The sequence below is a fragment of the Microchirus variegatus genome, assembly GCF_963457635.1.
Source record: "Microchirus variegatus genome assembly, chromosome: 23".
Taxonomy (NCBI): domain Eukaryota; kingdom Metazoa; phylum Chordata; class Actinopteri; order Pleuronectiformes; family Soleidae; genus Microchirus; species Microchirus variegatus.
In genome coordinates, this window is record NC_139824.1 from 11337923 (window position 1) to 11462795 (window position 124873).

Here is a 124873-nt window from a genome sequence, read left to right on the forward strand (position 1 = left end):
GTAGACGATGAGATTCGTTATTGGAACTGCAGAGTCATCGTTCACGTGATGAGGAACACCTGAGGCCTGTAGTGGAACAGTCTCTGCAAATTACTACAGTTTGACTATAGTTTGTTATGAGTGAATTCATTTGTTACAATGATTACGATTTCTGATAAAAACCCAAGGCCAAAGTAAAAAAAAAGCACCAAAAAAAGAAAGGAGACAGACTCCTCTGTTGTTCAAGGTCACTACTAATAAGGATGAGAGAGAGGGGGAATGATAAAGAAGGTTTAAACAAGAAAAGTGAATCATGAAATATAGCCTGTGTGAAGTGTAAGGAGAACACTGTGAACTGTATTTAGGTACTGAAGTGTGACAGATTTTATTCACAGGATTCTGAGTTTAAAGTCATAATTCTGAGAAATAAAGTCATAATTCTGAGTTTAAAGTCAGAATTCTGATTCTGAGAATAAAGTCAGAATTGAGAGTGAGAGAATAAAGTCATTATTCTGAGAATAAAGTCATTATTCTGAGAATAAAGTCAGGATTCTGAGAATAGTCATTATTCTGAGAATAAAGTCAGAATTCTGAGAATAAAGTCAGGATTCTGAGAATAAAGTCAGGATTCTGAGAATAGTCAGAATTCTGAGAATAAAGTCAGAAATTCTGAGTTTAAATTCAGAATTCTGAGAATAAAGTCAGGATTTGGATTTTGAGAAGCTGATTCGAAAAGGACTTCCACGACAGGCAATTACTTTATTCTCCATATTTGTCCATTAACTGGTTCCACATACTTCAACAAGCAGCTCAATTAGGGCATTTTGCATGTATTTGTCTCATTTGAATATTTTTGGGGTATTTTTTTGGCTTTTTTTTTTTTTTTCAATTTCCAGCTTTTTACTAGCCATTTAAACATTAGCAACTTCATTCGAACGTCAAAATGTTCAGCTCAATTAGGACATTATTCAGTCAGTCCATTCAAAATGTTTGAAATATTTCATACTGTCTGAAATATTCAACTTTTTTCAAAGACACGACATGACTTTCTACCAAAAACGTAGAACCAAGCGTGCACTGTGACTTGGTTAAGATTTGAGTACCGTCCTGTGTTGCCTGTCAGTACCATCTCACAGAACAGCAAGTGTGAATGTAATTATATGAATAATTACATCCATTACTGTACAATAAATAAATGATTGTTCCACTGCAGTTCACTCATTCAAGTTCCACGCTGCTGTTCCTCTAAAACAGTGTTAATGAACTCACACATTCCCAGAGCCGGTGTCTGGTTGTGGTGGACCTCGGGAGCTGTTAGGGGAGTCGGGCACCTTCACCAGCAGGAACCATCCCAGCAATTATGACAACGGCAAGAGCTGCACCTGGCAAATCACTGTGGACCCTGACAAGGTGACAATGAGTTTATCATTAATCCAACTACAGGGAATTTTGCAATAATTTCCTGTTAAGTCTCACAATCTGTCGATTTGACAATGTCACGTGGGATCCCCAAAAAAACTATGATGAGCCAAGTGTGTTTGTTTGTTTGTTTACTAAACCTCTGCTATAAAGGCAAACGATTATTGATCACGGTATTTCTTCCTGGTGTCTAATCAATAAAGTTTGACAGATCCACTGCTCAAGAGTCTTACTGTAAGTGAGGCTGAACAGTGGAGGCCAGGCGGGATGAAGCACTGCTTTCAGATAGTCTCCCTCATTTTATTATACAATTTGTTAGTGTTTTCTATTAAAAGTCACACTTTTATTCACCAAAAGAGTTGCAAAATGAATAGAAAATATAGTCAAAACATTGACAAGACTAGAAATATTGATTTTTATTCAAAATAATAAACTTTACTCTGGTCAAAGAACCAGCAAAACTGTTTTCATTCATTGCACAAAGGTTTTCTAATCATCCAATAGCCTTCTAATGCCGCAATTAGCAAACACAATGTACCATTAGAACAGTGGAAATGGGCCTCTATAAACCTACATATTCCATTGAAAACCAGATGTTTGCAGCTAGAATAGTTGTTTACCACAATTTCAATGTATAGAGTGTATTTCTGATTCATTTAATGTCAAATTCATTGGAAAAAAAGAGCATTTCTTTCAAAAATAAGGCCATTTCTAAGTGACCCCAAATGTATGTATTCATATACAGAGGCACATGTAGATGTATATGTTCTAGCACTGGCCTCACACTTGCACACTTCCATGTTTTTGTTTGTTGCAGGTGATCCATCTGTGGTTTGAGGAGTTTGCGCTGGAGGACAGCTCACCATGCACGTCAGACTTTGTCACACTTCAAGACTCCCTGGGAGTCATGGGTAAACAAAAGTCTCACGCTGATTTTGAATCGATAAATAGACAGATATGCACACACACACACACACATGAACGTACCAAGCATTTAAGGTCATGCGCAAATGGCTCCATCCTATTACGCCATTACACACCTGATTCAAAGCTCGTCAGTGAGCTCTGCTGAAGCCTGATAACGACCTATTTATTTGAATCAGGTGTGTTGGAGCAGGGAAAACACCTAAAACATGCAGGAGAGTGAGAAACCCTGTATTACGCCAACCCTCCAGACTGCAGGATTCTTACTTTAAAGGTGCATTATGTAATATATTTAAAGCAACTGGCAATAAAATCCTCCTAATATGTCACAGAGACTCAGGAATAATGTTCATATAACTGAACTCTGAACTGAACTCACCAACAACAACAGTACAGACAAAATATTTGCATTAAAAAATATATTTTGCAGACTGCAAATCATGTTTATGTTTTGAAATCATGTTTTGGCATGTGGCGCCACCTACTGCCGTCTACCAATCATTGCAGTCAGTAGAGTCTCAGCTGCCGAGCAACCACGGGTTGCCAGTTTTGTCAGAAAACGAAACCTAAAAGACCTCGGTATTTAGAATTTGAATGTAGTAACCGTTTTTGGCCACATTCTTGCATATGGCGCCTTTAAATACCATGAATTAAGAATTATGTTCACGCACAAATCAAATGCCCCCCTTTCCTTACATGAGAGTAAGACACCCAGAATCTGCACCCCCAATTCCTCATGACTTTCTGTAATGTTTTGACAGTGGCCTCATCTTTTAACTGCACCTATATGTTCTTCATCTTTGCAGGTAAATACTGTGGCCACACCAAACCAAATCCAGTGGTGTCGCTGACAAACCACCTGACGGTCTACTTTGACACAAATGAGAGAAATGCAGACCGAGGATTCAAAGCACAGTACAAAGCAGTTCCTCCAGAGCTCACGGCCGGTAAGAGGATTCATTTCAATTGTTCTAATAGTCTGGACGTCTGCTGTGGAGATAAAATGGGGTGCTGCTGGTGCTGGAGGAATGAGAGGAGAAGGGTGAGGGGGGAAAAAAGCGATATATTGTGTCCTTGTGGAGCTGAAGTGTTCTCTCATCTCGAATGCCAGAAATAGCCGGAGCCGGTGGCTTTCTCCAAGGTGACCGGGGGGATCTGATGACCCCTGACTTCCCTGAGAAGAACTACTTGAATGGAGTGTTATACCAGGTATACTGCTGCACACATATTATAATTGTTTTGTTTTCTTTCTGTTTACATATGAAACACTGTTGCCTTTTGAGATGTGAGTGGCTCAGAAAATAGAGGTAAAAGGAGAGTGGAATTAATGAGCTCAGATGGTTGTGATGGGGTTTCTCACTCCTGGTCCTGGGGAGCCACTGTTCTGCATGTTGTAGATGTTTTCCCTGCTCAAACTCACCTGATTCAAACGGTCAGCTCCTCAGTCAGCTCTGCTGAAGATAACGACCCATTTATTTGAATCAGGTGCGTTTGACCCTGACCTGGAGCAGCGAGTGAGTTTTTACATTCAACATTGTATTAATGTGATGACACATATTCAGCTGTTAATACTTTAATTACAGGAGCTCATCAATTTAACCCTTTAAGGTACGCACCAAGAAAAAAGCAAAGGAAAAATTATTCCTTTGCATTTTTTATAATTTTTATTTTATTTACTAATGATAACAATAACGACAATCAATATATATATATATTATTTTTTTTTAATTAGATCCTACAGTATTTCAGATACAGGCCTCTACCAAACGGTTGAGACGTCTCTTCATAATAAACCTGCATAATTCATACAGAACAAGTCACATTAATTTAGTGTTAGTGAGTTCAGCTTGATGCATTTTTCAATGAGATTTAGTGACTTAAAGTGTGGTCGACCAAATGGTTAAGTAGTATCTTAAAGGGTTAACCATGTTTGTTTTTACAATCTTAGAAATAAGGGTTCCAAAAGGGTCCTTCTACCAGGGCTGAGGTTCTACCTGGAACCATTTGCTTCTTAAAAACCCTTTCCCAAAGAAAGGGTTTTTCAAGGGTTCTTGGTAACACTAATGGTTCCAGTAACAACCATTTTGATCCAGAGAACCCTTTAAAACCCCTTTCCTGAATAAAGGGTTCTTGGTGGAACCCTCCAAAAGGGTTCCAGGTGGGAAAGGGGTTCTCCTATGAGGACAAGCCGGGTTCTACTTATGTACTTATGTATGTCAGTTAACGCCATCCCATATTACAGTCACCACAGTTGTATACACAGTGTGTTTGCATTAGCATGTGGCGCGAAAGACGTTAAATCCACCAGCTATGGATTTTAACACATGTTGACGGCATTTCAGGTCTTGGTCTGTTATGCATTCTGGGTTTATAAATGACATAATGTGTTAAATATAGTGTAAAGCAGACAATAGTTTGCTCTTTACATGGTTTGTGTGACAGTGGAGAATCACAGTGCCTGAAGGCGAGAAGGTCACACTGAAGTTCAACGCCTTCGACCTGGTCCCTGAGATCTGTGGAGACTACGTTCAGGTCTACGATGGACACAAACCTGGCTCTTCTTCGTTGGGTAAGCGCAACATCATCCCCGCGTTGCTCTCAATAAAACCTCTGTTTATGTAAATGTATAATCCACTGTGCATTAAAGCGCACCACTATATATTCAGTCATCAGTGCAATTTATTATAAAAAAGTTCGATGTGATTATGCAGGCTGGCAGGTCAGGCTTTGTTCAACATGAACATTATCAATGATGTTGGTCCATGTATAAAAGATGAGAGCGCAATTAAAGGTTTGAGAAGCTGCTTAATAGAGACAAGCGTCTGGAGTCTATTTTAAACTTAATTAATTCAAAAGTGGCTCCACAGACTGACAGAATTGTTTAAGCAGGATTGATGATCTAACCTATGCATTTCTGCCTGTCAAGTGCAAGGATACAAGAATTGTTTCATAATCAAAAAACATTGTATTTTAATTGTGGTATTACAAACAAAATTATACAATACAATAACATCGTATACCGACCTATCTTTGAGTGCTATTCAGGATCTTGTCACGTGTCATTAAACGCTGATGGAGTATGATGTAGAAAAGAACAGTTAATAGACAAAAATAGATTTAAAGCAGGCAATTTTTGGAAATGAACAGGAACACATCTCCCCATGTGCAATGTAAATAAAACATTGGTGCTTTTTTATTGATCATTCCATGAACGTTTGTCGTCAATCTGAAGGAAAATTCTGTGGGGGATCGATGCCAAAGCCAGTGGAGTCCAGCGGCAACACCATGGTGGTCCGCTTCAAATCTGACAGCCGCTCGTATGCGAAAGGATTCAATGCTACGTACACCAGAACCAGCCCCACCACGACCAATCCCACACCCACATCCAGACCCACACAAGCCACCTCGTTTCCTACATCGACTGGTGAGCACTCTGCAAATAAACCTGGGATGTACTTTATATTTACTCATCATACTCCTGTTTCACAATTTGGGTCAATGGCACGTTTCTCCTCTGAAATCAGTTCAAGTGCAAGAACAGGATCTGTCTGCTTCACTTAGAAATAATCAATGCTTCTGTATTGGTTATTACAACCACTTAAAATGTACAACTGTGATAAGGGATCTCCTGCCTTGCAAGTTATCATATATACATATATTTTATGTTCAAAATTGATACTTTGGAGAAAATATTGTGTTTTTAAGATAACTAAGAACTACCACGGTACTTTAAAGCAACCAGTCACTCTCACACGGAGATCCCACTGTCCTGCATGTTTGAGATGTTTTCCCGGTGCGTTTGAGCAGGGAAACCATCTAAAACATGTAGGACAGCGGCTCCCCAGGACCAGGAGTGAGGAACCCTGATTTAGAGTGTCCAATTTGCCTAATCCCCAAATCTGCATGTTTATGGGCTGTGGGAGAAAACTGGAGAACCCGGAGAAAATGCAAACTCCATGCAGAAAGGCCCTTGCTCTGACCGAGTAACAAATCCAGCTTTTCGCACCAATAGCACTGATTTATGGAAAAACAAAAATAAAGAAATAATTGTAACCTGAGTGACAATATCATTACCAGTGTTCCTACATTTCCCTCAGGCAATGACTGGGAGCCCGTTTCTTACATTACATAAGTGTGTAGCGCCTCCTCGTGCAGTTTTCCACCAGCTCTAATAAGGTGACAGCCTCCAAATGAGGATGAATTCATGTTTCTCACTGCATATGAGAGGGAGAATCCCCCCTGTGGTTCATAAAGTTATCCGTATATTAAAGCTTTTATGTCCTGATGCACACGCAATACATAGCCGCTGACTCGACCTCCCTTAATGAACATATTGAGGTGCAAATGTGATCCTTCATCCAATACGTGCTGTATTGTTATTTGGCAGGAAGCGGCGGCGGTCCTGTGATCCTCGAGGGGCGCAAAGGTGCGATCCAGTCGCCGGGTTTTCCAAACGCGTATCCTCCTCACCTGAAAAGTTCCTGGAAGATTTCGGTGCCCAAAGGATTCCTGGTGAAACTGCAGATCACTGACATGGCCATCACTGGAGAGACGGGACTGTGTAAAGAGGACAAACTGATCATCTCAGACGATTACAGCATTCTAGGTTTGGATATTGTACACTACCGTTCAAAAGTTTGGGGTCACCTATACAATTGTTTTGTGTTTTCCATTAAAAGTCACACTTTTATTCATCAAAAGAGTTACAAAATGAACAACCCTCCAAAAGGTTTGCAGGTGGAACTTTTATAAAAAGGTTCTACCTGGAGCTAAAAAGGGTTCTCCTATGAGGACAAGCCGAAGAACCTTATATGGTTCTGCTTAGCACTTTTATTTCTAAGAGTGTGGTTGTATGGTAATAATAAATAGGTGTAAATGTAATATAGCCTAATGGTATATGGTAACACCGTCTTATCTCTAGCAGTGTGGTAATAACAATGGAAAAGTTGTGTGGGATTGTAATGTATTACCATAATAAATACAAAATACAAACCAATCCTACTTTATTTGTAAAGCACTTTAAAACAACCACAGTGGACCAAAGTGCTGTTCAGATGATAATGATTAAAGGCATAAAAGCTCACACGAGGCATTAAAATACATCTAAAAACAACTGAAATGAATTGAAAGACATAGAACATGGATAAATGTAACAACCAAACAAGAGAACAAAATAAAAACAAATACAATAAAATAGACATTTTAAAACAGACAGAGGAAGGAGAGGCAAAAGCAGATCGTTCCACTGTGAGCGGGACGTTGAATGAAGACGTAGCGGCTCAGAGATGTAGGGCAAGGTAAAGGTCATTTAGGGATTCAAAAACAAACAAAATCATTGTAAAATGTATGAGCAGCCATGGAGTGAAGCTAAAAATGGGGGAAATAGGATTGTATTACCATGAACTTATCACACAATGTTGTTATTGCACTGAAGTGACCTCGCGGCCCAGTGTTATGTTTGTCCGTGCAGTTTTTTGGCCCCCACACAAACATGCTCACAGTGTTCACTCATTAGTGCATGTTCATCCTTTGAAAACATCCCCTTCATCCCTCTCTCCATCTCATTGTCAGGCACACACTGTGGCTTCATCCTCCCCCCAGTGGTGGTCAGCGCCAGAGAAACACTCTCCGTCACCTTCCAGTCCGACAGTCGCCTCACAGACCGAGGATTCTCCGCCAAGTGGGAGGCGGTGTATCCCGAGGACATCACAGGTACTGAGGACTGACACACACACGCAGACACACACACACACACAGACAGGAACACACTCACACCTGAGGCACACCTTGACACACTTTGTTGAGACTAATCAGGAAACATCTCACCTCTCTGTCATATATTTCTAAAAGCACCTACCTAACAGCGTAGGGCGTGAAATTCTGTTGAAGCACAGCTCAAAGTGCAGTGTGGGGCATAAAAAAAAACAAGATAACACCCCTTTATCTGTCTCTTTATCCTCACTATCACACCAGGATAAAAAGACTTGAGACCCTGAGTGTGAAGGTGGAAGAGTTACTCTAGTTTACCGAGGAGATTCACATTTTGAAATGCTCAAACACACCTGATTCAAATGATGAGCTCGTCAGTAAGCTCTGCTGAAGCCTGATAACGACCCATTTATTTGTTTGAATCAGGTGTGTTGGAGCAGGGAAAACACCTAAAACATGCAGGACAGTAGCTCTCCAGGACCAGGAGTGAGAAACCCTGATCTGGATTCATTAATTTAATACATTTAAAAGAGTATTCAGACAGTGTGCATTTCAGACACCATTGTTTAATGGTGTCTTTCTTTTTAAACACAGAACTACACATATAACTATGTGGTTTCAAAGAGTCTATCAAGTTCCAACCAGGTCATCTTCAAATAAAGGCTCAACATGGATAACTGCCATCCTGTATGCAGCAAGAACATAGATTGGCAAAGTCCACCATGACAATGTCGCCAGGCCATTAAAAACACCATCAAATGTCATTGCCTTAAAGGTGCGTTAAGTAATAAATCTAAAGCAACTGGCCATAAAATCCTCCTAATATGTCACAGAGACTCAGGAATAATGTTCATATAACAAACTGAACTCACCAACAACAACAGTACAGCCAAAATATTTTGCATCAAAAAAAGTATTTTGCAGACTGCAAATCATGTTTATGTTTTGAAATCATGTTTTGGCATGTGGCGCCACCTACCGCAGTCTACCAATCATTGCAGTCAGTAGAGTCTCAGCTGCCGAGCAACCTCGAAACCTAAATGTTTTAGTGTAGTAACCGTTTTTTTGCCACATTCTTACATATGGCGCCTTTAATAGTACTTTAGATTATATTATATTTTAGAACAGGGTTCTTAAACTCAAATGACCCGGGGGCCACTGAGCATCTAGTCTGGTCAGTCGGGGGCCGGTCAAGTGAAAAAGGACAATATTAGTGATGATTTTTCACAGAATTTCAAAATAAAAGTGTTTGTTTTGATGTGGTACAATATAAAGGGCATACTAAAAACATATTTATGATGCAAAATGAGCCATCTGCATTAGAAATGATATAGAGCACAAAGTCATAATGGATTCATCCTGTTTGTGTTTTGAGAGCATGTTAAACATTAAAGTCTTATAATGTCATTTTTGCAGTTTTAGATCTAAAGAACAACAATTATTTGATCTGATAATACAAGACACATCCAGTTTCCATCTTTTGTCATGGTGGAATCGTGCATTTATTCAAAAGTGCTCTGTTATCACATGAAGACACGTCTCGATCACTCTCTCGCTGTCTTCCTGTGTCAGAAATCCAGGGCTGTGGCGTTTCCTCCAAGGAGAAAACTGGAGTGATCAAGTCCCAGAACTGGCCAATGAACTACAAGGCTAACACTGAGTGCATGTGGAACATTGCTTTGCCTTTGGGGAAAAAAATCACACTGACATTCACAGACTTTGACCTGGAGGACAAGGACATCTTCTCGTCCAAGTGCTATGACAACATCGTGGTGTATGACATCAATGGTGTGACTGGTGCACTGATGAAAAAGCATGGTGAGTTGGTTGTATGTCATTTTCCTAATGCTCAATTGCATCAAAAATACCGAAATCGAAGTGGATCCCATGAAACCCATTTTCAGTTTTATTAAATACAACGGCTCAACTGACAAATGATCCTTCCACTCTACTCTAGGTCCTTTCTGTGGGTCTAAGCTGCCAGCCACCATCCAGACCAGAGGCAGCAGGCTGCTGCTTCGTTTCCACTCAGACTTGTTTACTGAGAACAAAGGCTTCAGGGCCTACTGGACCACAGACCCTAGTGAGACTGCTCCCACTGAGCCACCTGTTCCGCCAAACCCCTGGGATGACATTGTCATAGGTGAGGTATCTGCATCGGCCCGATCCTGACACGACAACGCTTCTTCTTTTTATTGATATTTATTGAACTTCGGTGTGAGAGTGTGAGTGAATGGTTTGGTTTGTACCCCGCCTATCGCCCTATGTCAGCTGAGATAGGCACAGCAACCCTCCCGCGACCCTCCAGTGGAGGATAAAGCGGTAGATAATGGATGGATGGACAATTTGAACTGAACAAAAAGTACTAATCTGTATTTATTGTCTGAATAATGGTTCAGATGATAACGTTAATATGGGTCACTCAAGGTAATGAAACCACAGATAATTGAATCAGTTCGCCTCAGTTCCTCATACACTAAACTTTCCTGTCTTTTTAATCTCTATTGATTTAATTGCTTTTCTTTTTATACATATGTGTATTGCCCACATGGGGCCAAAATATTATAGTTTTAAAATGAAGGACAAAAGTCAATCAGTCAGTCATTGACAGAAGGTCGGAGTTTTACCATTTACCAAGGTATAATTATTGATATTAAAGGTGCATTATGTAATAAATCTAAAGCAACTGGCCATAAAAAAAATCCTCCTAATATGTCACAGAGACTCAGGAATAATATTCATATAACAAACTGAACTCACCAACAACAACAGTACAGACAAAATATTTGCATTAAAAAAAACATTTTGCAGACTGCAAATCATGTTTATGTTTTGAAATCATGTTTTGGCATGTGGCGCCACCTACCGCCGTCTACCAATCATTGCAGTCAGGAGAATCTCAGCTGCCGAGCAACCACCAGGTTGCCAGTTACATCAGTAAACAAAACCTAAAAGACCTCAGTATTTTGAATTTGAATGTAGTAACCGTTTTTGGCCACATTCTTACATATGGCACCTTTAAGTGTTTGCTGTAGCACTACATTGGGCTTCTGGAGTCATCCGTCTCTGCAGTTATATTACAGTGTATATTTTATGAGATCCCTTCTTCACACTCTCCTCCCCATATCTATCCTTGCAGTGCCTACACGTGCAGTAAAACAGGGGTGATTTGGTGTGCTGCGAAACACAATGTGAAGTGACCCATTGCTTTGGTTTCCCCTTGCTGCTCGCTGACACCTTCACCATTCTTCACACAGCGATGAGCCCCAGGTGGCTGGGGCCTCTGCCCGGCCAATTGCTGGAATAGAGTTTTATAGATAGACTCTGCTGCCTCCTGGTTTATTTATTTATTTATTTTCCCACTCTGGCTCTGACCAGCGATGGCCTGTTTCTCGCGTAAGACTGGAAAAAAAGGAGATGTTGGGGAAAATGTTGGAGGGAAAGTGACCAGGACAATGTGATGTCTACCAGCAAGAAATAATGTCTTTATGCATACTTGAGCCCATTTCAGGACCTATTGTGTGTATGCAGAATGTGTTTTTATTATTAAGTTTGATGCACTAAATCCAGACAAATGGATTGGTCAATGCCAAAAACACATACACAGAGAAAGAGAGTGGTGCCAACAGATGATTGAGAGCCACTTTCCTTCAAAATGAGAGTGTATCTGTTGACTGCAGATACTTATTCAGCCTTTGTTTAAACAGGCAAAAAAAACAATACATACATGATGTATCTTCTTATTATTCTTCCATTCCATCCTCTGCATGTGACCAAACCATCTCAACCAAAACAACAATCGAATTTGCTGTTTTCTAATCTTGCCACCTCCAGCTCTGCCTCCTGTTACTGTCTCCAAGCCACATGTACCATATAACAGATGGGTTAAAAGCCAAAGAAAATAAATGTATTGGTTATTTGTGATGTGGATTGGGGGCCTCATTCCTGCCAAGGGTTCTTGGTCCAGAGAACTCTTTAAAACCCCTTTCCTGAATACAGGGTTTTAAAAGGGTTGTTGGTGGAACCTTGATAAAAGGTTCTACCTGGAGCCTAAAAGGGTTCTCCTATGAGGACAAGAGTGTAGTGCAAAGGGTTGAGAGCTATTGCAGGGAAGACCGAATCTGTCTTCTCTCCAGTATCTTCACCTCTCCAGCTTCTCTTCTACCTGTCCCCGACTAACTTCAGATTACAGAAACATCTGCAAACAACATAGTCCACTTGTCTACATGATGATATTTTCTCTCATTTCCCAGACTGGCCCAGTACATGTGGCAAACCGGCCGTTCCTCCTGCTGTTTTGTCACGTATTGTGAACGGAGAGCCGGCCACGCCGCACTCCTGGCCCTGGCAGGTGTCCATGCAGGTGTGTTTCCCATAAACACTGAATGGTAACATCAAGATAAAAACAATCGCAGGATTGCTGTTTTGGGGAACAGCATACCTGTGACTTTACAAGGGGAAATGCTTGTTCTCCTGACGAGAAATCATAAAAGTTCAATTTATTTTATGTCTTTTTATCTATATACGTGTGCGTGTTTGTTTCAGGTGTGGCCACCCAGTCGCCCAGAACCTTCCTTCTCCCACATCTGTGGCGGAACACTTATCCACAAGAACTGGGTTCTAACAGCTGCTCACTGCTTCATAAAGTAAGTGCTTTGTTTCACAATTTTCACATAATCAATCATAAAGGGAAGCTGCTTATGCCATTGAATATATGATGTGAGATATGTGAATATCTCAGGAGACTTGTAAGATATGCCTCTACTCTTTGGCTAATGGTGCACAGTCCTCTGTAGTTAAAGTAGTTATATATAGCTTTTAAGTGGATATTTAAAAAAAAAAACATGTATTGAGGTATTAAAAAAATTAGGACCCGTACGCAAAATACTTGTGGAACACGAAGAGCAGAAACAGAAAAACCAAAAAGACGAGATGAACAAAGAGCACTGAAACTAATTACAGTGAGGAGGCAGAGATAATTGGACAATCACAATGGAGAGAAACCAGGCTGAGAAGGAAATAACTCCAGAGAAGACACACTAGGAAGAAACTACAAAGTAAAAGAAGAATGACAAGAATAAAATATAATTTGGGACTAAAAAGATTTAGGTCCTGGATTATCTTACGTCATATACTTCTGTAAACATATATCAGTTTAAATCTCCTGTTGTGTGTTTGCTGTCAACAATGAGGTGTAAATATTGATCCTTCTTCCTGATTCTCTGTCCAGCTATGCTGATGAGCTGCAGCGCTGGCGGATGTGCCTTGGAAAACACAACCTGACCTACACCGAGGAGAGCGAACGCTGCTTTCCTGTGTCTGCAATCTATCGTCATGAGGGCTTCAAGTATCCCACAGTGCCGACAGTGGAGTTTGACATTGCCCTGATCAGGCTCGACGGGGAGGTGAAGCCCAGTGACCAGATTTCTTACGCCTGCCTTCCCTCTGAGGAAGAAGTCTTACCTAAAGACAAGAAGTGCTATGCCACTGGCTGGGGAGATGAAACTGGTGAGGCCTGAGTTTCATGTCCAGTACACATCTTCTTATTGACATGAGTGAAACTGAGGGAGCTAAATGGAACTAGGCAATATTTTATTTGATTATTTACATAATCAAAAAGGGCCCATATTGGCCTGCAGTTCACATTTGTATAATTCCACTTACTATAAATGAAATTATTGTGTAACCCTTTGATTTTACTATATTATTCAGTTAAATAACACAATAATATACCACCTCATGGAGGAAACACTACATCCTGCTGTTTTATGCTGTTTAAATACTCATGGTTGCATGGTTGCATGCCCTCTAGTGGACTTAATGTGTAATTAACCTCCAGTCTATTTTTTCCCCCAGTTTTATCTCTTTTTTTAACAAGCAGTCTGTGTATTTAACAGGTGATTCACTTAATGCTAAGGTGGCAGAGGCTCTTAACCAGGTGGCCCTGCCTGTTGTGCCATACGACACCTGCAAGAGGATGGATTACTGGTGGTTCCAGGTCAAGACCTCCATGATCTGCTGTGGTTATACCCTGCCTGATGAGCTCAAGTCTGTCTGTCAGGTAAAAGAAGATGGATGGATAGATAAATAGATTTATCTAAGTGCATACAGATAGCAAAAGTGCTGATGGTGTTGTTTGATGACTTTGACTGACAGGGAGATTCAGGTGGACCTCTAGTGTGCCAAGATACTCCTAGCAGCCCTTGGGAGGTTCACGGTATCACCAGCTTTGGCCCAATTGGATGCATTATGAATAAGAAGCCCTCAGTGTTTACTCGCTCCTCTGCCTACCTCCCCTGGATCAGAAACGTCATCCGCAGAGACATCTACCACGAACACAGTATGAATCCACCTGGTCTGAAATGACCCACTTTGCTCAAAAACATAAATATGGTGTTTTTTTGTGGGTATTCACCCTCTGTTCTCCCTGTGTAGCATCTGGCTGTGGAGGGCCAATGAAATTGACTGGCACAAATGGCACCATATCTTCTATGCATTATCCCGGCAGCTACAGCAACAATGCCGACTGCCTGTGGAAGATCCACGTGCCAGAGGGCAAAGTTGCGCATCTCCATTTTCACAATTTCTCCCTTGAGGAGAGTGACTTATGTCTCAATGACAAAGTCATTCTCACAGACAGAATCGGAACTCTAGGTATGTGCACACTCTATCTTAAAAAACATATGATGAAATTCAGAGAGGTATCCACAAGCTGCAGATTTACTGTATATGTTCACACTGAATGTCTCAACTCAAAGAAAGAAACTTAATGTTAAAGGTGCCATATGTAAGAATGTGGCCAAAAACATTCAAATTCAAAATACTGAGGTCTTTTTGGTTTCGTTTTCTCACTTAACTGGCAACCCGATGTTGCTCGGCAGCTGATGATTGGTAGACGGCGGTAGGTGGCGCCACATGCCACAACATGATTTGCAGTCTGCAAAATAATTTTTTTTAATGCAAATATTTTGGCTGTACTGTTGTTGTTGGTGAGTTCAGTTTGATATATGAACATTATTCATGAGTCTCTGTGACATATTAGGAGGATTTTATGGCCAATTGCTTTAGATTTATTGCATAATGCACCTTTAATACTTTATAGGTACTTTATGTTCATGTTGTGGAAAAGGGGTAGATGTTTTGTGTGGGATTACATCCTCAAAATATCTGGCAACATTCAACAATGTTGACAATGTTAAATTATGTTCTCATTCTCCTTTTTACATTAGTTTGCACATTCCTGTCTACATGGTAAATGTCACGTACACATGAACACACCACGCATTTATAACAAAGTACAAAATAAGAAACAAAACAAGTACATAGGATGTAGACTTTTCATCATACACAAGCTCATGACTGGCCTTTGTACCTCTCAGGCACATTCTGCAGCCATGTACCTCCAGAAGACCTGGTCAGCGATGGAAACGAACTTCACATCGACTTCGTCTCCAATGACAGGGTGGTGGACACAGGCTTCATTGCCACCTGGAGGGCAGTGGATCCAGCTGAGGGTAAGACAAGAGAAAGCACAACCAATAAGACACAGAGGGATTTGTTTCTCAGTAAAACCATCTATTTTCTTTCTTTTCCTCCCTCTTGTCACCATACACAGCTCCTTGTGGAGGAAGCTTCAGCAGTAATCAGGGTGAATTCATGTCTCCTAACTGGCCCGGTGACTACCAGGCGCAGTCTGTATGCACGTGGCGAATCACCATCCCGTCAGCCAAAAGTGTATATGTGGTCTTCACTCACTTTGAGCTGCAGGCTGTTAATCTACTGGGAAACTGTGTGGACTATGTGGAGATCTTCAACGGAGAAAACATGCAATCACTCGGTTGGTTATTGCGTTATAGATTCTGTTTTGTCTATTTTTTGCTGCACACCAAAAAGAACATTTAAGTGTTTGTCTGTTATGCAGGTCTATTCTGTGGCGCTGCCCGTCCATCCACCCTCGTCATCCCTAGCAACACGGTTATCATTAGATTCCTTAGCAACAAAGAGAATCAGCAGCAGGGTTTTCGTGGGTACTGGACCACTGATGCTCCATGGGACAATGTTACTATCAGTAAGTGTAGGCCTCATTCACTTCATAGCAGCCAGATAAACTATAGCAGTATCTGAATTAAACCTGCACATGTCCTGTACTTAAAGCTGCAGTGCGTAACTTCTGGTGTTTTTTGTTCTAAAAAAAGACCTGCTGGATGTCCGTAACTGTTCCAAATTGTACCGTACTGTACCAAACCAGACTGTACCATGATGGAAACAGAAACACTGTTTTTTTGTGTTTTCAGTTATACAGTGTTACTGTTCCTTTTTTTTTAGACATGAAACAAATAATTTCCTGTGTGCAGCGCAGAAATGCACTGAGAAATACAGAGAGCTGTGTTCTGATCATGTGTATTTTGAGTGTGTTTTTGTAGTTAATCCTCCCAGCCAGAGGGAGGCGCTGCTCCTGTTGTGTTGTGTCTCCCTTTTGATTTTTGCAGGTGGTGAGTGGAGATGCTGATTGGCCAGGAGCTGATCAGGCCAGCTTTAAAAAGATGCCTGCTGGAGATTGTCTTCCTCTTTTGACTTTGCCCTGCATTGTGACATGTAGTGTTGATTGGTGTCAAGTGTGAATTTTGTGAACGAAGAAACCGTTTTGTTTTTTTTGGGGAACCTTTTTTTTCTCCTGTTTTATGTTGGGGAGGTTCCTGTATTTTTTTTTTTACTATTTATTTTGTGGATAGGTTAAGTTAGTTTTTCTATTGGTGGAGATTTAATTTGTTATTTTGGCCTTGCTCACCCTGAAGTTAAACTACCACGTGTTGAGAATAAATTTAACTGCACCTTTGGTCATGTTGGTTTAAAGTTACTCATGACAGTTTTAACTCATCATGTGGCATTGACTTTAAATTTAATAACAATACTTGGCTTGCAACAAAATTGTTCTTTTTTCTCCCTCCCAGGCTGGCCTGAGAATTGTGGAAAACCAGCAGTGAAACCCAATACAACTACCCCAAGAGTGGTCAATGGAGAAGAAGCGATCCCCCACTCGTGGCCCTGGCAAGTCTCCATGCAGGTACAGTACAGTCAAATCCCTTACATCTGTGGAGCCTAAATGACTGGAAGTGAATCAGGAAAAAAAGAGCTTATATTTTCACTAATTCTTCTGCCTAATTCTGCCCCCTTCAGATTCCTTCTCCTCAGGCTTCACCAGTGCTTCCTAAACCATACATGCATTGGTGTGGAGGCTCTTTGATCCACAGCGAGTGGATCCTCACAGCTGCTCACTGCTTCCATGTGTAAGACGTCATTTCAGAAACCCACTGTTCTTTAAAGTGACTTTTGATAATGTGGATTTCTTCCTTGCCTTCCAGGCCAAACCATAAACCCTCCTCCTGGCGCATGTGTCTCGGGAAGCACCACAGGAACTCCTCCATGGACGTTCCCTCAAAAGAGAAGTGCTACGAGGTGGACGACATCATCCGCCACGAGGGTTACGTCTACGAACAGGATCCTACGGATCTCGGCAATGATCTAGCCCTGGTGCATCTGACCGAGCCTGTCAATATGACGAGGGAGATCAGCCCAATCTGTCTGCCCAAACCTGGGGCTGTGCTGCCCGCTGGAACGTTGTGCTTTGTTACCGGATGGGGGTACGAGAAAGGTAGACGAGATCGAACACTGTATTCTGTTGATACTTCAGTTTACCAGTGTCCTCAACATCGTTGACTTTTCTTTTGTCACTCGTTTCAGTTGATCTGGTGATCGTAGAGGCTGAGAAGCTGAATCAAGCAGCTCTTCCTGTTGTTGACTTCCAAACCTGCAGTAAACCTGCTTACCATGGGGAAACAATCAGGCCCTCCATGATCTGTGCTGGATACGAGTCTCCAGATGAGCTGAAGGCGTCCTGTCAGGTGAGAGGACACATTCTGAAACCACTTGGGCGCTCAGAACTTGTATCTCCAGTGCTAAATGCTCTACCGAGACAGGACTGAGACTTTGTCCAGATCAGCTAGGCATTTTCAGTTCTACCTTATGTCTTTTCCTGCCCCTGTATAATCCTGCTTACAGTCAAATTAAAAAAGATAACATGACCTTGTTAAAGGTATAAAACTGAGAGAATGGTACATGTTTGAGATTCCCACCATGGCTTTCACCCCCAAACATTACATAAAGTAGCTGTCCACTAATGATTTGGCATCCTGCTCACTGTTTTGTTTGATCAGTCAGCCTTGATTGCAAATGCCTGCTCGGCTTTCAGACAAAATTATGGAGAGAATTGTATTCCTTTATTCAATCAAATAGAATAGATTTCAGAGCAAAAGAGTAAGTGACAATAAAAAAATGTTTTGAGATTGAAACAGGCACCGCGAGTACCATGCAACACTAAATGTTTAAATCACAGCCCTGCGTTGTATACGCCTCCCTGTTATTCACTCACTCATTAGGCTGCTCTGCTCAGGCTGTGACTAGCAGAGACAACAATGTTGCTGCTAATCAGTGTGCTTGCAGCAGCAGGGCATTATACTTCATTACCTGTAGCCAACGATGTATAGCTCAATTCATTACTTATGGGAAACGTTTCAAGAGCAACAGGCTTACCTCCAAGCTGCACAGCACGAGGGAGAAGTGGGTGCGATGCAGAAGACGTAGCTGGAGCCAGGTCAAACAACCAATAGAAACTCTTCTCTCATCCACCAGCTTAGGCTCCGCCCATCAAGTGCAGTTGAATTCACAAGCAAAACTTGAGAACTAGCAAAGGTTTTTAACTTGAAAGCAGAGAGGACTGATTTATAAGCAACATGGTCATGTTTTTACGTAAACATTTGTTTGGATTGGAGTTGAAGAAATGTTCTTTTTTCAATAACAACCTGTTCCGTTTCAATCTCAAAACTTCTTTGTCACTTACTCTTTTTGCTCTCAAACCTTGTTTGGTTTCACATCTATCTGATTGAATAATAAAGGAACAATTCTCTCCATAACTTGTCTGAAAACTGAGCAGGAATTTGCAATCAAGGCTGACCGATCACAAACAAAACAGTGAGCAGGATGCCAAATCATTAGTGGACAGCTACTTTATGTAATGTTTGGGGGGTGAAAGCCATGGTGGGAATCTCAGCAAACATGCACCATTCTCTCAATTTTATACCTTAACAAGAAGGTTGTTATCTTAATTTGTCTTTAAGCAGAACTCGGAGGGCTTATAAAATATTTGTTGTGTTCATCAATGCATCCACTCGCAGTAAAGGGTAGCTGATCTGTTCTCCTTGCAGGGAGACTCTGGAGGTCCTTACGCCTGTGCGGCCGCCGCTGCTCCTGGCACCAACTCCACCTGGGAGGTTCACGGCGCGATCAGCTTTGGACCCAAAGGCTGCATCGCAGACAAGAAGCCGTCTGTATTCACGCGTGTCTCTGCCTTCAACGACTGGATCACCAACAACATCAAGAAGTTTATATTTGATAGCAGGAAATCATAAAGTGGAGAAAATAAAAAATTCCATCAGTGTGCTCCAGATCAACTGTGGCTACAGACATAGCTTAGCACCAGTGAGAATGTGTATGAATAATATATAGATGGTTATATAGAGAAGTGCTATATACATTTATTACTTATTTTCTACTTACCAAATCACAGAACCTCTTTACATGGAAGTCTTATCCAACTTTCCAGTGAGGGAATAGTCCTCGAACAAATGTTTCGTTGAATAAAGAAAATGTTCTTTCCAGCTTTACTGTTTTTCTCTTGAGATTAATTTGGCAGGGTTTGTGAACAACTGACTGAAACTATAAATATGACATGATTTAAAACCCGCTTTTAACCCAGCATAAGTATTGTGTGGTATCTGGTGTCATGTTAATTTAGGTTTTTTAGTAATGGTTGGTGGTTTTTATGCATTTTCACTTTGTGCTCTGAATCTCTGGGGATGTATTAAATGTTTGATCCATCTACGGCACTTTGGCAACCATGTGTTTTTAAAATGTGCTGTATAAATAAAATGGATTGGATGACGTGATTATATCAATGTAAACTGACTAACTTGCATGGTCACACTGTTATGACTAATAAAGTTTAAAAAAAAAAGTTTTTTTTTAAAGTTTTATTTTGTAAATCATTTTTCACGTTTAGCAGAACTATAATTTCTAATTCAGTTCTCTCCAACTCCTTCCTCCTGCATACAGATTTAAAGTTTGGGGGTTTTAACCACATGACTGAGCAGATCAGCCAATGGCAGAGCTGAGCTCAGATTTCAGCCTGCATGTAGAGGAAGAGGGGGGAGAAAGAGACAGGCAGTAATCTGTGCTCATGGGTTGAACATAGTCCACCGGTGTCCTCACAGAACTTTGACTCTTCTCTGGATTGTCGGTGTTTTGTTTTTTGGATTATTTTCATGGCGTATGTTGTGAGAAAAGGGATTTCCACCAGTGGGAAGAATCCAGAACTGTGTCCTGGCACAGAGTGAGGAGAAGAGAAGGAGGAGGAGGAGGAGGAGGAAAGTTAGAAGCAGTTTTTCCACCTCATCTTTGTCTCTTCTGTGGGAGAATGGGGGCAGGAGCTCTGACCATCTGTGTGAGTAACAAAGCTTCAAAGCCTGACTTCTGGTTCAAGCAGAATCTGTGATTAAGGGCAAAAGAATCCGTGACAGGTCGACGGCTTTCTCGACATGTCAAGATAGGCACTGATCTTCTCTTCCCGCAGCAGAACTAACTTCTCCTCCCTAACTTAAAGTGACATTTCTCAATAAACAACATTAGACATTCTGAAGCAGCTTCACAGCCACTGCTACATCCATGCAGCAACTCTTAACTTCACATTTCCTGTCCAAAACCTGTAACTGTTTCCAAGCAAACATCCAAACCTTCTCTGAGGTCACTTTCTCTCCACTAATGGAAAGTGTGCCTTCATGAGGGAATCACAGCATTTTGTGTATACACTGAAAAACTACTAAAAGTAGTTTGTGTGCAGCTGTTGTGCTGTTGCTTGCAATGCCACCCACAGAGGGAAAGAGAAAGAGGCTGGAGGAGAGGAGGGGGGTGGTGTTGAGGATTGGGAGAGAAGGTGTGGGGGGGGGGGGGGACATGTGTTCAGGCTTGCTGTTCCCTTCATGAGCGAGTTTTTAGTTACTACAATCCTGAGTGAATCATCTCGTAAGGACAGCATCGCAACCCTGACACTTAAAAAGGCTTCTTTTACTACAGTGACACTCTCATTCTGACTCTTTTGACAATAGGTCTCACACTCACTGTCAGAAGTTGTAGTGTGAAAACATTTAAGACTGGGGGAGGTGGGGGGGGTAGTGGTAAATCACAGTAAATCTCTCACATTCTGTCCAGGTTGACAACAGAGCCAAAAAATAAGCTGCAAGTGCCTGTTTCCCTTTTTTTCCTTGGATATTTCTTCACAACTGCAGCTCCATAAGTGTGGACACAGACATTACTACAGTATGATTTGTCCTGGAATTAACATCGCAGACGCCTGCAGTGACTTCTCATGAGACATAACCTAAAGATAGACAGTCAGAAGTGTCCTTGAAATCACTGTGTCCATCATCTAGGACTCATTTTGGAGCCTTGTTTGCGCTCTCGACAATTATATTAGCATGTCCAATATTGGTAAAAAAAATAAAAAATAAAAAAAAACACTGGATCGGATATCGGACAGATAAAAATGTAAAATCAGACACAATCCAAAAGTCTTATATATACAGTATATATGGCAAAAAGGAATGTAAATAAAAATCAGCAACAGCATTTGAGCTGAGTTATGTTGTGGGATATGAATGATTGTTACACAGCTGGAGAGTTTGTGACATCAGTATCAGGTGTTGTCCCATCCCTAATTGTTAGCCTATGGTATTTGTTGTCATCTTTAAGTCCATGCTTTTCTCGTGATGTTTTGTTTACACCCACTTATACCAGGACTCACCACGTCTGCACTCTTAGAAATAAGGGTTCCAAAAGGGTCCTTCTACAAGGGCTGAGGTTCTACCAGGAACCGTTTGCTTCTGAAAAACTGTTTTCCCGAAGAAAGGGTTTTTCAAGGGTTCTTGGTAACACTAATTGTTCCAGTAAGAACCATTTTGATCCAGAGAACCCTTTAAAACGCCTTTCCTGAATAAAGGTTTATAAAAGGGCTCTTGGTGGAACCCTCCAAAAAGGGATCCAAGTAGAACCTTTATAAAAAGCTTCTACCTTGAGCCAAAAAGGGTTCTCCTATGAAGACAAGCTGAAGAACCTTATATGGTTCTACTTAGCACTTTTATTGATAGTGTGTGTGTGTGTGTGTGTGTGTGTGTGTGTGTGTGTGTGTGTGTAGTATAGTAAAGACAGATTTAGGAGACATCTGTTCAGTCTGGACGATCACAGTGACGTGAACAAACCTTCAGTAGCTCAGACTGGCTTAACTCCACCTGTGAAAAGTTCCTCTCTTGCAAACCTAAAACTAAAACTGTGCTGTGAGCCTTTTAACCTCATTACCAACAGTGAAAATGGTGTTTTCAAACATTCAGAACATGGTTTTTTGCTCCTAAAAATCACTCAATGTGTTGTATTTATAGTGACTGAGCAGCTGGTTTTTAGTCCCGTTTAGCTCAGTCAGTGTGTTGCTGAAACCGTGAGTGTGCTTAATTACGTTTCACACTCACTGAGGAGCTGCAGTCGGTATAATGTTATGCCCCTGCTAGAGAGCCATGCATTAGTGAGTCTGACTAACACACATCTCCTGTCCTCTAAAAGCCTCTCAGATGCTCATTTGAGTGTGGATGCACGTCGTCTTATTAAAGCATCTGCCACGGTAAAGATCTTGTCTCCTTAGTCATCCTAGCGCCATCTGTGAGTTGGGTTTTTAATTAGCTGATCTGAGCGTGGCACAGGCTTTTACCCATTCTGTCTAATCAACTGGCCACACAGGACGGAGTAAAAATAAGCATCAGCTCTGCTTCATTTACAGCACACCTAGCATCCTCCTGATGCAGTAATAACCAACTGAGTCATATATGGACTCAAAGGCTGTATGAAGATTGTAGTAGGGGAACGTTCTGGGAACCTTTAGAGAACGTTTAATAAAGGTTGTCGAAAGTTTGTGACGAAGGTGGGTACGGGAACATTGTTGGAACCAAATGTGCAACCAAAAACTTATAATGCTAGGAAAATGGTCCATATTAACCGTAGGAGAACCTGGGGCTGGGGGACCTTCAGAGAACATTCCCGCAACCAAAAGGTAACGTTACAGGAATGTTCTGGGAACCTTTAGAGAATGTTCTCGAAAGGTTGTATGATATGAAGGTTGCAGGAAACTAACATTAGGGGAACGTTCTTGGAACCTTTAGAGAACATTCTGTAAAGGTTGCATGAAGGTTGTGACAAAGTAATGTTCAGGGAACCAAATGTGCAACCAAAAACTAACGTTAGGAAAACTTTCCATATCAACCACAGGAGAACCTAGGCGAAAACCTTCAGGCAACCAGAACATTCTGGGAACCTTCAGAGAACATTCTTTAAAGGTTGTATGAAGTTTGTAGAAAACTTAACCTTCGTGGAACGTTCTCAGAACATTAAGAGAACATTCTCTAAAGGTTGTAGAACGTTTGTGACAGAAGTGGTTACGGGGACCTTTAGATAACGTTCTGTAGAGGTTGTATGAAGGTTGTGACAAAGTAACGTTCTGGGAACCAAATGTGCAACCAAAAACTAGCGTTAGGAAAACTTCATATATCATATCAACCACAGCAGAACCTAGGCGAAAACCTTCAGGGAACGTTCCTGCAACCAAAAGGTAACAGTCCCCGAACGTTCTGGGTACCAGAAGAACGTCAGAGAACATTCTTTAAAGGTTGTATGAAGTTTGTAGAAAATGCGTCGTTCTCATTCTCAGAACCTTTAGAAAACGTTCTGTAAAGGTTGTAGAAAGTTTGTGACAGAAGAGGTTACCGGAACCTTCTGGGAACGTTTAGATAACGTTCTGTAAAGGTTGTTTGAAGGTTGTGACAAAGTAACGTTCTGGGAGCTTAGTTAGCGTTAACGTTTGGAAAACGTTCCATATCATTCAGAGGAAGGTTCCTGCAACCAAAAGGTAACGTTCACAGACCTTTGTAAGCTGGGTCCACTGAGACCAGATGACATCCAGGGCCTCTGATTCAGGTCAGTTCACTCGTTTGAAGTGGAACACTGGAATGACAGGATGTCACATGGTGCAGTTGTAGCTATGGTTACAAGAGTAAAACTTGCTTAAGTACAGGAAGTTGTTTTTGTTTTTCCCTCCCCAGTGTCTGAACACTGCGTCTGGTCTGTGTGTCGTCTCTCTTGCTCCTCACGCCAACTAAACAAAGACATAAACGTGTAATGTTCAATGTAAATGTGCCAAATGATGCAGAAAAGTGCTGCTAATGCATCAGTGATTGAGGCTGATGTTTGTGTAGGAAGACTGTGTTTGCACTTGGAGGGAACAAGACGAGAGAGCGGTAGGATGACATGTGGCACTGTTTGACTTAACAGATAACAGTTGCAGACACACACTGTGTGCACTGTATACACATATACATTCATACATATACATATTCTCATGTGTTTTTTTACTAGTCTACTATTTGTGTATATTGTATGCTTGTCTTTTATGTGCAGGTGCCTGTGTCATAATATGCCTTTAGTCGCAGGTGTTGCATGGTAACCTGACATTTGTCGTAGCAACACATGCACGCCACATCAGCCCTCCACTCGCACTTCCTCTTCGTCACAGTGCCTCTGCAATCACACTGAGTGAAGGACACTGTCATGTACCAGCAGCATCAGCTCCACACATGGACTGGTGTCTCAGCAGAAACAGACGCTGACCAGAACTGTGGCTTCAGAGTCAGTGAGTGACTGCTGCTCTCTGCCGCTCTCTGTGTGCAGCACAGCAAGACGGCCGTGCAGGTGAAAGAAGACATGAAGAAGATGGTCCAGATACCCATGCTGAGAACCAGGACTGTGACAGCAAAGCACACCAAGCTGTTTGGAGCCTCCCTGTTCGAGCTGCGAGAGAAGGGCCTGGTGAAGGATGGTGCGCCTCTGGTGGTGCGGAGGATGGTGGAGCATCTTCGCAAACATGGTAAGGAAAAGCAAAATTACGTTTTTGGAAAAGGGTTTACTCTGACGGAATTGTACCAGTTTAAGAAGTGTGGTTGGTTTTAAGCATTACTATAAATCTAATATACTTTTTTTTAGACCAAATCAAATGCCACATTTATACATACATTAACATGCTATATATTATTGTGTTATTTTATAATATGCTTTATGTAAATGAACACTGTCAGTGATACAATCACAGATGTCACCATCCCTACAGACATTCATTGTGTGTTTACTTTGTGAAATACAGAAATTATTCATTCCTTTTCAATTACATCCCAGCAAAGCATTTTAGTAAACCAATTTGTTGAAACACAGGTGGATATATTAGTCCAGCTTTCGTTTCTTCCATAGTATTAAATTATATTATAGTAGGCTTGTGAAAATCTAGTTATCAAGTTTATCATAATCGAATGTAAGTATTCTTTTAAACCATAGAAACATGCTGGTATGACTTTTATTATTGCTTCTGTACTTCTTCTTGTCTACCACTAGATGTCAGCACAAGTGCACAAATGATAACTTGTGTGGTGACTCAGACTTCTGTTCCTCTCAGACCTTTTATTTCAGGAGAGATCTGCATTGTTTTCAATCCGAGGGCAGGGAAATTGTTTTAGTTCCCTTGACAAATAAGTAATTTATACTTTAAAAAAACAAAAAATTTTCAATAGCTTTCATGTGAGTACACATGACTCATGTACTGTACTGTACTGACTCACATCATGACCAAAATGTCTTTCTAGCCTTAAAAACAAGACACTTGTTTTTGTTTTTTTTTTTGCTTTATTTTTCTTATTATAATTTTTTTTCCATACGTGAGTAAGTGATTCCCATTGTTTGGACTGTGGTAAGAGAAGTGGCCTTGGAACTACAGGGTTGCAGGTTCAAGCCCCAGGTACTACTCTTAATTCTTGGGATGTTCCAAGAATCCTGGATGGGTTAGTGCAGATAGTAGTTTCCCCAAGTCGATTAATATGGTATGTTGTCTTCTTATAGATGGAAAGTAAAAAGGAAAGTGTGTGTTGTATTATCAGCTTTTAGCTTTTTCAAATTAAACAAATATAAAACACCAAATTGTGCATAATTTTCACATTTAAATAGTCAGAATAAGATATTCTAATATGGTAGACAGTCTTTAACGGAGCTACAGGGCGGAGCTACAGGGGGGCAAGGGGGGCCTCCCCCCTAACTTTTGTGGGCCCCTGACCAACTAGCTACGGCCCTGCATCAAACGTGCAGTGCGCCGTTCACGGTCTGGCTCACACACAGACGTTGTCTGCTACGGTGGCCCTGCATTGCATCCCGGCAAAGAGTGGAGCGACTGAGCGGCCCCCGAGCATCTGTAGGTGAAGTCAGTTTCCCCAGGTGAAGTTTAAACACACCAATTTAAGTTAAATTTACATTTATAATGAGTGTAAAATTATGCTAAAGACGGTTTAGCATTAGCAACAACAGCGCGTGTATTACTTAGCCAAACGTGAAATCGCTCGCCCGTGTTTAGTTTAATTAATTTTAGTAAAAACAAGAACAGCTTCATATAATATATTAAAACCTGTCAATATTATTCCATAATGTGTACAGAAGGTCGCCGTTTCGTTACGTTACAACACACTACACAGTTATATACTATAAAACCACTTAATGTCACATATTACAACAATGAGGCTACATTAGCTAAAGGAGTTGACACAATTTACTGGCAAACTGGGAAAATAACAAATATAGTAGCATTAAGTAGTCTAAACTTAACTGTTATGTGTGTGTGTAATAAATATTTTCTGTTATATAACAAATATATAATAGTTGTTATACTTATTAGCTACATGGCCCTACAGTGTAGTTATGCAAGGATAACAAGAGCTTCTCACATATTGACTATTGCAGGCAAGACAAGCTGGAGAGAGCAGAACAATGAAAAGGAAAGCAAAAAGTGGGGATGTTGAAAGGTTTTTTAGTAAGAAATGTGCACAGCAGGAAGAGAAGGAGGGGAATAAAGGAGAAGGTAGTGAACTGGAGAGTGCAGGAGGGTCAGAGCAGAAGAAGGCCACAGAAGGAGAAGAACAGAGATGCACAGTTTTGCTAAGTTTAAACACTGGGCTTGTTTCTGTCGTTCATGATAAAACAATAAATAGGAAGTATTTTTGCGTTTGTTATGTTAAATCCATACATTTGGTGATTCCTGCTACCGTCCTCCCATGCCACCCTGCCAAGACCCCATGGTTTTGCCACCCTATGTAGAATGTTCTCGATCCACCACTGCTAATACTGCAGCCTTATATGATTTGATTTGGTGGGCGTGTCAATTTTGAAGAAAAGTCACTGGGTAATTAAAACAACCTGTCACCTGTGCTTCATTAAACTAAAAGTGAACTCAGAAAAGTGACCGCTGTCTGTGCTCTGCCTTTGACCACAGCCCTGCATCAGGAGGGCCTGTTCAGAGTCAGCGGGAACGTCCGCGCCGTGGAGACCCTGAAACAGCGGCTGGAAGTCGGAGAGGACGTGGACCTTCTCTCTGAATGTGATGCGTGTACGGTGGCCAGTTTGCTCAAACAGTATCTCAGGGAACTACCAGAGGGCCTCATAGACTCGACGGTCCAACAGGCGCTGATACAGCACTACCAAGGTAGGAGAATGTCTCTGACACTGTCCTAGCTGACATGAACAACAAGTGTCATCAGTGTGATTAGTAACACCTGTGTTTTTCCTGCTGAACAAACAGCTCATACTCCCTAAGGAAATATTTTGTTGTGCTTGTGTTTGAACAACCATTATGTACTCTATTATTACCGTAACATATTCACAACGTGACATTAACAAGTGCAGTTAATATCTATTGTGACACTGATAGGACAAAAAGCGAAGTTATCTTTAAATTGTGACATTTTCTAGTCACATTATGGGGACAAAAATCACTATAACGTAAATTACTCCTTTCGTTATGAACCCCATATTTGTGTCACTAATCTTGGAGGCCATAAAGAGATAAAGTGAGGTTTAATTTGTTTAATGGGAATAGTTTGCTGTACATTTTGGCTGCATTGTATACAGTTTATGCTTCCTTCCCTGCATTTTAAAATAAATCTATGTAAAATCAATATAGCTGTATGAAGGATGGCCAGACTATGGCCTGGCATTGTCAATAGAGGCTTGATTTTTTTTTCTTCAGGTTTTATTGTACATAAGAAGAAAAACATGTACAACCAAACAGAATTAGCATACAGTTTTGACCCTTTGAGGTTCCTCCTGTTTGCTTAAGTGTCTCATTTAAATTAATTTATCAATTTAACCTTTGTTTTATTAAGAAGTCCTCAGTCTTGAGATCAAAATCTATAATCAGATTATACATTTACACACATAGTCTGACCTTTGTTGTAGTTGACAACATTTTCATAGCAGGCCATTTTGACATGAAACTGAACTTAAACACACTCCACACAGAGACCTGCACATGTGCACACTGTCACACACAGACACACTCACAACTGTTGCGTCACCCTGTCATTAGGATCTGCAGTCATATGCGTTTATCCAACTCTGACCCAATTATGTATCCACAGAGTAATAGCATCAACATATTTTCAGGCTCTAATGCTCACGTACGTGTTACTCACCACAGCCACCACAACTCCAGATTAGATATTACACAGAGCAGGAAGATGGAGAGAGTGTCCTACTATAAATCCTGTTAACATGTTAAAACAAACTAGTTGATCATGTCAATCGTAATCACTGGTCATTTAGGCTTCTTTTCACCAAATGTGAAGCAGCACCATCCACCATATATATCCAATATCAAACTCGCTCTGACACCTCACTGTGTGTGTCTGTCCGTAGAGTGCGGCGATGACGGTTCGTGGTCAGACACGAGAGACCTTCTCCAGCAGCTTCCAGATGTTCACCGCAGTCTCCTGCGCTACCTTTGCCACTTCCTCACACTTGTGGAGTCCAACCACAACGTCAACCGCATGACTGCCCTCAACCTTGCCACTGTCTTTGGACCCAGTGTCTTCCAGTGAGTTTGAGCTTCTTATTGAGCACATAATGATTCAGAAATATCAAGTTGTCTTTTCACACTTTATGTATCATATACAGAATACTGTAAGTAATTCATGGAATTATTAGTGGCTTAAACATTATTCTTTGAAACGTATTGAAGACTGAATGCATTTCAACCTGCACGATTTCAGGAAAAAAAATACACATAATCAGATTCAAACTTTGATTTGATTTGAAAAGGTTGCTTCATCCAGCAGACCTAAGTGATGAGGTCTGTCTGTCTGTAACTCGTAGCTTTAGGTCAGTTTGTCCATTAGTCTCTGATTATTGTGATGAGAGTGGATCAAAACAGTCAGGTTTTGGAGAAAATCATAATTATTTACAAGCAATTGTTGATATAAAGCATGTGCCATTGCAGCTTATTGAAGAAGTTTAACAATGTTTATTTTGTGTAGAGTAAAATGTATTCATTTTAAGTCACATGAGACTTTTACCCATGAAGAAGCAAGTTTGCTGTTTTGACCTTTGGCTTAGTTGTGTTTGTTTCAGTCGTGACAGAGTAAATAAGCCTGGCTTAGTCTGGGAAGCACATGTTAAGTGAGTCAATCATCTTATCACTATTTCTGTTTTGGTGAGTCAGATATATAAACATGGTGTTGGACGTGCCAGAGCAGAGGGAAGGTGAAAATGATTCCTCTGTTGCTGTAATACACTACACATATTGAGTAAGATAAGGAAACTCAAGTAACAAAAAATGACTTCTATTTATTTTTCAATGAAAACAGTTGGCTGTTGACAATTACCCTACACTTTCTGTGTTTCTGTGGAAATATTTGGCCAGCAGGTGGTGCTGTAGCTTATGCAGTGAAGTTGAAAACTCAATCATCCCTGTGCTGGGTCTGAAAGTGATATGCATCTTCTGCACAGAGGAAAGAACCACGTAAATACTGGTTTTCTCAGTGGTTTCAAAATGACATGAAACCTATCAATGCACCTGTTGAATAACACTAATTCAATAGACACTAAAAGTCAATAGAAAAACAGTAACATCAGTGTGTTTTCATTCATTACCATCATAATTGCCTTCATATGCCTCCAGCTGGTAAACTAAAAAACAACTGTTCCAACTAGGTTGTTTTTTTAAAGATGAGTTTCCCGCTCTGTTCCTCCAGACTGGTAACTGAAAATCATCTCCGGTAATAAACCCAGTCAAGCTCGGGAACCCGTGCATGAAATAAACCTGACTGTAGAACACTGAGACAAGGATATGGTTTCATTTGTACAGTCTGTTCTCTTCTCCACCACAGCCGGCGCTTGCGTGCATCTGTGTGTATTTGATGTTAGATAATCAGGCCTACAGTTTGGCCCATAGCCAGGCAGTGTATATATCTAACGCACAGCTGTTCACTGTGGCATCAGACATTCAACTCAGTTGAATTCTGTTGTGTGAATGAGTCACAGCGTGAAAGTCATTTATTTACACATGTTTTGTTTGTTTTTCTCACTCACTTTTTTCCAGCGTGGCTCCAGGTTTTGAAGCAATGAAGCACCAAAATATCTGCAACCAGATCATGGTCAAGCTCATCCAGAACTACAGCAACATATTTGAGACAGACAAAGACACAGACGGCTGCACAGACGAGCTGTCAACCAAGGTGTTGTATACTCACAGGAACACCAGCTGCTACTATTTTATTTGGAATAGATGAAGTATAACCACCAGCTGTAGTGGCTGTGGAACGACAACAACCAACAGAGTTGCATGTTGTGCCCATGGACTTTAATAAGTGGCCTGGGATGACAATAAATACAGGCTAAAATGATGTGTGGCCTAAGTCTGTTCAAGTATTGATCGTACTCCCTGGCTCTCAGCAACAACTGGTCCACAAGTGGCAGCTCTTCACTTGTTGATTCATTATTGTTGCTTGGATGGCTGATGTCTTTATCGATCAGCCGGTTTGTGTTGTTTTTCCTGGCACCGCCTTGTTGCTTCATCTTTATCTACTTGAGGAATAACAACAACCAGCCTTAAAGTACAGTAAACACATAAAGAATTACTATTATGTTCATTTCAGTTTTTAAATCAAGATTACAGAAATATGGAGGTTATGACTGACAATAAAAACTAAAACCAAAATTAAAAAAAAAGAGGATATTAAAGATGAAAGATTTCCCAACATAAAAAAATCATAATTACCCAATAATAATTTTACTTGTACCACTATTTTTGAGTGGTACAAGTAAAAGTACTGGTTGTAAAATATACTCCAGTTAAAGTTAAAAAAAAGTAGCTTGTTTAAAATGAGTAAAAGTTTTTAAGTCAAACCTTTACAAATTAATGTTCTGACAAAATAAAATATGTAAACAGATAATGTATCAGTCAAAATGGATCAATGTCACAAATGCTTTAACATTCTCTCCTTACTTCGCACTTTAAAATGTACAATAAAAAGCTACTCAATTACAGTAACATGAGTATTACTTTCCACTGTATATTTATTTGTAAAACTAGTTAAAATTTAATAAATTTAGTTCAAACAGCCCTTTCAAGTCCTAAAATTATAAAATAACGAGTATATTTTCAAAAATCCTATTACTTCTTTTTAGACTTTTGGAAAAAAACATCCTTCACCACTGTCACCGTTGTTGACTGATGACTCTGTTATTGCCTCGAAACGTGACTTCTGGCATCTGATACTGCTGCAGAGCGGTGACCAGGCAGTGACTGAGGTATTCGGCCCCCTGTGAGTTTGACCCCTCACCATTTTTTTAAACATCATCGTACATAGGTCAGGTTCCCATGTGCAAAAATAAAACCTCCTGAAGATGTGACACAGTTTCGGAATAAATTAATCGCATGCTGCCTTCACTCATGAGGTCCAGATTTGATTTTGAATCACTTGGACGATACTGTGTGATGTTTTTGGGTCACAAACATCAGCGCTGTGTTGGAAAGCCTGTAAGGACATTGTTACATGAGACCTGCTGACCTGTAGGGAAACCCCTCAGTCGGATAAGATTGTCTTACACACACTCATGTGCGGCCCCCCCAACGCCAACCTTCCTCTTAACGCCTTTGAACGCAGCACATATCGGTGTGGCCTTCACTTCTTAAAATGCTGATGAGCGGGAGTAGTACTGGAGAGTGTTTATGCGAGTGTATGTACCATCTTTAAATCTATTCTGAACCCTGTTGTCGGGGGAAATAGAAGCAAAGAAAAAGTGGAACACACACAAAGACATGTATCTCCTGTATATACTGCATGAGTTCAGAGTTAGAAGCTTCTTGGCCTTTGTTAAGCACAGTTTATTTCACCTTTTATTGCTCTGCTGTGTGACACACAGATTACATGTACACATTAATAATAAAGATTATTGTCCTCTTTATGGTCACAGGGGACGTACGTGACGGGCATAGACACGGAGAAGTCACCCAGCCACCTCGATGCAAAGACTCCAGTTCCCAGGACAAAAGTGTGTGCTCTGCTTTTCACTAGCTCTGTTGCCTGCGTGTGTGTGTGTCACTGGATGCTTTTGAAATGCAGCGTGGTTGTTTATGCTCGACATTCCCAGGTCAAACTTCCATGAACACTTCCAATTCCCTTACTTAGTCCTTTTTAAAAAAAAAACTCCAATCATGTGATCTGTCGCACCGTATTAAGATAACACGGGGCATGTTTTGGAAAAGCCATTTCTCTGTGCATTTGTGTGGGTATGTGTGAGCTTTAGAGATTGTTATCAGTGTCAGCTGACCTGTCCATATACTGCCTGAAATGGTATTTGAGTTCACAGAGTGTGGGAATACACAATGACCTTTATTTATACAGACGTTACTGTGTTTAGTCTGACTTCTAATAAACAAAATATTATAAAACATCACATTTTACTAAGGCAACTGCTGCAGGAGGTCAAATTTTGGCAACTTTTATGGATGTTTTTTGGTATCTGGATTTATTTTTCCTCAAAAAAAATACCTTATTCAGGTCGCAGTAAACTTGATAATTACAGTAGAAATGAGCATATTCCCCAGTAAAGTCTAGCTGTATTTGGAGTTTTTAAACCTGGGATTAAATGGGTTTTTGACCAGTGTGAATCGGGTAGTTTCATACTCTCATTTTCTCACATTTTCCCAGGAAGGACAAAAAGACCAACATGAAAATGAAGGACTTCCGACTAATTCTGTATTGGACAGACCGAGGAGGAAGAAGGTACAGAAAATAAGTCTTATACGGTCATTGTAATTTATTGTTGGTGTGGTTTACTGCAGCATAGTTCTCACCCTCTGCAGTTAATACTTTTACTGCTGTCTTATCTGCCGTATTGCCTCAATGCTGCTGATTAGCCTGTAGTCAGCGCTCAGACGGCAGACTGTGCCTGTGGCCTCGCCAGTCAGTCACATGATGTGATTTGATAAAGGCACTGTGCTGCAGGGAAGAAAAAACAACATGTTTATTTGCAGCGAGAGTGGAACGTCGATTGTGGAATTGTTACAAATGACAGCAGTGGGCAAACATTTTCATTTAATTTCAATTAAAATCTTGGTAATGTCCTGCTTATGTTAGATTTACATTATAGAGGTCAATCAGAGAGCTGCATTTGATGTAAACTCCTCTCTTATTATTTTCATAATACGTTATTTGAAATTGGTTCAAATAAAGATCTGGTGGTGTAAATGTGGTGGACATATCAAGAGCAGTGTCACTGTGGACAGATAGAGGAAATGCTGACAGGCGGTAAGATTCTGTAATCTCAGCAGAGAATAAAAACATCTGCTGATGGAAAAACATGCTTCCTTTCCTCTGCAGTTAAGGACAAACCTTTTCTTTGTGTGTAGAGCTTGCACATTTTCTCTTATGTCGAAGGGACTCTCTGCTGCTTCTTCCTCACACAGTCCAGAGACGTGCAGTTTAACGTTGATTAAATTACACATAGGTGTGAACGAGAACGCTTGTTTGTCTCTCGAGCTGTTTTCACACATAAACCCTGGGCAATTTCCAGAAAATTGGGTTTAATTTTGGCGCTCACATGCGAAGAACATGGCAGGAGATTGCATGGCTCAAGCATGTTCAGAATTGCAAGAACATTTTTACAACATGCCTGTACTTTTTTTGCTCTCTTCTCATTGACTCAGCCTGGGGCATTATCCAAAAAATTTGATCCAACATTTGCAAACATCTGCGTTCTCACATACAGCCCCTCTGGACAATATCAGAAAAAAATGTTCTTGGAAATGTTCTTGGCTGAGGTTTGACTACCTCCAGTAAATGCTTTTTTTTTAGCAAATGTCAGATGTGATGGTGTCAGTTTTGCAGGAACTGCTGTAGAAGCGGTGCCAAACTGAGTTGCTATAGCAACCTGGTGTTTAACTGTAACTGCTGGTGGCAGAACAGTAGCCATCAGCAGTAAAATAATGTGACAATATCTAGAGCAGGGTCTCAAACTCGAATGACCTAAATGCCAATGAGCATCTAGGATGTTCAAGAGGGGACTGTTATGTAGTGGTGTTATTAAAACACTTAACAGGCTTATATCTACATACATTTAATAATGTGAATGAAAACAATATTGCTATAACATATTTAGTATTATAATCTGTCAGCATGACATGATAATACGTTTGAGACATCTGAAGTAGAATGCAAAGTTAGGAATATAAATAGCTTAGTTTAGCATATTAAATCACCAATCACGATTTTCAGAATGCCTTCACTTGTAGACAAAGGGACCCAAAAATACCCTGACAAATAGAATGTTTTAAACAGTTTAATTTGAAAACTGGTCACATAATCACTGGGCAAAAAGGAGGCAAAAACACAAAAGCGGCGAGAAACTCTGGGCAAAAACTGGTACACGTAAGCTTGTAAAGTAGGTGCTGGGCAGAATAACCGTGAAGGACAAACTAATGAGGAGAAGACTAAACAGCTAGATGAGCCAGACTGGTCGCAGGTGTGCAGGAGGGTAATCAGCCACGCCCAGTCCCGGAAAGAAGGAAAGAGGCAGACAATTATTGTGTTTATCATGAACTGCATGAATCATTAGTCAATCATCTCAATAAAGATGAATCATCACTGTAAATGTTGACCTTTACAGTTTCATTTTCTACACCTCGTCTACAAAAACACTGACACTTCACTCTTATGATCAGACTCAACACAGATTTGGTCTCAAAGACAGAAATAGTGTTGCCTGCACCATATGGTTCATGCTGTGAGATCTGTGTGTTATAGGAATCTTTCTCAGGTCAGGTCTTTTGGTAGCGAGACAAACACACACACACGTTTTTGTACAGCTATCTCAGTGAGGACACTCATAGACATAATACATTCCCTGACCCCTTACCCTGATCCTTAACCTAACCTTAATCTAAACCTAAAATAGTAACCAGATCTTAACCTTCAAAAAGCAGGATGTGAAAACCTGCCTCCTCAACACACACACAGGTTTGCTCACATGTTCTTCGTAGAACCAATGCCTAACCCTAACCTAACCACAATTCAAGTATTGGCCCTAAACCAGTTTCTCACAAATGAGGTTCTGCCTGATTAGGACCTCATATGAGGACTACTGGTCTTGACAGGTTTAGCACGAGAAAAAGGTCCTAAAGAGGTATCAAATACAAGTACACACACACACACACACACGGTATGATATGGGAAATAAATGTGAGTTCGTATCTTTGAGTGAGTCTGCCTCTTGCAATAAAACACCCACACTTCAGTTAAGAAGCTCTAAACATGTCTGCTGTATCTGCATGATTTATTATGCACCATTATAAATGTAGAACCAAAAGGGGAAGTAAAACTACACCATTTTTGTTGATACCACATAGAGTTTAGTTGCTCTGTCAAAACAAGGTGCATTATTAAAAAAGTCTAGTGAAAGTGTTTGTTGTTTTCAGGAGAACAGACGTGGGTCATGTTACAAAGTGGCTTCTGAAAAGGGGGAGACATCTGTGCGACGAGCTGTCGCTGGTCTGAAAAGAGATCATTTAACAGGGGTACTGGTTGTGTAAAGGCCAGTGACCTGAGAAAGCTCACTAAAGTACCAGTTTGTATTTGTTAGGATTTTTGTTGTATGTTATTTTGTTAAGCCATGTTTTAGAAACCAGATCATAACCTCATTTTGGTCTGTCGGGCTTCTTTGGCATCTGACCTATTTATTTCCTCTGTGTTGTTGCTCAGTCAAACCAGGAATAGAGGCTATAATATAGCCTCTATTCCTAGTTTGCATACAATGCATACGCACATATTATGTGAGGGTTTTAAGTCAGATTTCTATTTCAAATTAAAAGTTTGTTTTTTCTCGTCAATTACGGGTATTTCAATGGAATCTGATAAAAACAAACATCCTAATGACGCTAATTATGTCCTGAAAGATTTGTCCATTAAGTGCGCAAATGGTAATGTGTCTTAATGGAGGCAGAATCCATAGACTTTTAGAACAATCCATTAAGTTAAACTCTAAATGGAAATGTTCCACAGATAATTGGTGTAAAGATTTAACTCGACCAACAGCCTTTTATCTACAGCCTGTTTTAGCATTGGTTGTTTTTGACCATTATCAATACTGAAGCTGTTAGCGTCAGACCCATTTCATACCCAGCTCACTCGGCTTCTTAGCTTCGGTGTATGTGGACAACCACTCTAGAGAGAGGTCTCTTTATGCACTAAAAGAGAGCTTCTTAACGTTATTCTTTAAAACTTTCCTCGGTTGAGTGAGAGTCTGTAAAATGCAGAAGGGTAGTTTTCACAAGGTGGCAGTAATTCGGTTAAGGTTCTTCTCCTACACAACAGTTGGCAGTTCATGCTGTTTACATCCACTCAGGGTCGGCACGGTAAGACAAACATTGGTCTAACCTGACAGTTTTATAAGCTAACCTCTTTTCTCTCTTTTTTTTAACCCTCACCTTTTGTGGTACTTTATTGCCCTCTAGGTCAACTCAGAATATCCTCGAATGCATGTTTTATAGCAATTTATAGCAACGCTTGAAAGCTCCACACTGTGTGTCTCTTTGTGGTTTTATGAGTTTGAAATGCATCGTTTCCCCTCCTGTGCCGTCTCATGTTTCCTGCCACGAGACTCACCTGTTGTTGGCATCTGTCTCTCGGTCTCTCTGCCTTTCTCCATGACACAGATGAGGAAGGTGAGGAGTGACAGTTCGCCTGAAACCGTCCCACAGCCCGGCCACTCTGCTCGATTACCTCATGTGAGGCCTGGCTCCATACCGATAGTAGTGCCCCTAATGTCTGGACTGAGGAGCCTCAGCCCAGAAGCAATGGAGACGACTCCCATAACTCTGACTCGCCAAGATGCACCAGACACTGCCTCGCACCCCAGTCATCTCAATGTCAGCCCCTCTGGCAGCACGGAGGCCCTCAGTAGGTCAGTGTGATGAAAACATCTAAGAAAACTGTAGATAATTACTACTGGATTTGGATAACAATTATTATTATTAAGAAGGTATTTTATGACCAGTTGGTGATGGAGGTACATAAATGTGTCATTTTTATGCTTAGGATTCATTAACTGTGATTTCAAATGACATCATTTAAACTTACAACCATGAGCATAAATAAAGTCAGCTGCTGTGAAATATAGTCAGCTACTCCTGCTTTTTATGATAGTGTTATCTGAAAGGCTAATCTTTTATGGCGCCACTAATATAAAATCCAAGGGCATAAAATATAAACGTTAGTCCCCCATACTTTACCAAACCATTAATTTTCTTAATATATGGGTTTTTCTGTGGCCTGGTCCTTAAAAATCTGTTTGATAATAACAATAATTTGCAAAAATGTACATTTGTTGAAAAATACCTGTTTGTCTGCACTTCTATGAAGTATTAAATACATGACACAGGTAATCAAAAAAAAAAAACGTCAATGACAAAGTTCACTTTTAGTATCAAGAGTTTGAGAATTAAAATGATTAGATCAAATTGATAAAACATGAATGATCAGATCCAAGTAGTAAAATTGGTAAACATCTACATCTAAAACAAATTCTTATTTATCTTTGTGATGTTGTCTTGCCTACAGTGCTCGGGGGGAATCCTAGAAGACAAGTTAAATAGGAAACAATCACTGTTTGCATATAGGTGAGGAGCTATCAGCTGAGTTATGATGGTGAATCTTTGAAGTCTTGCATTGCACTGATCAGGGATGTAAACGCACCAGATCTGCAGCTATGTGGCTTTGGCCTCTAAACAAGCCTATTATAAGAACCTGAAACTGGAACCACTCAGTGTCGAGTGTCCTCAGTCCTGGAATAACCAGGCTACAGCTGTGTCTGTTGTTGGGGAGCTCGCCGCTTCAATTGAAGAGCTTAGAGCAGCGTTAACCTTCACGCCTGCGCTGTCCGCACGCTACAAATCATACTCACCTGACAGCAGAAATGTTGACAATATTAGTATAAACTGTAGGTCTGCTTCCTTTATAATAGTGTGTTCATTCTGTCACAGTGTCTCAACTGCAAATATATGATCCAGCGATAGACATTGGATCAGTGTCGCGTGTGTGTGCGGTGGGTAATGATGATGCTGTCTGACTTCAAGTACAACTTTTAGAAGCCCTCCGACTGTGACCTTTAGTCGGACATTAATCAGAGTTTAAATCTGTGTCAGCGCCAGATCCATTAACAGTTATTTAGTGTGACACCAATACCATCCACTGCATACAAGTATGTCTGAGTCAGACGTGCTGGAGCTCACGCCTGTTTTAAAAGATCAATAGCAGGAAGAGGAACAGATTCTTGGATGAATGAGATCAACTTAGAATATATGTGCTATAATTCATAATATTATGAGCACTGAGCAGTGACAAAAAGTGCAGTATTAGACACACTGGGGCCCCTCAAACTTGCATCAAATATTACTTTTTAAAATGTGTGGAAGACCTTATTTACCTTATTTTTAATCTTAAGCTTTATCCCCAAGGTAAATGAACAGTATTGTGTGTTTGGTCCCAAATGTTAGGCCAACCGTTAAACTCTTGTTGAGCAGATGTTCCTGAGAAAATGAAGTGGCCAAGTTTGAATACATTCACGGTGGCAAGTTGTCCTCACCATGTCACGTTGCCAGTAAATCTCTCAGTGAATTATATCCCCCCTACCCAGTAAAATTCTCTGAGTCAGGTCGTATTAGGTGACTGATATACAAGCAACATGACCGCGGGATCTCAGTAATGTGTGTCAGCAACCTGAACTCACTCGGACTCCTAAAAGACACCCTGAAACGAGCAAAAAAAAAATTGGCACATACAACCGGTCAGCGATTAATGTCGATGTTGGGAAAATATGACTTCAAAGATTTAAGAGGACTTTATTGCTGCTGCAGGACTTCTTATGAGTGCGATGACACCTCCACGCTTCATTCCAGAACCTTCCCCCATCCCGAGTCGCCCTGGACACTGTTCATGTTTAGTGCAAAATGAAAAACGTCACTCTCAACATTTCCTCTACTTTTAGATCCTCTCATGTATCTCTTCCACCTGAAAGACTTTTTTTATATGCACCACGGTGCTCTCACCTGTGCCTGAAATATGACACCATCCTCATTCACAACCCCGTGAGCCAACATATCAGCATTATGTGAACATATTTTACTCCGAGCATTGGGCGGTTGCACGTAGTGGATGCATGCTGGCTTTTGTGTGGAGTTGCCATGGTACGCTGAATCTTGTGATGTAACTATTAGGTTTCTTAGAAGCCTGTTGGAAAAAGGTGGGTGTGAGGAACGTTGCAGTGTGGTGTGAGTGCAGGCTCCCTGTGGGTATAACGGTATTGTTGGCCTCAGAGGCTAAAGGCATGACAGCACAGATAAACAGTGGGAATCTACTGGCGGGAGGAGACTGTGGTGTTGCTGCACTTTTAATGTTTTAATGAAGTGCCCTGTTTTTCAAATCTGTGCTTTCTGTACTAAGACGACAAGGAAGATTCTCAGTTATATTCAAGGATGTACAGGTCAAAAGTCAAAGTTAGGCAGGTGTCATAACAGCAGTTCTGGTAAAAATTGGACGTTTCCCATTTTGAAGCTTTGCAGTTTCACTGTTACCACGCCAGTTTTTTTACATCTGCAACCAGACTCCTATTTGATGACCAAATTACGCTATAGATTAAGTGAGAACTAAGCTCTCATTACCATAGACTTCCATTCAAATAGTGTTTTTTTTACAAACAATAGAGTCGCCCCTGGTGGGCAACTGTTCCAGCCTTCTTTCTCACCTTCACTTGTCAAACTGGAAGGCTACATCAATTTCTTGGTGCAGCTGAAGCCTCTTGAATAAGTGGCGAAATGGCTTACCTTTTAAACAAAAGATTGGTTCTCAGCTATTCAAACGTGCACATTTCATCTGAGCGCAATTGATTTTTCAGGCGATATGTTCATCATTTTGTTTTCTGGCATCTAAAGAGTAAATAAATATGGTATGTTAACTTCAGCAAGTGATTTTAATCTTAGTCCAATTGCAATCCTGAACTCATGTCATTGAGAAAAGGTGATGTTTTCCTTTGTCACTGTGGTTTTACAGTCAAGAAAGTGCCACCACGATAATGATCGGTGCACCTGTAAATTGATTCAGCTGCAGGTGTTCTTTGCCCCATTTTAAGTCATGCCATATGTTGCTTTAACACCTTTTTCTGATGGTTTGAGTAAAATATACCATAACTTTATTAGCAAGGCTTATCCAACACACTTTGGATCTTGACCGCCTGTGCTCATAGGTATTCTAAGAATGTCCAGTTCTCGTCTAAAACTCATTGGTTGTGAAGGGATCAGACCTTGGACTTATTTCCTCTGTCAACTAACAACATGCAAAAAAGTATTTCACCAAAGCCTTGATGTGTTTGAGATCTAGCCTTGTTGTGGTTTTACTGAGACAGTCTGTTCTTCAGTCCCCTCACTGCTACAAACCAACAGCCTTTGTTTCTGCTGTATGTGTTTGTAAAAGGTAAGGCAGGGCAGAAAGAAAATGACCCTGAGGATTAGACTGCCTTTGTGTCCATATTTTCATAAATACTTAAAAATTGGATTGCGTCCAGATTGACCAATGTCTCATTTGTAGTTTTCCATTCACCCCTGAGAGATCAGGCCTTTTCAGAGCATTCCAACAAAGCTTCTCGTTATCCCCTCAGTAAGGTAGTGGGTAAGCAGGATTTCCGCTTTTGCAATCCGAGGTGGCTGTGACGGCACACATTGTTTTAATACGCTTGCCAGACTGAGAAACACCAGTTAAGAACATGAGTGGCTGCATAGTTGAAGGGGACTTTTGCCACTGAGTCCCCAAAGGAATTTGTAATTAAGGAACAAGAAAATTTCCTCTGAATTGTGTCATTAGAGGAAATGTTTGGATGAAGTTTGTTGAACTTTGGCCCATTTTGATTCCCGCCTGACTTGAAACCTAAATCCTTTGTTTTGAAGTTGTTGAGGTGTGAGGTCTGAGTGGCCCGACTGTTTTCCTCACCAACAGTTACGCCTGCCTGTTACCGCAACCCTCATGAAGTCATGTCACGTACCCAAACACACAGTTACCAAAACATTCGCTCAATAACAGCTGAGTCCTTTATCGTTTAGAAGGTCTGTCTAAGAATAAGCATGTTTATAACCAACAATCCTCTATTATTCTGTTCCTTTTTCTGATACTAAACAAATGCACTGGATGCTTTCTGCTCAACAAGTCCGTTAGGCAGAAATGGTACAAAGGAAAAATGCATAGCAACTAAACTTATCTTATGAACGCTGCTCTGTCGGTGCCACAGTTAAGTTAAGATTGTAGCTCGACTGTACCATTAATTTGGACTAATTTGGACCTTGTCACTGAGTGTGTCAGCCTTCACTATTCTGTTCTGGACTTCAGACTGCAAGTCCAATTTTAGTCGCAGATAATAATTTGGTTTCCTTTATGTCATGTAAACATGTTAGTCCGTCTTAGTCAGACTAACATACCTGGATAATGTGATTTATAGTCCGATTACTCCTGCATGCATACGCTTAGTTGGACTGGAGTCAGACTTGGCGTTCTGCACCAAAATTTCCTCCCTGGTCTTAAAACTGGAAATAGAAGGAGACAGCAGTTATAAACTGCGGCGGTGGTAGTAACGGCATCTTTCTTCAGACAACACAGCAACCACAAGAGCCATGCTCGATCTAATTTGTATCACTGTATCAATACACACTAGCCTATCGAGCGATACAGCGTCACCTACGGAGGTGGAGTCAGACGTACACAGCCAAAAAAATATATTTTCCTTGTGTATACTCGGACTTGGCAACCTGGGTTTTGTCTCACTGAATACTGTTTATATATATATGCACTCATAATTCAACTCCAAACAGCATTACAGTATCTGGGTGTGTTCGCTGAAATTCTATTTAGTGCAATTTTAGTCAGACGAACAATAGCTCTTTCTGATCTAGAGTGTTTGATAAGTGGCATGGGTCTCTGGTTTTCTAGGATCCAGTCAGGAGCCACAAAGAGACGACCTTCTCTGCTCCTGGGGTTAGGCTGTATATCATGATCAAGTGGTGATGGATGTTGGAACAGCAACAGCAGTGGAACAGAATGTTAGCCAAAAGATGAGCTCGCTGACAGCAGCTTTACGATATCCAACATTATTTCATTATTTACTAGGTAATATATCATTACCCTCCGTGCAGGCAGCCCATAGCCAACTTGTCTTGTGACAGAAGGGTTGCCAGGTCTGGTTAAGGGCTGGGGAGCCCCTGAGCAAGGCATCCAATCCCCATTGCTCATTGTTAATTGACCCCAGCCACAGTGAACTCTCTGTGCCGGTCCCAGGCCTGGATAAATGGGGGGATTGCATCAGGAAGAGCATCCGGTGTAAAAATCTCTGCCAAACCAAATATGCGGATCATCTGCTGTGGTGACCCCTAGAGAGGGGGAAAACAATATATATATATTTTTATACACTGACCCTCAGTAATTAATATGATTGGTGTCAAATTCTCACGATGAAGAATATGGAACAAGATGGATTAAAAACATATTCAAATGGCTTCTCAAGTACCAACAATCGATAATTTGAGTTCTTTCTATTCATGCGTGGCACTAGGCATTATGTGAATTTGTTTTGGAAAACAAACTAAACTCCAAGCCTTGTGTCTGTAACTGCGTGGCTGATACTCAAAACCTCTTACAGATTTTTTTTTCTGCAGTACATTTGTAAAGTGAGAACACAAATACAGTTTATGTTGTTCTCACCAGTGCTCACGTCTCTCAGGTCCACTAACACCCCCCTCCGCACAGCACAAAAACAAGCAAACAAAAAAAACAAACACATGAAAGATTACACTGTTATTGAAATGGTCCTGCTTCAAAATAAAAGACTGACATAAATACTTTATTATACTGGGTTAGACAACGTTATGTTAAAGTAAATAAAGGCAGTTTGGTTCAGGTTAAGGTTGCAGTGGTTTTCTTTTTGGTTTGATTTGAAAGAGGAAAGTACAACATTCAGCTCCACTGGTTATGAAATATTCAGCTTCTTAGTGCGAGGACATGAAATTGTTAAGCAATCTCAGCATCAGAGCCAGTGCCGGTTCCTCTTATTGTTGCATAATTTCATCACAAGTCACCAACATAAATTAAATTTGCACAATTTCTCTGTAATTACCACAGACAAGTTCCACAAAAGCACCAATCTGTAGAACTGCATCCCATTATTCTGCAGACAAAAGGCAGCCTTATGATCCTGTTTCCAGCCGCAGTGACAGAAAAGTAATAGGTGATTGTGGGAGTTAATGTTTTATAAAGAAGCATTTGACAGCCACATATTGCAAACTAATTATTAATCCACGTTTGTTTCCATATTCCAGTTCCCAAGAAGAAGCGAGGCCAATATCTCCTTTCTTCATGAGGTAGGTCTCTTCACTTAGTGTCAAAAACTGGGTTGGTGTGGGCTAGAGGTGTAAGTTCTTGTTGCTTTGTGAGGACTAAAAATCTTAAAAACATACAGAGTGAGGACATGGTGCTCAAATCTGCTTTTAGATTAGTTTTAGGTTTAGAATTGGGGTTAGGTAAGGCACAGGTTGTGGTAAGGGGCTAAGGAATGTATTATGTCTATGAGGTGTCCACACTAAGATTTTAAAATGAGTAAAAGCGTGGGTGGGTGGGTGTGTGTGTGGGTGGGTGGAGAAGCGGTTGTGTGCTGCTTCAGTGCATTGTCATCGGAAACAATGGAACCACCAGTTAGAGGGAAAACAGGGCAACATGCACATGCAACGGTTTGCTCACCACTGTTTTGTTGTTGTGGCTGAGGCAGCTATGTTTCAGACGTAAACGACTGACACGTCTGAATGAAGTCACCGTTTCAGAATGATGTGATGGTTTTTAGTTGAAGACTTCAGGGAAAATAATGTCTGAAGCTTATTGTGGATCAACGGAAAAATTAACCTGCGTCAATTTGTCTGAACAAAACTGTAGCGTGTAAGTTATAAATAAAATGTTCAGTTAAAGGATGCAGCACATGCATAATAATTTACGGCGGTTAACGGCGTCAACGTTAACGCACATCAACGCATTCCGTATATGTGCCTCTGTTTTTAAAGTTTAGCGTTACTTTAGAGACTCATTTTAACAATCAGGAGTCACGTAAACATGACGTTATTGACGCCATTAATACCGTTAGCCACAGTTAACGTGTTAATGTGCCCGGCACTCATAATAATGTTCACAGAGACCAAGCAAAGGCAGAATAATAGTGTCATCAACAACAATAATTACCACAGGTTGCGCACTGCAGCTTTAATTCAATCATTTTTCAAAAATTGCAGAATATTGATTGTTAATTTTCAGTCTAATGCATTGCATTACAATATATGATTGTATTCTGTACTGCTATTTTAACAAAACAAGGTTTTTTTGTTTCTGTTAGTTTTTTGGGGGAGATTAATTAAAACATGTCAGTTGAAAGTAAAATAATTGTAATAATATCAAGCATAACATCACCATTAGGCCCACAGAATTTACAGTAATACATTTCCCTGTCATGGATGGAAGATGGAGTACAGTAACATGACTAAAAAAATAAATAAAACAAAGCACTAGGAAGGCAAGACAGTGTTGATATGACATATTATCCTTTTTAGTACTACCTGACCACACCTCCTTGATAATCATCTGTTAATCATCAATAATCACCACTGTCATTGTTCCCCAGTGGGTGCTGACTTAAAGCCGTCCAAAAACAACAGTGCGTCCACTCATGGACAGTGTTAATGACTGCTTATACAGTTAGTCATTTGCACTTGGCACGTTTCTTTTGAGTGTTATTTGCTAATGTGACCTTAGAGCTGATACGGCTCAAGGGCGACTGTGTTTGTGTTCAAGTGTTATTGTGTTATTAAGTGTACTGTCAGCGTTACAAGGTTACAGACGTCAAAGCTGCATAAATACACTTAATGATTTTATGATTTGTATAAAAAGTGGGCATCCGCAAGCTTGATTGTCTGGTTAAAACCTACAATCACACCATAGCAACAATATCGCTGGAGATATCTATGACCATGACCTAAATACTTCAATGCAGATAAGACTTTTACTGCTTTTACATGTTTGTTATTTTTTGTAGCAGCAAAAATGCAAACTATTTAAAACAATGCTCACTAAAATCATACAGGTTCCATCTGCTGTGTCAGCTGTAAAGTTGTATCTTTAGCACTTTTTTTGCTTTAGAAACAATAACTACAGAAAAAAACATCTTATTTTGTTCTTAATTGTATTTGCAAAGCAATTTTCCTGATTAGTTGGCCCTGAATAGAGCAATTACACAGAAGCTTCTGTAAAACAAAATCTTGCACTGCTGGCCTTTTAAAATCACGCCCAGCAGGACAAAGCTTCAGACCTGTCACGTGATTATAGATCAGAGAGCCACTCACTTGACATGAACAATTTCTTTAACTATAATACATCCAGTCCTCCCTTAATCAGCGTCTCTCTGGGTCCATGTTTACTCTTTGACAGAGCAGTTATTCTTAAACAGTGTCATCCCTTTTTAACTCTCTTTTCTGTGTTACAGTAACCAGCTTTTTCAAAGATGAACCATTCCTGTTGTAGTTTAACTCTGACAATGGAAAAACAAGAAGTGACACTTTGATTTCCAGCAGCTTATTTGCTCTTATCTAACACTAGGTGAGAGCAGGTGTAACATCAAGTTCCATTTTTAGAATATGTGTCAAAGAAAGGTCTGTGCAGTGAGTTCACTTATGCTCTGGGGGTGATGTTTTCATTCCACTTCTGACACAGTGACTCATCCGTATTACCCTCGGCTCTCTTTTGTCAGTCGCTCAGAACTGCGAGGGTCACCGTGACGCGCCAGAAAACAATCCCTCCTCATGCCAGAGTGGTTTCACATCGTAACATCTTTACTTACAGCTAAATATTGCGGGCTGTGATATCACTTGCTTTGGTAAATCACTGAAACTGCCACACTTCCATAGCCTATGCCAACATTTGAGGCTTATTTGAGACGATGATGAGAGCTGTAAGATAGATAGTTAATGACAACATGTTTTACACTTGACACTTTCGCTCAGCCAGGCCCAGGTGTTTGTTTCATCAACAGCCTAAATGCGGTTGTAATTAACATGATTTAACATTATGTGCCAACATAGATATTTGTTTTCAGCCAAATGCAGTTTTTAATACATAAAACATAAACATACAAACATAAAAAACATAGTATTTATGCTGCTTTTTTTCCCCATTATTATGTTAAAACGTGCAATATAGTGTCTTATATTCTTTTTTCAGCACAACCTAAGCAATCTGATGGAATGATTATAATTTATTTTTTATTTTAACCAACTTTATAAACACAACACAAGCAAATATTAATCAAATAAAAAAAAAAAATCTGATTGAATTTGTTTGATTTATCTGACAATCACATTTAAAAAAACAGAATGAATATATTTATTTGGACACTGTAAACTTGAATAAATCTATTATATCAGTGTTATTATTAGATACATTTAAGATACATTTCCAGGATTTTTATATCAAGGCATGTCATTCCACAAAAGTCTTAGTGTATGAATGAATGAAAAGAAAGAATTCTGTCCAGGATAAACAAAGGGGCAATTTACCAAGGGTGCGTCTAAGGGTTAAGTAGAAGAAACTATAATATAGTAAATCTTTGAGGCTAAACCAGTTTGAGGAGTGCCTACATTCAAACAGCCACATCTTCTTCAAATATTTTCATGTGTTAGACATTGTTGGAAAGCTTAGAAATCACACTTTCAGAATCTGTAAATAACTCAAAATGGCAATGTCAATCAAAAACATTCCTTTTACTGAAATAGAGGAGCAAACAAACTTGAAAATATTTAAAATTTAAGGAACTGAAACCAGAGAATTCAGATGTGAGTTGTATTTGAGAAGAACATTGTACTCATTGTACTATATCAAGAGTAGTTGGGGGGCTATCTCGCTAAATTATACAGTATCTCGTAAACTTTTGTTATTTTTCTTCTGCACTTGATGAACGTGAGCCTGTGACCCGGAACCTGTTTGCCCCCATACGACATTAACTTTCACTTTCCCGCCTTGTCTAACACTAGAAAGTAAAAAAAAATAGGAAATGAAACTGAAGATGGAAGAACTCTAAATATTAAACGGCCATACTGTAAAATATACAAATCACACTGCAGTATAGTGTGTATTCCCTTTTCCCTGTGACTCACTCTCCCCACTCACATGTGTGATAATGTCAGTGCATGTTTGCATCATTCTGCACAGGTCACCTTCACACTCGTTTGCACAAGTCGTTGCATTATTCCGCGATTATCTCTGCTTTATCAGTGCTCTGTACAGGGGCCTCTCTGCCAAGCTCTGCTATTACTGTCAACATCACTGTTTAGGAAGATTTCTTTCACGTGACTCCCCCCATATGTGTCAAGCAGACATGACGTGTACCAGCTGCTGACATCTATGTGTGCCTGTTTCCTTCCTTTACCAATATCACTTGCATTTGTTATCCAAACAATGTCAAAGCTGGTAGTGCACACACTGGTGCCCTCAGTACGTCACCTGCCAAGTTCAAAGCCTGTCGGACAGTTATGAGATCAGACGTTCCTTGCATTTATCGATAGATTTCTGCCTATTTAACAACTGCTGCTTCTGTGAGGTTTTGACTTAGATGTACTCACAGCTCAGATTACTCATGTATCTTGAACAATCTAATCTATCTTTATAAGAACTCTGATGAAATAAAACAATCTGAGACAAAATAGAGTGGAAAAAGTAAATTTCAGGGAAAATAAGCTGAATGTTGTCTCCGTCAATGATAAACCAAAAGGTGTCGTTGGCGTTTTACTTCTTGTTCAATGCTCCCATCAGATTCTATGCATAATAAAATACTTCAGTGACTACTGTATATGTTTATATACTGTAGATTTAGACCTGTGAGTATTTGGACACAAGGACAGAGAATAATTTTTTATTATATATAAAATGTTGACCCTTTCTTTCAGCCTTTCACTATTATGCTGGGGGATTATCGGCATATATAATATATATGTCTCCTTATTTATTGTACACACCATTTTCTTGGGGTATGATATGGTGTAAAATGGTTTGTTTTTCTTTTATGTCGTTACTTTCTTGTTTCAGGTTATCATTGAGAATGAGAAATGGTCTCAATTGACTCACCTGGTTAAATAAAGGTTGAATAAATGAAGACATTTTAAAATAAGGGTGTATAGAGAGAGAGAGAATAGGAGATGCTTGGATGAGTAATGAAAGCAGCTCTTCCTCAGGTCGGTTAAAACCTTTATGAGGCTGTTTTTCCTGACCTTTAAAACTGTACATGACAGGAAAGGACACCAGTGAACACAAATATATTCTTTATATCTGCTGCAAATATGCTCAGCTCTAAATAAAGTACGTTTTACATGGACAGAGCACACAGGAAATTCAAGTAACCATAATATTCTATTGCAGGTTTCACTTGTCATCATATCAGCTGGTCCCTTCGCTCTCTGAGGACGCACTTATGCTGCGAACACAGCTGAAGTCAACACACACTCATGCACACTAGATGCCTCGATCACCAAGGGCCAGATTCAGAGCCTGGGGGGGATTTTCAGCGTTGCTCAGTGACCTGTTGTGACCACCTGTCTCAATTGCATTAACTCACCTTCCCCTCGCGTTTCTCTTTCAGTAACCACCTCTCCCCTGTCCGCTGCACACCAGATGTGGTGAAGTAAGTGATGTCATTTCACTCTTGTAGAAGAAAGAAGAAAAATCAAATACTCTTGAGCTTAAATGTCGCTTTATGTCGTACAGTTTTCTGGACAGCACGATACGCTCGGCAGTGGAGCAGCACCTGTTTAATATAAACCCTTCAGGGGATCAAGGTTCAGAGGAGAGTGAGTCGACCGCACGTCGGCCGTCTCCAAAGGTGACGCCAACTGCGCGACAGAGACGTCGACACCAGAGAGACCAGCAGCAGCAGGAGGAGAAGGAGGAGGACGAGGTGGAGGAGCATGTGAGACATCGAGAAAGAGAGAGGTACTATGTCAGCAGTTGGTGGCACTAGAATTATTGGCTGATCCAAATGTGTGATCTTCATTTGTGTCATTTACGCTATAGTGCATAACTTTTGTTTTGATGATTTTATTATTGTGTAACATTACTTGTATGCTGCATCCATCTGAAAACAGGCTCTGTCAAGCAATCAGACCTGATCGGGGTAGTGTTCATGTGTATACAGCACAGCACTGGAATGAGACTTCCTGTATTTCCTGGAAAGTTGTCACACAACACGCTTCAGCAGGAATGGACCACTTTTATAAAACTGTAATATATATATGATGTAAACTAATCTCATTTATATTAATCCTCTATAAACGTCACTTTCACTGTTATTCTAACTATGACCAATTACGACACACATTATTATTTTTAAATTAACATAAATGCATATGAAAACATTAAACAGTAATTGTCTAATTTTATTTAATTAAAGTGAAGAAAGGTGAATATAAAATTTTATAATATTTTGCCTTTTTTCCCCTCACGTGAATTGAAATCAAATTGAATTTGAGTAGTTTTGCCATAAGGAACAACTTTATTATTTTTCTATTTCAAGAAACATACATTACAAAAGTATTCTATCAGCAATATGTTTTTCATGTTTTCACTCTGGGGCCCCCTCACATGTGATAATAATAATACATCAAAGGGAAAGTGTGTTACACATCAAAGTCTCACACCAGTTGCATTTTGGGCAAATGCCAAGGCTTTTTTTTTTTTTACAAAGAAGGGAAATGTGTGTACTACAAAGACAGTTGTGGTGTTTTTTTAATCGTCTTTATATTTCTGTCCATCATGGCTCCCACATAGTCAGAGGAATGATCCGTTTACAGGAGTCTTGTAAGGCAATTTGAATACATTTACTTACTTATTGATAAAAGTACCACCAGATGGTGTTTTGGAAACGAGAGCATTTGTAAGGTTTCATTTGACATTGTAAGCTTGTCCACTGAGACTTAGCACAATCATAACAACCGGAGTTATTGTAGCTCGAAAAGCTAATCCTTGTTTATGGAGAGACCTGGTGAAGTCAGAGAGATCGGTGTCACATGGATTAGACAAGTGCATTAGTTCTAAGACACCACGAAATGTCAATATGAGCGTGGACAGTAAATAAGAATTAGCACAAAAACTAAACAGCACCGCAGTGGAGAAGGTATAAGTAAATGAGGTGCTGCGGTGACCTTGGCATTTAGTTTCCTGTCGTGTTCAAAGCTGTTCCAGACAGACCAAACTTAACATCCTCACCCTTTTCTTTCAGGGCTGCGTCCATCACGTCAGACACCAACAAGGAGAACATCCCATCCAGCAGCAGAAGAAACTCTGGAAGCGTGGACTCACACAGCGGTCACACAGGCCAAACCCCCAAACCCAGGAAGTCAAAACAGAACCCTACACTGGTGCAGCTCACCGACAACAAGGATGTTCACGCAGTGAGTCACATGTCCTTTAATTTTTGTTTCTGTCCTGTTCCTCACTGTTATTGTGTGTTTTTTTACTTTTTCATTCACTGTCTCAGGTTCATCTTTTGTTTCAATAATGCGGGTTTTGACGTGTCACATGCAGGGCTGGCATCAAACCCAAGCATCACACCATTCACTCCCCACTCACGCACCTGTAATGTAGAAAGATTTTCAAAGCATTCCGCTCAACCCCCACATCATCCCCGTTTCTGCAAATAATAGCCTGCTGCACTTAACAGGAATCGTTAGATAGAAGCGAAGTCGGAGGATGACAGGAAGCTGTGCAGCTGCGTAAATGCTCCCTGCTATTGTCATTGTACAGAGGGGTTGTAATATGCTGCACGCCACAATAATTGTTCACTTTTTTTCTCGAAGCAGTGCGGATGTAAGAAGGGCCATCCATGACTGTGCAATTATCCGCAGCTTTTATCCACTGAAGAAGATCATCCACCAGAGAGCAACAAGTCCTTTCAGTGGTTGTCATGGTTATTTCATTCCACATGTGCCGTCTGCAAGTGCTGGTTTTATTTGAGCAGTTGGCATTTGGTCCATCTTTAAAAAATCGACTTTACTATAATGTCAGTCTTGTCTTGAATATCTGGGTTTGACAAGACGATGTTACTATAGAAAACGTCTGCTAACATTCGACTTGTATGCAATAATCACAGATGTAATTGGCATTTGCTGAATCTGCAGTAGATGCAGGTTCTGCTCTGTAAAACTTGCAAAACAGGAACACAAATCTCTTATGTTTAGTCTAGTTGAGTTGAGTTTGGAATTGTGACATCACATGAACGATGCAAGCATGATTACTGCTTACATCGTTCAAGCAGTGATCTAACAGTATTCAGTTGCTGCTGAGAGAGGCGTAAAAGATAAAAGTACATAAACATTGTCAGTGCTAAAAAGACAAACTATTGGCCAAGGATAAAGAGTAATTTGCCTTTTTAGTATATGCATGTTAAAAATCCTGCATATACCCACTGCATGATGTTAAAATAGGTAAGTGCATACTAAATATCTTTTGATTCCTCATCAAGAAATTGATCTGCTGTATGACAATAAGGTCCTCATAGATAAATGAACACATTTAATATGATTGGCATCTATTGTTGAATTAACTGAATGCATTCCTCATAGTAAGATTACAGGGAAAAACATGGTCTTACTTTACTTTGATATACCAGTGTAAAAAGAATATGTGGTTACAGGGTTGTTGGATGTAATGGACATTTTTCCTGTAATTTTAAGTCCAAACCAAACAAAAAATGTCTAAACATCCATCATCAGCAAAATGTGTGTGTTACAGTCGAGCGTCTCTAAACAATGACTGTGCAGTTGTGACAAGGACACGTGTCACGCTGCTTGTTGCCACATGAAGCGACTTGTGCGGGCACTCGAGCTGCATGTAAGCAGGCTGGATTATTATTCTCATGATTCAAGCTAATGTAAAGATCAGCTGGCTGCGTGGTGTTCTGTTTTTGACCGATGGAAATAGATTTGTTCAGGGAGATAATCTCGATTGCTTTGAGTGTTTTATTTATCTTTTGGCCCCTGTGCCCAAGCCCTTATGTAAGATATAAGATGACATGCGATGCCTTCACACACACACGAGTGTGCAGTGTATGTGATAGCTGGCAATGCAGAGCTCAAGGGCCAGCTAAGATATATGCTGAGTGTCTGTGTTGGTGTGTGTGAATTTGTTTATGCACATCCAAGTTCATCCGCTGCAGCACTCCTCTGCAGCCTCTAAATGTCCTGTGAATGACAATTAGGTCAATTTTAATGTGGACTGAAGTGCCACAAAATCTGGCACAGATATTCATGGTCTCCACTGTTATTTTGTCCACTACTTAATTTTAATGAGAAAATATCTGTAATGTTATTGAGTCTGCAAAACCAAGATTAACCTGCCGACATGTGTTGATATTACAATGTTAAAAAATGGTAAATAACTTCTCATACAAATACAATAGAACACAATGTACTTCATACACCCACATCCACTTTTGACGTCAGCCTTATAGATTATTAACTTTTCAAATGTTTGCATCTTTTCCCAGGTAGAAGAGTGTGTTGACAGACGACCTGGAGCAAAACACATGGATACATTTCAGAAAGGGTAACTTTCTTCACTTTAATCTCTTGCGTCTAATGTTCGATCTTTTCTGGTGACTTCATGGTACATGTTTAAATGTCTGCGTGGTGTGTGGCGTACTGCCCTGTTTATAACACACACGTTATCTGATCAAGACACGCAGCAGAGATATACAGTACGAATAAGCTGCGGTTTCCTGTGAGATAAAACCTCTGTCTTGCACTCAGTTTGACAGAAGCTACTGTAACGGTCAGTTAATGATTGTTAACTTATCTTGCTTGTTTCAGGAGTGACATTTCAAGAAGAGGTGACCTCCTTTCTCCTCCACAGGTAAGACAGACGCCAGTATGATGTCCTTCCTTCTCTCTTACGTTCTATAGCTTACATTGACACAACCACTGAATTTTAAGGTTCCAACCCAGCTGTCAACCTGGTTCAAAAATAGTCTCAGTTAGTGTCGTGTTTCTCAATCCTGCACACCTGATTCAAATGGTCAGCTCGTCATCAAGCTCTGCTGCAATTAGCATTGCAATTAGCCCTTCATTTGAATCAGGTGTGTTGTAGCCAGGCAGTAGCTTCCTAATGATCCGGATTGGGAAACACTGAAAAGAAGGATGGGAACAAAGGGAAAGAGCAAGATAAGTAAACATATCTCTATTTGTATTTATTAATAAATCTCTATTTTTGTTTATCTCCCCCGCTGTTGTTCCTGTTACACGTAGGACACATTTTGTCAATGCTCAGTAGACTTAATCATGATTAAAATGTCTGTCACAAACACAAACACACAAACTGAAGGGTGTAAAGTGTGTCACGATATCTAAGTGCGTCTTGTCTTGTATATTTGGTGTCTGTAAATGTGTAACAAAGACGACTTCTTTGCACGAGATACGCTGTATCGACAACACAAGAAAATAGATAGTGAGAAGTTAGTAAGAGCTGCAGTGTGCAGTGTTTTTAAAGTTACACATTGTAGGATTTGCTCTCAGGTTCCCCCCACACAGTTAGTAACAATTGTTGTATGATTAAATTATCATTATTTTCCATGATATTAGAAACTAAAACTAACTTGTATGTGATGAAATTACAATGTTGTAGGTCCTTTTAGTGTCAATGCAGGCGATGCAGACCTGCTCAGGCTTTGACAGAGGTGACATTCACCCTTTTATAAGTTCATGTCACCATCAAAATAATCTTGGAGACATTATTTTGAGGCTGTTTGCAGGTCAAACTGTGAAGACACTGAACAAAAAAACACACATTTGTGTTTACTGTCTGTGATGACTGATAGTCTATTGACATGACTTCATTTTGTGTGTGCGTGTTTTGAAAGGAGACGTGTGAAAGGAGAGTTCGACCGCGAGTGTGTGTTTGTGTGTGTGTGTGTGCTCACATGCATGCATGCATGGGTGTGTCCACAGTGCTATCATATTGTCTGCCTTCTCAGCAAAATGCCCCATGAATTCCTCCATGTGTTTGCTTGTGCACTGTAAGCTGTCCAAACATGGCTTAATCATTGTCTCATACATCTATCCCAACCACACACACATACACACACATGCATACACGCACACTCACACAACAGCTGGACCTCTGACGATGATGTAATCACGGCTGTTTGAGTAAATTCAGCGGTTTATTATCCACAGTGTGTGATTGTGTGTGTGTACCTACGCTGGCATCACATGGAGACATTTAGGGTTAACTGTAACATCTGCGCTCCTGTTAATCCTCCGCGATTCTCTCTGTCTCTGTGAGCATCTTGAAGTGATGTCACATTGTTCCCTCCACACTGACAATGGCTCAGTGACGAGCAGATTGAGATTCTAAAGAGAATACGAGAGTAAAAGTGAGGAAACAGCCACGTGACCTTCTATCAGATCGCCATGTTTGGTTCATTTACATGAGAAAAGTGTCAGGAAATCAAAAGTAGCCTGATGACCTTAAGAGTCAGAAAGGGGCAACATATGATCAAGGGATGCATCCATACTTCACTCACACAATGATTATCTGTATAGGATAAGGTGCAAATTGGCAGAAACCAGTATCTAATCACAGTTAAGTGTGATTAGAAGACGCTCGGAGCAGCGTACAACAATAATGGTGGATTATTGTTAGTTCAGCGCGAGTTGTGGCTGTGACAGCAGCTCTTTCGTAGGTGCGGTGTTCAATAAAACACTTGAAAGTGCAACACTTCCTGCAGTTGAGGGCACATTGCAATGATATAACACACCAAGTACCTCCTTTCTGCGAGTGTATTTGTTCCTTTATTTGTGTCAGTTTCACACCAAACTGAGCGATTACAGAGAATAAACAGCAGTTTAAAAATCCTATTCAGTTGGCATAAATCACCAAAGATCACTATATAATATTAATATTAATAATAAATATTTTCCCACGAAAAACATGCTAAGCACATTTAACGACATGCGTAATGAGGTAGATCCACACAAAGTGAAGTGAAACTTTATCATCATGCACATATTTGACTTTGTTTATGTGTGTGCTCTGGTTCTGGAGGCCGATGCACATGTTATTCCCGTGTTGTCGTGTGAAGGATTACATGTGTTGCATGTGGGTCCGCGCTAAGGAGCTCTTAATTGTTGACATGGTGAGCTGGTGCGGTATGTTCTTGCTCATGGAGCGGCTGAGTGGGGTCTCAGTGATGGTCCGTGCTACTCGGGGGAAATTTCTGCCATTAGCCAGTAACAGATTGCACTTTCCTCTGATCACATCAGTGATTTCCCAAGCAGCAGCTGATGAGACTTGATAACCCCTCTGTTTTTAGCTTTGTCCTCTCGGCTTCAGCACAAGAACACACACAGACTCCCAACAACAACAACAACAATTTTGCATCATTTACAAAAACACCAATCAAAGGCTGCTGTGACCACACTGAGGCGCATGCCTTCCTGTAAGTCGCCTTTGACATTCATGAGGTTTAGTAGCAGCACGTCTTGATGTGTTTTCCCTAAAAATAGCCTGGTCCCACGCCCAGACAGAGGAAATGGAACCCCACGGTAAGATTAATGGACACCCAGTGAAGAACTCAGCCACACTGCTGCTACAACATGAATAGAGAAAATGAAGAAAAAGTTTAAGATGGAAGTGAAAAGAGGAGAAGCTGGTGCATGTTAGGTGTTATCGTAATATCTGTGCTCCGTGTTGTCTGTTTGATTAAGCATTGCAATCTCATGAAAGTCAGATGCAATCGGCAAAATCTGATCTTTAATCAGGTCCGACGCCACAGGGGGGGCATATGAGGTTTTTCCCCACTCAGTTGGATATTCTGTCCTCTCTGTTTCAGGGTTTTTTATCTATAGAAAACTACTAACATCATCAATTATTGGATAAGATAGGAAAATGGGACAAATGGGAGTCGCAACCAGTATAAGAATCCATTTTCGAAGCAGGAAATAGGGACCATACGCTTCAATGTTCTTCTGGGACCAAAATGTTGAAGTGACTCGTGCTTTAGTGCTTGTGTTAAAGTGTTATTTTATTGCACATAGTGAGTCTTGTGGGAGTCATTATCTGTAGTTTGAAGCCCACGCAAGAAGGAAGACAGCAGCTTCATTATACAGGACAGTATCAAGTGGTTCAAAGTGCATCTAACTATAAATGTGAGGAACATCTGTCTTTCTGTCCTATAACTGTCCAACAGGTTGTCAGACCGGTGACTTATATTAGTGCACCAGTGTGTGCAGTGCCAACTCTGGATGTGTTTGTATGGGAAAATGCAAGACATATTGGTCTGTGTATCAGTGTATTTGTGTCTTTTGCTTTATAGCTGTTAATTAATGTTTACAACACCAGGCGGCACCAAGGGATTATTGGGATTGTTGTCTTGTCTCATGTGGGTCCCTTGTTAGGCTTCACAGGGCACAGCAAATGACAGATGAGTCATGAGCCATTTATGACAAATACACACTAACTTTCCCCATGTTCACATTTCCCCCAGAGCTTAAAGCAGACACAGGTCGAGCAGATAAAATGAAAATGGTCCATTAAGTTGAGTAGAAATGTGTATTTCTATGGATTTAAAGAGTGGGGAAACACTTAGGCTAATGTCCTCAACAAAATATTCATTTTTAGATAACTAAATACTAAAATGTTATTACATACCTTATCTTGAACTTGTGCCAAAACGCTTAAGGGCATAACAGAAAGAACGAACAATAAACGCATTAGAAGATAGAATAATTGTCATTTTATTGTATTCTTTTTTACTTTGTAACCATTTAATGACTTGTATTGGTTCATTTTGAAACAGTAGTCTAATGTCAGTATAATAATCCTGTCTGAAGCTATTTTTTTTATTGTTAAATCACTGTATTTTATTTACAAAAAATATATTTTTTTAAAGTCTCTTGTCGGTGCCACGACTGACTGAGTGTGCAGAGTTGTAATTCCACAGTTCAACAGAGGGGGCGACAGAGGGAGGGAGTAACAGTAAGCCTACGTGTGCTGGCTCACGTGTTTGTTTTTTTTATGTCCTCGTTGTCTTTCTCTCAACCCTCCCTCCCTCCCTCCCTCCTTCCCTTCACTCCTCTCTCTCTCGCTTCTGTGGAGCAAACAATTCCACTCGCGGGTGGGGACCGTGGCGTCTCGTCGAGCACGTCTGTCCGTCAAAAGCGCGAGCTTTGCGGGCTTCCGTCCGAGGCAGGGAGAGGAAATTAAGCGGGAGGGAGGGAGAAAGGGAGGGGTCGAGCCACCGCTCCCTTCTTCTCCCACACACACACACACAGATGGGCGGATGTTTTGACCAGACACGGCGGCCAATGGCGAGCAGGGAGCGGCCTCCTCTGCGAGGGCGGGGCCGATGGGAGCGAGTGTGAGAGTCAACTTAAAGAGTGTGTTCACGGGCTGCTCGTCATTGTTGAGTGCTGTTTTCTTTTCTCTCATGGTTGTCCAGACGCTAAGGATGAAGATCCAGGAGTCGCCTGTCATTTGTGACACGGGGAGGGTCAGTGGAGGAGGAGGAGGAGGAGAGGTTCGAGACTCGGACTGCGAGAGGTCGAGCTGTGAGGATGTTCCGCGCCTGGACCTCACAACACTGACCGAGGAGACTGACAACTGGGGAGGTGAGACTGAAGCTGTCGTCTTTAATGTTGTTTGCTTGCAGCGATTTAACTTAGAAATATGTCTTACACACATGCACACTCACCCTCCACCACCATGCTCTGCACATGGCTGTGTGAGAAGCAGCTGCACACCCCTCTGCTCCTCCTCTCTTCTCCTCCTCCTGATGCAACTCTTTCTGCCTCTCCTGCAAGATTTATTCGGGAAAAAAAGAGATCCTCTTAAGTTCTAGCCATTTATGTGTGGAATCGACTGCCTGGACCTGTGTGTTTGTGCCTGGCTGGCAAGGCAAGGCAGCACTGCAGTGCAGTACATTTGTTGTTGTTGTTGTTGTTGTTATTGAAAACCACATGAATCCTTGAGTCCTTAATTCATTTGAGGTTGTGGCGTCTCCTGTGGCTTAATTTAAGAAGTAAACAGTGGGGATTTTACCAGGATGTGTCACTTATTTTTGCAGTTTGTGTGACTGAATGAAGGATGGTGCATTTACCACACAACAGATTCAAAGCATGAACTTCTCTGTGTACAGTACAAGAGGGTCGCCTCATGGCCAAGAGGAAAGGAATTGGGCTCCAGGGGTCAAGGGATGTGGTGCCCCTGAGCAAGGCACCCAAACGGGCTTAGATCAGTGCTGCACATGCAAGAAAAATTACTAATTCTAATTCTAAAAAAGACGTTAACATAAAGATATTAATTGTCTCCCAACATATTTTGGGTATAGATAATAGAGCAGAATTAACAGAAGAAGAAGAAGCATAATGATTAAATTGTGCCTTTGCAACCTTTTACTTAAATTTAAACAACTTACCTGCTTTTAAGACTTTTGCAACTATGCATTTACTATCTAGCTATAGCATGCTGCATATTTAGAGCTTACAGATTGTATTAGATTGAACTTTTTCTGTAGCGTCAGATCGTTGTGATACCGTATGCATTGCACAGGCTCGTCCCTAGAAACCACATGAGAACATTGAGTCCTTAATTCATCTGTGGCTGTGGCTTCTCCTGTGGTTTTATAGAAGACGAGAGCAGTGCGTATCTAATTAGGATGTGAGTGACACTCATTTGGCAATTTGTGCGACTGAGCTGTTTGCAGAGTCGACTGCTGCTGTACTTCCACTTCCCAGTCAAAATCATATATATATAGATATACATGTATATATCTATATATATATATGTTCCAACTTGTTCCATTTTTACAAAGTCAGTTTTAACGTAGTGACAGTGATATATGTGCATGTGCATTCAATACCAGCTTTGAACAAGGTCAAATTTAACCAAACAGAGTTGTTCAGAAACGGCCAACAAACATTGCATTAATATTGATATTCTACTCCAACTCCCATTTTGCTGTCACTCCTCCTTTGAGTTTTGTTATTATTAATTTGTTTGCTTTTGCTGCGCTGGCTTTTGTGCAGGAAGGATTTTTTTTTTCTTTGCACAGTCGCTGTGTGCTGACTGAGACGTCGATTGATTTCTTATGACATTGCAACACAGAGGAAGTAGGTGGGGATTTCTTTTCTGAGCAGCAAAAGCCAAAAGCGTTTTCTCCGAACTGTACTGGAATGATAACCAACAGGTTTATTAGTGCGGTCAAATACAGTAGAGGTACATGCTGCAGCAAGCGCCAACGTCTCTCCTGCTGCAAACGCTGGCCCTCGTTCCCACCCCCACACTCCTCTCTTTCCTGTTTGAGGTAGCAGACAGAGCAACATTGTTCCATGCAATAAATCTCCCAGCTTCAGCAGCCTTAGGTTTGAAGCATTCTCATGCCGCCAGATGCTTTGTGGAGCTCTCTAGTGGCTAAAGGTGATACAGAGGTCTCAGAAGTGGTGGTGATGTTGCTGCTGGGGAGTATTTGTTGTGTAGAATATTGCTTAAAGTCTCACTGTGTTTACTCATCATTTAAATAGGGAGGACATAGAAGAGGTGAATTGTTCATTAAATAGAACCTTCAGTTTTTTTGTTATACATTAACATGAAAACAAATGTGCCTATTGTTGTCTCTTTGTCTTAAACCTTCTTCCTGTACATTTTGTTCTGGACACATAGCTCAGTTCATGGCAGCGATGACGCCACAGGGAGCCTGCATCATTGGCAGTGACAGGACGCTCACATGCGCAGTGTCTCCTCACGAGCAGGAGTATGAGCAGGGTTTAAAGCGCGAGCTGCAACTGTTATCGTGTACTTGAGAGTGAACTTGTGATTCTCTTTTATCGCTGTTAAAGTTTCAGTGAAGGAAGCGAAAGAGGGGATCTATGCCCAGGCAGAATTGGCTGGAATTGATCAGCATTTAATAAATGTACAGTACAATGGTTTGGAAGCAGAGCGACTGGACGTGTGCCCACTGTACAAGTGGGTAAACAGTCGGATGCGGGCATCAGTGCTGTGAGAACATTGTCCCAGTACAGTTTGTGCCAATATCTATCGGGGTGACCTGATACTTGCTGCTGCTCTGCCCTCGTCTGTCCAACAGAGCTGCTGGAAAGACACAGAATGGACATTTGTGAAGGTCATGTCTCATGAGTTAGTGTGTTGGGATTGAGATATGCCACATTCATCGCTTTAATGCACGCGTCCATCTCTTAGTCTTTATCTTTTTCTTCTGCCCTTTTTGTTCTTCCAGATTCTTCATACTATAACACCCCCTTCCTTGACTTTAAAACCATTTTCCATTCACGTTGTTGTGATGGTAAGTAGAGGTTGACTGATGTGAGGTTTGCTATATGGGTAGCTGAAATTGAATTTTGTTTATGTGCTTGGTAGATTGCCCTTTTTCTCCCCTATCTCATAACACAAATTATGCACAGCATTGCTTATCCTACACATTCGTCTAAAAGTAGCCGATTATGGAAAGAAAATCAGGCTGATAACTCAGTCAACCTTTAATGTTAAGTGTTATGTTACATCACTGTCAAGAAAGAAAGAAGGGCCTGTCTAATTGACCTTTTTACTTCTGCATGGCAACATGCTTGAATGGTCTGGAACACTGCGACCGGCGTCTCACACACACACAACAACCTTTAGAGACACTGGCATGTTTTCTGTTTCATTAGTCCAGTTAATCCTCAGCCGTCAGTGGGCACTTGATTTAACGGATTAATTTAAGAATGTCATGGAGCCTCGCTGTTCAGTCTGATGGCGATAATAGACCTCAGAGTAAGACACACTGAGTGTGATGGAGAGTTTCACCTGCTGCTTGTGAACAAGCTTAAACACGCCTGTGAGCTACTACTTGATAAACCGCACGTACTGCACCTTGAGGCGCAGGAGAACCCTCAGGAGCTCCAGCTGGAATTTGAGCCAAGTCACTTCCCCTGCGCGCGAACTCACCGCGGCTTAGGAAAACACGCATGTGCTGTGTGAGACTGGGTGTGCATATTTTCTCTTACCATGAGTGTTGACACTGACAGTTGGTCTCCTCCAGAGTGTGTTTTTCTTGTCCTCCCATGATTCCTCCCATCGTAGCCGCTCTGCAGCACATCCTGCACAGTCTGTTGACACCAGATATCGATGGTTTCTCTCCCTTTTCCATGAAACCCCGCATTATTTCTCTCGGCCGAGTTCCACACATTTGCCCTCCCTGCGGTGATTTCCCTTATTACAACAATGAACTCTCTCATGCACAAGCGCTAGAACAGTCTTGTCATGATGGCGTGCCTCTCACCGTGCAGAGTGGAAACCAAACTCCTTATTGTACCTCTTGACATGAGTTGTGCACTGACATTATCCCACAGAGAACCCGGCTTTTATTAATAGCCCAGGCATTGTCAGGGGTTTCTGCTCGACTATTTTTCCCCAGACATAATTATTGCCAGAGTAGAGGCTGTAACCAGGGGAGTGTGGGTGTGTCTTGATTGACCCATGATTTCAGGTCATCTGTGACTGTTGGGCCTCGGAGGAAGCTTGTTTTTTTAATTTTAGAAAGAGCAGCTTTATCATGTCCAGTGATTTTTACAGCACCACAGAGGATCCCAGATAATGTGCGCTGTTCGACACCATGAAACACTTCCAATATACTGGATCCTAATCATAGATAAATATAGAGCTGGAACAATTAATCAATGAATCGAAGCTTTTTTCATGATTAAAACAAGATTTCTGATTGATTCAGCTTCTTAAATGTGAATATTTTCTGTGTTTCTTTGCTCCACATAACAAAGAAATCATTAATAACTGAATCATTTTGGTTTGTGGGCAAAACAAGACATTCGAGAACATCGTCATTTCCAGGTTTGACACACACTGATCACATTTTTTAGCATTTTCTGACAAGCGATTAATCGTGAAAATAATCGACAGATTCATCGATTCTGAAAATAATCTTAAGTTGCAGCTCTAGATAAGTATGATAAAGGTTAACAAAGCTACAGAGCTTCTGGCGAAAATTGTAAATTTGCTGTTACCGTACCACGATGAGCTTCTTATCATTTGCTTGCAGGCATGCGTCTTTGTGTGCACGTTTCTCTTTGACATCAGAGCAAAGTGTCACGTTTTAACTCGATGTGTGTATTTGTGTGTCACTCAGAGCCAGTTCCCGCGTACTCGTCGCTGCAGAGGGAGAGCATGGACCGCGAGGAAGCTCGTCTGTCTCCTCACGCTGGAGGACGACTGATCAGCCAGCTGCTGGAGGAAGACAGCGACCCCATGGTGTCCCCTCGCTTCTACGCCTATGGACATAGCCAGCAGTACCTGGACGACACTGAAGTTCCTCCCTCGCCTCCGAACGCGCATTCTTTCATCAGGTACACGCTCTCGGCGTTGTTTTTGTTTGTGCAGGCGGTAGAGAGAACGTGACGTTAACATTAGCATCGCTCGTCTTTCCAGTCGCAGGCGAAGTTCGTCGCTCGGCTCGTGCGACGACGAAAAAGAGGAGCTGACGACGGCTCAGCTCACAAAGAGGATTCACATCCTGAAGAAGAAGATCCACAGATTTGAAGAGAGGTTCGAAGAGGAGCGAAAATACAGGGTGAGTCGTTTATCATGAGGAGAAAGAAGTTATTAAGGCTCAAACCGTAAGCAAGGTCATCCGCTGCCTGAAGAGAGAGGGGTGATTCATTGAAAATACAAAATCTGCCTCTGCTCGTGTTTATTTGCAACGCCATTTACTTTGATTATCACACTCTGTGTTCTACTCTATTTTACTGTTTTCTTTCTTTTCCTACAGCCCTCCCACTGTGATAAAGTTGCAAACCCAGAAGCGCTGAGGTGGGTAAATGAACTGTCCAGACTTCGCAAGGAGCTCAAAGGTAAGGCGATAAAAAAATAAAAAATCAGATTCACCCATCTGTAATGAGAGTGTTCTAATTAAAAGCAGCGAAGCTCACGTGTAGTTTTTAATTCATCGGCAGAACACAAGCTGATGAAGTCTGAAGAGGATCTGCCACCTCTGACCCGTCAGCGCAGCAACACGCTGCCCAAGAGCTTTGGCTCTCAGCTGGAGAAGAAGCCTCTGCAGGAGAAGGTGCCGAAGCCGCCGGTGGAGTCGACACTGGAGGCCATTTTGAAGAAGCTGCAGGAGAAGAGGGAGGAGGTGAACCGCCCAGAGGACATCAAGGTAAATGTGTGTGTTTGTCACCTGCTTTAGGACTGTTTGTTGGCTTAAGTTTAGGTCTACGGTTTGAGTCCAAAGATGAATAGCTGGTCAAACCTGTGTTTGTGTGTTCAGGTTGTTAAAGGGCATATACAGTGTTATCTATTGTTTTATGTCAGTGTGTCCTCACAAAGATAGGAATAAAAAAGAATGTGTTCAGACTAGTGGTTACAGGTAGTGACATCACCCATAATAATCTGAAGCCTTTAGAGAATCTCTGTTTGGCTGGCGTCATGTTGATGTCATGCACAGACGTCGCCTCATATTGTATTCTGTTGTGTTTTGTTGTCTGGAAAATGTTGCTATAAATTAAGTAAGAAGGTCCCAGCAGATTCGCCCCCTGGTGTCTACTCAATGTATTCTTACTACCTGGTTAGCTTCAACTGGCAAACCAGAAGACTAAGTCCCCTTATGTACAGTCTATCCAATCCAACTTTATTTATAAAGCACTTTAAAAACAACAACTGAAACACAGTGCTGTACATCAGAGATAAATAAATAAAACATACTGTAGAAAATATAAAACAAACAACACAAATAAACAGGTCATACAATAAAACTATAAAAAAAACATCTTATACTCGGTCGAAAGCTTTTGAGTAAAAATGGGTTTTTAGTTGCGTTTGCAATTGATGATGAACTTGGCTGATTTAAAATAAAAAGAAATATATATAATAAATCTGTAGACTCACTTCGTGTCCACTTTCCTGACAGGATATGACACGGGAGCAGATCGGAGCCGAGAAAGTGGCGCTACAGAAAGCTCTGCTCTACTATGAGAGCATACACAGCCGACCAGTAAGTCACGTCCACCTCTAATCCCCACACACACACACACACACACGTACGTAGAGTACAGTGCACTGCAATCTTGTTTACCGCCTGTGATTGTGATCCAGAACAGAACCAAAGTGACACGCTCTCTGTTTGTCTGACTAAATCCAATTGCGGTAATTGCATTGTGTCCTTTTCCCAAATGGTATTGTTGTAAATCAGGAAACACAGAGCTGACCTTTCTGTCACCCCCTCCATCCCTCCCCACTGCTTTGTGGCTAATGACCTTCTCACTGCAGCCAGTTTTTTTCATCCTGCAGGGAGAAGAAATTAATACCCTGCTATAACAAGATGTTTTATTCTTACTTCAGGTCACCAAAGGCGAGAGGCAAATCATGAAACCACTTTATGACAGATATCGCCTGGTCAAGCAGATCCTGTGCAGAGCCTCCACCATCCCTGTCATTGTAAGTATCCTTGTCCTCCTCCACAGCTGTTTTGTTTTGTTTGTCCTGTTGCTGCTGATCGTCATAGTCCACGCGACTGCAGACACTGAATCTCCAGCTTGTGGTGGCTTGGGTCGTGCCACAGTTGCGTTTATCCATCTATGTGAGCTCTAAGTCCCGCTTTAGTTGCTCGGTTGGTTGTCTGTTTTGGTAAAGAAGCTCATGGGTGGCAGACCGTGTTTATAGGAGGTGACAACATGAACAGGCTAGGTCAAGGAGAAGTCAGCAACTGTAAAAAAAAAAAACTCTCTTTAACCCTTTAACACCGAGCGTACCACAGACGAGTACTGCAATGTTTACTTACGGTTTGTGCTATCTGGAAAATTCCAGACGTTTCTGAAAGCTGAGTTGCACATTAAAGCCAACATGTGGTTATTACGGTAATGTCACTCTCACTGTTGCAGGAAGCCACAGAATCTGTCGCGAGAGAGCCTTGGGCTTTGGGCCTGTTTTGCAATTTTTTTTATTGTAAATACGTTTTATGATGTTCAAAGTTTTAATTTAACGCACAAAAATTTTTTTTTGTTCAACTGCAGTGTTTTTTTTCTTAATACACTGTTTTAACATGCGGTAAAGTGTAAATAACAGATATTGAACGTTATTCTGGAAAAATGGGCAAAAACTTACTCACAGGACATTTTAATAATCTTTAATAAGCAAAAACAAAAGTCCAGATGGAGGTTTTGATTTTGAGGGTTCAGTGTTGAATAAAAACAAGAAAAAGCTTAATGCAGTATTCCTGATGCATCTCTGAATATTTCATTTGCACATGTACAAGTTACATGAAATAATTCTGCCTGTAAGAGTGGTGCACAGGGTTAGGTTTACGATGCACCAACATTATTTAAATGACTATGTTTCAAACATCAGCTTTGTGACAATTTAATAGAGTGACTTAGTGAGAGAATCGCACACCATTTTAAGTGTTGGTGCCGTTCTTTGGAGGGAAAAGTTGTTGTCACGCTGTTAAAGAAGGACGAGTCGGTGAGCAGCGTCCTCTGGCTTAACGCCTCCCTCTTAACCGTCACCACAGGGCTCTCCCTCCAGCAAGCGCAGAGGGCCGCTCCTTCAGCCCATTATCGAGGGCGAAACCTCGCTCTTCTTCGATGATATCAAGGTGAAGAGCTGCTGTTGCTTCAAATAATCAGTCGCCAGCTCCCCCTGCCCCCTTGCCTTCTACTCCACGACCCCTTATTTATTTATCACCATCGACTCCTCTAATGAACCTGATTGCTGCCTGTTGATTGGCTAGTTGCCTGTTTCCTGCCGCCAGCATCTGTAGAAGCTGTGAATCAGTAGCTGACAGGAAATGATGTTTGAATCTTGATGAAAGCGTAGACGTCGTAGTAAACCGATCTGTGAGAAACAAGAGAGTCAATCTGGGTCTTATTTTAACAGCTTTGGTCATTTTTCTTGTTGAATAATGAGTAGATGGTTGGGATTGATTTCAGAAAATGATCACACTGGTTTTTTTTTTATAGATGGGGTATTCGATTCTGACTTTAAACTCAGAATTCTGACTTTATTCTCATAATTCTGACTTTAAACTCAAAATTCTGACTTTATTCTCAAGAATTCTGACTTTATTCTCAGAATTCTGACTTTAAAACTCAGAATTGTGACTTTAAAACTCAGAATTCCAACTTTAAAACTCAGAATTACTGACTTGAGTTTGTTCTACTTTGAAAACACAAAAATTATATTTTGATTAAAGTAAAATATGCACATTCATGGGAAAAGGACAAAAAATATTGTGTGAGCCTGAACCAATTAGCTACCAAGCTAACAGCAGGTTTATCAATGGTTCGTACAAAAACTGTCACAGAAAACTATTAAAAAAATACATTTAAATAGGTCCAGTGTGGTAACGAAGCGAGAAAGCGATGGTCAAAGCTTTAAAATCAAGGCCCATGTTGCAGTGAACCAGAATGATCCTGTAAGTGAGACTCACCTTTTCATCAAAATGCTCTCAGTGTGTTTTTAATGAGATGTTTATGGCTGGTGTAAATTGCTCTAGTTTGATGTTGAGTGGACTGTGCGTCCTCCATTAAATCCACATATTAAATATATAAATATACTAATGTGTATTGACCTGAATCACAAACCACGACCATTGAAGTGCATTTTTGCCGCTGTACTGTGATGATTTTATAACCACTGACGATGACTAACACTTGCATGACTCTCATGCACCGAAAGCGCTTGAGAGGTGGCCCCGCCCCCCCCTTTCCCCGCGTTCACGTCGCCACTCACCTCTCGTTGCCTCCCCCCCCGCAGGAAGAGGAGGACGGCTCGGAGGACGACGGCGACTCAAAGACCCAGTTCACGGTGACCGTGCGGCCTGACCTCAGCATGCTCAGCTTCCTGGACCACTTGGACGAGGAGGCGGACGGCTTCATTTCCCCCGTGGACGACCTGTCGCCGTCCAAGCACGCCATCGACATGAGGCTGTCCAACCTCCACTCTGCCACCATGTAAGTGACTACAGTGGACACATTTAGTGTGTCTGTTGAATACCACATTATACTTCTACTTTACAACATTTCAGAAGCAGTTTAGATTAGAGTATTTTAAAGTGTATAAAACACCAGTAAACTAGCGTATGGTTGAGGCTGCTCGTCGTACTGGGTTTAAATATTAAAGGTTTTTGCTCGAGAGCCATTTCTCCTTTGAATTTGTCATATTTTTATTGAAGTAAAAGTTTTATATAATAGTTCACAAAGGAATTATTATTATTATTACAGTATTTAAAGCAGGAGTTTTCATGTTCTCAGTTTTACATTAGTCTTACGCCATTGCACCTGATCCTATGGGTCATTCTTTCATTTATTGCACTATTTTCCTATACACGTACATTTATTTTATGTTATATCGATAACTACATTAATAGTCGACTATTTTGATCATCGATAATCAGTTCTAAGCTTTTTTCATGATTAAAGCAAGATTTCTGATATTTTTAGCTTCTTAAATGTGAATATTTTCTTGGTCTCTTTGCTCCACATATCAAAGAAATCATTAAAACTGAATCATTTTGGTTTGTGGACAAAACAAGACATTCAAGAACATAGTTATTTTAAGGTTTGATAAACACTGATCAATAGTTTTTAACATTTTCTGACAATTATGAAAATAATCGTTAGTTGCCACCCGCCTTTCACCCTATGTCAGCTGGGATAGGCACCAGCGTCCCCCGCGACATCACATGGAGGATTAAGTGGAAAAGGATTAATCTTTCTTTAAACAGTTAAACAGTTTATTCACATTTATTTAAATACTTCTATGTTTTCTCCTCTCAGACAGGAACTTGTGGTGCAGCTCCAGGAAGCCAGAGAGGAGAAGAAGAGAATCCGCAAAAACCTGAAGGAGTTTGAGGACCAGTTCTTCAGACAAAACGGAAGGTAAAAATTAAAAGATTATGTCACCCCAAAAAAATTGCTTTTCCGCACCTGAACCTGAATAATATTTATCGTCCTGCTCCCACAGAAATGTGCAGAAGGAGGACCGCTCCCCTTTGGCAGGAGAGTACACCGAATACAAGCACATTAAAGCTAAGCTGCGGCTGCTGGAAGTCCTGATCAGCAAAAGAGACTCGACTAAGTTCATCTGAGGGAACGAATTAAAGGAGCGTTTTCTGCTTCAGTTTTCTGGAGGTTACAGTCGGTCACCTCTGACTCATGTCGTCAGCTGTGCTGCTCATGACTGGAGCTGGAGAAGCAGCAGCAGCAGCAGCAGCAGCAGTGTTCGTCTGTTGGGCCGGACGCCCGCAGACAGACGACAAACCAACGACTGATTAAAGCCACTCCAACGTCTCCTGTTTTCTTTTCTTCAAACGCGGAGAAAACAACGCCTTCACAAGACGACATGAGATGTCTCTTCTTGACTGAAGCACGGAGCGCACAAATAACCCGAATCACACTTATATACGGCTAATAATTTATTTTTTTGCGTACGCTTTAACATAGAAAGTCTTAAAAAAAAAACATATATAACTTGTAAAGTAAAATAATGGATGAATTAAATCACTGCTATTTTTAAAAAAGAAGGATTCTGTGATCAAAATGTTGAGTGTTTTTTTTCTAAGGGAGATGTTACTATATTTGTATAACTTGAATCAGCTGGACAGCGTTGACTAAACCCATTTGCTTTCACTGTTTTTGAGTCCCGACCACTGTACGACGTCTGAAATGATCCCGCGTTGCTTCTCTAGAACTTCAGTTGAGCATTTGCTTGTTAAAAAGAAGTGGTTTTCTCATTGTGACACAATCAAAAGACACTAACTGAACCAAATGTTCATTTTATTGGATGAAAAGATGACCCCGACTGTATATTTTATGCATTTAATATCCTTTCCTGCCCTTTAACTTTAAGTATAAATCGGCAGTTTCTCTTTTGTGGAATCACTGGCTTCGGGTCTGTGTTTTCCTTTTCATGCGTCCTCGGATCAGTTTGTTCTTTTGTAAATAATGGATCAACGTGTATGTTTACATTTCTGTGAGCGAGTACTTTTTTCCTGTCTTTCTCCAAAATGGATGATTATCAGTGTGAATTTTGTTTTTACTGAATTTAAACACTGTCAAGGCTTCATGAGTTTTGAGTGTGTACATTTTAGTACATAAATTGTATTTGTATTTTGTACATAATATTATGAATGAAATCATATTTTTACTGAACCTTTGGAGTGCGCAGTTTTCCTTTTTGTGTGAATACACGGACTGTTATTTTCTGATTATGAACCAGATTATAGTTAATAATAGGAATAGTCCACAATATGTTAAGCCGAAGAGAGGAAGTCAGAATTCTGACTTTAAACTATGTTAATTTTACATGGAATAGATGTCAAGCACTGCTTTTAAAGGAGTGATAATAATAATAAAACGTATAGGAAACACATTTGTACACTGTATTGTTTAATTTAAACAAAAAAAAAGTGTGGCTGGAACAGAGAACGTAGATTTCGTATACAATAAAATGCCATTTTCCATCTTCTAAAGATTAGAGGGCAGCACAAACTGTTGCATAGGAGATAATCAGCTTTAATTAAACAGAGTATTTAGTGAACGCGTGTACATGCAGCACAGAGTCATGAAGTCATTGCCTTTATGAGCTGTTTCAGGTTGTTATTGCTAAACAGAGGCATCAGTGTGACTGTGACTAAAGTCAATGAAAGACCTTTATCTGCAGATATAACTGAGGTTTGACTGTAGGAACAAATACAGCAACTGACACTTGAATGCAGCTGAATATCTGATGTTTAATAGAGATGTAACTGCACTGCCAGACTTTCATAACCTACAACGTGGAAACAGTTATGATAATAACATTTATGCAGTTTCCCGGTGGAGACATTGATGAGAAGATTGATCGGACAGTTTTAACAGAACAAACAAAACAAAGAAAATCAAACAACAATTCTTATCCTGGGAGTTTTGTGCCACAGTTTTTCCTGTGTAGTTTTTACAGATGTGGAAATATTTTTTATATTTTTTTTTTATGAGAGGAAGAGAGAAAATAAAGTACCTTACAATCAAGAGTCCTGCATAAGTAAAAGTATTCAAGTATGGTCAGGAATATGTACTTAATGCACACTGTTACAATAAACTATTATTGTATTTGACTGTCATTTATTGACTGGTAAAACTACTATAAAGTCAAATAAAGCAGCTACTCATTTTCATCATATTTTTGTTTTAGATTACAATGAAGTTTACGTGAAGACTTTTTTGTATATCTTTTGTGTCATTATTAGTGATTTATATATTTATATTTTTTCCGCTAAAGCAGTGGTGTCAAACTCAGTTACAGAGGTGGCCGAAATTAGTCGAGGGTCAGACTAGGTCAAATAACCCTCTGCTGTATTTCAGTTGTACATCAGTCACGTGTATCTTAGCCAATAATTTGCCGTACTCAATCATTTTTACGAGGCGTTTAAAGCTAAACGAGAGGGAGTCAAATAAAAATGATTTACGATGATTTATTTATTTAAGTCATTACTTGATTTTGTGGTACTTGTCCGTGAGTCAGCAGGAAAGACATAACATATTATTAGTGCTGGCCACGTTAACGGCGGTTAGCGGCGTCAACGTTAGCGCACATTAACGCATTTCCATGTTCCATTGTTAAAATTAGTCTCTAAACTTTAAAGAGAGGCACATACACAGGTACGCTGATTATTTGTAGCGCTGCTCTTTTCCTTTTAATAAACATACCGCTCCAGTTATGTGCGCTAACGGCGCTAAAGGAGCTAACGGAGCTATGGTGCCTGGATTCCGGTCGTGACATCGTGCATCTCTTTTTCCGGTCAGTCATCATGGAAATGCGCCATTGGCTAATGTGCGTTAGCATTGGCGCCATTAACCACACGCCCAGCTCTACATTTTAGCTTGCGGGGCCTGATACAATTGCATGGTGGACCAAATAGGGCCCTCGGGCCTTGAGTTTGACACCTGTGTGTAAAGTAAGTAAACATATATCACCACTGCTTTCAAGACATTATGCTAGCACCATGCTAACTGCTACTAAAGTAATGTATGATACAAAAATAACACACAACATGGTTGAAATACAGTGGCACAGAAATTCATTTCCTCATTATTATCTCAGTACAAAGTCCCAGCCAAGGAAGCGTTGCATAAAATCCACTGGAAAAAGCCTGACAATAATAAGTATAACTATAATTCTGAGTCAAAACAAAAGGTGACAGGTGCTGATCCAACATTTATACGAACAAAAGAACCCAGTTTTACATGGTAACACAGTGGCACAAAATGGAAACACAAAAACGTCTGACGGTGCGTGAACGCAGCACGGGTGTCTTCTCAAACCAACTCTCCACCACAAAGCGAACAAATGAACTAAATGTCGTGTTTTTTCTTTCACTCGACAACATGCGAACTGACAACATCCAGTTAAAAAACAAACAAAAAATCTTTACTGTCCACATGGAAGGTTCTGCTGTAGAAGGCAACGGTGTTTCCAACATCAGGAAACACGTACGATAATGAGCTCCTACCAACCACGGCTGTAAATACAATATTGTATTCAAAGAGTTATTTACACACACACACACACACACACGCTCACGTTTTTTATATACATACATATTTACTCTGTCAAAAAAATAACCACTTTATTTAATAAATTAAACCAAACAAACGGAAAAAAATGTATCTCAAGGTAACAACATAAACCTTTAGAAGTGAAAAATAGAATTGAATATAAAATACACAGCTTTGCAGAGAGAGAGAAAATAAACAAAAAACTAGAAGACAAAAATTAAACGTCACATGTCATCAAAGTTTTCTCAACCTGCTCTGGCCTCATCATGTTATGTGTGTCAATATAGCTTCACATCTGTGTCTTTTAAATCACATTATTCATTCGTTTGTTCCTTTAAATGATCCTGAGAGGTTGAGAAACTTTGCCCCAAAGCAATAAAAACCCCAAAATACTTTGCATTTACATAGGTAGACCTTTTTAAGAATCAAGTCGTTTAAGAATCTTGTAAGCTCATTTTGGAGAGCGTTGACCCCTGCCATGCCATGCCATGCCATGCCCCGCCTCCTCTGACATTGTTTTGACACTGACATGTGCGACGTGTATTGCTGTTAAAGTGCTTTTCGATTTTCCTCCTCCTCCTTCTCCTCCTCCGACGATGATGACGACGATCAGACCAGGCTGAAGCCCTCGTACTGCTCCACGGCCTGAGTGAGGCGATGGCGCAGGATGTCTTTGGTCTGGTAGCGCGGCATGTCCAGGAGGTTGTAGCAGGTGTGGGCCACGGGCAGGTAGTGCTCTGCGGCCGTGGTGGACTGAATGACGATGCGCAAGCTCTCCATGCCGTGGATGGGGATGCGGTCGCTGCCGGTCAGAAACACTGCAGGGTGACGCAGAGAGGGTGACGTTAAAACAAAAGGTATTTTGATAACAGGTCTGGGTGTCGTGTGACGCAGAGAGGTGCTTACGCAAGAACTGCTTCTTCTTGTCCAGAGGGAACTCGTGGAAAACCTCCCAAAACAATCGGACTGTTGGATGCGTGGCCGTGTATTCGCCTTTGTAAAGGGCATTCTGCAAAACAAAAACAAACTATAATGACCATAGAGAACAATTATTTCTCAATCTCTTTATTGGAACAAAACAAGAAAATACACTACTGTTCAAAAGGTTGTGTTCACTTAGTAATATCCTTATTTTTGCAGAAAATAAGTACTATTTTTCAATGAATTATTAATTTATCATTAAATTAATCAGAAATACACTCTATACAATGTTAATTTGGTAAACGACTATTCTAGCTGCAAACGTCTGGTTTTAATGGAATATGTACATGTCCAGTGTTCTAATGATACATTGTGTTAGCTAATCGCGTTAGAAGGCTATTGGATGACTAGAAAACCCTTGAAAACCCTTGTACAATGATGTTAGCACAGCTGAAAACAGTTTAGAAAATGATTTCTAATCTATATTTTCTATTAATTTTGCAACTCTTGATGAATAAAAGTGTGACTTTTAATAGAAAACACAAAGAAAATGTATGGGTGACCCCAAACTTTTGAACGTGTATGTGAAACATTCAAAAAAAAAATTTGCCGTGAAAATGACATACGCAGCTTCCAGTACCCCTGCGGAGTGGCCGGAGAAACCCCTTTACCTGGTTTCCCTCCAACACACCTGCTGCAGATTACTGACTGATTGCCACCACTTCACTCACTCCTGTTTAAAAGAACTGGATCAGGTTCACCAGTATTTGCCAGATTGTTTTTGTCTTCTTCACCAGTACCAGCTCAGCTTTTCATCCCAGCCATGGTAACTTATTTCCACCTGACTGCTCCAGCCAGCCTTGATGTTGTTGTATTTCCCAGCCTTGATGTCAGTTTTTTGTTGTTTTTGGACTGACTGCTTTTCAAAATTAAAGATTTTTTGTTTCCTTCTCTACAAATTTCACTCAGGAATATTATTTATTTTACTTACACTGACCTTTTGTTATTTGCAGGTCCGTTATCTAGGCAAATACAAATGTTATATTGGGATACTCAAAAGTAAAAAAAAAAGATGGATCAAGGGACAAAGAAAAGCTACTTCACATCGAAGTTTCCAGACATTATGACTAATGACATCAGACTCAGATTTCAAAGTACAACTGTAAATTATGTACTGAGTCACAAGTTTCTGTTCAGCACTGTGTCGTAATGGAATATTCCAAAACAGCCATGAGAAGGAAGTAAAATCCAGCCTTATTTGATGAAACATGACATCATCACATCCACAGCTGACAATCTGAAGACTTGTATTCATTATACTGTGTTTCAATCCAAATATGGGATTTTGAAATCAAGTTATATATTATTATAAGAATAATAGATCACACGCATGACGCTCACAGACTGACCTTCTCCATCTCCTCCCAGTCGTAGTTGGTGTTGCCGACCACCATGGCCATCAGCTCTGACGGCTGGAACAGCAGCAGGATCTCGCCTCCGCACACCTTCAGGAAACCGGAGGAGAAGGCCGAGTACTGCTCGCTCACCGAGTCCGAGAAGACGTAGCGCAGGTAGGCCTCCACAAACTCCTTCCTGAAACACACACACACACATACAGATTCATATCATTAATCTGGTGTGAGTGACAGCTGCATCATGACTATAGGTTCCTTAGGTTCCTTCCTTAAGGTTTTAGAGTTAGGGGTAGAATTATGGTTAGGTTAGGCTCTTTTCCACTATGCAGTTCTGGCACGGCTCGACTCCTGGTACCTGGTACTTTTCCTAGTACCTGGAATACATTATGCACATGAAAAACTACTTTGTCTGTGTGTGGTTATGCCTCACTGTCCCGTCTTTCCAGAGTTCATCCAACAACCTCTCCACGTAGGTGATAATCTGTTTAATCCCACTGTGAGTGCATCAGTTCAAACACTTACAGTGCAGATTATTTTAAATTCTAATTAATAGGAACAACAAGGTTTTGATATTACATGTTTATACGTGTATAAGCTTATATCAGTTACTCATGTGATTGACATATTCCAGTTTAAAGGTGCCATATGTAAGAATGTGGCCAAAAACGGTTACTAACATTCAAATTAAAAATACTGAGGTCTTTTAGGTTTCGTTTTCTGACGTAACTGGCAACCCATGGTTGCTCGGCAGCTGAGACTCTACTGACTGCAATGATTGGTAGATGGCGGTAGGTGGCGCCACATGCCAAAACATGATTTGCAGTCTGCAAAATATTTTTTTAATGCAAATATTTTGTCTGTACTGTTGTTGTTGGTGAGTTCAGTTTGTTATATGAACATTATTCCTGAGTCTCTGTGACATATTGGGAGGATTTTATGGCCAGTTGCTTTAGATTTATGACATAATGCACCTTTAATTGTAATAGGAAATATATGAAGTGTTTGGGAGCAGAGGTCATGGATGAAGAGGCTAAATTAACACCAAAGTCCAAATCGGTCCGTGTTATGATGTTTTGTGCCACAAAACAGTTTAATATGCGAATACTGAAGGAGGAGGGAGGGTTTTTTTTCAGGGACAACACGGGTCACTGCCGCTCTCACCATCTGTTCAGCAACCAGCAGCCAGACATGTTGACACCACCCGCCCCACAGCACTGTAATCAATGCCCCACAGACACACACACACACACACACACAAGGACGAGCTTAAAGAACGGCAGACGCGGCAGACGCTTCAAATACCAACATCTTTTTAAACACAAAACATGACCTTCACCCAGAACAACGGGGGCAAAAGCTCAAAAAAACACATATTTTATCTTTCAGAGAGAACACTGTGTCGATTTAGATTTAGAAACATTCATAAAGCTCATTTCAGACGGGGAGAAACAGTAGAGAAAGTGTTGTTCTGAGGTGGAGCTGCCCCTCACCTGTTGTTCCTGTCCACACTTATGCTTTCTCCTCCTGGGATCAGCTCCTTGACTTCTATCACACCATAATTCTCCCTGGTGATCTGGGGGTTTAAACACAACACACACACACACACACAGACAGAGCAACTCTTAGATCAAAAGTGTTGATGTTGAAGCAAGAGTTGAGTTTGTTAGTTATAGAGCTGATAATGCAGCAGCTATCAGGATAAAGGAGTAATCTGAGTGTTGCCTGTTATCAGTAAATATTGTCCTGAGGCGTTAAAGGTCTCGATTTTTCTTCCATACAGCGTAATATAAATTGTGGCCCCATTTAGGGTAAAATAGAGAATAAAGTAGGTTTTCCTTTGAGGTGTGATGCAGGTGACTGATGTGCTCTCAGTAAGCTCCACCCCCTAACTTCTTCCTTAGCTCCTCCCTCTCATCCAGCCAGAGAAGCTAACCCTGATACTCTGCGTCGTCTGTTGCAGTGTTCTCTGTTACTACTTAATATTAATAAAATACACGTCTTTTTATCTAATTATCTAATCTAATATTATCTTAATCTTATCTAATATTTAACAGAATAGGGAAAAAAAAACAATATATTAGCCATTTTAATAAGAGCAGGTTCAGCATAGCTATTATGACCCTTTAAGGTATCCGATTTAGAGCTGCAGCTAACCTTATATTCATAATATAGTATTTTATTAATGAATCAAATAATCGTTTGGTCCATAAAATGTCATAAAATGCAGAAAAATATTTGATCAAACCTGGAAATGACGAGGCTCTCAGAAATCTTGTTTTAATTATGAAAAAAACAAAAGATTATTAACTGATTATCAAAATAGTTGATTCATTTAGTAATCGTTTAACAATCGATTATTCAAGTAATTGTTTCAGCCCTAATCAGATTAAAAACAAGAATAAAAGAATAAAAACTAACTTTGATGGATTTGGTGGATAAATATAGAATTATATTATTATTATGCTTCAGGGAACCATTAACAAGTGATGCTCACAGCAAAGTTGAGAAGAAAGGTCTCCTCCACGTCGCCTCCTTCATAGTCTAGAAGCTGTTGTAGACTCCTGCAGAGAATAAACGGAAGCAATGAAAGTAAAGTTTAAACTCGTCATAATGCTGCTGTTGAAACCGTTGCTGATTAAAACAACAGGATAAGCCTCGCTTTCACTGTTATTCTCTCGCTGGGCCGTAAACAGGACAGGGTTTATGTGGAAAAATGATGACGAGGATTTGAAATCGTGCCACTTTGGCTTCTCCCCTGCAGCACAGTCTTTTAAAAATGAAAACCACGGATCAAAAAGATAATGCCGTCTATTCTATTCGATATTTAGTGGTCACATATTGGCTATTAATAAGAAATGACTCACAGGGAGTGTCCATGTTGGTTTTTTCCTGCTAAGAACAAGCTGGATATTCAACACCCAAAACACAGGAAAACGTGGAGAGTGGACACAGTGGCTTCCAAGGGAAATGCTAATTAGCCACAGAGGATGAATTGTTATTGTCTCGCAGCTGAACCTCGGCGACTGGGCTGAGTGCATGTTGTGGTGTTTTTGTAAACACTGAACGAATGAAATGACTTATCACACGGTGTGGTATCGCGTTTGTTGTCAGCTGTGAACTGCTCAAACATCCACACCTGTCAAAATAACAGTGCAGCATAGTGATATATAATGTTTTTTTTGAGATAATGTCATTTGTGTTGCGTTGTCGCTAATAGCAACACAATATTTGTATCTTTTCCAAAGACTAATCTAACAATCAATAGTCAACTGGAGACAATTAGGCTCAGAGGAAACACTGACCCTTCCTGCTTAAGATTCAATAAAGAGGGTTTTCAACAGCAGACAAATATAACAAGACAGTAAGGAAGAGACAAACTGTTGCACCATAATGACAAAAATAAAGTAGGGATCTGCCTTTTTTTTGATCCGAGAGATTTTATACAATTATATAATAATATTATTATTATTATATTCAATTGTATTAACCTTTGTTTTATTTACTTTTTTAAAGCTTCAGGAAGCTATTTATTTAAAATTTCAGTTAACTTTATAAGAGATGCTGCTGACATTAACATGGCGCGTTTCCATGACGACTTACCAGAAAGACGTGCGTGACGTCATGTTTACGTGACTCCCGATTGTTAAAATGAGTCTCTACACATAGTCACACATACGCAGTACACAGGTACGCTGGTTATTTGTAGCGCTGCTCTTTTCGTTTAATAAACAGACCGCTTCAGTTCAACTGTAGGTGAGCTCACGGCGCTTAAAGGAGCTAACTGGTAAACGGTGCCCGGACTCCGGTGCCGTGGCACGTAAACATGACGTCCCACGCGTCTTTTTCCGGTCAGTCGTCATGGAAATGCGTCATGTGTTAATGTACATCAATGTTGACGCTGTTAGCGTGCCCAGCACTAGCTTAAAGGCATAAAAACAAAGTTGATTGTTGGTGTTTGTATTATTCAAAATGTTGACGCTAATATTTTCACTTTTACTGCAAATGAATATCAGCTCCAAATATCGGTTATCGGCCTCCTTGACAACTATTAATCGGTATCGGTATCAGCCCTGAAAAAAACACATTGGTCTATATTTAAATAAAGAGCTACTTTTTATCTGTCAGACAAAAACAGGATAAAGGACTGTTAAATAGAAAGTTTGGAGCATGTGATGCAAAAAAAACCCCCAAAAAATCTGCTCTTACCTGGCCTCAGTGGGGGAGAGTTCCTTGAAGTCCTCCAGCATTGGCGATACATTAAGCAGCTTCTTGTAAAGAGCGAGGGGGAAGTGGAGGTCGACCACAATGGAGTTGTAGATGGCCAGACCACAGATGATCCCGATCAGATGAAACCAGTTCTGCTCTACAAAACACTAGAGACACAGAGAGGAAATAACATTTAATATGCAGTGTGTATATATATAGCAGTATATATATATATATATATATACACACACATACATATATATGAGTAGTTTGTTTTCGCCACCACCAGAAATCCGGGTGCTGTAACCACCGGTGACTTCATGCAGCAAATTAACCTTCAGCTTGATACTACAGAACATAATATACCAGCCATTCACCATTTATTATTCAAAAAAATAGATTTTAAAAGAGAATTCTTACGATACTATAAATAATACGAAGTTCAGATACAAGCATAACCCTGAAAAACACATTTAAACTTTGAATGCCTATATGAAATGAAGCTAAAGGAACACGCTAGGACCAAGATAAATTAAGTGAACAATAAAATGAAGATATGTGACATTGCATAGACAGAGAAACAACTTATTGAAAAGGTCAGTGATTGATTTCGATGATCATTTTCAGAGTTCAAGGATGTTTTCCCCCTTATAGGTCCGTGTTTTGTAAACCACATGATGCCCACTGACCGTGTGATTACAGAAACACAGGCACAGTTTGCTGTTCTGGGAAATACAGGACGAACTTAATACTGCAGGTCACACAAAGGTCAATGGAAGATCTATCACAAATTTACTGCAATCTAATATCCAAAAAGGAAAATGAAGCTCAGACAAACTTAACTTTGGCAATTGAACTCATAATGATTATAAATATCTTCTTTATCAATAAGGAAATGCCCAGTGTTTCTTTGCGTGCAGCTGTAGTTCTTCATAAGGCAAATAAAAGTTGAAATAAAAAGGCATTTAATTATGTAAAATTGTACTATTTATGCTGCATTAACAGTGTTAGATACATTTGAATTACACTTAAACACACATAATTCACTTAGCACTAATAATAAAAACAGTGACATATCTTTAAAACTACTTAAGACAAAAGATCAGAGGAAAACTGCTAAATATAAAAGAGTCACAGTGTTATGATAAATATGTATGTATATTAGAATACGTAGTATTAAAGATAGTGTAAGCGATAATCATGCAATATGCAACTACAGGTGTCAAGTAAACGTGGGAGAGTAGAACAAGAAGAAGCTTTTGAGCACATGTCCAGGAACTTACTTTGTCTGAGAACCACAGCAGGTTGGAGTCTTTGTAATGGGTGAACATCCCATAAACAGGATCCATCAGCTCCTTTAACAGCAGCAGGAAAAACTCTTTAGTCACTCCTCCTGCATCGATGGCCTCCTCTCCATCAAAGATCACCTGGAAAAAATAGAAGAAGTTGACGACGATGAGGCGCAGCATTGATTTGTGTTTGACGTTTCTCCTCCAGCTGAAGTTCATCTTCATGGTCTTACCTTGAGCGGCTTCTTGAGGTCCACGTCAGAGTACATGGTGAGCTCGCGCAGAGTATCGCTTACTAAATAGTTCCTGCGCACATGAAGCACCAGATAAGGGTTCCTGGCAAGGTGGGGTTCCAGTGTGAGCAGCATGAAGACGTTGTGTAGGTTTGCACCACTGACTGCCATCTTTGTAGTCGCAGGCAGAAGTGGAGAATAAATACACAATTACAAAAGTGAATATATATATATATATATATATATATATATATATATATATATATATATATATATATATATTTATATATTAGCAGCAGGTACCTGCATTTGCAGTTCAGCATCTGTTTGCAGCATAGTTGTCTTGGCTTGGGCGTTCAGTATGAACGGGTAGGCACATAGGTTCACTGAGGGAAAGTCGCTCTGCAGGTGAAAAGAAGACGTGGCTGAAAATCTCTTATAACTCATTAGCATTATATTAGATGAACAACATAAAAAACCTGAAATCTAACTTGTGTTCATGTGTACGGTCACTGCTGAATTCTAGTACCTGAGACGGGGATGATTCCATTTTCTAGAAAAAGGAAATGGGGAAAAATGTGGTTTAATCTCACTTTAACAGAGCAATGTAACAGAAAACTTGCTCAAATATTCACTGAGCGACAGAGACTTTTCTGAGAATTGGGACACTTGTTGGATAACAGGAACTGACTGACAGGTACACCACACCCACAAGCAGTTATGAAGAGCAAATATGTATGAGTACAGTGTGTGTGCGGAGTAACATGGAAGTGCGACATAGTCAGAGTACTCACAATCTCAGCTTTATTCAGAAACCATTTGAGGTAGTCTTCCTGAATGTCCACCAGGCTGGTGATGTCTGGGATGTAAAAGCAGTTGTACTCCACGTGGTGGGCCTTTATGTTTACCTGGAAACACGAAACAGAAACACTTATGTCAACAGCTGGAAATGTCACAGTGCAGAATATAACACCGTCTAAACTTGTTTTAATGAGGGCCATATTTGATAATATTTGATTTCCAGTAGCCAATGGTACTTTTTCTCCTTTTTTTAACAGTTAAATGTATTTTCATTGTCACAATTATAATTTTTAAATGGAAATGGAATCAAGTCCATCCCGGTCATAAATAATACATTATAAAAGCGAAGCTGCAGGCCGCACAACATTATTTTTATTTCAGCTAACGAAAATGTTTTTTAAATTGTAGTTTTTGTTATTCCTTGACTATAATAACCTTGGAACAACGCAGAGTGGATGGCTTGTTTTTGATGGAGGAGGAGGAGCTTATGTGGTTACCTTGTGGAGTTTTTCCAGCAGCCTTAACGTAGCAACGAAATAGTTCTCATAGAACACGGGCACGAGCAGCGTCTTTCCTCCCGTTAGCATAAACACCACGATGCGCTTGTACATGTCAACCATTCTGGTAAACACACTGCTGTCCACGATGCACCACCAGTTGTCTGCAGGAAAAGAGAAGAAGGTTTAAGTAAACGAATGAGAAAATACACGACCATTCAAAAGTTTGGGGTCACCTATACAATTTTCTTGGTGTTTTCCATTAAAAGTCACATTTTTATTCATCAAAAGAGTTGCAAAATTAATAGAAAATATAGTCTAGACATTGACAAGATTAGAAATAATGATTTTCAGCTGTGCTAACATAATTGCACAAGGGTTTTCTAATCATCCAATAGCCTTTTAACGCGATTAGCAAACACAATGTACCATTAGAACACTGGAAATGGGCCTCTATACACCTATGTACATATTCCATTAAAAATCAGATGTTTGCAGCTAGAATAGTCGTTTACCACATTAACAATGTATAGAGTGTATTTCTGATTCATTTAATGTTATATTCATTGAAAAAAAGTGATTTTCCTTCAAATATAAGGGCATTTCTAAGTGACCCCAAACTTTTGAACGGTAGTGTACCTTTTAAAAGACATAAAAACATGAACATTTTGTTGTCTGTGAGTTCATATGTGTGTTAAACAGCTGTACAGTAAAGACCAACAGCTGTCACTGATCTACAGTGTTAATTTATTGGACGGTTGGTCCGTGGATGTCCTGAGGGCTAGCGTAATGACAAGTATATGGGCTCTATTTATCTGCTTTCCGGTATCCATCTGTCCGTCTTCTACCGCTTTATCCTCCACATGAGGGTCAAGGGGGTCGCTGTGTCAATCTTAGCTGACCCAGGGTGATCACCAGTCTGTAGTGTTTTAATTTTCTAGATATTACAAACGGTCCAAGAGTAATGAGAAGTAACAGCCAATGTGGTGTGATGTCACATGGTAACAGCATGGTGTTCCGTGCATGGCATGATGTGATCATCATGCTCTGTGTTATTGGTATGATGATTGGTGCACAAAAAAAGAAGGAAAAAAAAGAGGATTTCTAGTGTGTTCATGCACATGTGATACCCAATACTTTGCTGGGGTTGGTGTCGAGCCGCAGGATGGCCATTGCCAGAGGGATAGTAAGGCGGATGTAGTTGTTGGAGTCCTGCAGGGCCGGACACTCAGACAAGATGAGGTAGATCCTCATGGCCTCGACATCAGGGGGAGAATGGGGCAGCTGAGGGATCAACAAACTCTCGAAACTCTTTATGGCCTAAAGAAATGATTGGACACAAAAATCTCACGTCAACATCATCAGCAGGCGTTAAATACGTATGTTTGGAAGAAAAAGTGTCAATCAAACTTTATTTATAACCAGTACCTGCTCCAGAAGTTCAGAGAAAGCCGGTTTGCTGAGCGTCTCAAACAGCAGTCGCACAGAGTTGAGATCGATGCCTGGGATCTTTGGGTTGGTTTTGAAGTGTGTGTCGTCACTATGGAAAGCAAACAAAAACACGATTATCTGGACCATCTGTACGAAAATCTAGGGGAGCAGCAAACAGGGCCAATAATAGGTCACGGCTCAGAATCAGAGACTTTGAGGTGAAGCCTTTGGATCAAACGTCCATCTATTGCAGCTGGTCATGTGGCAGAACACAATGGTACGTGAGCCTTCACAAAACCAAGAAAACCCAGAGCTTTGAGGACAGCAACTGTTCACAATGTAAGCCCTTTTTTTTTTACAAATACCATTAGACATGATGCTATGGAATGACATAGAATGGAAAGTCTTTGGGATGGGTTAGGGTTATGGTTAGGGATGTATTCTTCTGCAACGCCCCACTACATTTAGAGACAGATCTTAAAGAAACATTAAAGCAAACTCTGTTATAAACAACAACATTATACCCCACAGCTGTTTCTCTCACGTATAAACCCAGAGAACAATGGATTCCAGTTTAATCTAAGACTTTATGGATCAGCAGTAAAGTACTGAGGTATCAGAGCTGATCTGTGCACACAAAACTATCCACAATTAGGCTGGATTTGTTTTTTGACGACTTGAGACACATTTGCTCTACCATTCAAAAGTTTGGGGTCACTTGAAATGTCCTTATTTTTTAAGGAAAAGCACTTTTTTCAATGAATATAAGATTAAACGAATCAGAAATACACTCTATACATTGTTGATGTGGTAAACGACTATTCTAGCTGCAAAGGTCTGGTTTTTAATGGAATATGTACATAGGTGTATAGAGGCCCATTTCCAGTCTTCTAATGGTACATTGTGTTTGCTAATCGCGTGAGAAGGCTATTGGATGATTAGAAAACCCTTGTGCAAATATGTTAGCACAGCTGAAAACATTCATTTAGCAACTCTTTTGATGAATAAAAGTGTGACTTTTAATGTAAAACACAAACAAATTGTATAGGTGACCCCAAAATTCCTATTGTTATATCAATTTCTAGTACGCAATTAATTACTAAATACAGCGTTTGAATGAACATTCTAGGTAGCTTTGGTTTCTCAGCTGTTTTTTTTGCAGGAAGTGCAGAATTAAAAGTGTCATCCGTCTCCAGGCTTCTGTTTTTCCACCCTCACGTTCTCCACAGCGTATTCTCAGAACGTGATAAGTATCTGCTGACGAGATGGCAGAGAACAGAACCGTCACAGACGAATGGTCAGAGATATTTGGAGTGCATTCGCAGAACTGCCGCTGTGAGTGAGAATGCACGCTGTATGGTGACGAGCCTGTGAGTTTCCTGGTGAATTAGTTCCCATGGAATCTTGTGTACACACAAGTCTGTATCATTGGTTATGTAATATGCATTTATATTTTTTTATTATTATATCTACTCATTTGCACCAGTTTGATATTGTAGTGAACCACTCTGTGCCAGATTGCTAGGGGATGTTTGAGCAAAAATGAAGACAAGGAAACTGCCAAGCGTGACTGTGGGGTTTGTATTGTCTTTTGTCACCTGCCTGGACCAAGTCCAAAGATCCTGTACAGTATGTGCTGTACTTTTTTTATTTATTGGCAGAACACACTGAGGAAGAATAGTTCAGCTACGTGCAGATGCCTCAACAGACATTTTCCATCTGTTATGTACAGGAGAGCCATTGTGACTGCCTTCATTAAATGTTGCATAATCACCATGGGAATGTTAGGCAAGACATTTCCTCTTCGTTAAATAGATTGTTGTTTCTTGACTTTTTGGTGATTTTATGTTGTAAAGGCCCACTTTTGCAGTATTTTGCTCCCTTATTCGCACTATGATGTATGCTGTGTAAGGATACCTTACCTTTGGTCCAAGAAGCTGGCATTCCAGCAAGCCGTGGAGGAGAGTTGAATTATGATGTCGCTGAGCAGAAAGACAAAGCATTCAAATTACATTTTATAGACAAGTAAAACAAATAAAAAAAAACTTAAATGTGTGACTTACTTTGTGACACTTGAATCTGTGCTGTACATCAGTTTTAACCGCCACGAATTTAACTTGTCATAGTTTATTGGGGAGAGGCTTTTAGTGACATTAAACACTCTGAAGTCTTCTGGGGAGGCTGAGCTCTGAAGAGGAAACACAACACAGCATAACAATATTGGACGATTGTTTGCTCAGTTCAGTACACATTATTATAAAAATGAATAAGAAATGCCTGAGGTCTGAATATTATGCAGCAAAGCTTATTTACATAATGTCTTTATCTGTGCAGATTCCCCCCTGAATATTAGCTGGATATATGTTGTACCATATACTGTAAAGTTCCCGCACAAGAAGTGGTAAAAGCTTTGACGTGAATGCCACCATGTGGTAAAACATGGCAACTACTCTCAGTTATGTTTTAGGTGGAATCTTCAATTACTGAGGCACACAATGCTTACTTTTAGTATCGAATGTTTAGTGACGGCTACAGATGATGCAGATGAGAGATTAAACTGTGATGTTCAAACATGTTCAATTTAAATCCTACAAACACAAATACAAGGCTGTTTTTGCATCTATACATCTGATGTATTATACAATGCAATACACCCAAAAAAATACACAAGCTGCTCTACTGCTATAGCTATTGATGATCATAATACACTAAAGTAATCTCAACTAATCTCATAGTCTTTTCCAGTTTACAATATTTACATAACATCTTCAGACACCTGAGTAAATCATTGTTGGCAAAATTGTAAATTATGATTCAATGTGGCAACAATGAACAATGGAACCAGCAGGTTAGTAAACGTCGCGCTGTCATAAAGTGGGGCAGACAATAAAAACTCTGTGGAGGAAAATGTATTAAACAACAAAACAACAAATTAATAATAAAAGTAGTCCAATGAGACACACATACCTGTTCATTAGAGTACAATAGGAAACTATGGTCTCCTCCACAGATGATTTTGGTCACTGTGTATTGTTTTGATTCTAATGAATACAGATAAGATCAAACGTGTTAGCGGGTTAGTATTCTATAACAATAAATTTATTAAAAAAACACACCATTAATTTGTTTTAACAAATGTTTCAAATCACAAGCAATTCTGATATTTTGTAAAAAGAAGCTGCTGTGGATTTATCTTTCCATTCCCCCTTTCCTCCCACCACTCCTCCACTGTGGTCAAGTGCTTGCTCATTGGGTCTCTATAAAAATAATTATAAGGTCCTGACCTTACTATTTAAAATTGATGCTATATAAATAAAAGTGAATTGAACTGGATATTAGGACTGTTTACCAGTTGTGTAGGGGCTACTTCTTCATGACTTCTATCCTTTAGTACTGTGTCTGTACAATTGTCCTCCAAAAATACTCTTCTAATATACATGTATACATTAGAGCTATAAATAATAACATGGATTTAGATATACACTACCGTTCAAAAGTTTGGGGTCACTTAGAAATGCACTTGTTTTTGAAGGAAAAGCACTTTTTTCAATGAATATAACATTAAATGAATCAGAAATACACTCTATACATTGTTAATGTGGTAAACGACTATTCTAGCTGCAAACGTCTGGTTTTTAATAGAATATGTACATAGGTGCATAGAAGCCCATTTCCAGTGTTCTAATGGTACATTGTGTTTGCTAATCACGTTAGAAGGCTATTGGGTGATTAGAAAAACCTTGTGCAATTATGTTAGCACAGCTGAAAATCATAATTTCTAATCTTGTCAACGTCTTGACTATATTTTCTATTCATTTCGGAACTCTTTTGATGAATAAATGTGTGACTTTTAATGGAAAAACCGCAAAAGATTGTATAGGTGACCCCAAACTTTTGAACGGTAGTGTAAATTCTTATATCCCAGAGTCAAAAACAGAATATTTTACCTCCCACAGGCCAGGCGTGTTTAAAAAGCAATTTTACAGACTGCTCGACTTACCTGGTCTGTGAAAACCACCAGTGAGGAAACTGTTCTTCACAGGAAACGGGCTTCGAGCATCCCCGAAGAGCCCTGTGCCAAGCTGGCCGTGGCTGTTACAACCAAATGCATAGACGATACCAGAGGAAGGCACAAACGCCAACGTGTGGTGCCTGACAAAAGGGAACATTTTTACACAGTATATTGATTGGTCATGTAGCCCTATACAGTATACAATTCCAGAAACACAATTTAAGACTTCAAAAAGACCTTGTTGTCGGTTTAGAGTGGGAAGTACCTGCCACAGGTGATCTGGGAGACCTCTGTGCCCATGAGCTCAATCACTCGTCTGGGTAAAAGCTCATTGTTGGTGGAGCCGTGACCCAGCTGACCCCACGTGCCATCTCCGAACGTAAACAAACCGCCATCCTACCAGAAAACACAGTTTGTTTGTTTTTTTAGTTATAGATTTTGATTTAGAATCTTATACATTAAGGTTGTCACACACACAAAATCTGGATTTTTATCCAAGTTAGTTGTCAGAAGTATCCGTACCTTTGTGAGTGCTGCCGTATGCTCATTGCCGCAACTGATGTAAACAACTTTTTGAGATCTCAAAAATTTGATGTGGCAAGGGACAGCACGGTCTGAGGACAAGAATGTAAACAAACAAGAAAAGTCACATTTGTGCTAATCTATGGTATTTACAAGAATAGAGAGCAAACTACTGCATCTGAACTGTCACTGCATCCAAGAGCAGTGCCTTTATTTTCCAATAGATAACTGAAAGGAAACCAGGAGGTTTGCTTAATATGTTTTTATACACTTTTCTCATTTAAAATGTGACCAATTGGAACCATTGATTTAAATAGATTAATTTTCAAATTCACGTAATCTGCCACCAATTGCTTGATCCTCTGTGTTACATCTAATCAATCAATTTAATCAATTCAGAACAACCCTTTGGGGATAATCAATATACCTGGTAACAAATCTAATTTTTTAGTTTTAAAGCTGATTGTTAACAACCTTGTCGATCATTGAGACCCAATTGTCCCGCTCTGTTTTTGCCCCAGCCAAACACAGCTCCAGACAAGGACAGGGCAAAGCTGTGGTCTCCTCCAGCAGTGATCTGTGCCAATGGAATTCCTGCCAGAGACTTCAGGGGGTGAGGGAACAGTTTGCTGGGCTCTCCTTTACCCAGGCCGAGCTGACCGCTGGTGTTCTGGCCCCATGTGAACAGCTGGCCATCTGGAAGGTAGGAGACAGAGAATACTTGTTGTACTTGTACAGTCTGTACCACATGGAGAACCAGAACACAGTATGAGCTAATACACAACATGTATTTGGTGATGTGGTGCTGTTTGGATTTGTGAACCACCATTCTAAAAGTAAGTTTGAATATAATCTTGGTAACGATTGCTTAACACACAAGCCAATGGATGTTTCCCATCCTATGATAGCTCCTGATTTACCATCCATGCAGTCCCTACTATTAAATTACTGTCATTTCCTGATATAAATGAAACAACAATTTTAGGTTTTGTGGTGTCAGGTGTTCCATTTCGTCGTAATGTGGACACAGTGAGGATATGTACAGTATATTCTTGCAAGTTTCTAGATCTGAACAGTGTTGGCGTGCAGTGAGGACGCTGTGAATATCACACCTCGAGAAAGTGCAATGCAGTGCTGATTGCCACACATGACTTGGGAGATGTGATGGTCATACAGTCTTTTGACCAACCTAAGCAAAACAGGAAAAACAAGTATTTATCAAGGCAAAAATTCACACTGAGAAGGAGCTACAAAAACATTTTATTGCATTGTTTATTTCCTGATTTCTACCTCGGGATTCGAACAGCCACCTCTGCAGTCCCCAGACCAAGTTGACCCCCCTCACCAGCTCCCCAGGCGAAAACTTGACCATGCTCGTTCACCGCCATAGAATGGGCCCAACCGCTCGACACCTTCGCTATCTTCTGCGTATCCAGAGCTGCTACTGGTTCTGTGGAGAGGACGGTGAGCTTGTCAGGGCTGAAATCATTCATTTTGCAAGGACTAAACACAGCTCATTTATAAGATTTTGTTTATCCACACTGAATTAACTTTCGTTTTCGACTATCACTGTAGTGTATCAGCGTGCAAACTGCATACAAAAAATGGAATTTAATCACGTTTTCGGCTCTGTTAAAGCATGATACAGTCATAGTGCCGTCATGGACACAACCCATGCAAGGCATTTTATCTCAACAAAAATATTTTCGATTGAACCATGGATACATAAAAATGAGAACAGGCAGGATAAAACAGCACCTGAGATTCAGACGTTAGGAATTTAAAGAATAAAAATGAAGGTGGACAGTCTCCAAACTGTGTATTAGTAGGCAGTAGAAATCGCATATGAGGTTACCTACAAGCACACAAATTTGCCAGAGTAAAGTATTCATAAAAAAAGCTTCACCCACATCCTCATTGCACATCACACAACTTTCCCACCCACATGTGACTAGCACAGACCTATTAATGTCTGCGATCACTTCACAAGCTATGAGTGTTTCAAATACACTGCAGACAACACTTATATAACTTGTTTTATATTCACTCATTATCTCCCACTTTATCCTCCACATGAGGGTTCCGTGAAAGGCGGGGGTATATCCTGGACAATAATTCACTCTCACACTCACACCTACGGTCAATTTAGAGTGTCCAATTTGCCTACTTTATATATTATTAAATGAAAAATTGTTGCTGCTTGTAATACAGATAAATAAACTGCACTAGCTATTAATTTAAATGTAAATTTGATATTGCAATATTTTACCTTTCTTACCATTTGCCTATTTAATGCTGCAGCTCAAGGGTGTCAAAAGTACAGCCCGTGGGCCAGAACTGGCCCATCAGAGGGTCACGCTCTGGCTCGCAGGATGAATTTGTGAAAATGCCAATACATGTGATACGATGTTTTGTGCCTATAAATCTACTGTGATCTTATAAGTTGTAATGCCCCTGTGTAAATGGTAAATTAAGCATAATATTCTACTTATTTTTCTCAGGAAATGTCAGGTTGTTCATAATGTTTTCTACAACAAAGGGAAAAAATTAAGAGATCTTGTTGCTTGTAGGTTATTATGCTATTATTTTCCTGGTCTGGCTGTATGTGGCCCCTGAACTAAAATGAGTTTGACACCCCTGCTGAAGATGTTCAGCCATTCAGGTTGTGTGACAAGCAGCAACTTGATATCTAAAAATTTCAGTGGCTATGTTGGAATAAAGTCATCATGAAATAAATGATTCTTACCACCATTATTATTATTATGAGAGTATATCTACCAAAGTAAGTCTAGTTGCACCTGCAACACTATAGGCTCATTATGTCTTGAGAAAATAGTTAGAAAATGAAACTGTAACGACTATCCAATCACTACCAAAACAAACAGCCTTTAAGAAAACACGTCATCGTGTTCACACCCTTATTCTCACATGCTTGAACTTTCCCCACACACACCTGCTGAAAGCACTGCCCATGGTGGTGGAAAACACGATATGTAATAATGATTAAACAGGAGTTGGTTAACGTGTTGTTCACACTCTAAACTTACCTGGGCAAGTCCCTGGTTTGTTGTGACCCAGCTGTCCACAGCTGTTAGAGCCACATGAGTACACAGTACCATCATGCAGCAGGAACAGCGAGTGTTGCCCTCCACATGCGACTTCTTTCAGTCCTCTGCCACTGAACACGTGACAGTTCCTTGGCTCAAACACAAGGTTCCTCTCCAGACCGATACCCAACTGTCCATCTCTTGCGTTACCCCAACACAGCATGTTGGAAAGGGGAGAGGGGGATGAACACCAATCTGAGGAGGCAGGCTGGCCAGATGGATGAAGACTAGAATGTTCAGGCTTAAGATCAGCCCCGCTTTCTCCTTTTCATACACATTTCAGCCCTGGGAAAAGGAAAACAAGTGAGGGAGAGTGACATGTGTATGAACCCTGGTGATGTTTTTTAAGAATAAAGTGAGGATAGATTTAGAGGTGGGTGTGGCTGTTGATGCGAATGATGCAAGGGCTACTGTATGACAGAACATGCAGTGTTTAAATAAAACCTGACAGCATAATCCCATCTTAAGAAGCTCCAAGGATCCAGCCTTATTGTCAATACATGCCTGTTACGATCTCAGTTAACCAAGGGGGAAAAAATACAATGTAATAAAGCAGGTGTAAGGGACCAGGATCAACAACTTAATCTATACCAAGGACAATAAAGGCTGCAACAGACAGCTGACCACAGGCATATTTATATTTATACAGGCAATCAACTGCCAATGTGTTAGGTATACTTATATTATATCTTAACTTAAGTTATTATTGGAGTTTAAACATGTTAAATGATTAGTCAAGGGAAAAAATGAAACGGAAAGTATTCCTGATAAGACTGAAGAGGACTTTGTAAACACTAACTCGTAATAGCCTGTAAAACATTGTCCAAACACCTTCTGTTTAGACATAATTTAGGAAAATAAAGTGGAATTAATTTAATAAAACAAAGGAGGTATTAAAGTTAGCTATTGAAGGACCTGTCATTAATGAATACGGTAATGGTACTATTACCGCACTGTAATATTGTCGTTACGCTGAGTGAATGAGTTAGAAGATGGGACTATGTCTGTGTCATCAGACGATATAAACACTATCCAAACGTAACATTTCCATTGACATTACCGAGTTAAACCCTTCACTAACGGACCCACACGAATGAAAACGACCCTTACAAGTCCGTTACTAGTTAGCTAACTAAGCATAGCAAGCTACAGTAACGATGACTGTCAGTCTTAAAGCTAAGAACAGAAAAGCCCTTTTACACCCATGTCTACGTAGTAATTAAGGATGCGGTGTGTTATATGTGGCTTGTTGAAAAAAATAAAATAAGGAAATAATAATAATCATAATAATAAGGGGGTGTTTACCTAGGCGGATGCATCCTGAAATTGGGCGTCTGATCTCTGTTCAGCTCAGAAAACATACGCGGAAGTGACATCGCTCACTACATCCCTTACGTCACAGGATGTGATTGGTCTATTTTTTCTCCTGTGTGTAGTCCTGACAGGTCCGTACATATGGGGATCACCCGGGGGCCCCAATGTCAATCCATTTACATTGGATTGACATCCATGGATGTATTATAAGAACTGTACATGTATAATAATAATAATACACATATAATAATAATAATACATGTGTAATAATAATAATACTACATGTATTATAAGAACTTATAATACATATATAATACATAAGATCTTATAATACATCCATGTTCTTGATTTGCTTGGTGCATCCATGAACAGAGAAAGGCATGATGGGAGTATGCTCCTGACGAGCGCTAGCGGATTTCATGAATTATGATCGAACATTAGCTTTTGGCTTTAAACCATGGATTTGTAAATAAATGGCAAACAAATGAACTGTAGATATATATAATTCCAGTTTCAGATCTAAAATGTCATAATTCAAGTTAAAGATATCTTTTATTATCCTCAATTGAAGATCATTTTTAGATAAGTTTCAGATCGAACTTGAATTGCGACTAGTCATAATGATGTTATAGATATCTGAATATGGAATTAGGGATATTTACAAATATCTGCAACTGGATTGTCGAAATCTATAATGACAAACCCTATATACATGGGTGGCAAAAGTTATTTTGACTAGTAAACACTGAATTGCAGACAGCTGAAACTGAAGTTTTGACTAGTAAGTATGACTTCATAGATATTGGACAACTACAATTCAGACTAGTCACAACGAAATTGCAACTATTTGCAAAAATTGCAAATAACGTAGCAAAATTGCAAAATAATGTCACAGATATATGAAATGGTAATTTCAGATAATCAAACTTGGCGATTAAAATGTTAAAAAGGTTTGCCATATCAACATCAAAGGCTTCTCTCATTTGCTGCAGCGGACCAACATTACCGTTCAACGATTGGCGTAAACACCTGTCAATCATTGTTCCGTTGACCAATTATCTACCTGGGTTAGGGGGCGTAAAAAAAGGGGCGTAAACGTTCCGAGTTCGCTGATTGGTGCGGTGACATCACAGGCCTTATTTGATAACATTGAGACCGTCACACTGACGACAAGACGAAGCCAGGTTCGCGGCTTGTTCTCAAGGAAGCAGAAGAACATCGGAATTTAGCAGTAAAACTACAAGATCCAGAGGTATAGTTCACTGTGAGCTGAAGGAGACTAACGTAATAACATCGCACTAACTGCAGTGCGAACCTTTCTAACTAATGCTCGACACCTACGTATATGCTAACCTGCTAAAGTTAGCAGTCGCTACGTAGTTGGCAAAACGCCACAGGAATGTAAAATAACTGACTTTAACGTTGAGGTTTTTTATATTTATACATTTAACTGCAAAAAATATTATTTAGGATAACTAAAACGAGACGTGGGCGCGGTCCGCTCTGTATCAGAGACCGATGTTCGTTTGTTGTTAGCGTTAGCGGCTAGTTGTGTAGATGTTGCATCATTCGTGTAACATGTTGTGTGTAGGTGGCCTGTTCTGCAGGTTTGTTTGTTGACCGCATTATAACAGAATTGTGATCAGAAAATATGTGTGTACAAACAAGGGCTGTGACGGTATGTGTTTTCATTATAAATGACAAAGATAACGGTGAAATCCTCATCTCATTATTTGCCTGATAACTTGCCAAACGGCACACAAATATTAATTGAGTAATACTGTATATTACTGTAGTCTTCTTTCTCTGTTGATTTGTAATGAAATACTCTGATCCCTCACAATCGCTGCTTCAAAACAGGGGGATTGCATCTGTTGATTTTAGTATTTGAACAATTTATTTGCCGGCATTTAATTTCCTGCATGGAATTGCCTCAGGCCGTTTAACAGAACTTTTACTGCTTCCCCGACCACTCCCTCAGACTGACCTACATAAGAATATTATACCTGCATGTTCTGTTTCTGTTCCAATCTAACCAAATACTTGTTCTTCTGTGTTGGATCATCCCTCTTCCTCTGGTTCTGGTGCTGCTCCAGTGTTTGTGCTGTCAAGGTGATGTCAGCTGCTTGTTTTGCGCGCCTGGCAAGGTGCAGTGTTCCTTATGTGCCCCGCAGCGGTCTTCTTCAGGCAGCCCTAGTCCCACTCCCATTGCAAGACAGCCACCTGCAGTTCACAGTCTTTCGTAGATCAATTTACAGCCCATCAGAACAGCGACAAAGCAACACACGCTTTGATTCAGACAGCAGTGGCCGTCCCACTACTTGGGATTCATTTGGCATTTGGGACGATCGCATTGATGAACCTATCATGCTGCCTCCCAGCATTCGCTATGGAAAGCCCATTCCTAAGATCAGCTTAAAGAAAGTTGGTTGTGCATCTCTCATTGGTCAACGCAAGGAGAATGAAGACCGCTTCCAGGTGTCCCAAATGACAGAAGACATCCTCTATTTTGCTGTTTTTGATGGGCATGGTGGACCGCAAGCAGCTGACTACTGTGAAAAATACATGGAAAAAATTATCAAGTAAGAAAATCATTCAAATGGTGTCAATACACAGGAAATTATACTGAGAATGAGAAAGTATTTAAACAAAAGGCTTGTTGGTAACGTTCTCCTCTGTGTCCTCATTTTGTTGTTTCAGGGATCTCCTGCCAAAGGAAGCAAATCTGGAATTAGTTTTATCAAAGGCTTTCCTTGAAGTAGAAAAAGCTTTTGCAAGGCACTTACACTTCTCTCCAAATGGTAGGTTCTTTCATGGTACTTGTAGATAGTCATACTGTGTGTGTTTATACAGTATACATTAGTATCGACTTAGGCTTACAAAGCCTTGGATGTCCCAAGTGATTTGACCTGAGCGTTTATGGTTAGAGGTCTGTCATTTACCCCAGAGTTACTTTATAACTAATGAACAATAAACCAGCTCCAGGTAGAGCAAACACTCATGCCTGACTGCTTCTAGTGTTGCATCTGCACACAGATCAGTGACATATTAAAGGGAAATCTTGATTTTGTGATTAAACATGTTCCATTTGAACCGCATTATATCTCAACCCAGTTAAACATCTATGGGGTAAATGTTTTCCACCAGCATCAGAATCCTATATTATTTAGAGGAATCATTCAGTTTATTTATTTATTTATTTAAATTAGGACAATGCATATTCATCGACATGTCAGCATAGAGCAACAATGTAAATATGCCAGAGTTAGCACAATAGCTAGTTTTCATCCGTTTTCCTAAGGCAGGTCAGTACATTAGACATTTAACAGGACATGGTACAAAAGAATACATAAATCACAAGACATTACAAAAAAAAAAAATAAAATAAAATAAAAGTGGATAATCTAACTGTGAGTGCATGTCTGGTTAGTTTTCAACCATTGTTTCAGTGATTGTTTAAATGTTGAATAGGTGTCACAGTTTCTGACATGGTCTGGTAGCTTATTCCATGTCTGTGTGCCCCTGATGGACCCCACCATTTGGCCAAATTTCGTCCTGCGCCTTTGTACGTTGAAGTCTTCAGAAATGTTGAGTCGACACCTCAGGCTCAGAAGCCGTTAGGCTATGACCAAACACCAATCACACTTAAATTGTGCTTTCCTTTAATTGTCACCCATCTGTTTATATTATTCTATATCCTATATTATTAATCTGTATCCAATCTGAGTATCCCTCAAACAAATTAATGTAAAAATGTATATTAATAAGTCATGGTTTACATGTTTGCTGTAGTGATACTGAAGCTAGTAAATTAACTTGGCTTTTCTCAAGCAGCATTTTGTCTGATGAAGGTTATATAATGATAATCAAGCTAGTATACATACTTGTTTTGTGGCCATACAGTGGCCACACACTGTGAAATGTCCCAATATGCCTGTGTGTGTGTGTGCATGTTATCTACGGCAGCTGCTGACCCAGCTAAGAGCTGGAGGCCCTTGGCACCAATGTGGATGGCGAGAGGCTAGATATTGAAGGAGAGTCCAGCGGGTCCTAAATCCTGGACTACTGGAAGGTTCCCTATCTTTCTCTCACTCCTCTAGCTCTGTCTCTCTCTCGTTCTCTCTCTCTCTTCCTTTTCTTCTCTCACCAAGTGTATGCAAAGCTTTTTGTGAGACCGTGCTTTAGTCTGACAGGTTGTATGAGATGTTTCATATCAGTGTCAGTATTAGTTCATGAGCCGTGTCATGTTTAATGCTCCAGTTTGTAACTTTTAAGCATTAGAAAATGTCTGTTACATTCAAAACATGGTCAAAAGAGTTCACACAATGCTGATTAAGCCTATCAGCTCCCTTTGTCTTTTTCAGTATAGTGGTGTTCAGGTCTCATACAGACAGAGGCAGCAGATACGTTGTGCTAATGAAGCAAGACTGCTGCAAACAGTTTGGAGTTTGAAAACATTTAGGGCCCAAGTGAATTCTATAGCTAAAAAAAAAACACTCGCTTCTTAGCCCCGCCCATCCCTGTGCTCCCGACAAAGACAAAAGTTACACACTGGAGCTTTAATTTTCAGATAAGGTTGAGAAACACTGAACTGTAGATATAGTGTCCACACATGAATCTATTTAATTACATTTAATGCTGAATCAAGTGACCACTGAGTGTATATTTACTGTCTTCCCCACTCATAGAAATGACTAGAATTACAGACTACATTGTTTTTTTAATGGCTTCTTACTGTTTGCCTGCATTATTAAGAACCATTATAAAATATTCAAAGTACCAAATAATTAATGATATTGATATGCAAGTCAAGAAAAAATGCTTGCAAAATAGAGAAAAAAAAGAATATTCTTAATGTTCAATATCTGGATATTTCTAGATGAGGTATTGGACGCCCATGTTGTACTAGTCATGAGAATGTATTATTTTTTAAGTTTAGTTTTAGGCTCAACTCTGCTGTGAATATTGCTCTGGAACTGTAAAAGTTCAACCTGCATGTGTGACTGGCTTCTCTATCGTTTACTGTGTAATCTCTAGTGCACTATGTACATGTCACGTCCACTATGACTTCCCACCCATGTCTCCATACTTAACTGTGAGGATGTGCGAGTGTGAGATGCACCAATGTGGTTGCAGTGAGCAAAGTGAACGGTAACTGTTTGTGTGGACCTGCGTGGCTGGTTCTCCCTCTAATGTCTCTTTTTTTTTCTCTGTAGCGCGGGACATCAACGCAGGAACCACCGCCACTGTGGCCCTGCTGAGGGACGGCATTGAGTTGGTGGTGGGCAGCGTGGGGGACAGCCGCGCCATGCTTTGCCGTAAGGGCAAAGCCCTTAAACTCACCGATGACCACACTCCTGAGAGGAAGGACGAGAAGGAGCGGTACATAAATGTTAACACCATCCATCTTTATTCATTATTTTATTCATGGGTCAATTTTAACACATTTCCTATTATATCATCCTTCAAGTTAAGCAAATAATGTATTAGAAACAGTTCTGTACTCTTATACTATTGATAACAATCACTTTACACTTAAGAAACAAGAATTTGGTTGAAGAAAATTTAAAGGCGATGGTTAAAAAAGGTTAAACCTTGTGTTCTTAACCTTCACTTATAACTGTTTGTTTGGCAAATTAGCTTTTTTTTTAAAGTTATTTGTTGTATTTTGCTTCTCTCTCCCTCGGCACCATCTTTAAGGATTAAGAGTAGTGGGGGATTTATAACCTGGAATAGTCTAGGACAGCCTAATGTTAATGGCAGGCTGGCCATGACTCGCAGCATTGGAGACTTTGACCTGAAGAACATGGGGGTCATCGCTGAGCCTGAGACCAAGAGAATAACGGTAAGTTTTGAGTTCTTTGCGACACAAACACAGGTTGTTTCAGGCTAATTTGTCCACAATGACCTTTTCTAACCTTATTTTGCATCCATATTTTTTAATGTTCAGTTGCACCATGTCCATGACACGTTCCTGGCGTTGACCACAGACGGCATTAACTTTATTATGAACAGCCAGGAAATCTGTAATGTCATCAACCAATGCCCCGACCCCAAAGAGGCAGCACAGAGGATATCTGATCAGGTACTTTTGAGTATAGCACACTATACATCGTTAATGTTAATGTAAACGACTATTCTAGCTGCAAACATGTTTTTAAAAGGTTCTCTTCTCTCTCAGGCTCTTCAGTATGGCTCGGAGGACAACAGCACAATTATCGTGGTGCCCTTCGGTGCTTGGGGAAGGTACAAGAGTTCAGAGACAAGTTTTTCCTTCAGCCGGAGTTTTGTGTCCAGTGGACGCTGGGCGTAGTCGGCAAAAACGGTGGATGAAACACGTCGGTCTGTGGACTGACTTATTGTGTGCAATACAATCCCCTGCCCTTAAGGGAAACATCAAACGTGTTGTTTTCCCCCAAACAAAAAAAAACCTAAGGGTTAAAACAGACGTCTCAAACTCACCACGTGGTCCTCCAAGCGATGTCAAGTTATTTATGTTTGGGTTTTTTTTAATTAATAGGTTAGATCTACACATTTTTATTGTGAACTATATATATTTTTGCATATTAAAACATAAAATACACTTTTATTTTGAAAACTGTGGACAAATATTGTTATAGCAACATTATGTTGTGTGGAATTTTGTTGTTGTATGATTTTAAGTTCATATCGCCCACCTCTACTGGGCTTGTTTTTCTCCTGACGAGCCACTCAGTGGCCCCCAGGTCATCTGAGTTTGAGACCCCTGGGTTAAATCATGTTGTTTAGAGCACCGTGGTCATTATTATTATTCACCTCTGGTGAAATGAGAGGCAGTGAATAAAAATAAATAAATGAACGCTTTATGCAAGGTGTAATTCTAGTAAGCCAATGACCTTATAGGTGCTTTAAGTCGGTTAGTGTTTGAATGACGGACAGGAATCAGTGACTGACGAGTCAGCACATATGTAGTGTGTCTACAGTAGCTGAAGTCACCTTATGTCAACCATTCAGATTATATTACTTAAATCTATTTAGGTATTCATAATGCCCAAGTTTGCACATTTTGTTTTTAGGTTAACTTGGATTAATTCTTCAATTAGGAAAATAAAATATAACTATGGCCAGCCTCTAAAGTCACAAGTATCATGAGTAAATTAAGGCAGTGAGTAGGTTTTATTGAGTTCGTTTTGTGGCTCAAAACGTCCCAATTTACTTTTGAGAACGTTTCGGTGAATTTCTTTGGGCTCTTGGTATTTTTTTCTTCAGCACAAAACAAGTTGCTGTTTTCTTTGTACTTCAAAAGTACTCGAAGCACTGATGAGCTTTTTTTTAATGATGCTCGTTTTGCACAGAAGTGATGGTGTGAACCCCTGAATGTTGAGGTGAAACTGACGGGCGGCACGAGAGGGAGCTGCTCGTCGTCTGTATTAACATCATTTCAGTGGCTGAACCATTGTCTCTTGGCTCAGGATGGAAAAGTGGCCCTCGTTGGTGTGCTGGGTGTAGAAATGTACTCTATGTTTTGTAAATAACTATATTTATGTATTACTGGAGAACGGATCATTCTCCGTCACATTTACTCAGTATCTTGGTTCAGTCTCGTATCTGAAATGCACCTGGCCTTTGCTTCAGTGTGTGTGTGTGTGTGTGTGAAGCTTCATGTTGTAGCTCAAATACTCGGTCATGTTTGACATTTTCTGCCAGAATAAGGAAAATGTGAATGTTTGCTGAAATGCCCTCTATGACTAAAACAACACAGTCAGTCCCTGTAGTTGTGGAGGAGTGAATAAGAAGCTGTGTCTTGGCTGATCTAACGCGAGTGCACAAGTGTCCAGTGCGGAGCAGACTTGAACCATTTATTAGATCGTCTGTACAGTTTTTGTTTTTTGTTTTTTTTTTATTTGTGGTTGTCGCAGCGAGACAAATGGAAGCATCTCTATTTATCGGTATACGTGTTCTAACTATGAAAGATGCAAATGTGTCAGTTTCCTCCAAAGCTATTTATCAATGTTTTGTCATTTTGTTGGAAGCCTTGATTTTATTATATATATATATATATATATATATATATATATATATATATATATATATATAATATACTGTATATATATATATATATGTTTATATATGTATCTATATCTATATACACGCATATATGCATATATATGTATATATATGCGTATATATGTATATATACGCATATATATATATATACATATATGCGTATATATATATATATATATAAACGTATATATATCTATATACTCCTTTTTTCTTTGTTGCCGTGGACCTGTAAATGGGACCTAAATGTGATTGTTTTAACAGCACTGTTACAGTTACTGTACTGTGATCATGACACACGATTAAAAACTACACATCAAAAAAATTGGGTTGGACGCAGTGTTGTTTTCGTCAACGGTTACGATGACGAAATCATTTAGTTGACGCCACTTTTTTTCATGACGATAACGAGACGGTGACGAGATAAACGTGGCTCTTTGATGACAAAATCATGACGAGACTTGTGTGTTTCTGCTACTGCATTCTATCCTTGTTTGTTCACGCCCACCACAAATCACAGTATTGTGGGTCTTAAAACCATAAACTTTGTATTTGAATTACGGTCGTTTGATCGCTGTGAATCGATTTCTAGTTAGGGTGTGGTGATCTCACATTCCAGAGCTTTTGTCTTTTTTTGCGCGGAGAAAGCACATGGCTAATTAAAATGCAGAGTTGCAGCTTGTGAACAGGCAATGCAGGCAACTGCAAATTGCCTGCCTTGGCAATTGTAAAATGAAGAGGATTGTTTGCAGACTGCAGTGTAGTGGATATCTTTTTTTACTCACTACTTACTTACTAATTTATATTGTTTTATAATGTGGGTTCTTTACAGTGTAATGTATTTTTTTTTACTAAGTTTATAGTAAAAAGTTTAAGTTTTTTTAAAAAGCTATTTACAGTATTTTATTGTTCTTTACATTTATGTTTTCACATACTTTTTAATTACAAGGTTTTTCCATGTTATTTTATTCATTTTGAAAAAAAAAATGTTGAACTCATACATTTTTCATTGGTGTCAGAGTATTTGTAACATAATCATAATGGTGATGAACACTGGTTGGACGGGCCCCCTGGGAATTTTTGCTTAGGATCCCTACAGACTCTAGAATCGCCCCTGTTAATATGCACGTACCCAGCTGCTGCAGTGTGTCTGTGTGTGTTTGTGTTCACCGTTGAATGAAGATGGAGGAAGAAACCCAGAGAAGGACTGAACGGTGGCTGTACTATTTAACAAATACAGACACAGATCTCACTTCACTGCTAATTATGTGAGTGGACTCGTTAGCATTTTAAGCTAGCGATCTTTATGCTAACGTGTTAGCATAAACGGGGTTAGCAGACTTCAGCGTTGCAAAACAACAAACATATAGATTGTTTAGCGGCAGAAAGAAAGCAGGACATGACAATAACTAGACACAGTAGTTAGCAGTAGTGGCTAAAGTTAGCCTTTGTTATATGCTAACGTCAATTCATTATGTGCAGTGTGTTGAACTTCTAGGTCTGCTGCTATTTTCACAACATGTGTGTGACACTGCCCAACAACAATCTCAAATACTTATTGACCTAAATACATTTGTTAAAAGACTATACTTCTTTTTTCGACTAAAACCTTTTTTGAGTTTTCGTCAACTAAAACTGGACTAAAACCATCACATATAAGTGACTAAAATGTATAATCATTTTAGTCCAGAAGACTAAATAGAAGATGGTTGTCAAAAACAACACTGGTTGAACTTGGACGACCATTCCTATATATATATATATTAGTAATCTTTATTTATATACGACTTGTGAAAGTTCTTCAAAAAAGGAACAGAAACTCAAGTCATGATAAAAATTTAATTAATAAAAACTGCACTCATGCATTATAACAATCAACCGTAACATAAAATATAAACTGTATTATTTACTTCAAAGTGGGTCACTGTTTATTCAATCAATTTCCCACAAATAATTATTTGTGGGATTATGTATTATGTATTGACGTCATCTTCAGTTTGTGGGTCAAACAGGTTTTTGCAGCTGCAGATTCATTTTATCTGGGGGTGGAGGCAGAGGGGTCAAAAGGTCGCAGATTGTGTGTTTGGTCAAGAAATGTCTTGTTGCCATTTGATTTGAATAGAAGCCTTTTATCATTTAATGAAAATGTGCATTAAAACACACAAACTACAGCATTCCAGTCATAGAAACAAGGCAGGGGAGAGTGTGTATAGAGTAAAATATTCAAAGTTTACACTTTGTAAGTCTGTATTTTATCTTTAAAAAATGCTATATGATCATTTACCATAATAAGACTTTTAATACAAAACTTTTTCCTACAATCGGAACATCTGACCTCCACTGACCGGTGTGTGTGTGTGTGTGTTGGAGTGGTAAGGGTTAACTCAAAGTGATCCTGACTGACTGTGAGGCACCTGTCGCTGCTGTCTGTCATGAGCTGATGTGAGTCCGCCTGCTCAGTCTCTCTGTGCTCCATCAGCAGCAGGATTCTGTTCTCCAGCCTCTCACTGCTCCCTCACTGGTAAGTCACTGCAGCAACGACCTGTCACTGTCTCACTGAATTACTGAAGTAAAACCAGTTTATTTTAGCTGACAATCCACCACCACAGTCTAAATAGGAAAGAAGTCACCTGTGTGATGTTGCTTTAGCCAGAAAAACTGGAGTTGAGATTAATTACACTTTTTTGTTTGTTTGCTGAAAATTGAGGAAATACTGTGTAAAAATGTAGACTCTCCTGCACAACATATTGAAAATGAGCAACTTAAACACTCAACATGGAGGATAAAAGTGCACGAGTACCTTTTATTTACTCCATGTTTTAAGTCATACACACATTTTTATTTCTTAAACCATATGAAGTTTGTTGTGAAGTTTATTCCAAACCTCAACAACCTCAAACCACTGTCTCATATATTTATTGTAATTTTTAATCATATTTTTCTTCAGTTTTATGGTATAACAACACTACAACTACAATATTATGAATAATAAAATGAGTATATGACATTTTAGAAAGAACAAACAAAAATTAATCGTTTAAATTTTGCATCATAAATAGTAACTAATTTTATCGTTCCATATCCAAACAAACGCTTTTATTTTGAAATTATGTGAAATATTAACATAAATTTAATATTTTCCTTCTACTTTCCCTAAAAAGGTTGGACTTTTTTTCCCACTTGACCGGCCCCTACTGACCAAACTAGACCCTCAGTGGCCCCATCCAGGTCATTTGAGGTGAAGACCCCTGCTCTAGATGACGATGCAGAGACGGAACCACATCAGCGTCCCGATGATGGAGGACATCGCCACCAACGGGACGTCCTCCTCGAAGGAGGACAAGCAGCCGCGTGGGTCCAGTGTGAGCTTCCACAACGTCCACTACAAAGTCCAGCTGAAGAGCGGCGTCTGTCGGAGGAAAAGCAGCACCAGGGAAATCCTGGTGGACCTCAGGTCAGTTTTTAAAACTTCTTCTTCTTCTTCTTTCTGCACTCTGTTTCCTTATCACACGGCAGGAACCCAGAGAAGTGCAGTTTGACTCTTCTTGACACAGATTGAGACAGACGTGTGGTATTTGAACTGTGAACTTTGACAGTTTCTGTTCCCCTCTGCTCATTCAGTCTAATATTGAGCTTAATGTTAAGGATAATAAACCTTTATTCCTCATAATAATAATTTCTGACACACTCGGAGTCACTCATTTGTTCTTTCCTCACACCTGAAAACAACAAAACGTCGGTGTTAAGTCACCCTGACATTTCCCAGGGAAAAATGAATCTTTTCACACAAGCTTTTTTTTTTCTTTTTCTTTTCCGCCTTTCTCAGTGTTAATTATATGATATTAAGCATGGTTTATTGCATGTAATCTCTCTGTTGTGTGATCCACTTCCAGGCTTTTATTCACTCTTTTAATTCCATTTTCATATCGCTGATTCTTATTCTCTCTGGTGATTTTGGGCGACTGCTCTAAAGACAATTTGCTTTAGAAATATTTTCAATAAATAGTTTCACCCATTGTAGCCTGTTTTTGTTCTGCGTGCCTGTAACAAGTGTGAAATCTGGGATTAAGAAGGAAAGATCATTCAGAAAAAGAATTATGAGGTCAATCTGATCAAAGTTTGTTTCACACGCTTCATATAAGCAGGAGTAATAGTAGCAAACAACTGATCTGAGATATAATCTCAGATTATACAGTTGAATTAAATGAATGGGGGCACGTTTAAATGTGTTGCGATGTCTGCCTAAATTCTTTGCCTCTGATTTCCTCCTCTTAATTCATTTCACACATATTTGTAGCATAACATTTAAACAGTGATAATCTGAGATTATAGACATCGGTGAAATAAATGGAGACAGATTTGACAAAGTGGTTTATGTATATATTTGAATGTTGCTGTGCCGCAGTGGGATTATGAGACCCGGCCTCAACGCCATTCTTGGACCCACAGGAAGTGGGAAATCCTCGTGAGTACTGCAACCATTTCCTACAACAACAACAAAATCTTTCTTGTTGAAGAATTATCCAATAATCTAAGGTTTTGTGTTTTGTGCAAAGGTTTTTGGATATTCTGGCAGCGAGGAAGGATCCTGCAGGTCTCTCAGGAGAAGTCCTCATTGACGGAGTGCCACAGCCTTCAGACTTTAAGTGCCTCTCTGGATATGTTGTTCAGGTGCAGTTATTGATATTGTATATTATAGTGATAGAACATGCAAACTCCATGCAGGAAGGCCATGGTCTTCTTGCTGCAAAGGCAAGAGTGCAAACCACTACCCTCAGGTCTTCTGGGACGGTTGCCTTTTTAGTAATACCTTGTGAAGCATTTTCATTTGTATGATATTTGCAGCAGAGCAGGACAATAACTAAACCTTGGTCTCCCTCTCAGGACGACGTGCTCATGGGAACTCTGACTGTGAGGGAGAACCTGCGTTTTTCCGCAGCTCTGCGTCTGCACAGCTCTGTGCCTCAGAGCGAGAAGGAGGCTCGAGTCAATCACCTCATCCAAGAACTGGCTCTCACCAAAGTGGCTGACTCTAAGGTTCACACACACACACACACAAACAAACACACATGTTCAATATTATGCCAAACCTCATATCCAGACTGACTGATCCCTGTTGTTGTTGTTGTTTTGTCCAGGTGGGCACACAGCTGAGCAGGGGAATCTCAGGAGGCGAGAGGAAGAGGACAAACATTGGTATGGAGCTCATCACCGACCCGTCCGTTCTCTTCCTGGATGAACCAACCACAGGTCTGGACGCCAGCACGGCTAATTCTGTGCTGCTGCTGCTCAAAAGGTAAAGCATCGAGACTATCTCGAGAGAGAGAATTCTTTGTTGTTTCTGTAAACACAGATTGTATTTGTGCATCAAAGCTTTGGTCATTTTCAAAAGGTGTTTATTGCTACAGTTATTTTATTTTATATTTTATGATAAAATGGGGGGTAAGATGCTTTTCTAGACAAACATTTATTAACATCTGTAGCATTATGACTTAAATGGGTGAGTGACTTTTAGATTTTAGGTCTTTGTGTGCAAAACAAAACTACCAGCAATGCATTTGTTGTCTCTGAAATGAAAAAATCGATATTTTGCTGCTCATTTTGGAGCAGACAAATACTGTGAAAGGAGTCTTTCCTGTTACTCCATGTATTTTATTATCTGTTTTCAGAATGGCCAGTCACGGAAGAACCATAATCATGTCGATCCACCAACCTCGCTACTCCATCTACAGACTCTTTGACACTCTGACCTTGTTGGTCAGCGGCAGAATGGTTTACCACGGCCCAGCTCCCAATGCTTTGGACTACTTCGCCAACATAGGTGACACTGTTTTTTTTGAAAATATGTTTCGATGATTTTACAGCTACTGTGTTTATATGATAGATTAAAAACATGGATGTTTGTGTGTGTGTATCAGGATTTACCTGTGAGCCCCACAACAATCCAGCGGATTTTTTTCTGGATGTTATTAACGGAGACTTCACCGGTACATCCATGACCACAGTGCATGGTTCTGAAGGTAAAGTCATTTATGTAATACCATCACATCTATGATCAAGGTGTTGCAGAAATAAACTTAAAGATAATTTAACATCAAGGTCTTTGCATAGTAAGATTAAATTACTAAATGTTGTCCCGTGTGCCAGATTTGGACTTTGAGGAGCTCAGCAAACACAGGCAGAGCATCGAGGAGCGTCTCATTGGGGAGTTTCAAAACTGCAGCTACTCCAGCGACACGAGGGCCGAGCTGGAGCGCATCGTCCACGACAAAGAATGCGTCTCGCAGAGTCCAAAGTCCCGCTCCGTCACCTACAACAGCTCCTTCTTCCACCAGCTGCACTGGGTTCTCAAAAGGACCTTCCAGAACCTCATGTTGAACCCGCAGACATCTGTCGCCCAGGTAAAAGTCAAACGTCTTAGTCAAGTTTCAGATCTTTGAGGAGGAAATGTATGACAAAGGCATGCCACTGTCATTTATTTTATATAATATTTAACTATTATGATTCTTGTATATTTGTCCCAAAACACAAAAACTACTACTTTTTTTTTGCGTTACGTAAGTTTTATCCCATGCCAGCAGTGACACTTACATCTATACTTAATTTTTGCACAGAGCAGATATCTATATTTTTACAGCAGTTTTTAGGAAGGTGACATTTTCTGTCTCTAGGAACTAATTATTAATTTTTCTTCAGAAAAATCAAAAACAAAATTCCTGTAAATAAATGTTTCTGCCAATCATTCAACCATCTCAGGACCTAATAATAATTACAATCAAATTCTCATTGGAATGTATTTTCTGATTTGAAATTGAATTATCGTATTTTTTGTTTTTTTTATGTTTTTTCTTTGTTTTTCTTATAAAACAAAAAATAGTGCAGTTGTACTGGCCTTAAATGGGTTAAAATCTCAAAAATATAATTAATATTTTATATGTATATGTTCAGGATGAAGTAATTAATTAGAATTAGTCTCCTTAAAGTGAAAAAAACCTATATGTAATCTTTTTCAGCAGTTTTTATGAAGGTGATATATTTTCAACAAATGAGTCAGGATATTAAAGGAACTCTTAAGGGTTAACAGAGCCATACACAGCAATGAGTTGAGATCAGACGTCTCATCACTTTAAGGATTATTAACAGCTAATTGGCCCTAAATAAGTCACAATAATCTACAAGAGGGGCTCCGTGTGGTGTGGGCACCATAATCAGCTTTGGTGACCCCACTCTTGCCTCTTTGGGTCAGGCTCTAAACTGATATCATATCTGGCCAAAAGCCCTGTAGCCCGGTTCTGGTACTCATCACATGATGCCATCATGACCTGTCCCACTTTCACATGAGGGGCTAAGGGAAATGAGGTGCAAAAGGCGCTCAACCTTATTAGCTGATCCCCTCACCCTGGGAACCGCTTAGTCCTGTCATAATCTGTAAAACGTTAGGATTAAAACTTGTGTTGCGTTCACTTTTCTCACTCTTTTCTGTCGTCCGCCCTCATCAGCAGGTCGGCCTGTTGTCTCCGAGACTTCAGTTTGGAGCAGGAGCTCAACTTGACTCTTGATCCCAAACCATTAATAAGCTATTAGACCAATGGGAAGTTTGATTTTTACTTTTCATATAATATATGACATAAAAAATAAATCTATAATTCGTGGCCACAAAATAGGTATAATGATGATGAAACTGTTGTTTTGATGAGTCAAAATGATGTCACAGATATCTGTAATGGTAATTCTGGTAATGAATGCAGGAAAAACTATGACGACAGCTGGAAAAACTACGACGACAGCTGGAAAAACAACCAAAGCAGGAAAAACTATGACGTAAGCAGGAAAAACAATGATGAAAGCAGGAAAAACAACGACAAAAGCAGGAAAAACAATGATGAAAGCAGGAAAAACAACGACAAAAGCAGGAAAAACAATGATGAAAGCAGGAAAAACAACGACAAAAGCAGGAAAAACAATGATGAAAGCAGGAAAATTTATGACAAAAGCAGGAAAAATTACAACAAACGCAGGAAAAACAATGTCAAAAGCAGGAAAAACTAGGCAAAAAAACAATAAAAGTGGGGAAAACAATGACAAAAACAAAAAACAAATGTAAAAGTAGTTTTTTGAGCATTGTGGGAATGTCTTAGACAAGAATAAAATACTACTGATATGCTGAGAGACAATTGTTAATATTTGAAATATTCTATTATATTTAATAAAAGTGATGCACTTCTTAGAACCACTGCTGCAGTTTGTGTTCAGCAGGTTAATTTACTCTCATCATCATTGTCTTGTTTGCAGGTGGGAGTCAACATTTTCCTCGCTCTCATAGTCGGAGCCATTTTCTTCCAAATCAAAGACGATCAAAGTGGAATCCAGAACAGGTGAGAGAACCAAGTACAAATCTCTAAAAGTGTTCTGAGATGAGACACGTCTTCATAATTTATATATGATATTTATCAGATTAATAGTTGATTAAAAAAGCCAGATTAATCATCATGAGTGTATGAAACAACCATTGTGGAGATACTATTGTATTTAAAATGATTTATTCTAGTGTAAATGTAGTAATAAATAATACTTTTAAATGTAACACTGCATATTTTAATGAATAAATAGAATGTTTTCATGTATAATTCTAATGTGCGCACACAGTTTTTTTGTATATTCTCATTTATGTGACCGTGCAGGAATGTTCCACACTTTTAAGTCACTGGTTCCCGTTGGAAAAGTGTGAAAAGTGGAGCAGGACCTGCACGGATAATCCTCTTAACCACGTTTTATTGGCACAACATGGTCACAAGCTCACAAGCTCCGTGAAGGACATCACACATCTCAATCTTCTGTGTGTGTGTGTGTGTGTGTGTGTGCAGGGCTCAGTGGTATAAAAGCACCTAATGTCATTAAATTCATGGTCAGTGCATAGGCAGACACCAGTCAGTGCGGCTTAAGTGGCTTAAACTCTATATTTGACCCCTTTCCCTCCTCTTCGGTGGGTGCGGGGTCAGATATCAGGGCCACAGCCGAGGAGTCTGGAGTAGTTTTACATGGACCACGTGTTATCTGTACAGTGCAATCCCACATTTGATCAGATTATGGTGATTTTGTTGTAGAGCAACGTGCTTTTCTGCTCTGCACATGCGTCATTTAAAAAGGTGTTCAGTGTACAAACAAGTGCAAGAAACACGCAGAGTCTAATTTAACGAGTGCAAAACATGCAATAAGAATATATATTATAGTGTCTCCTGTTTTTCATGTTTACCTCTTTATTTTCAGATTTTTTACACCACTTTACAACTCACTTCTATACTCACTATATCTTCACTATAGCAGGGCCTCACACTTTGGGGAAAATACCATACAGAATTGTGTTTTTTCTCATATTAAATTTGACTTAATCGATCCCACCTTTAAAGGCGCCATAATGTAAGAATGTGGCCAAAAACGGTTACTACACTCAAATTCAAAATACCGAGGTCTTTTAGGTTTCGTTTTCTGACGTAACTGGCAACCCGTGGTTGCTCGGCAGCTGAGACTCTACTGCAATGATTGGTAGGCGGTGCTAGGTGGCGCCACATGCCAAAACATGATTTCAAAACATAAACATGATTTGCAAATATTTTGTCTGTACTGTTGTTGTTGGTGAGTTCAGTTTGTTATATGAACATTATTCCTGAGTCTCTGTGACATACAGTATTAGGAGGATTTTATGGCCAGTTGCATTAGATTTATTGCATAATGCACCTTTAAATTTGACCTAATCGATCCCACGTCAGGAAAATCCACCTTTAAATTCACTATTCATATCCCCTGTGTGCACGTTCCCATCAGTCCCCAGGTTTCTGATCATCTACGCACATAAAAGTGCTGAAAACAGGAGAAGGGAAGTCAGATATATTTATATGTATAACATTCCATAGCGTCATCCTTCATTGTTGTCTCTCTCTCACCTGACTCTGCATGTGCGTTATGAAAAGGCCTAATAATAATATATAAAGTTAGCATTTTCACCCAGAGAGCAGTAATGACCAGACTTTGTTGTACTGTGTTTTCCTCCAGGATGGGAGCGCTCTTCTTCATCACGACCAATCAGTGTTTCAGCACGGTGTCCTCAGCCGAACTCTTCATCGTCGAGAGGAAACTCTTTGTGTACGTCATCTGCTCGGTGTCTTCAGCCACCGACTCTTAAATGACACTGATTCACAGTCGGTGTTTGATTCGTCTTCCTGTTTCTCCTCCCTGCAGACACGAGTACATCAGCGGCTACTACAGAGTCTCCGTCTACTTCCTCTCTAAGGTCCTGTCTGACATCGCTCTGCGCACCGTCACCTCTCTGATCTTCAGCTGTGTCGTCTACTTCATGATCGGTAAGACTTAGAGACAAAATTACTCATTTAATAAAGATTTATGGAATATCTTAAGGTTTGTGATTCACTCAGTGGGAGACTTTTGTCTAGAAATGTCCTTATTTTTGAAGGAAAAACACTTTCTTTTTTTCATTGAATATAACATTAAATGAATCAGAAATACACTCTATACATTGTTAATGTGGTAAACGACTATTCTAGCTGCAAACAACTGGTTTTTAATGGAATACGTACATACACTCTTAGAAATAAAAGTTCTAAGTAGAACCATATAAGGTTCTTCGGCTTGTCCTCATACAAGAACCCTTTTTGGCTCCAGGTAGAACCTTTTATGAAACTTCCACCTGGAACCCCTTAGTGTTACCAAGAACCCTTTTAAAACCCTTTATTCAGGAAAGGAGTTTTAAAGGGTTCTCTGGATCAAAATGGTTCTTACTGGAACTATTAGTGTTACCAAGAACCCTTGAAAAACCCTTTCTTCGGGAAAAGGGTTTTTCAGAAGCAAATAGTTCCAGGTAGAACCTCAGCCCTTGAAGAAGAACCCTTTTGGAACCCTTATTTCTAAGAGTGTAGGTGTATAGAGGCCCATTTCCAGTGTTCTAATGGTACATTGTGTTTGCTAATCGCGTTAGAAGGCTATAGCATGATTAGAAAACCCTTGAAAACCCTTGTGCAGTTATTATTATTATTATTATAAAATTTTGAACGGTAATGTATGTGTGTGTGCATACATGTGTAGAAACCAATATCATCACATGATGCCCTGAAAATATTGGCCCAGAGAGTCAGAACAGAACTTAAACTAAAGCTTTTTAACCGTGCTATATCTGAGTTATGTGTGTGTGTGTGTGTGTGTGTGTGCATACCCTTAAGAACTGAATATTGTGAGGACTTGGTGCATGCCACTGGTCCATGAGTTTGTGTATGTATTGTACTGCATCCTTAATATTTGTGTCCCTTTACCATTTTCTTCATGTGGGCATAAATAAATGTTTAAAAATGTGTGTCAGGTCTCAAACCCACAGTCGAAGCCTTCGTCGTCTTCACGCTGACGGTGACTCTGGTGGCTTACACGGCCACGGCCATGACCATGGCCATCTCTGCTGACCAGAGCGTCGTGGCTCTGGCCAGCATCTTCATGACCATCTCCTTTGTCTTCATGATGGTGAGAGAGAGATGCACGCACTTCCTTTAATTTATACCTCCTGTATCTTTAGGCTGAGGAATTAGAGATTCTTCTCTTTAAATGAATGCCTTATTATTGCTGCTCTGAGTTCTGTCCATAGCGTTTCGTTTGTGTTTGTAGATTTTCTCAGGTCTCCTGGTGAACTTACCCAGTGTCATGGATTGTCTGGCTTGGCTAAAGTACTTCAGCATTCCTCGCTACGGCCTTGCAGTAAGTCCTAATGTTTTGTGGAAACTCTACATGTGAAAACCAGTAACGCTGCAGACTTAATGTGAGAAATTAAGAAATGATCCTCTTATAAAACACTTAATGGTCACTTTTGTTCTCCTAGTTTTGTGTGTTGTGTCTCTTTTCTGTCCCTCTGTGTCTTCATTGCCTTTTTGATTTCTTCTTTGTTGTTTTGTGCGTCTTTGTCGGTCATTTTGGTTTTGATTGTTGTGCATTTCTGTCGTCCTTCTGGTCTCTTTATTATCCGATAGATGGGAGTGGTTGTTTGGTTGAAATGCTTCTTTCACAGTTGCCGATGTTTGATCTTAGAAAACTATATGAACACCTTCTGTTTTGATTTGTCTTAGTAGGAATTTTAATGAACACAGGCTGTTCTGCTTCAAGAGTCCCAGTAAATAAATCATTATTTACATAGAAGTATATTTGCTGTGTGTGTTTCTGTGTCCAGGCCTTGGAGATCAATGAGTTTGTGGGTTTAAAGTTCTGTGAGGAGCCTGTGATCCGAAACACCGACATGTCGGCTGAAATGACCAACTGCAGTGTGAGCACAGCTGGACTCACGTGAGTATAAATTTTTTTAACTTTTTTTTAACTGACAAAATCATAATTTGAAGTGACTTTCTGAACATTTCTAACCTGCTTTCTCTCAGATGTACAGGAGAGCAGCATCTGGATTACCTGGGGATCGAGTACACCACCTGGGGACTGTGGGAGAACCACGTGGCGTTGTCGGTCATGTCCGTTATATTCCTCATCATCGCTTATTTGAAACTGCGCTACATCAAGAAATTCACTTAAAACGTTTGATTTCGACTTCATTACTCATTAGTCAATGGATCATCACGACATTTCAGAACAAATACAAGGACGTATACGTAAATGCAACTTTTGAGCGACTACTACACTGTATTTTTCACTTTATTTGAGCCTGAGAGAGGATTTTGTCAAGTGTAGACGTACAAATACTTCATATGGGCACAGATTTCTAACATTACAATGTTTACATTTGTTGTATTACTTTTTAAAAATCAGACTATGCCTTTTTCCAGCTGTTTTTTTTTCTACTGAATAGTGTGGATTTACTCTTCCTGGATAACCCAGTTACACAAAAGTTAACCTTTTCTTAACTTTTTCTATTAATAATTTACTGTAGAATTATATCAGATAGAAGTTTTTTATTGTTCCAAAGTAAATGTCGAGTTAAACCTTAAATATAAAAGTTTAAAATAAAGGTAGATAACTGGTATTAGCTGCTCAGGGCCTGTTTTGCATTTGTAGAAAATATGTCTTTATCTTTTTGACAATTTAATTTTACATTTATAATTTCATAATGTATTATTACATCTATCTATAATTCATAATTATTAAAATAAACCCAGAAGGAAGTGCTTTCAATAAACAAGTCTCTACTCCTATATTTTATTTAAAGAGAGAAAAACAAATGAAGCAAACCTTCTTTTTTTATAATACTTTAATCGGCACAACAGATATATACTGTATAAAAAAAGATAAGGCACAGAAAAACATAGATGCATGGGTTTCCCATGAGCATTAGATGCACTCCAAATCGAAGTTTGTTTCAAGTTACAATATGTATCATAAAGTGATAAGCTATTTAATTAGAAGCTTAACTGGTGCACAGAGGATGAGTAAACATGACACAAACGTGCCACACGTGTACCTATGTTAAAAAAAAGAGATGGAGAAAAGAAATAAACAATCAGCAAAATCAGCATTTAAAGAAATGCCTTTTTTTTGGTTTTTCCTTGAAACGCTTAAATGTGTGGATACAGCGATCAGAAGCAGGTGAGCATATGTGTATTCTGAGTATAGCTGTATAGTATGTTTGTAGCCTCTTCAATTGCAATGCTGTGATTTTTAATACTGAACTGTAAATCCTTCATCGTTCTTCAGCCTCCGTCACACGTTGCTCATTTTCCCTCACATGTTGTCTGTCTCTCAGGACCTCACACTATTTCAGTGCATTTATTTATCTAAGGTGAGGTAAGATTGAGTTTGTCACTTCAACAATTCCTCAACAATTATTTCATTCAGCAAAAAAAAAAAAAAGTGTCTAGCGTCATAAGTTACTTGTACCGTTGAAGGATTATTGTCAAAAGCGGGAGCATCGTCGTTCTCCGGGGGGACACACGTCACACGTGGCCGCTTCCATTTGCGCTGGTTTCGAGGCCGTCGGCGGACAGCGAGGAGGACGGACGAGGCCGAGGGCCGGCGGCGGTGGCGGCTGACTGCGGGTGACTGACCTGTGACACCGTGTCGTCAGACTCCCAGCGCTCCAGCTCCTCCCTCACCAGCCTCTCCATCTGCTCCCTGTGAGCGTCGGTGTCCCGCCCCAGTCGCTCATCCTGTCAAACAGAAACAGCAGGTAGGTCACCATAACAATCCGAAATCCTGTTTTTGAAGCCAATTTGCGGTGTTGAAGTCATGCAACCAGGCTCCTATTGGACGATAATGCTATCAATCACTCATTCGTGCTGTGTTTTATCCTCCATATTCCTCTTAATGGGAACAAAATCAACATTTTTCCATTGTAAACAATGCAGTGAGATCATTGATTCCTCAGTATATTCTTACATACTGGTTGTCCTTAACCAGCAAAATGGAAGAGACTGTTCACTTATTTTAAGTTATAGTATAAAATGTTATCCTTCATGTTATGAAAACATGGCAGGGGCACAGCTGCCAGTACCTCATGTATTACATAAGCTTGTTCTGTGTTTTATTTTCCTATTTTTTTGGCATTAATAAATTTATTTTGCCTCAAATACATGATTATTTGAGATTATATGATATGATATATTGTTATTGTGACATATGTGTTGTTTCGTATGATAACCGGCACTTTTATTTTGACTTTCAAGAAAGTCATGAAAATCTTGAATGCAATATCATGATGGAATATTGTGCTCGTCTTGTGATTTTTTTCCCCATCTTTTTTTCTCTAGACCGGCCCCCTCTTGACCAGACTACATGCCCATTGGGCCCCCAGGTCAATAGAGTTTGACCCCCACACGGATTATGCATCTGTTGTTGGTGTCTGACCTCCATGACTCCGTCCAGCAGTCTGCCGAGCACATCTCTCCTCTTAAGTTTTGCTCTCTCCATGGTTTCGAGCTTCACGATTACGGCATCTATCTTGGACACGATGCTCCCAATGGAGTGCTCCATCCGGTCCACGCGTCTCACCAGCCTGAAACACAGGGAACGATTATTAACTAGTGCAGTCATTAAAAAATATTATGATCCAAGATTGTGAAACTCAAGCTCCCTACACTTGAAACTCCTCGTAGGAGACGCCACCCGAGCTGCTGCCGCGGCGACGAGAGCTGTGGCCGCTGTCCTCGTCGTCGTCCTCCTCTGAGTCGTCCTGGGTGCGAGGGAAGCTCCGCCCGCTGCTGGGTCGCGTCAGCGAATTGCGTTCCAGATCCAAGTCCTCCTAGCGTATGAGCAGAAAAACACTGAGCGTCTGCATATGCAGTGGTCGTTGTTAATCATTTCAATACTTGTCATACTTATATTTGAGTTCACAAATAATTTATCAATTGGTTTAAATGTGTAGTTTCTACAGAAAGACAACAGAAGATGTAGATTTGATGATGTTGTAAAGCAGCGTGGAATCCTGGGAACAGTTGTGCGGCGAGAGCTTCGGAAGCAGAACATGGAACATGACTAGTCAGGATTCATTTTTGACAAAATAACCAAAAGCTGATTCTTCATTGGTGAAGTTCAGTTCCTCCTGGCTCTTGTTTTCCTCCCCTTGTTCGATTCGACTGTTCCATCATCCCTCAAGCAGCTGACATCTCATTATGTCCTCACTCACTCTCTCTTTCTCCAGGTCGTCTCTCATCTGCTGGTGGTCGTTCTCGGTCAGCTCCTGTTCGCCGTCCTGATCGTACTTGGCAAATATGGCCTGAATCTCTGCGTCCGTGTGGCCCTTTCTGAGCACAGATGGGAACAAAGAACACTCAGGACAGACCGAGGCAAAGGCAGCACATGAAAACCAAGTAGTAAGTTGTTTTTCTGAGCATGTTTTGAGGTGGTGGTCACCCTTTCAGATCCTGACGCAATTCGTCAATGTTGAGTTTGCCCCCAGCCTGACGCAGACTGTCAGAGATGTCGTCCACCGCTGTCTTCTTCAGTCTTAACTTCATCAGAGCTTTGTTACAGCCCTAAGAGAGGAACCGTCAGAGGAAATCTTGACACTTTCTGATTCATAGATGCACACTGGACACCATCCCTAAAATGACTAAAATGAAGATCAATACCTTCTTTATAAGGTCCGTCATCTCCATCTCTGACCTCTGCTGCGACATGTCAGCCTTGACCTCTGAGTACGAGTCGTTGATGATGGCCAGAAACATGTTCTGCATGGGAAGAAAAGAGAAAATGTATCCTTGTCATCGGTTAGCGAACAAAAACACAAGCAAAGACGTGACGCGTTGTCCCCTCAGCTCACCATGAGGATGAAGAAAATAAAGAAGACAAAGGTGGTGAAGTAGATCGGTCCGAGCACTGGGTTCGCCTCCTCGATCTCAGAGAACTCAAAATCGCCCAGGATGATGCGGAACTGGGTAAAACTGCACAAACATAAATAGAATTTAGCATTTATAAACTGTCAACTGTCAGACGTATTGTACTGGATATGTTTATGGGCTATATGGACAAAAGTATTCAGTCATTTAAGTTCTTCTACACCAAACTTGTCAAACCATATCTTTATGGTATTTTCTTTGTGCACTGGGACACAGTCATGTTGGGACCTTCCTCAACCTATTGCCACAAAGTTAGAAGCGTAGCATTGTCCGAAATTAAGATTGAGCTTCATTGGAGCCGAGCCCAAAGCCTGATTGAAACACCTGAATTCAATCCTTAACAGGTGTGGCCAAATGCTTTTGTCCCTATCGTGTGCTTTCAAATACTCTTACATGCTGGCTTGGAAAGTGCTGAAGTCATTGACTTGGGTTCCAAACACCAAGTAGGCCAGCTGAGCATACGCCAGGAAGATGATGAAGAACATGATGGCGAATCCCACGAGGTCTTTGGCACAGCGTGACATGGTGCTGGACAGCTGACTCATGGTCTTATTGAAGTTGATGAACTTAAAAAGCTGAGAGGATGTGAAGGAGAATACTATCAGTTATTGGGTTCTTCTAGTTCCCATATGAATACTATAGTTCTCATATGAATACCTTGACCCAAGAGAAGAAGACAATGACTGCGGCCACATTGTTGAACTGGACCTGCAGGTTGGCCAAAGGCTCAAAGCTGGGGTGAGATCTGTCGTTCTCCAACAGACCTTTGAGACGACTGCCTACCATGGCTGTTCTGGTTATGTTCATGATGATGGCAGCGACACTCATCTGTAATTAGAACAGAAACATGGCTACTTCAGTGACGTCAAAGGCACAACTTTAATGATACCGCGTAGAACCGTGACGCTCACCGCCAGAATGAGAACATCGAGACAGTTCCACAGGCTCTTGAAGTAATGCAGGCGGTGGATGCGGATCTCCAGCACCTCCTCCACCACATAGTACAGGACGAAGATGCAGAAGGCCACCTCGCACACGGCCACAAAGTAATCCCAGCTGCACACGTACCGCATCAGGCGAACGGTTTGGAACTGCCAGGAGGTCACCACGCCACCGGTGGCAGGGAACTCCGCCAACAACCTGGCAAATGCATCACAATGCTTACAAGGTATTCATATATATATATATATATATGTGTATTCTTTTTTTTTAACGCTTAGTAACAGCAATAGAAGGAATAGTATGTATATTTTATGTCACTCTGCGTCATTCATGTTGAATTTTGATGAGAAATTTAACACTGTTCATTTGTTTGTTGATGCACAGAAAAATAGATCATTTACAGAGATAAAAGCTTCCAAGAAGCTGATTTATTATCTGATTTTTTTTAGGATTTATTCTTTTCAGGGAAGAAATTTCAATCTGATTGTCACCTTGAGCATTTTCTAAATTTTGTTTTTTGTAATTTAAAATGTTCCTAATGGATATATTATTAAAAGTGGGTAGTGGTACTGTCTAGGGCTGAACAATTAATCATAATTTTATTGAAATCACTATATGGCCTACTGCAAGACAATATTTGTTCAAGCCAAAATGTGTGTGGAAAATATAATTTTAGATTAATTATTGTCTTGATCTGTACACATCTCATTCTACAGACTGAAGAGAACATCTTTGTTTCTCACAGATCTGCACAAATCACACAAATCTCACCGGGCGATGCAGAAGAGGTTGATGTTTCCATTGTAGACTGAGAAGTCGAGAAAAACCGCTCTGGTGCCTCTGTCCAGCCACAGGTGGTCTTTGAGAAAGCGCAGCTGCATCAGTGACTCCTCTCTGGTGCGAGACAGATCTTGGTAATATCCTCCTCCTCCGTATTTGGACACCTGACCCCAGTAGCTTGTGTCATTCATCTCACTCTCAGTTGTATAGATCCACCTATACAGGCAGCACAAACACAGAAATAAGGTGTTAGTGTAACACATTACAATAAAGCTTTAGGGCTGCAACTAACGATTATTTTTATAATGGAATAATCTGTTGATTAATCGAGTAATCGTTTGTCCAGAAAATATTGATCAGTGTTTCTCAAACCTCAAAAGGATGATGTTCTCAAATCTCTTTGTCTTGTAAAAACACTCAAACCAAGTAATCAAATTAATTTAGTAATCGATTAATCGAGTACTTGTTTCAGGCCTATAAAGCTTTACTCAATCACGGCATAATTAAAAAAACATTGTGCTTACGCAGTTCCGTTCTTTGGTCCAAAGGAGGCAGTGTCCTCATTGCTTGGCGTGAACATGTCGTAACAGTCCCGAACCTCGTCTCGCAGATCTTCGTGGACAGAGCACGACTCGTTGTGGACTTTGACCTGTCTGAGTCGAGGCACGCCGAGGAGGAGGTTCTCGTAGTAGATGAGACTGTGATTCTCGGGCAGGTTCTTGTTGTTGTACCACACCTCCCAGTACATGCTATTGAGGAAAGGCCTCTCTGTGAACTACACGTTTAGGAAAGTCAGGACTGGAATAGAGATTTATTTTACTCTATTTACTTTAATTAGGTTGATTAGGTAGGTTAGTAGGTTTCCCACCAGAAAATATGAATAAAAAGGGATATTGTGCATAACTCAGCTTCTAATAATGCTAGATCTGTAATTTAATGCTGCTATCTAGCTGTTGATAATGTCTTTTTATTGTATCTCCACCAGATTGACCCACCAAAGCTGTCTACATTGGTTTATTTTCAGTCTGTCTGAAGGCTGTGGAGCCTCATGTGTATTTTGACCTTAGAAACTGCATTTCTTAAATTATTGAGTGTGGCATACTTGAAAAACAGGACAGGACAGAGCAGACCAACAAAAAGGAACTCAATGATTCAAAACTACTTTCAAATATTCATGTTACCTTCCAGAAATCCTCCATCGTTGAGAGGCGCCTAAAAGTCATCGGGTCTCCTGCAGACAGCGGTGTGTCCAGGAAAAGCTGGGACATGACTTTGGTGTAGTAGAACATATTAGCACTCACCATCCCGTAGGTCACTGCAAAACAAATCATAACACAATCATTAGTTTTAAAAAACAACTGTTGTTTTTTTTACATCCAGCCCTAAAATAAAATACAAAAGTTTCATCTCTGCTTTACTACTGAAAATGGCTTTAAACATTAAGTTTAAGCTCTGCTTGGCAGCGTAGACCAGAGTAGAAACATTTCCTGATCCGCCCTCAACCACAGTTTGGCATCTCTCATTACAGAGGAGAAATAAAAATAGAGAGAGACTGGGTTTACTTTCATTTATTTCATCATCATACCAATCCACGATGACTTTTTCATCCTCTTTATTATTATTATGTGCTGTTGGTGGAATTCAAGCCACCTAAAAACTGCATGCCAAAACCATTCACCGGATGCACTGACAGTGTGGAAAACAACTTAACCAAAGGCGTATTTGAGTCACCAAATGTTCAGTCCAGGAATGAATTCATGGATATGCTCCTGTTTCTGTGATCGTCTAATCACTCCTGACTTGTTAATTCCACACGTCTGAACAGAGGAAAATCCGTATCCATAACGAACAGATTGTGTTCAACAAGAGTGTGGAAACGTCTAATTCTAAAGCGCTAAACGTCTTGTGTGTTTACTTACAGATGCAAATGGTGATGAGAAAGGCGATGTACGTGAGCATCTCCCTCAGGACGTTCCTGAGATATCTTTCTCGACTGCTGTCGCTGTCCTCCATCAGCTCTGTGCCCCACAGGACTGCAAAGGAAAAGAATCATCAGCACTGGTTAGGAAGATAACTGCATCAGCAACAATAGAGGTCCCCCAAATGTGCACAATCATACACACCTTATTCTAAAGTAGAATATGGATCTGATAATGTAATGTGGCCTCATGAAGCCAAAGCATGTATGAATTAATGTGAATTAATGACACCAGTGTTTACTGGATGCTAATATCTTATAACAGCTGTGAAAGTGTATTGTTTTGATACAAGGAACTAGTTTCAAGAAGTGACAATATGGGTCTGCAGTACTGAGTCGAGAGTTTTGAGAAAAATATCCCAAAGTTTGTGTTTCCTCAAAGTTTTTACTCCAGAGCCAAATAACTGCACTGCAGGCTGCTAGATTTAAAGGGACAGTGCAATAAAAAGCAGTGTGTTTTTAAACTTTTGGCGTTTTTCTAGATGGGTTTTATATAGACGTCCATTGCAAGCACATGATGCACTGGTAGGATTGTATTCAAGAGTGCAATGTACATTATAATATTCTCTATTTCCCCAAAACCCACATCGATGTTTAAGAAATTATAATTTTCCAAACAGAAATAAAAGAGCCTCACTTCTTATCCTGTGTAGAATGTGCTTCATGCAGTTACGGTGCTCATGTCTCCCCTGCTGCCGGGCATCCACAGTCGGTGTCGGGTACAGTCCTCCTGCAGGGATGTGCGGGCTGCTGGCCCCGCCGCTGTAGCTGCCCAGGCCGCTGCTGCAGCTGCTGCTGGAGGCCGTGGACACTGACCTCCTCCCGGGACTCGCCGGTGGCCAGTCGGCCTCCATGATCTCATCCTCGGGCTCAAACCCCGGGTTGTCCCGGCTCCATGCCTGTCTGGAAGGAGGGGACGGGGTGACCGCACCGCCGAGCCCCGGCTCTGGATGCTGGATGTTCTCCATCTCGATGCCCTCGCCGGAGTCCAGTCTCTGCGGGAGCTGCTGCGGTCTGACTCGGGATGAGCTCATGGTCCACGTCGATGTTTAAATTAATCCGGTAAAGTGGGACATCTGGAATAATTAAACACCTTTTCCAGACAAATAAATACGCGTTTAAAGAAAATACTGGAGAAGCATTTGAGGCATTCGCGTGTTTCTGCTAACGTCTATAAACAAACAAAATAGTTCGTAAACAGTTAGTAAACTCTCTAAATAACCGACTTACAGGCGAACATCGCGTTAAAAGTTGTAAAATAATTGACGCGTTCGCACTTTTTCTCGTCTTTTTTTAAGTGTTCTACCAAACCTTTAAAAAAAACATCATACGTCAAAGAATGAAAAACTTTTTTTCCTCTGAAAACAAAGAGTTTCGATTAAAATTGTTGTTGGATTAAGTGCTCGCGCTGGATTATCGCTCGCGTTACAAAATAAAAGTTGCGAGGAGAGGAAGAGAAAGAGGGATTATTGTCCGGGGACAGCCATCTTGTTCCTGGACTGTTCCCCCCCAAAAAACCCTACAAGACTCAGATTACATTAGAAGACATGGCGCCGCTCACACTCAGTGGAAAACTCGTTTTTTCCCTTTGAATTCTCCTCCCAAAAAACATTTCCATTATAATTAAATGTTTATTTTGCAGTCAAAACTTCCAAATTATAACTTTTTTTAAAAATGATTTGATAAAACAAAATAACTCTAAATTCCTTCCAATAAATTACTTTTTTCTTTATAAGTAAAAAAAAGAAACAGGTTTAAACTCAACTGATAACAACTATATGTTTATGTGTATTCAGTTTAATGCAGATGTTGATTACATAATCTCTGTGTTTTGGTTCGTGGTTGCCATGACAACAGGGCTCCTACAGAGAAGCAGAGGCTTCAATGAATCCAACAATGTAAAACAAATGTATTAGACCACCTGTCATCAAACATCAATATTTTTAGAAATCTTTTCAAAAACTAAAACTGTTATTGTTATTGCAATATATTGATTATGACAGAATCGTTGTATGGTGATATTATTGGTATCGTATCGTGAGGTATTCTGTGATCCACACTCCACACTTCACCATAACAAGAAAAATCTACTTATTTCCACACACTTCTTTTTTTTTTTTTTAATCATCAGTTGAGTTTTACACTTTTAATCTCAACTGATAACCAATAATTTTGCAGATGTTGGTTACATAATCTCAGAGTGTTTTGGTTAGTGGTTGCTATGACAACAAGGCTCCTATAGAGAAGCACAGGCATTTCAGGACCCCAAAGACATGTAGAGTGCGAAACTAATTTCTAATTTACAAGACCACCTGTCATAAAAATCAATATTTTTGAAAAAATAAAAAAACTGGCAAATAACAAACTGAATTCCCCTTTATACCCAAATTTGAGCCACTTAAACAAATGTTTCTGTTCATAAATGCAAGTAAATAACTATACTATGACATCTTAATCAAAAAAATAATAATTTGCTTTACTATTTTTCCAAACTCAGAAGATTTTCACTTTAATATCGCAATTAAAGAGAACAAAATAGCTTGATGTTTGTAGAAGCAACAGGTCTTCAATTTAAAAAAAAAAAGAAGAAGAAAACCACTGTTTTAACCCGCATCTGACGCCAGATGGCGACAAAGAGCCTTCTTAGTCGCCTGTTGGTGACGTCATTGAAAAAGATGACTTCCTGTAACAACACATATAAACTAATGGCTATGGTCCATTAAATAAACCATTAAATTGATCATTTTAACCTATTTTTCAGCTTACTGTATTCACTATTGGTTGGTTTTGCCTTTTATTTATTTATAGTTCAAATGGAATTTATTTTTGATTTATTCGTTATGGAGTGTTCCACGTAGACATTGCTACGGTGGCCCGGAAGTGAAAATCACCACCACAAATAGGAAGAAAACACCAACAAATAACAAACAAAACACAAATGCAAATTACAAAACACATAAAAAAGTGGACTCCTCCTGACTTAGTGTAGTCCACACCCACCCCTCTTGATAAATCTAATTGGAATCATCCACTTCCTGTTTGCCAATCAGACCTTCCACACATGGAGCCAGCAGGAGCAGGAGGAGACACACAGGAGGACGAGGAGCAGCAGCAGCGGAGACAAACATGTGGTAACTGCTGCTTAAAAATGATCCACACTTTTCTTAGATGTTCTATTGACGCTCTGTTTACAACTGTTGTTAACATCCGACCTGAGTGATCTGATCACAGGTGTTCAGATTACACCTAGCTGCTGCTAATGTGACGTCACTGCTCCACAGTAAACACACACCTTTAATTTAATTTCTCTTCACATACAAATGATACAGGAAATGTTAATATTATTTTCCTTGTTTGGTCCAGAAAATGTTTGAAAAATGTTCATCAATGTTTCGCAAACCTGGAAATGATGATTTCTTAAATGTCTCTTTTTTTTATCCACAAACCAAAAATGATTCAGTTTTAATTATTTCTTTGTTATAAGAAACAAAAAAAGTTCAACATTTGTAATAAAAAACACAATAACAATTAATCGATTATTAGTATTTGGCAATTCATTTAGTAATGGTTTAATAATGCAGTAATCGTTGCATCCCTACTTGTTTCATATATCTATATATTTTTTTTAAAGAGACACCATGATACAATTTATCACTATATTTGCAAAATCATATATTGTGTTATGCTGACATCGCTCGTGAAAGTGAGCACTTGGCACCATCTAGTGGACTTAAATATTAATTTATTTAGTGACTGAGTTACTTCTAAACACTTCTGTTCAATGTTGTCACAATGTGTCTCCGACCACCTCCCGCAGTGGTTTGGCAGATCAGATAACATTCTATCATAGAAGTCAAGGAGGTAGAAGCTATTTCAGTCTACTATTGTAGACACATTTCTATGTCAGGTGTAAACCAACAACATCTTTTTCTCTGAACAAACTAGGGCTGAAACAATTGTTTTTTTTAAAGAATTAAATCTAGATTTCTGATTTTACAGCTTCTTAAAGGTGAATATTTTCTGTTTTTTTTGCTCCATAAAAACAAAGAAATCATTCAAACTCAGTCATTTTTGGTTTGTGGGCAAAACAAGACATCAAGATTTTCCAGGTTTCAAAAAAAAACCTGATCAACATTTTCGTACATTTTATGGACCAAACCATGAATCCAGACAATAATGCACAGTTTAATCCATTATGAAAACAATGGCTAGTTGCAGCCCTAGAACAAACACAAATGATGTACATGTGTATTTGTTTATGGAGCAGTAAAGTAGGATTCACCTGTGATTTCATCACCTCAGACGGACGTTAACAGCACTTGTCAACAGAGCCTCTGTTTAATGTGTCTGCATTGATTTTCATTGTTAACATGTGACTTTAGTGAAAACCACATTCACCTGTTTGCTGCTTTTTCATGCTTCAGCCAGTCCAACTCAACTGCAGCTGTTTGGAGCTCTTCAGTGTTGGGATGTTAACACAGAAACTTGATAAACACTCATTTTTATCTTTATTCAAACACATTAGATGATCCATTTTTATCTCACTGCACCTTCTAAATACCATTATTGTTCACTACTTGACTCATGTTTGAGCCACTCCCACATTTATACTAAAAACCGACTGCAGTTAAAGGGATAGTTTGGGCTTTTCTCAAGTCTGCTACACATCATCAACACTGACTTTGTCCATCAAGCAGCCTGGAAGCCACACACTTGCTCTGCCTGATAACATGGCTGACAGCAGGGACAACCTTTTGTCTTTGTCCTTCTGTCCCTGCTGACAGCCACGTTATGAGTGAGAGTGAGTGTCTGG

The 124873-nt window shown here is 40.0% G+C and overlaps 5 protein-coding genes across 6 annotated transcripts; 3 read left to right on the plus strand and 2 right to left on the minus strand.

Moving 5' to 3' along the window:
* Positions 1 to 20560: 20560 nt before the first annotated feature.
* Positions 20561 to 70874, plus strand: fam13a (family with sequence similarity 13 member A; the record flags this gene model as incomplete). Its single annotated transcript, XM_083909374.1, has 25 exons — positions 20561 to 20587; positions 24907 to 25102; positions 27539 to 27748; positions 28960 to 29137; positions 30641 to 30776; positions 32518 to 32595; positions 37256 to 37503; positions 43952 to 43993; positions 49297 to 49338; positions 49422 to 49646; positions 50932 to 51103; positions 53197 to 53255; positions 53519 to 53561; positions 58024 to 58315; positions 60940 to 61005; positions 62842 to 63058; positions 63141 to 63282; positions 63481 to 63562; positions 63665 to 63870; positions 64621 to 64704; positions 65052 to 65147; positions 66220 to 66303; positions 67464 to 67660; positions 68486 to 68587; positions 68673 to 70874. The coding sequence occupies 25 exons, from the start codon at positions 20561 to 20563 to the stop codon at positions 68794 to 68796; spliced, it is 3348 nt and encodes a 1115-aa protein (XP_083765500.1). The 3' UTR covers positions 68797 to 70874.
* A 1979-nt stretch (positions 70875 to 72853) lies between these two features.
* On the minus strand, positions 72854 to 90841 carry herc3 (HECT and RLD domain containing E3 ubiquitin protein ligase 3; the record flags this gene model as incomplete). The annotated part of the gene is made up of 24 exons (XM_083909171.1): positions 72854 to 73062; positions 73151 to 73253; positions 74575 to 74758; positions 76071 to 76153; positions 77075 to 77141; positions 78787 to 78953; positions 80070 to 80213; positions 80309 to 80479; positions 80612 to 80710; positions 80838 to 80861; positions 81103 to 81216; positions 81607 to 81770; positions 82737 to 82926; positions 83035 to 83146; positions 84960 to 85019; positions 85101 to 85225; positions 86005 to 86078; positions 87038 to 87189; positions 87315 to 87445; positions 87572 to 87663; positions 88046 to 88267; positions 88684 to 88760; positions 88862 to 89021; positions 90619 to 90841. The coding sequence occupies 24 exons, from the start codon at positions 90839 to 90841 to the stop codon at positions 72854 to 72856; spliced, it is 3147 nt and encodes a 1048-aa protein (XP_083765297.1).
* Positions 90842 to 93870: 3029 nt separating this feature from the next.
* Positions 93871 to 100000, plus strand: ppm1kb (protein phosphatase, Mg2+/Mn2+ dependent 1Kb). Its single transcript, XM_083909242.1, has 6 exons — positions 93871 to 94574; positions 94693 to 94793; positions 97209 to 97374; positions 97693 to 97837; positions 97943 to 98077; positions 98174 to 100000. The coding sequence occupies exons 1-6, from the start codon at positions 94003 to 94005 to the stop codon at positions 98303 to 98305; spliced, it is 1251 nt and encodes a 416-aa protein (XP_083765368.1). The 5' UTR covers positions 93871 to 94002; the 3' UTR covers positions 98306 to 100000.
* Positions 100001 to 103292: 3292 nt separating this feature from the next.
* Positions 103293 to 112713, plus strand: LOC310943739 (broad substrate specificity ATP-binding cassette transporter ABCG2-like; the record flags this gene model as incomplete). Its single annotated transcript, XM_083909375.1, has 15 exons — positions 103293 to 103489; positions 104441 to 104500; positions 104592 to 104706; positions 104920 to 105072; positions 105174 to 105331; positions 105705 to 105856; positions 105954 to 106055; positions 106183 to 106436; positions 108328 to 108410; positions 110086 to 110175; positions 110272 to 110393; positions 111404 to 111558; positions 111700 to 111789; positions 112256 to 112368; positions 112458 to 112713. The coding sequence occupies 15 exons, from the start codon at positions 103293 to 103295 to the stop codon at positions 112603 to 112605; spliced, it is 1992 nt and encodes a 663-aa protein (XP_083765501.1). The 3' UTR covers positions 112606 to 112713.
* Positions 112714 to 113279: 566 nt separating this feature from the next.
* On the minus strand, positions 113280 to 121549 carry pkd2 (polycystic kidney disease 2). 2 transcript variants are annotated; one of them, XM_083909059.1, is made up of 15 exons: positions 120698 to 121549; positions 120002 to 120115; positions 119264 to 119397; positions 118607 to 118857; positions 118074 to 118298; positions 117272 to 117500; positions 117018 to 117188; positions 116754 to 116935; positions 116285 to 116405; positions 116094 to 116192; positions 115876 to 115997; positions 115649 to 115766; positions 115101 to 115261; positions 114871 to 115018; positions 113280 to 114173 (listed from the first exon to the last, which is right to left on the minus strand). In XM_083909059.1, exons 1-15 carry the CDS (start codon positions 121092 to 121094, stop codon positions 113961 to 113963), a joined length of 2685 nt encoding a protein of 894 aa, XP_083765185.1. In that variant the 5' UTR covers positions 121095 to 121549; the 3' UTR covers positions 113280 to 113960. The 2 variants fall into 2 exon arrangements, with proteins under 2 accessions (XP_083765185.1, XP_083765184.1); XM_083909058.1 differs by having other exon boundaries at positions 115101 to 115264.
* Positions 121550 to 124873: the final 3324 nt, after the last annotated feature.

Coding starts and splice junctions, on each gene's coding strand:
- pkd2 (XM_083909058.1), bottom strand. CDS start 121,094: ATGAGCTCATCCCGAGTCAGACCGCAGCAGCTCCCGCAGAGACTGGAC. Junction 117,501..118,073: donor AACCTCTTCTGCATCGCCCG/GTGAGATTTGTG, acceptor TGCATTTGCCAG/GTTGTTGGCGGAGTTCCCTG. Junction 115,019..115,100: donor TCCTACGAGGAGTTTCAAGT/GTAGGGAGCTTG, acceptor CCTGTGTTTCAG/GCTGGTGAGACGCGTGGACC.
- ppm1kb (XM_083909242.1), top strand. CDS start 94,003: ATGTTCTGTTTCTGTTCCAATCTAACCAAATACTTGTTCTTCTGTGTT. Junction 94,575..94,692: donor TACATGGAAAAAATTATCAA/GTAAGAAAATCA, acceptor TTGTTGTTTCAG/GGATCTCCTGCCAAAGGAAG. Junction 94,794..97,208: donor CTTACACTTCTCTCCAAATG/GTAGGTTCTTTC, acceptor TTTTCTCTGTAG/CGCGGGACATCAACGCAGGA.